This window comes from Rattus norvegicus, chromosome 12 (assembly GCF_021556685.1).
Source record: "Rattus norvegicus strain SHRSP/BbbUtx chromosome 12, alternate assembly SHRSP_T2T, whole genome shotgun sequence".
Classification (NCBI taxonomy): domain Eukaryota; kingdom Metazoa; phylum Chordata; class Mammalia; order Rodentia; family Muridae; genus Rattus; species Rattus norvegicus.
Window position 1 is genome coordinate 45,336,684 of NC_141545.1, and position 118,404 is coordinate 45,455,087.

Genomic DNA, 118,404 nt, shown 5'->3' on the forward strand with positions numbered 1-118,404 from the left:
ATGCAATGGAGTGTTATACAGAATCCATGCAATGAGGTGCTATATGGATGCATACATATAATGAGGCACTATACAGAATCCGTGCACTGGATTCAGCCAATACTTTTTTAAAAGGAAGAAAATGGGGGGCAATGAAATAGTTCCATTGGCAGGGTGCTTTGCCTAATGTGTATGATCCCCAACATCCCAGAAGCCAGGGCTGGTGAGACGGGCGTGAAATCCCAGCATTTAGGAGCTGGAGATGAGGGATCAGAAACTCATGCTCGCCACACGGTGAGTGAAGGCCGACCCTGGACATATTAGACTCTGTCTCAAAAATTAAAAGAGCATTAAGGAATGAGATGATACCCCTGTTATAAGATGGGTGGACCCTGGGGACGCTACACTAACAGAAAGAGATCATATACAAACTACTGCATGATTTCAGTCCCCGGGAACCTGCTACCTTCAAATCACAGGGAGAGAAAGAGGAAGGTTGGTGGCCAGGCAGGAGCGAGGGGAATGGAGGTAGTGTGGTGTGGGGTAGGTGTCCCGCTCAGTGTGGGGTGTGAAGATTGGTAGCATTGGCTGTGCCACGGCGAAGCCACACGCCACACGTGAAAATGGCTAACGTGGCAAGGCTGGGTGTATGCTGCTGCTGTGATTCTTAAAACTTAGGTGAATTATGTCACTGATGACCACAACAAACAAATCTCCTCTTCCTTCTAATTACGTTTTTAATTAGCATGTAAAGTAAAAGGTTCCGTTACGACATTTTCAGAAAACGGGGGTGGGTCATCCACTCTCTCTCCCCTCTCCAGTTTATTTTTCAATACCCATTCCCCACCTCAACCCCACAAACACTCTCCATTCGTTTAAACAAAGCATGTTTGCAGGGAGGAGCTGGAGGGGTACAGAAGGAAGGAGGAGGAAAAAGCTGAATCTGGGTCTCCAGTGGTTTCTCCCCCTAGCCTAGGAGTCTCAGAAATCCCAGAGAAGCCGCCGGACCCTTATCTCAAGTATGACGGGAGCTGGAGTGCCATCAAATATTAAAAAGGGTAGAGCGACCGGCATAGTTTTCCATATAAATGACACTACTTACATATATGAAGATTGCTTTTCAAATTCAAATATAATTATTTTTTTTTAAAGGCATCCAGCAAGCTCTGTCTCTTTCCCTACTCTGACACTTCTGGCTGTTGTCATGTTTTAGTGAGGTGCCTGCTGGCAGGCAGCCCAAAGCACTTTGTAATATGCCCTACAGATCCTCGTTGAAAAATGATCAAAGAGTTGGCAGCGGGTGAAGACCGGGCTGAAACCAGCCCTGCGAGGGCTGGGGCCAGGCCATTGTCCCTCTTGGTGGGAACAGCTGCTTAGCGGACACTGGTACAGCGTGATTATCTCTCAGGCGCGATCGAGAAAGGCTGTGGGTTCTCTGGGGGCCTGCACCTTGCATTTTAGCAGACAGCTTGGTAAGGATTCGGTGTCAAAGCCTTTTGAAATGTCTCCTTGACATGAGGGCGGAGACGGTGCCTGGGAATCTCATTAGGGTCCCTGTCTCCCTCTGCCACATTCCTCTGCCAGTAGGACTCATGGGGCACAAATGGCTCTCCTCTTCAATCAGCCTCCTGAAATTGCTCTGCAGACATGGCGCAGGGTACCTAGGCAGACCTGGGAAGCCAGCTCCTGGGTCCCCTTGGAAGAACGATCTGTGGATCTACAGATCTGAAGTGGGCAGTGTGGCAAACTCCGGGAGGCGGGGAGGGGTGGCAAGAGGTCGACAGTACTGGATTGGTTTTTGTTGTTGTTTTGAGACAGGGTCTCCTAAAGCTCTAGGCATCCTTGAACTCACTGAGTAGCCAAGGATGGCCTTGAAGGTCTGTTCCCTTTTCCTTCCCCTCAAAAATGCTGGGATTATAGGTGTGCACGTCCTTGTCTGGTTTAGGAGCTCCTAGTTGCTATAAATGGTAAGAAAGGACCACCAAGCAGCTGGATTTCATATTCTCAGTATAGTCTGGAGTCGAAGTGGGGGCTCCTGGGATGGAGGAGACAATAGGAATATTGTTCATCTGATACTTCCCGACCGTCACCTGTCCTACCCTCCACTCCCCACCCCCACTCTCTCTCGTCCCTTTCCTTGGTTCCTTGTCCGGTCTTGAAAGTTTAGCCACTGGTCAGCACGAAGTCATAGCGGCCGGCACGGTGGGAACCAAAGGTTAAGAAGGGTATCTGCCCGGTGCCAACGTGCCTTGGCGCCTAGGTGGCAGGCTCAGTCAGGGACCTGCCTCGGAGCTCACACACCTCAGAGGCCCGGTTGTTTAGTCCTCTGGGTTGGCGTTCATCCACACCCCAAAAGGAAATGGGTTGGTTTCCTTTCACTGGGGTGGGGAAGGGCAGGGATATTAACCGTAGCCTGCTGCCCGGTAGTGCTGGGGGGCGGAGGGGGTTCAGAACAATTTCAGCACCTCGGCCTCCACCCGCCGGCAGCTGAAGCGCTCCTGGCTTTGGTCCCCAGAAGCAAAGGATGATGGGAGGAGGGCCAAGTTGCCAAATGAATAAATGCATGTGCGTCTTCACGCTAATCACCGGCACGTATTTTCGGAGAGGTGAGCAGAAAGGAGCGGCGGGGGGACCCCCATGAATGTTAACTTTATTTCAGTAATGAGATGCCAGGTCTGGAACAATCACCGTGGTTAATATGCTGTAATCACAGTGATGAAGCCTGCACGCTGGGAAGGGAGGGCAAGGTGATGGGAAGGCGGTCTTAGAGATCAGAGGCCACCTGACGTGGAAGAGGGGACAGGAACAGGACAGAGAGGCTCTGGGGACAAGTCCTAGTGGGACAGGCTTTCCTGAGGGTGTCCAGGTCAGGAGGGAAGCATCTTCGTCCTCATGCTGGCACCCAGAAGTAGCAGCACGGGGAGGGAACAGTCACCGTCATGGAGTCCACTCAGGTGGGAGTTAGGAGCACAGATAACCTAAAACAAAGCCACAGCTCTGGATTAGGCTGACTCGGTCAGACCGGGAGAGAGTAGGAAGGGAAGAGAGGAAGTGACCCACACAGTTCAGGTTCCAGGGGCCATGAGCAGCAGCACGGAAATCAGCAATGTGCCCAGAAAAGCTCTGTGTCAACAAATCCTTGGAGACCTCAGCTCCCACTATTTCTAGGTGCTGTTGGTGGCTCATTGCTGAAGTTGGTGATTCAGTGAAGACAGCAGGCGGAGAGAAGCACGCCTGGCACCCAGGGCTTGGGAGATCAAGGCCAGCAGACTGGGTGAGAAAGTCCCTATGTGGGAAGGAGGAAGGAAAGAGGGAGGGAGGGGGGGAGGGAGGGAGGGAGGGAGGGGTGGGGGTGTACAGTACAGCCTGGGAGTGCAGCAGAACACCAAGTGATTCTCAGCAAACCTTTTAAGGGTACCTCACCCTGCTGAGAGAAACGGCCCCCGTGGAGCCCTGTGAGAGCCTGAGAGGCTGCTGCTATGACTTAGGCAAGGAGTGGGGGCTGCTGGGAGAACAGGAGCCAGGGAGGAAAGTATCTTGGTTCTGAAAGGCCCACCTGGGCTCCCACCTCTCCTCTGGGAGGTGTTGATGGCATCTAGGATTGGTAGGTAACTATCTATCCCAGACTGTCTGGGATGGTCCCAACCATTAAGGAGCAGAGGGACCAATGTCAGATCCAGAATCTCACCCTAATCAGGATCCTGCCCCCGCCCCCTCGGCCCCCAGCTCCTCTCCCACCTGGCCTGGTCCTGCCACTTGAGCTAACGTAGAAGGTACTTCATCAGACAGCTGAGGCACCCTCCCTGACACATCTCATGGCTCAGAGCCACATTAACTGTGTCTCACTGGCGCCTGACAGTGACACAGATCGGCTGCTTCTGTCTCTGCCACAACCACGTGAGAAACAGGAGCGTTGGGGAGCCAACTTATTACCCAGCTGTTGAGAGTCACAAAGAAGGCACCTAGCTCTGTCTGATCAGGTTGCAGGTGAGAGCTGCCCCTGCAGGGTGGTAAGGCATCCACAAGCCCCTCCTATCCCAAACCATGCCGCACCAGGGCCCGGCCTCCAGTGTACCACAAACGGATGGGTTAATTTGCTTCCTGCCTGTCCCCATCAGATGCACAAGTCGCCACCACCTCAGAGAGTGTGGCTTTCACAGGGCAGGTGCTGAGAACCGCACTCATGCCGCAGAAGGAAATAAAAGGGCTATCACGACAGAAATGCTTCTACTGGGGGTCGGTTTGCTTTAAAAACTAGGTTTTTTTCCCTCTGCAGGGTGTTCTTGCAGGCTTAGACCTTGAGCAACAAAAGATCACGGTTTCCAGGTGGTATCTTTAAGGAGCGTTAATTAGGGCTCTTGGCACTTAGAACATGAAACATTTTAACATTTTCTGAAAAGCAATTTGCCGACATTAGCTAATTAAAACACCCAGCCTTCCACAGAGGGGTAGTGGGAAGTGAGTGGAATCCTCCTTTCAAAGCATCTGCTCTAGGGTTAGAAATTCAAATTCCTCTTGCTCCTACTTCTCGGTCAAGGTCCTCTGAAGGCTGCTCCTCGTTGCTCTGAGCAACATACTCAAGAGCACTTAAGGAAGGATCCTGTTTCCCTCACATTTGGAATCTTTAACTGGGACAACGTGAAAGGACCTTGGGCACAACGGCAGGTCCACTAAGCCAGGGGCCACAAAAGTAGTGTTGAAGGCCAGATCCGGCCCTTGGCTTGTGTTTGTAAATAAAGTTTTATCGATACATAAGCAGGCGCATCTGTTTGCACGCTGACTTTCATAATTCTCAGCGTTCACAAAGCTGAACCTACCCGCTGAATGCACTTCCCCTTACAGAAAAAATATTGCTAAAAAAATTGGTGCTAAGCTGTCTGGTCATATCTTTCCATCTAGCAAGTCCTCAGTTGTGACTTGGGGATATTATTAGATTGAAAGTAGGAAAGAGAACCTGAGAAAAAAGCAAGGGTTGCCTTTATCTGAATCCCCCCCCCCCATTTCCCCTTCCCCCTACACACACACTTAAAGCGACGGTCCAGGGAGCTAAGAGGCTGGGAGGGAGGAAAGGGTGAAGAATGGCTGTCTCACCTCTTGTTATCCAGCAACTCAGCTCTGAGCACATCACCTCACTGCTTCTGGCTTGTTACCCTCATGTGTAAAGCGGATCACAGTACCTGCTTTATGGAGTGGCCAGGCTGTAGGGCTTTTGGATGTAGGGGTGTAGGATATACCCCTGTCAGTGGCTTTGTAGAGGTCCTGCTACGGCTAGATACATCTTGGAAGGAGGAAAAGCCGCATGTAGAACCAAAGGCTGTCAAAGATGCTATGGGGATCTGATGAGGCCCACAGAAAGGAAATATATGCCAACCTATAAACATAAAAGGCATTCAACTAAAAAATGAAGACACCTGGGGAATGGAGGGTGTAGAGGTTGGAATCAGAATGTCCCCCATAGGCTCGGATATTGAATGCTTAATCCTCAATTGGTGGGGCTTGGGGGGCGGGGCTTTAACAGTGCAGCCTTGTTAGAGGAAGTACGTCATGCTTTGGGGGGCGGGGCTTTGACAGTGAGGCCTTGCTAGAGGAAGTACCTCAGTGGGGCGGGCTTTGAGATTAAAAGCCTCTCATCACTTCTGTTTGTGAACCGTTAGTTAGCTTCCTGCTCCCAGCAAGGTACCCGTCACGCCTCCTTGCGAAAACAGACTCTGATCCCACTGGATCAGAGAGCCAAATCAAACTCTTTCTTCTCTAAGTGCACTTTGTCACAGTGGTTCTCATCACGGCAACAGAAAAGCATCTAATACAGTGGTGTATTAGGCACAGCCTGTAATCCCAGCCTCTGGGGACTGGAGGATCAGGAGTTCGAATCCAGGCTCCATTACCTAACAATTCTAAGGCCAAACTGAGTTACAGGGTGCGACGAACAGAATGACTTTGGAAGTCTGGCAGGTCCCTCAAAACACGGAGCGACTAAATCGGATCCAGCAATCCCACTGCTAAGGACCTCCAGGAAAGCTGAAGCCCACACGCAACCACACGAATTTCAAAGCAACGTGATTCATAGCAGCCAAAAGCAAAAGGGATCCAAGTATCTAACAACAGAGGATCTCCTGAACAAGTTCCGAGGGCACGCCGCAGCGCCACATTCACGGGAAGTCCCAGAGCAGATCCTGGGGCTTCCGGCCTCTGCACTGCTGATGTTGGACCCAAGTTCTTGGGGCTGGGCTGGCCTGAGAGCACTGGGAGATGCTGGGGACCCGTGTGGCCTCCACCATCAGCACGAGTGGCATCCCTGAACACGTATTCCTGAGTCGTTAAAAAAAACACATTCTTAGGGCTGGCTCGGCAGGTAAAGGGGTTTGCAGTCAAGCTTGAGGAACTGAGTTCAATCCCTGGGACCCACACAGCGGGAGACCACAGCCTACTGCAAGCTGTCCTCTGGCCTCTACAATAATTCCATGTCACACACATGTCCACGTACTCATAAAGACGTGTAATCAAAAGCCTCCAGACATTACTGAATGCTGCACTGGGGGGTGGGGGTGGGCTGTCTCCCTCCAGTGACTGGCTTAGGTCAATGTTTTCCAGGTCGTGTGAGCCACCTCCAATCCTAAAATACAGTAGAAAGACCCCCAGAGGTTACCGTTTAAACCATTCGCAGAAAGACATTCAGGCTAAGGTACACAGAGACACAGCAGGGCCAAGGAAACTAAGGAGGTAGCTTTTCTCTGAATTTGGAGATCAACTGGGAAGTTGGCCCTTCCGAAGACCGAGTATTGGTTAACTAGCACCACCACAGCATAGACTGAGCCGTTCAAACGGCAGTTATTTTCCCAGATCTCTTAGCTGGAGACAGCTATGTATGATAGTCTCTCTCTCTCTCTCTCTCTCTCTCTCTCTCTCTCTCTCTCTCTCTCTCTCTCTCTCTCTCATAACAAGGACCACAGGACGGTAAGATGCAGCCCACTTGCCAGAGCTGGCCTAAAATGCTAACTTCCCCTTCTAGGACATTCTCCTAAATCCCTTCCTGGCAATGACCAGTGGATAGAAAAGGAGGCTGGAGGGGTTGGGGATTTAGCTCAGTGGTAGAGCGCTTGCCTAGAAAGCGCAAGGCCCTGGGTTTGGTCCCCAGCTCCGAAAAAAAGAAAAAAAAAAAGAAAGAAAGAAAGAAAGAAAGAAAAGAAAAGGAAGCTGGAGAGATGGTCCAGTCGTTAAGAGAATGTACTGTTCTTCCAGAGGACCCAAGTTCGATTCCTCGTACCTATGTCAGGTGGCCTCCAGGGCGTCCGACGCCTCGAGCTAACATGGGACACCGCCACCACACATATACATAACTAAAAATAATAACTCTTTTTTTTTAAGTGTAAACTTTTGCTTAAACAGTAGTTCCAACCCTGGGCCAAAGAACAAATTTCAGGGCAAACGCCTAAGCTGCTACTCCCAAGGACCCCACTGAGGACCCCCACTTCCTACGCAGTAGGGGCAAGAAGCTCTCTTCACCGTGGAGGGTAATCCCACCCTCACCCCCTGCTAAAGCAAAGGTTCCTTCATGTTCCTGTTCCCTGTCACTGAAGGAGGTTTGTCACTGAAGGACGTTTCGTCCTGGCCCGGACCGAGGCTGAGAAGGGTGTGCCAAAGGACAGTAGCTCTTTTCTATTTTCTCCTCTGTGAGGGCCCTGGTCCCCCAAAATGCCAGGCCTATGAAGGAGTCCTGATTTGCTGCTCCAGCAGATAGCTCTCTACTCATAGTCATTGTTTGGGGGGGGCGGGGGCATCCTGGGGAAGCCTGAACCACAATCAACATCAGGCTCGCATTAGGGATAGAAAAAAGCCTATGCAACTGGCGCCACCAAGTGGCAAAGTCCAGCAACTGTCAGCATGCGCGCCGCCAGACACCAGCCCTGAGCCGCGTTGGCTGCAGCCAAAAGCGAGGTCCTTAAGATCATGCCTGACTAGGTCTGTGGTCCCCTGCAATGCTAAATCAGGTCAGTGAGCTTATTTGTGTCAAATAAATCAGCTGAACCAACTGGTGAGCTGCCTTAAGACTATTTGTCTTGGGTTAGCGCTAAGCACAGACTTCGGGCAAAATACCCAGGCCGCTTTGGATGCCAGGGACGGATCCCAAGGAGCTGAAGGGCCGTCCAGATCCACACCCACCAGGAAGATTTGTGCTCCGCATGGGGGAGGGGAGCTGCATGTGCCTATGGGAGACAGCACAGCTCCAAACAGAGGCTGTTAAGCAACTTTTAGGGACATCTTCACACTTAGGTCCCTGAATCTTTTTAAAAATCCACCGTGCGGAAGAGGCTCTTGCTGATGGGGGTCGGTCACGCGCTGTTCCAGTCATGGATTTTCTTTCCCCATCCTGCCTTTTCAGAATTGATGTTGGTCCCTGGAGCCTTCCTTAGATCTTTTATTTTCTCATTTTAAAATTTTAAAGATTTATTTTTATCTTTATGGTGTTTTGTCTATATGTATGTAGCTTTATCGTTCGCATGCCGAATGCACGTAGGGCAGAAGTGTTGTGCACGGAGCCATATTGGATTTGGGCCTAGCCGCTTTTTGACTGCATGGTTCAAAGTGACTCTGGGCTGTTTGGCCACAGAGACTCACCCCGAAGATGACTGCCATAAATCTTAAGATTGTTGGATAAAGCCTCTCCCATGAATTTACGGCACAGGAGTATAACATTCAAGGGATGCCTCAGCTCGAGCAGATACCAGTTATCTCCTCAGTCAACACCCAGTGTCTCCACCACCTGACCTCATCGCCTGACTTCTTTGCCTCCAGCTATCACTGCCTATACCCTCATCTCCCCCTCCTTCATATTTCACAAAGGTCACTCCCCCTACCTGATAGCCTTAAAAGCTGCAATGTTCATCCCAATAAACGAGACCTTGACAACAGAACTTTTGCTTGGTCTCCTTCTTCTCTTCACCCCCATTTTGGCCCACAGGTAGAAAGCCTCTTCGGGACCCTGAATAACTGGGTCCCCGCTGGCGGGGACAGTGTTGGAACCCAGTGGACTTACAGACGGTTGTGAGCCACCATGTGAGTGCTGAGAATCAAACCCAGGTCCTTTGGAAGATCAACAAGTCCTCTCAATGGCTGAGTCATCACACCAGCACCATTTTTTATTCTTTTTATTGGTTCTTTGTGAGCTTCACATCACAGACCTCCCAGTCCCACTCATTCCCCCCCCCCCACCTGCCCTCCATCATGGCAACACCCCCCAACAGAGAAAAAAAAAACCTCTTCATGGAAACAGCAATGTGTCACACAGTGTGTCACACAGCGTACCCACTTGTCCACTCTTCTTTGCTTGCAAATGTTCATTGCAATGAGTCATTGGTCTGGTACAAGGCCCCACTGACTTCTGTTACTCTATCAACACTGGATGTTTGAACTCCTCTCAGATGTGCTGTTGTTGCCTTGTGTCATGGAGATCCTGTAGTCTGGATCTGTAGGACTGGCCCCTCCATGTATTCCAGCAGTTCATAGATGGAGTAGATGTTGGGGTTAGCCAATTTAAAGCCCTGGATCTGGGCCTGAGAAGTATCTGAGCTAGTCAGCCCACTGGTTCTCCTGCTCAGGGCTGACTCACCAGCAACCCCTGCAATCAGGGCCAGCTCTACCTTGCTGCCCAAGGGGGATGCAGAACCCACTTTCCTAAGTATTGCAGCTAGGTAGCCCTGTCCCACTTTCATGACCCTGGGCCAGATCTCCTGCCTGCCATAGATGGCAAGGGGTGAGGTTGTGGGAGGACAACTCTCCCTCAAGCAAGTTGCCACACCACAAGAAAAAGTTGTTGGACTAGCTCTCTCATGTTCACACACACCCTCGGGGCCAGTTCTACTGTGCTGCCCAGGTAAGGTGCAGGGGCTGCAGGAGGAGGGTGCTGCAGCAGAGGAAGGGCAGGGCCAGCTCTCCTGCCCAACTCAGGTGGTGAGAGCAAAGAGAAGGGGATCCGTCCCTCATCCATGCCACCACAAGGAAGGTAGCGGCAGGGCCAGCTCTCCTATGCTCATACCCTTGGACCAACTCACCCACAACTCCCGCAATGGGTGGGCCCACTCTCCCAAGTGCCACACCTGGCTAAAGGCAGGATCAGTTCTCCTACTCTCATATTCCCCTTACAGGGCCAGCTGTCCCATGATCAGGTGAAGAGTTCTGCACAGCCCTCAGACATCAACATGTCCCCGGGTAGCAGATCAGACCAGGGACACCTGCCTGGCCACTGGTGGTAGCAGAACCCTGCTACTGCAGGGTCACGGACCCAGACATGGCCCCTAGAGACAGCACAGGCCAGGATCCCACCATGGTCCCAGGTAACATCACTGGCTACTCACATCAGGCTGTTCCTTGCTACCCTTGAGTCTCCAGTTCTGCCTCTCTTCATTGTGCCTACATCCTTCTGCCTCTCTCTCTCTCTCTCTCTCTCTCTCTCTCTCTCTCTCTCTCTCTCCCCTCCACTCGCTCCCCTTAGTGGTGCCCAGGGTCTCTGAGGGTCTGGGGTCATCTCAGGCTCCCTTTATCAGGGAGTGTTAGGCTACTACTAATCAGATGTTCACAGGTCAGAACACTGAGCTTAGACAAAGCCTCTCTCCTCTCTGCCACCTACTGATGTACACACGAAACAGCAGATACTCCTGCAAGGCCTCTAGGGCAGGGATTTTTTTTTTTTTTTTATTCTTTTATATGTGCAATAGTGATTTTTGGAGAATCAACAATATGCCCAGTATTCTTGACTTCTCAGGATTTGGGGGACAACGCAGCCAGTCCCCAAAGATGCTGGATGCAGTTCAGCTCCGGCCTTGGAAAATGCCTGGAACCTATCTGTGTTTTTACAAAGACTTCTCTCCCCATTGGGTAAAATCAGAGGAAGAGAAAGGGTTAAGAATGCAGCCTGCGGGGCTGGGGATTTAGCTCAGTGGTAGAGCGCTTACCTAGGAAGTGCAAGGCCCTGGGTTCGGTCCCCAGCTCCGGAAAAAAAGAACCAAAAAAAAAAAAAAGGAAAAAAAAAAAAAAAAAGAATGCAGCCTGCCCCAAATACAGCAGGCGTAAAATAGCATAGAGTGGATTCCATTTTTATTTATGAACAAGTACAAAGTATGCATTTAGACATAAACCGTGGCAAAGATTCCCGTAGCAGCTGTGGGTATCCTTTGAGATTAGGAACTGAAGGGTTCGATTTAATTTTGAAAGCTTGTGTTTTAGGGTTTCTACCAAGAGATGTCTAGAGAAGTCCTGCTTAGGAAATCTGACATGCCCTGGGCATCTTGGCTCAAGGCCACCGAGTACCTCGGTGCTCCGTAAAGGGAATCTGCACTCGTATCGGTCTGTGCATCCCAGAGTTCACACTTAAGACAGGACCACAACAGTAGTCTCCACAGGTGCAGGGCAGCAAGCCTGACAAGCAAACGGTACCCAAGGAAATCAGAGAAGGAAGACAAAGAGAACGTCTGTCCAGGTTTGAGCTAGCTCCGGGGTGCCTCTGAGAGGAGTTGCTTTGAGGGCAAGGGGGGTTCCGGTGGTTGGTGCCCCCCTCCCCTGTGGGGAATCCAGTCAACATCAAGCAATGGAGAGACAGGGCTCTGGTCATGTTTACCTCCCTGCTGGGATCTCCCGATGGACAAAGCCAGGATGTGGGACCAACAAATACGTTAGCGACCACTCTCATTGACAAGGACAGTGAGAAGCTGAAGCCAGAAAGGCAAGTTTATCTAAGTTCTTGGATGCCTGGACTCCTGGGAGGTGGGTCAGGATGCTGTTCACAGACTCCAGACCACTCACTGCTCTACTTACACTGTACACAACTGCGCATGCACCACACACACACACACACACACACACACACACACACACGCACGCACACACATGCAGACCCACACACGGCCAATTCACAGGACATGACTGGGGCAATGCATACGTTGTTGTCGTCAGAATCACCACCATTAATTGAGAAAATATTTTATTAATCTTTAAAAAAAAAATTTGTGTTTCAGGCAGGACTCTGCACGGAATCCAAGCTGTCCTTGGACTTGGACTCACCTGCCCAGCCTTCCGAGTGCCAGAAATTGAACCACGTGCCACCATGCCCGGTCTTACGTCTATTCTGAAACCTACTGAGACGGCTATTGGTTTGTGTGGATTAACTCACAGTGAGCCCCGCCGCGTTTTGACTGAGCACTTATTTTAGCCTCTTTCTTCCTATTGCTTACTACAGAACGTTTTGAAATGAAGCCTGAAAGAATTTTTCTTTCTTGCTGCCCTTTCTCCCCACCCCTTTCTTTTGCTTTTGGGTTGGAGGGGGGTGTGTCTCTGTATCCCAGGCTAGCTCAAATTCTCTATCTTACACCCTCGGCCTCCTGGAATTTCAACCTCGGCCCAGCCTCTTCTCGATTAACTTTCCCTCCTGCAACCACTCACAGCACTTGGTTCACATCCCCAAACCTGTCTTTCTAATTAAGTTAGGGCAGTGTTTTGTAACTCGGGGGTAGTCTCTCCCTGACCCTCAGGAGCCGTTTGGCAGTGTCCTGAAATACTATCTTCCCAGCTGGAATTGGGAAGATGCCACTTGTCTCTGATGGGTTGGGAGGCCACGATACTCCTTTCCCTGGCCCACAGTGGCTACTATAGTCACACCACGGATGCTGGCAGTGCTGAGTTTAACTGAGCCCAAGTCTAGGTCACCACTGTGCCCAAGGCTGAACCGAGAACTCCCAGCACTGAGTGCTGACTTCATTACTTCCCCACCCTGGAGAAATACCATGCTAAAGTGCTGATTAAATTATGCGGTGATCCCCACAGGACACGCTCGCATAACAGCACGTTCCTGCCTCAAGGCCCTGTGCGACGCGTGCTTGGTGAGCTCACCATCCACCCAGCCGAAACCTGTCTGCAGAATGAGCTAGAAGTTTGCAACCTATCGGTGGCTTGGTGTCATGGACAGCCCGGTACTAGACCACCGCCATACTTAAGGAGGTAGGAATGCGTGTGTGTGTGCCTGAATACACAAACACCTCACACGCGTGTTTGTCCTGCCCTGTGTGGATGTCACATGGGCCTGCAGATAACAAGGCAGGTCAGAGGAAGAAGGAAGTAGCTGGTCCTTAGCTCTAGGCTCTGTGATTTTTTTTTTAGTTTTAGGTGATTATTTTACCCATCGTGTCAGGTCCCAAAAACAAAACAAGCAAGCCTACCTCAGGACAAGTGGCTAGCTATGATGCTTGTTAGCCTGCTAATGTACACACTGGCCTCCAGGATTCCCCAGTCACTACTACCTACGGCTCCTCTCACCCAGCCCTGCCCTGGTCTCCAGATTCCCTTCCCCCAGCTTCCTGTCTCTTTAGAACTCTGCCATTTTGGCCATGAGCTCTTGACACCCCACCCCCCACGCCCAACTGTTTTGTCTGTCTGTCTGTCTCTTTCTCTCTCTCAGTCATGCTTGCCCACTGCTCTCTCCCTGTCCTCTGGGCTCTTACAGGTGCCCCCTTCATATCTACAATACCTTCTCTCAACCGTATCTTGAAGCGCTCATGGCCTAGTGCTCTTCCACCCCGCTAGCCCTCGACCACACACCCTTGCCTAGTAGCTTCCAGGGGCTGCCCACACTGGCCCCTCGGGAGGTAGAGTCTCACTCGGGACACCTCAGGGCACGTTCACAGGTAAACACGTGACTCCATGTTCTAAATGAAAAGCCCACGACTCAAAGGTCACACTGTTGAGAAGCAGTGGTTCCAGGCTCCAGCCACACTCCAGTCCTGGCTGTGAGAAGCGGCCAGCTCATGATTTACCTGCAAAGCCCAAAGCCGGGAAGAACCAGACCCAGAATCCCAGTGCACCACTGCTCCCCACACCACTTCCTGCAAAGGCTCTCGGTCAGCCTTCCGGGTCCATCACTGCCATAAAGGACCTCCTCTACTTCACAAGAACACGGGAGCTTACCCTTCTGTGGTCAGGCAGGGTTGGGGAGCTACATTCTTCTCCTGTAACAGTTTCAAGACCCTCTTGCTATTATGTTTCTTCTCTCCAAGGTTCCAACTGTGGTATCCCAGCAAGAAGCCCAATGAATGCGCATTCAGACAGGAGAGAAGGGCTTCAGACCCGCAGCCCCTCACACTTAATAACAGTAACCGTCCTTTCTAGGCTGAGGATGTTCTCGCCCCTGCTCTTCCCCAGAGCCCCCCTAGACATCGTGTGATTCACTTTTGTCTTGTACACGAAACCACAGCCTCTGATTCTAGGAACCCCATCAAGGGAGCTCAAGAACAACCCTTCAAGGGAGGTGAGTGGGGGGCCCTTCCCTGGCCAGTGCCACGTTTGTCTGAGATGCTGAGAATTTCTGAAGATAGGCACCTCTGTGCAGGCGCACACACCCCTACTTGATTAAAGCACAAAACCACATTCCACAGCCGCAGCAAATTTGAAAGTGACATTTGTGTTGCTGACTTCTTGTGGATGTACATGACAACTCTGCCCTCTCCTGTCTGGGACTATCTGTTCTTCGGAGAAACGGTGTGGAGGTGATTCTGCACTAGAGGACATGGGGTGGATTCAGGATGAGTTCCTGTGTGGGTTTGATCATTGTGTCTTGGCTGCCACCCATCTTCTAACCCACAGAGTGAAACACAAGCAGACCAGATTCTTGACCACAACAATGCAGACTGTGAACTCACCCACAGACACAACGTGTCTTTCTGGTGCCCGGTCAGGGAGAGCTGGCAACCGGGCATGTCTGTTCATACTAAACCTGTGTCAACACTCTGAAAATGAACTCAAGGGAGAGGCCAACCAACGCCACAGCTGACCAAGGGTGGACTCTTCCCAGGGGAGGAGAGTCAGGAGTTCAAGGCTGGTGTCAAACACATACCACACGTCGGAACATGCCAGAACATTCCAGTATGTACCAGAACGTGCAGGATCACCCAGTTCTTTTGTGAAGTTTGAGTCAACACACCGAGAAGTCCAGGGCAAACAGAAAAGAACTACTGGGATCTAACACTAGACATCGATTCCCTGGCCAGGGCCGTGGCTCCGTAACAGTGAGTTTGCCAATCGTACACAAAGTCCTGGGCTCGAGCCCGGCATGGCAAGACAAAACAAGAGAGCAACCGCCCGTCAGTCTGTCCTTCCGTAGAGCTGAGAGAATACAATTCCGACGCGAACAGCAAGAGGAAGCAGGAGGGAGCTGGGGGAAATTCCATCCTGGAGGTAAACACAGTAGTGAGACAAGGTTCCCCGAAGCCACGGACAGGAAATCTTGAGACTCACAGTAGATCCCAGGTCAACCTGAACCAAAACCACACAACACCATGGCCCATCGTAAGGGTCGGCAAAAGGTCTGGGGAGGAAATGTGTGCTAATGGGAGAAAACAGGATGGGGAGAGTACAGGAGGCGGTGTCTTGACCTTAGGCTTAAAACCTCCTTTCAGTTACTATGGACACAGACCTGCCTTGGGAAGCTCTCTCGACTGCGGCTCGCACATTCTCCCGCTGATAGGGGATGTGAAGCTGGCCTTGGCTGGAGTAAGACCTGAGGCTTTTCCTTATAAACGCCATCGGGGGTGGGGGGGTGGGGGGGGGCAGAGAGCAGCCAAGAGTGAGTGGCTGCTGTACTCATTCACGCAGACACTCGCCAGTCCCCACTGGCTTCTGTGACAGACAAGGGAAAGGCTCCCCGGCCCCGAGGCTGAGGAGAAACAGTGACGGCCAACTCCACTGGGAGAGTCAGCCAGGGATTCATCTACCATTTCAGTCTGTGAGCCCACCAAGGCAGCTCTACACAGGCTCAGCGGGGCCCGGAACCTCCCAGGCTTTAGGCACCCTTGAAGGTTGGGAATGTGGATACAAGGCTTGCTGGTCAGACGTTAAAACAGAACCAGAACTGAGCGTGCACACCCACACTGCCGGAGCACACATGCACTTGGGATGACACTCAGGAAGTGAGGGCAACAGTCACCTCCTCCACTGTACTCCTCTGGAAAGGCAAAGGTGTCCTGCACAAAACACAGCGCCTTCCTCCACTCTGAAGTCAGGACCAAACAGAGGCGAGCACCGGCCTCTGACTAGCAGTCCCAGGGCCCTGCGAGGTGCCAGGACCTGGTCCAGCATGCTCTGCAGAATGGCTCTGTCCATCTGCTCCAGCGGTCGGAGACACTCAAAGCCACAGACATGGTCAAGGCCAAGGATCCTTGTGTGGTTTTCTCCTTCATTACCCAGTGGACCGGACTGGTTCTGGGTGTGTCTCTCCGTCAGGCCTCACGCAGGGAAGAGTTCAGGCGGGCTCTCTCCGTAGCAGTACTTGGCTATGGGGTCACGGTACGTGTTCTCATGCTGCACACTCTGTTGGTGAGGGAGCATGTTAGAGAGGGTCAGCTGCAGTGACAGCCACACTGTCCCCGCCCCACCTCTAGCGCTCCTAGAAGGTTTCAAGGGACTTTCTAGCGTGAAGGAGGATGGTGATATCCCTGCACCATTTCTTCTGTCCACCAAGGAGCTTCTGAACAACCTGGGCATCCTGAGACTACTCAATCCATCAGGGCCTAGGGATGTGGTGTAGCGGGCAGAGTGCTTGCTTAATATGCATGAAGTCTTAGGTTTGATCCACGGAACCTTGTAAAACTGGGTGGAATATTCCATCCCAGAATATTCTCAGCAGCACAGTGGGCATGAGACCGATCTGACTACCTGAGACACCCCCCAACCCCGTCTCAAACAACAAAACATGGGCAGGTGAGATGGCCAGGGGCTAACACAGTGCTTGCTCCCAAGCCTGAGGGTCTCAGCTCCACCCCCAGAACCCAGAGGAGGATGAGAAGTGAACTGTATGAGTTGTCCTCGGACCTCCGCGTGCATGTGGTGGCGTGCCCCGCCCCCAATAGTAAATATGGAAAAAACAAACAAACAAAATAAATCTGAAACAGACGGAGATATGGTGGAACAGTGGGATCGGCCTCTGACCACGGAGTCAGACAGACCCAGTCCCTGGCGAGGAGTCCTGACATCAAATGGCAGTCACACACTAGGGGCCTGTACACAAGCCAAGCATCCTTCCCAAGAGCTCTGGGCACAGCAAATGAAGTTGAGCCCAGACAATGCCCTACCCCCAACCCCAATGGTAGATTTTTTTTTTCCCCAGTAATTTCTTGTCATACAAGTGATTTGAGGCTTTGGCTTGTCTACAGCTCATTAATTAGCCTCTACCAACACACCATATTAATTCCACTTAAGAGACTCGCAGCCCAGGCTCCGGGCACTCGAACCAAGTGGCCATTGAGAACTCTATTTGCACACGAGGAAGTGACTTCCGGCTCAGTCAGCTGTAGGAACCAAGTCAGGAGGAGCCAGTGAATCAGCTCCCTTTTCTGCCCACTCACCTGAGCGGCCCCCCATCGAGACCAGGGGGGCTTTCACATTCTCTGAGCTCCCTCTACCTTGACCCAGGATATTCTCAGGTAAACCAGAGACGGGAAAGTGGATAGACAAACAAAACCTGAATGTATACCAGAGGAGTGTGCTTGTGCAAGAGACGTGTGGCTGTCTGAGAAAGGGCGGTGACGAGTCCCTCCCCACAATGATCAGGAACTTGGGGAGGTGAGATGGGTTAGTGTGGAAAGGTGCTTGCCCGCCAAGGCTGACGACCTGAGCTTGGCCCTCAGGATCCACACGGTGTAGGGAGAGAACGGACTCTCGCAAGCTGTCCTCTGACTTGCAGATATATCCACCTCCTATCCCCCTGGATCCTGCCTCCTCTCAATGACTGGCACTGGACCTGACTATCTCACCCTGACACAGCAGAACGTGTCTGGGAAGCCACCCAGAGGGATCGGCTGGAGTTCTCCAGCTCCGGCTGGCTCCCTTTTGTATCCCCAGCACCACCTCTGACCTGGGATGAGGTCCTGCATTTGGCCAAGCAGAGCTCGAAGTGGTCCTCAACTGCCATGAAGAGGTTCTGGAAGGCCACGGCTGCCCGGTTGAGGAAGCGCTCCAGGAGAAGTTGCTATGGAAACAAGGCATTCAGTACTGATAGTAACTCCAGGCCAAGCCAGCACACTGGGAGGGCAAGAAGGAGCCCAGGCTCTCTCATTCACCAGATACCTGGCTAGCAGTAGCACTGACCTTTCTGCAAAGGGACCATCAAGTGTGTGTGTGTGTGTGTGTGTGTGTGTTGGGGGATGGGGGGTAAAGACCAGTTCCTCTCTGAGGAGAGGCCACTGCACCTACACAACACTGCAGGAGGTGCACAGAAGACAAGGGAGGGGAAGCGGGAGCTGGTAGGTACCTTGCTGGGCTGCAGACAGCAGGAGACACAGTACTCGTAGGCTTCACAGCAGCCATTGGCCAGGCACCCATTACAGCAGTACTGCTTCGTGCTGGGGACACTGACGTCGCAACAGCCATTCGCCAGCAGGTCCTTCCTCTCGCAGACATAGCCTGAAAGCCAGGGACAAAGCTCAGAGGGAAACTAGCCACCTGTGCTCCCTCTGAGGATGAAGAATTGCACAGGAAGAAGGCAGACAGGAGCCATCCCATGCACCAGGACCAGATGTGGAAGTCACATGTCTAGGGCTGGCTTCACCTGAGCAGAGGATGATGGGAAGTTGGACTCCTCAGTCATCACTAGATCTGCGTTGTTACCATGGCTCAATCGCTTTCTAGTCTACCGCTGAAGTGTGAGCTCATTGCCAGGCTAAGTCATGCCCATGCGGCTGGGTTGTGGAATCTTTCACCTGGGCCTCTTTAAAAAAAGTCCAAGGTAGGAAACGAGGCGCCCATTCACAGAGACGAGTGCTTTGCGGATTTAGAAAGCAAGCACACCACTTTTGACGGTTTATTGCTGTTGTGGGAATTTGAAGGGACTGTTAAAATAGGAGGCCACAGTCGACCTTCCTACTCTGCTTCCAGTGTCTGCACACAAACGGGGAGACACAACCATCCCCTAGAATTAGGGATGTTCTTGAATCCTCAGAAAAGAGGAAAACGTACTTTGCTCTACCACTGAGAAACCGCATCACACAGACGTGTGCATCCAGCGCCCGTCAGGCCTCCTCATTGGGGCTACTTTATGCTCAGAGCTTCTAGGCAGAGCTCCCCACACCATTTGGGGAGTAGAAAAGAAACATCTCTAAGTCTATGAGGGCCACCACCTAACCTCAAACACGTCCCCAGTGGCCATTTAGGCCCTTGGGTATGTGTGCATGTGAAGAGCCTCAGGTGTTGCGGGGTACAGGGGGTGGGAGGTATGTGTGGACCCTCAGGTGTGTGCAAGGGTCCTCAGGTGTGTGTATGTACCCTCAGGTGTGTGCAGGAGCCCTCAGGTGTGTGCAGGAGCCCTCTGGTGTATGTGTGTGTAGACCCTCAGGTGTGTGCAGGGGCCCTCTGGTGTGTGTATATGGACCCTAAGGTGTGGGCAGGGGCCTTCTGGTGTGTATGGGGGCCCCTCAGGTGTGTGCAGGGGCCCTCAGGTGTGCAGCAGCTGTTCCCCGCCAGCCAGTCTGAGCGCCCAGCTCTGTCCTCAGAGAACGAGGCTGGTGGAGGAGAACTTGTTTTTAGAACTGCTCTGGAAAACAAGGTCTGTGTGGGAGCTGGCAGAATGCTGACAATTAGGGACACTAGAGGGCCCTCAATACTTGGGAGACCAGGAGATCCAGTCCCCTCAGAGGGAGCCATGGCTTCTGTTGTTTCTGCTACTGCATCTCAGGGGTGAGGAGATGCGCATTCTCGCGTCCTGGTAAACACTTCCCTCATGCAAGTTTCTAATGGAATTCCCAGAGAGTCAGTGAGTTCCTCAGGACTCTACCCTGGGTGATAGCAGCACTGCGACTCCATCTGGGTCAAGCACATGACAACACCGTGCACCCCAATGTCACCTGCGGATGCCACCATCTGGGTCAAGCACATGATAACACCGTGCACCCCAATGTCACCTGCGGACGCCACCATCTGGGTCAAGCACATGATAACACCGTGCACCCCAATGTCACCTGCGGACGCCACCATCTGGGTCAAGCACATGATAACACCGTGCACCCCAATGTCACCTGCAGACGCCACCATCTGGGTCAAGCACATGATAACACCGTGCACCCCAATGTCACCTGCAGATGCCACCATCTGGGTCAAGCACATGATAACACCGTGCACCCCAATGTCACCTGCGGACGCCACCATCTGGGTCAAACACATGATAACACCGTGCACCCCAATGTCACCTGCGGACGCCACCATCTGGGTCAAGCACATGATAACACCGTGCACCCCAATGTCACCTGCAGATGCCACCATCTGGGTCAAGCACATGATAACACCGTGCACCCCAATGTCACCTGCAGATGCCACCATCTGGGTCAAGCACATGATAACACCGTGCACCCCAATGTCACCTGCAGATGCCACCATCTGGGTCAAGCACATGATAACACCGTGCACCCCAATGTCACCTGCGGACGCCACCATCTGGGTCAAACACATGATAACACCGTGCACCCCAATGTCGCCTGCAAACGCCACCTGTCCTTTCTTTTGGGAAGCTGTGAGTTAACATCTCAGGCCTTCTCCTACCATTGCCAACTCCCAGCTCTTGGTCTTGAACTCTGGTACTCACCTCTCCATGACCAGGCCTAATTTCTGGGGAGAGCAAGCTCGCCCAGGCCTGTCCCCATGTATCATGAATCACGCAAAAGTGACCTTTTACTTTTTGAAGTCATTCTTACTTTTAATTGCATGTGTGTGCACATGTGAGTGCAGATTCCTGCAGAGGTCAGAAGAGGGCCTCGGATCCCTGGGAGCTGAAGTTACAGGCAGTTTAGGGAGCTAGCTGCCTTCCCTGGATGCTGGGATTCAAAACCAGGTCCTTTTGAAAGAGCAGTCAGTGCTCTTGGCCACTCACCCATTTCTCCCGCCCTTTATTTTTAGCTGATGAACACACACACACACACACACACACACACACACGCGCGCACACACACACACACACACACACACACACACACAGGAATAGGTCATCATGATGTTTCAATACCCATATACACCAGGCAGTGGTGGCACATGCCTTTAATCCCAACGCCCAGGAGAGATGGGCACATCTCTATGAGTTCGAGGCCAGCCTGGTCTACAGGGGGAGCTCCAGGACAGCCAGGGCTGCACAGGGAAAACTGGTGCTTATCGGCTCTGAGGATGTTATTTTCACCAAGTCCTGGGAGACTAAGGCAGACAAATGTGTTGGTCTTGCCTGGGAAATTAACTTCCAGCTTTTGAAAAGTTTGTGACTCTAATTGGCTATCTTGTTTAACACTGCTGTTACCCTAGCAACGCGGAGGCATCTCATTGATAAACAGCATCAACCGTCACACGTTTTCTTCATTAAACCACTTTCCCCATATTTGTAAAGGTGAACGATATAAAACCTGTCGCCCCTGTGGGATTTTTTAGTGATTAAAAGACCGAGTGTTGGCTTTTTTTTTTTAATAACTGAAGGATTGTGTGAGTCTTTGTCTGACCTGAATTAACCATTTGTAGCTGTGACAAAAGAAAAGGACAAACTGCTACCTAATACTAAAACTTTTTTCTGAGTCTATAGACACTGCACTGCGGGCCCCAGGTCCACCTGTCAGCTGACTGCATTTTCTTGGGAAGCGGCAGTCCTGTGCTCAAACAAAGGATACTTGCAGGCCAAGCAAGATGGCTCGGCCAGAAGAGGTGCCTGCCAGCAAGCCTGACAACCTGAGTTCAATCCCTGGATCTACATGGTGAAAGGAAAAAAACCCAACCCTTAGAAGGTGTCCTCTGACTGCTACATACATGACATGGTGTACACACACAGAGACACACATACATACATAGGCACACACACACACACACACCACACAAACACACATGCACACACACACCACCACCACCAACAATTAGACAAGAAGAGGAACCCCATGCCTAAGCCTGGTAGGCAGTGGCCTGGAACTGAGGCCAAGGCTGGCGCTGTAAGCAGAGGGAACGGCTCGGAGTCTGGGTGCTCAGCCAAGCCTCCCAGATGCGGCAGGGAGCCTGGGATGGAGAGGAGTATGGAAGACGGACACCGGCATCAAGACCAGCAAGAAGAAAGGCTATCAAACCCAGAGTGCAGGGAGGGAGGCTTACCCAGCTCGTCGGTGATGAGGTGTTTCCCTTGAACGGAGTTCCGGCACTGGTTACTGGGTCGGCTGCTGTTGCCTAGGTTAAACTGCACCTTCCAAGGGATGGGCTGTTCCCGGTCTTGAACCTGGAGGAGGTTCCGGTCTCTTATGGCCCTCTCTTCCTGTAATGAGACCACAGGGTAAGAGGAGGGTTCAAGGTGGTTTCCCTGCAATCTTACCTGCCCTCAAGGAGTCTATACCTCCATCCCTCTACCCTCGCCCCAACCTTCCGGCACAGACTTCTGTACAGGGACCCAGAAGCAGACAAAAGATTCGACGGAATTCTGGGGGGGGGGGGAATATATATATATATATCTGCCAGCAAGTTAAGTTTTTTTAGCTATATACAACACGGAACAGAACGCAAAGCCCGGGTGCTATTACAACCAGGAGGAAACTGTAATTCTAATCATCTCAAGCTGTCGCCTGATCCTTTTAGACCAGGAGGCCTCAGCCGCATGGGGCGGTCGTCCTTATGACTGCTTCTAGATGCTGTTCTGCCTACACAGCCCTTTGCTGAGCCACGCCAGGAGAAGAGTGGACCCTGGGTGAGAGCCTGGATCCCTTCTTAGACCAGAACCACACCACTGGGCTAGGAGGAGGCAGCCCAGCTAAAGAAACACAAGGCAGGGTTGGGGATTTAGCTCAGTGGTAGAGCGCTTGCCTAGCAAGCACAAGGCCCTGGGTTCGGTCCCCAGCTCCAGAAAAAAACAAAACAAAACAAAAAACAAAAAACAAAACAAAAAACAAACAGAAACACAAGGCAGCCAGCCACCTTTGGAAGCTTGCAGCCATGAATGTGTAACAAAAGAACTTTAAAAGACCCTTTCCTGCTGCCTTGTTTCATGTTTTAAAACCCAGCTCCTTACCCTGTAGTTCAGGCTTGCCTGGAACTCACTGCAATCCTCCTGCCTCAACCTCCTAAAATGGCCTATTGGTTTTGGAGGTTTTAAGGCTGGATCTCCCTGTGCAGCCCCAACTGGCCTCCAGGTCTTCCTGCAATAGCCTGCCGGTGCTAGGACTGTGGGATTGTGGTGTGCACCGCCATGCCTGCTATCTTGATGGCTTTGTTTTAAGTGTCACCAATGTTGCCCTGTGACTAAGGAGACCCTGCACATCTGATGGCGACACAGACGGGTTCTTTGTAATCACTGTGGGAAGGTAATCCGGGAAGTTGGCGACTTTGAAGATGTACATACCTTGCTCTAGAAAACGCTTTACTGTGTGCCGCCCTCTCAGAAATCTCACACCGGGGTGTCCCGTAGCTCTGTTTCAATGGTAGGAAAAAACCAAAACCAAAACAAACAAGCAAAAAAAATCCCAGAAACCAAACACCACAGAAATGTCTGACTAAACGCTATCGGGGACACTCTACCATCACAGCTAAGTTCTCATGATACCTCCCCCGCCCTCCATCTTCTTACGCCTCCTCCACTCCAGGCCCTGTGTGCTCTAGACATGTTTCTACGACCCTGGGTATTCGGGTATATATAATACGTATACACAGGGCTGGAGAGAGGGCTCATGGGTTAGAAGCACTGCCTGCTCTTCCAGAGGATCCAAGTTTGGTTCCCAGAGCTGGCAGTGTGTGGCATACAACCATCTGTAATTCAGGCTCCGGGTTCCTCTGGCCTCTGTGGGCAACTGCCCTCCTGTGCACAAACCCACACACAGACACACATGCACACACACAATTTACAGCGCAAAAAGTTATTTAACAATTATCCTTACCCTTGGAATGACCTTACTTTTCATTTTATATGAAAATACACTTGTGGTTAATAGGAAGAGCTAAATGTCTTGGAGAAACTATGCCTTCCTTGCAGCTTTCCTGCTAAGCTCTCATTATCATCCCCAAAGAAAAGGTTTACTTAAAAAAAAAAAAACAAAAAAAAAAAAAAAAAAAAAACAGTGCTTATCCACAGGAAATCCAGAAATCCCAAAGCTTAAATAAAAGCTCATTTGTTTTTTGCATGTTTACCTTTGACTTCTGACCTCTGACCTAGCATATGCCATCATCATAGGTTGCTCTGGACACTAATTGGCTAGCAGAGCATTCCCAAGGACCCAGCTTATCTAGATAATCACAGTGTCATGGATCTATCATGCTAATGTACCATCATTAAGTAAGCACAGCCTCCACAGGCTAGCAATGCTCGAAGGATGACCCTGCCGTTCAGTGTGGGGCTCTGAGAAAGTCCTGTCAATCACCTGCAGACAGAAGTGCCAGACAGTGCCTAACCTCCCCAAGGTCGGATGAAGCCTCTGAGGTATCACCAGCACTTTAACAGGTGGCCTCTCTCCTACCCCAAGCCTATCAGGACTGGGCCCCCCTTCTTCAGTTTGCTTGGTGTAAAACAGTCTCTTTGAGATGGCTTTCCTGTGGCCTGCCTTTCCTTTCTTTGTTTCTTTTAAAGGATATGGCTAGCTGGCACAGGACAGAACAGGGCAGGTGACAACTCAGTAGCTGTTACATCAGTTACAGAAAGAGAGGGGCTGAGTGCAAGAACCATGGGAGACAGGGACTCCCTTAGGAGCAGCCTGTCGCTCAGAGGCAGGCCCTTAGCTGAAGCCCCGAGCAGTGTATCCCAGAGGGATCTCCGCCATAGGACCCCAGTCCTGGTGAACAGAAGGGCAGTTCTCCAGCACCTGAACTTGTCAAACATGAATATTCGAAAACTCGCCATGGGTATTGTGTGGCTAAATCACGGCTGTGCTGTACTTCTGGAGGCAGGACGGAAGGGTCCCAACGGGTTACTGGACTTCCCTAAAGAGTTCCCTCTGAGCTGTCTCATCTTCAAACATTTTACCAAGTATATGATTTTCTTCAAGATTCACTGAGGGTTGGGGATTTGGCTCAGTGGTAGAGTGCTTGCCTAGCAACCGCAAGGCCCTGGGTTCGGTCCCCAGCTCCGAAAAAAAAGGAAAAAAAAAAAAAAGATTCACTGAAAGCTGGGCATGGCAGCACACATCAGTACTCAAGAGGCAGAGGCAGGCGAATCTGTGGGTTCAAAGCCAGCCTGGTCTGTCTACACAGAGATGATGCAGGACAGCCAGGGCTACAATGAGAAACCCCATCTCAAATAACAATGAAAAAAGCCCATTCGAAGGGGATTTTCACAAAGTGCCGCGGACACTTTAGCTAAGTGCTCCAATGGGCTGCTGATAAGGCTTGTGTGTGAATCAGAGCCACCCGACCCCCAGGATGTTAGGTGTCCACAGGTGCTACAGGAAAGATGTGAGCCGGAGTAGGCAGAGGCACAAGAGAATGCTCTCTGTAAACAGTTGCAGAGCCTGCACATGTCCGTTAGCTAACGGACACGGCTTCTCAGACTTTCAAAGGGTTAATTAAGAAGTGTGCTGTGTACGGTTTTTGGTGGTTTATTTATTTATTTATTTATTTTGGTTCTTTTTTTCGGAGCTGGGGACCGAACCCAGGGCCTTGCGCTTCCTAGGTAAGCGCTCTACCACTGAGCTAAATCCCCAGCCCCTTAATTTATCTTATGTATGTGAGTACACTGTCCCTATCTTCAGACACACCAGAAGAGGGCATCGGATCCCATTACAGATGGTTGTGAGCCACCATGTGGTTGCTGGGAACTGAACTCGGGACCTCTGGAAGAGCAGCTAGCACTCTTAGCCACAGAGCCACTTCTCCAGCCCCCAGGGAGCTTGTAAAGATGGGGAAACACTTGTCCATTAAGCAAGGAGACTGCACACCTCAAGTGTGAGAAGTGAAAACACTCAGATGAAACAAGAGGAAGAAATGACACCCAAATATCCCAGTGACCCTTCTGCGGGTAACCCCTGTGCCCACCCTGTCACGCCAATGTCGCAGAATTCAAGTCTTTTTGGTAACTAGTTTAAGGTGGAGGGGATAACACAGGGCAGTTCTCTGCATTTTATACAATGCCTGCGTGGTGCTTTGAGTCAGAATGGTCCCCACAGGTTCATGCATTTGAATCCATGTACTTGGTCCCCATTTGGTGGAACTATTTGGGAAGGATTAGGTGTGGCCTTGTTGGAGGAGGTGTGTCACTGGGGTGGGGGCTCTGAGGTTTCAAAAGCCCAAGTTAGCTCTCTCTGCCTAGTGGTTTGGATCAAGATGTGAGCTCTCTGCTTCTGCTCCAGCACTCCGCCTGACTGCCTGCTGCTACGATGGTCACATGACTGCCATGCCAGTCATGGACTCTTAACTCTCTGAAACTCTAAGCCCCAACCAACCAACCTCTAAGCTGCCCTGCTAACGGTGTATAATCACAGAAACGGAAAAGCAACACAGACAACCTCAGACAGTCTGCATAGGTAACTTCTTTGCAGCAGAACTCACCAGCCTACCCTCCCTCCCTCCCACTCCTGCAGCAGATGGCAGGCACCCAGGGAGCAGACTTGAGTGCCCACTCTGCCTCCATCCCCATGCACAGTGCTGTGCCCAGATCACCCAGCACCACTCACTGTCCCCAACACTCTCCCCTAATGGCATCCTCTCTACACTCCCATCTCTAACAATTTAATTATCCCCTAAAGCATTAATTAGGGTAAAAACCAAAGAAAAGAGATATCTCAGGATCCAAGGCAACGGGTTAGCAGTTGTCTGGGCAGAGGCTTGAGAAGCCTCAGAGATGCAGAGCCAAGGAGCCCGGGGGACCTGTGTGTAGCACAGTCTCCTCTCCATGTGGGAAGAGCATCTCTTTTCCTAGTCTGTCCAGTCCGTTCCTCTTACCACATCCACTTCAGAAATGAGAGAGGAAGGACCAGGCTGGGTGAGACCAGCCAGGCACCCAGCTGCAGGGTGGCAGGTGGCAGTCAGCCAGGCAGGAAACCAAGTCAGGATGGGACTGACTCACGACGGCAGAGCCCAGAGGAAGGCCTGTGTGAGAATGGTCCAAGCCAATGAGGATCCGCAGTGAGAACTTGTATCTCTTGACATATTAACAATTGGTTTTTTGTTTGGTTTTGGTTAGAGATTTTTTTTTAAAGTATTTATATGTTGGGTGTAGTGGTGCCTGCCTTTGATCCCATTACTTGGAGGCAGAGGCAGAGGGATCACTATGAGTTTTAGGCCAGCTTGGTCGACCTAGTGAGTACAAGAGTGGCCAGGGCTATAGAGTGAGACACCAACACACACACACACACACACTATACACACACACACTATACACACACACACTATACACATATGCACATGTACACACCACATGCATAATACACATACACATGTACACACATATGCACATACACACATACATACATGCACACATACAATAGACACATACACACACATACATGCACACATACAATAGACACACACCACATACACACATACACATGCACACACCACATACACACACATACATAAAAATGCACATACACACATACATCCATGCACACATAAATATATACACACACCACATACACACACTTACACATACACACAGAGTGACAGAGTGATGAGCTACAGATGGCTTAGTACCATCTCAGGTCAGATTTGTGTTCAATCTACTAAGTGGACGGGAGCTGGGGCGGGAGTTAGCCCCCCATGAGTGTATGTGCAGATGGAAGGGAGAGGCTGTGACAGTTCTGCCTACATCCACAGGTGGTTCTTGTCCCATACCCAACACTAAGTTCTATACCAAATCTTGATAAATGTCTTTCTTACAAGTTTATCACAATGTGACCATGGGAAAGCAGCCACGAGGATCCTCACAGCTCTCAACTTCTGGCCCAGCAGTACATTCTTACATAGCAATACATCCTAGTTCTGTGCCAGTGAGTTATGAAAACACGTCCACACCAAACCTCCTAAGTGGGTTCTTTGCCAAAAGCTGGAACCCCAGTGTCCATGAGTGAGATGAGTGGCCTAATGTGACAGCTGCTCACAAGGGAACACTGGGTCATGAGGTAACACAGGTGGATCTAGAAACGTCACAGCATTCAGATAGATCACATTATAAGATTCCATCTAATATGGGGGTTGGGGATTTAGCTCAGTGGTAGAGCGCTTGCCTAGCAAGTGCAAGGCCCTGGGTTCGGTCCCCAGCTCCGAAAAAAAGAAAAAAAAAAAAAAGATTCCATCTAATATGAAGAGAGCAGAAGAGACGGCTCAGGAGGTAAAGCCTTTGATGCCCAGAACCTACTGGGCTGCTGAGATGGCTTGGCGGGTGAAGGTGTTTGCCACCAACCCGGATGACCTAAGTTCAATTCCGGGGGACCGACATGATGGAAACGAAAGACTCCCCGAAACTGTCCCCTGACCTCATGCACTCTTTCCTTCCCCGCAATACTACACACAACACACTCACACAAAATAAATAAAAATGAGACACATTTTCAAACAGGAAGGAGATTGGAGATTGTTTAGGGCTGAGGGGGAGGACAAGTCAACGAAGGTGCCCTCACCCGTGACTGTGGTAACAGCTACCTCACTGTGACCTTCCTAAAGTCACTGGGATACACACTCAGGTGAGCGGCTGCTTTGGAAGGTGAACTGTATGCCAACGTGCACACATGGGCTCTGAGTGTGGCCTACCCATGTCCAAGTGTTCAGTAATGTCCTGTTCTGTGAGCAGAGCTTCGCAGATCTGCCAAACGGTGACATACTTCTGTCACATTAGATATCACATTTGTTCACGTCACAGCTGATGGAAGTTAACAAGCTGAGGGGAGGAAACAGTCTCCAAACGTCTGATTTTTCCCTCGAATTGCATTTTATCTCTGGCAGTGGAGAATGTCAGTTGTCTCCGAGGAAGCAGACTCTCTCCCGTGTCTTTTTTGTTTTTTTTTTTTTAAAGATTTATTTATTTTATGTATATGAACACACTGTTGCTGTCTTTAGACGCCTCAGAAGAGGGCATCAGATCCCATCACAGATGGTTGTGAGCCACCATGTGGTTGCTGGGAATTGAACTCAGGACCTCTGGGAGAGCAGTCAGTGCTCTTAACCTCTGAGCCATCTCTCCAGCCCCAAAATGTCTGCAATCCTTGGCTCATGGACACTTTTGTATTTTATTGAATTTTTTTTTTTAATTTTAGTGCTCTGCTGCATATACATCCACAGACTAGAAGGCGGCAACAGATCCCCTTAGATAGTTGAAAGTCACCACGTGTGGTTGTGAGTCATCATGTGGTTTCTGGGAATCGAACTCAGGACCTCTGGAAGAGCTAGCCCCCTCTCCCAAGTCTTATAAACAAACCATTTACCATTCATTCTTCTAGGTGAGAAGAGGGGTAGCAAAGGGGCTGGATAGTTTAGCTTGTAACTCAAATGTCAGCCAGAGTTCAGTATGCAGAAGGCAAGATAGGCTGCCTAGCTCCCACCTCAGCACAGAGCAGACAAGAGCTTTCAATCAGTCATTTCCCCTGCCTCCTTCTCAGTGAGCTAGCTGCTGTGCCTGTCCAGGCATCAGGAAAGAATCTGCTCTAGGGCAAACGCTACGGCTCATGGCCTAGTGTGCTGAAAGCACGTTCCACCATGAACAGTTAACACTGGGGCAGGGGTCACCGCAGCTGAACACAGCCAACATGGTTTAAGTGTTATTTCAAACCTAATTCAGTCCTCACTGAATCCTTGAAGCGGGCTCTCCTGGGGTGTGCAGACCACACTCTAGAAACTGACTGGCTAGGTTACTCTCAAAAGCCCCAGGAGGTTAACACAGTATACATTTCTTGTCTGTGCCACCAGTGTACCACAGTGAGCAGAGACAGTGCTACAGGGTGGGAACTACATATGCACCTAGACCAGACGCCAAACCCCCAACACCCCCAAACACACACACACACACACACACACACACACACACACACACACACACACACCTTACATCTTTTTGGAACTCATGATGCAGACTGGGATCTGTGAGCCACTGTGTAGACCCACTCTGATCTGCATGCCTCACTCTCCTAAGTGCTGGGAACAAAGGTGAGCGCTTCCACTCCCAGCAAGATCCCATCTTTAAAAACACTTCACGCGGGATGCTGGCTGACGTCTGTCACCTGGTCACAAAAGAAGAACCTCAGTTTGGAAATCCCGGCTGGCCTGGATCACATTTACAACCCACACCTCTGCAAAGAAGTCTAATTCCTAACCACACCTAGGTCCTAGGAAAAGGACACTCAACGGAAAAGTAGATCAGCCACAGGACCTGAAGAAGAGACAGAGGAGCAATCAGCCTGCAGCTTCACTTCACAAACACCAGGGAAAGCAACACAGGAAGAAGGCAGTCTGAAACCAAAGCAACCCAAGAGCCTACAAGACTGCCCCAAGAGCTGCACAGGAGACTGCTCCAAGAGCTGCAGACAGGAGAGTGCTCCAAGAGCTGCAGACAGGAGAGTGCCCCAAGAGCTGCAGACCGAAGAGTGCTCCAAGAGCTGCACAGGAGAGTGCTCCAAGAGCTGCAGACCGGAGAGTGCTCCAAGAGCTGCACAGGAGAGTGCCCCAAGAGCTGCAGACAGGAGAGTGCTCCAAGAGCTGCACAGGAGAGTGCCCCAAGAGCTGCAGACAGGAGAGTGCTCCAAGAGCTGCAGACAGGAGAGTGCCCCAAGAGCTGCAGACCAGAGAGTGCTCCAAGAGCTGCACAGGAGAGTGCCCCAAGAGCTGCTCAGGAGAGTGCTCCAAGAGCTGCAGACAGGAGAGTGCTCCAAGAACCAGCATTGAAACACAGGTAGCAGCTGTTCTCCATACCCTAGGGCAAGAGCAGAGGCTGACAGTATAGGGCTGGCTAGGGTATGTGGAAGCATGGCTTCCATTCTTTCAGAGGCACCACTTCATAACCTGACAGCACACCCCACCAAGCAATTCTAAGGCCTCTATTTCACAGGTGAACATCAGGTGGACAGCATGCGACAGCCCCAGGACCATCAGAGTTGTGTGTAGTTACCTGACTGTCCACCCCCAATCCCAGAATCAATGCTAAGCTCTTCACACCCAAGACGACATGAGCGGAGCAGTAACATCACAGACTGAGAAGTGGGGTGTCTCCTACACAACCAGAATTCTGTGAGACCATGGGGTGGAGTTCCCCAGGAATGGACTGGTACCCTTGAGAGGGGCTGAAGGGATCAGGGTACATTTTCCACTGTGTAAGAATAAAGGAGGTCGGGGGGGGGGGGGGGACCACCGCATGCAGAATCAGTTGGAATCCCAGTCTGGGACCTCCCAGCTGCCAAGGTGCAAGTGTGGTGTTCAGGCCACCAGAGTCCACGGTGGTGTTTCAATAGCACTAAGAGCACAAGCTCTTCTCAACCTCATGGGACTTGATCTCGTACAGGTTCTCCACATGTCCAGAGAGTTTAATCATCTACTGGCCAAAGGCCCATTGACACACAGGTCTGCAACGCTAATCAGTGCTTCTGGCTTCAAAGGAAACAGATAAAACAAACAAACAGAGGTTTCATAATATAGACCCTCATATAGTTTTAAATTTCAAGCAAAAAAAGAGAAAAAAAGAAAAAGAAAGCAAGGTGCTTAACCTTAGCATTCAGGCAGATCTCTGAGTTCAAGACCAGCCTGGTCTATAGAGTGAGTTCCAGAACAGCTGGGAAACCCTATTTCAGGGGGTTGGGGGAGGGGATACCTATACCTAACCTCACCGCAGACACACGTACACACCAAGTAATTAAAATGTGGCTGTAGGAAAGGTCACCAGGTAGGCAACATCTGAGCCAAGATGATAAAAAAAGGAATAGGAGAAAAGTCAAGTCACCTCAACCAAGACTCACTTGAGTCAACATCTGGTCCCCAGGAAATGCCTACGGGACGGGGTTGGAGAAGAAGGCTGGAGTATCCGACCAAGACAGACACACAAGTCTCTGTCCTCAAAAACATGTTGAACAAGAGGGTGAGGTGACACAGACAAGCAAACACACAAACAGGAAATGCTGGGTTGGTAATTACCACCAAGGCAAGTGGCCAGATGGTGGGCAGGACATTGCACTACAGTGGGGCACCCGGCATGGCCCGAGACACTATGGTCAGCTAGACCCAAAATAACCAAAAGCAGTTCAGTCACACAGACAACTCAGATGAGCTCTCTTCGCTTAAGCAAAGAATTACACATTTGGGAAGGCCTGTGGTGGAAACCCTGTCTAGACTATCACCCTGCCGCTGTCCAGAGAACAGACTATGAGACAAATGGGAAGCAGACTGGCGGGGCTACAACACCGGTCCAGGGAACAGATGAGAGTGTCTAGCCCCTGAAGGGGTGGCAGAAATAATTCAGGCAAATAAGTAAGTACGGCACATTGCAGAGCCAGAGTTTTGAGGCCAGGAGTGACAGGAAGAAATGAATGGCCTAACTGTGTGACTGGTGATGATGTCACTTAGTGAGATGCTGAGGTACAAAGCTGGCAGAGGAGAGTCGAGAGCTCTGTTCCAGGTGGGTGCAGTGGAGACAATGACCAAAATTTGGAAAAGCCAGACAGGATTACATGGTCACATCTGGACCAGAGAGTAAAGCCCTCCGTTAATAAAAACGGATACACTATGATAGGTTAAAAACAGAGAACGAACCAGTGAAACTGGATCAAAGGAGGCATGGGAGCAGGGAAAAGAAGAGAGGCAGCTGGCCTACAGAATGCAACTCAAATTTGGTTTCTAAGCAAATGCTGGGATATGTTTCCCACTAAAGTGGGATGCCAGGACTCTAGGAACTCTCAACCAGGACAAAAGGGAAAAGAAAGGTTGAGAAATTAAAAAAAAAAAAAATCCACCCAACCAAGTTGTGCCCAAAAAGGGGAACCTCCAAGAGCCTGTTGGATCACCCGGGTGGACAGGCAGAGAGCTCTTGTTCACTTCCTGGGCTAGCCATCTCTGCCTCCTGCCCACCTGTACATCAAGAGGCCTGGGACTGTGCAAAGCAGAGAACGTGCCACAGGAGGGTGTACGGGTCTGAGAACCCACTCAGCCTACCAGCAAGATGCGGCAACGGGGAGGAAAGGTACAAAGACCTGCAGGGGGATGTCTCCCTTTGCCGCCTTCGATGCAAAGGTGACTAGGAAGTTAGAGTCAGGAGGATCGCACAGAGGGAGGAGGACTAGAGAGTTGGGGACTAGAGAGCTAGAGGGAGGACCAAAGGATCGGAGGGAGGAGTGGTGGATGATCCAGGGGCTGAAAGGAAGAAGCTCAGAGGCTCAGAGGCTCAGAGGCTCAGAGGCTCAGAGGGAGGAATGAATGGCTGCATATCAGGAGGACTACAAGGTGGAGGAGTGGAGAGGACATCAGAGGACAGAGGATCGAGGGAGGGAGCAAGTGTGAGGATTTAAGATCAAGGAGGAGAGGTTGGGAAAGGACGGAGGGTGAGAGGGCAGAGAACAGAGCACGGAAGGGAGGAAGGCAGAGAATCCAAGGGGGGAGGAGTGGAGGATAGAGGGAGCGAGAAAAGGGGAAAAGGGACAGAGGAGGACGATGCAGCAGAGGGAGAAGAGCTGAAGAAGGATTTTAGATCAGAGGAATGAGGATGGGGAGGATGACATAGTATTTAAGGGAGGAGGGCTGGAGGAAGAAGAAGGACCAGAAGGACGGAAGTCCTGAGCGCAGTCGCTTACCTGCTTGAAGGTACTGCTAAGGAAGTAAACCAGCGAGAGCCCGAAAACCAGGGCGAGCACCCAGCGCTTGCGCAGGAGCCGGCGCCACAGCAGCGCCGCAAGGTTCAGCATCCCGGCAGGGCGCAGGCGCAGAGACGACCCCGCGGCATGACCCCTAGTACGCTCCCAGCACTGCTTTTACCTTCCCGCAGCAAGCGCGCCGGCCACGTGATCCGTCGCACGCCCCACCCTGTCCAGTGACACCACCGCCAGGCCCCTGCATGCCTCCTCGCCATTGGTTTTGCAGGAGCCACGGCCTTCCATTGGCTAAATACGAGGCAGAGGCGGGCCGTCTCGGGCCAGAGGCAGGCCTCACTGTGCCTGGGTCCTAGCGCCGACCATATTCTCTGTGGCTGAACCGGCCGGAAGTCACGTGCCGCCCTGGTCACGCCAGTGATTGGCTGGGCTGGATTAGCAGAGGCCGTGATTGCCGAAGTGTCTGGCAGGTAAAAGAAGGCGATGCTCGCCCACCGCTACCCTGTGGCCCTGCGAGCCAGGCCACTAAGGCGCTTCCCTGTCCGGTCTAGGGACGCCGCTCGAGCCCAAGCGTCCTGCAGGGACGGTATGGCTTCCTAGGGAGAGGCAGGGTGTGTAGGACCGAGACGGTCCATTCATTCATTCCGTAGCATCCATCCTGTGTGCTCCAGAATTCGATATGAGAGTAGTTGTACCGCCTGCTTGCCACAGAATCATGGGCACTTAATTTATGATGCTTTGTCAAGTTTGTAGATGGAAACTTGGGGATACCGTGTTTTATTTTCCCCGAGGATAAAGAATAGTGGGGCCACCCAGAGTATCAAGCCAGATTGCAAATTCTTGAGACATGTTACAGGATGACATTTCCTTTCTTTATGAAAATGGCAGGGCTGAGAGTGTAGCTCGGTGATAGAGGGCTTGCCTGAATATGAAGATGATACCAAGGAGTCTTTTCCCAGCTAATTTAACCTTGCAGAAAAGACAGGCGCCTTAGCTGGTGGCTTCCTAGGTTGGTGGTCCAGAGAAGGCTGTGCAGAATTAAAAGACCCTCCTCACCCACTTGTGCTGGCCTGGACTAGGAGATGGATCTCTCTCTGTAGGGAAAATATGCCAGGAAACTGAGCTTTTTCGTGGAAGCATATTCCTTATTTCTTTAAAGATTTTTAAAAAGAAAATTATGTGTGAATGTGGGCTTGTGCGTGGGAGTGTAGTTACCTCCCGAGGCCAGTAGAGGGAGTCAGATCACTTAGAGCTGGAGGTACAGGTAGTTAGGAGCTGCCCTTGTGGGTGCTGGGAACTGGACTTCTAACCAAACAGTAGCCATGCGGAACCTCTCTCATGGTCCGTCCCATCTTTTTTTTTTTTTTTTTTAATTGATGTGGGAGGTAGGACAAGGTGTAGGGATCTGTAGCTGGGGAAACTGAAGGTGGTTTAATCTCTGTACAAACGTTCACCTTCCATCTCTGCAATATTGGGGTGGAGGGGCAAACCAGATCTTATTAAACAAACCTGCATGCCAACGACTGGTAAGTACTGTGAGGAAAGCAGCTCAGATCCAACAGGAAATGCAAGAGAAGGGAAGGAAGGCTCTGGAAGGTGGCACCATTAGCATCAAAGGAGGTAGTGTCTAATCCTTGGCTGGAAAAGAATTTCCTGGGAAGGAGCAGCAGGTACAAAGGTCCGGAGGCAGGAACTCCTAACTTTAGAATGTCCCGAGGTAACTCAACAGAGTCAAGGCTGTAAACAGGTCACGATGTCTTGGGCATGAACTGGAGGCTTCCAACAACTCTGATTTTTATTCTGGCTTCCCTTAGAAGCCAGTAGAAGTTCTAAAACTGTTACAATTTTTTTTGAAAGATTTATTTATTTAATGTGAGTGAGTAGCTGTCTTCAGACACACCAGAAGAGGGCATCAGATCCCATCACAGATGGTTGTGAGCCACCATGGGGTTGCTGGGATTTGAACTCAGGACCTCTGGAAGAGCAGTCAGTGCTCTTAACCTCTGAGCCATCTCTCCAGCCCTAAAATTGTTTTTTGTATAGTCCCCAGTGTATGCGTGCGTGCATGTGCACAAGTGCGCGTGCATATGTACACATGTAGGTATGTATGTATGGATGCTCGTGGGGGGCGGGGTTGCAGATGTGTGTGGAGGTCAGAGGCCACCCTCAGGGATCATTCTGCCAGAACCCTCCACCTTATTTTTCTCACTGGGACCTCGGGTTCCTCAGCTGGAAGGACTGGGCCAGAGAGTCTGGGGAATCCTTCAGTGTTTGCCTCCCTGGTGCTGGGATTACACAGTGCAACACCGATGCCTGGCTCCTCACAGGGGTGCTGGGAATCGAACTCAGATCCTCAAGCATTCGTGGCAATCACTTTATTAACAGAGCTATCTCTCCAACCCCCAGGATGTATAGCTTGCTAATAGGCTGTAGTCCACCATCAGCACCTCAGAGGGGGATAGCTCAGAGGCTACCAGAACTCCTGGGCAGTAGGATTGGCTGCCACAGCTCCCAGTCACATTTGCCAGCTTATTCTGTAACAAGTCATCCCAAAGCCTGTTCAGGCAAGTGCTTTGTCCCACCCAAGGCCTGATGTCTCTGATGAGTCTCCTGCCAGCACTTCCCTCTGAAGAAGAGGAGGAAGAGAAGGCCTGCTCTCTCTGGGACCCAGTGACCGCATCGCATCAGGAACCCTGAATGTCCACGGCACGTTTCGTCAACATGGAGTTCTGAGGTCCATGTGGCTCCTTGCAGCGCACCAGGTGATGTGTCTCCATGGGGATTTGCCCCTTCACTTAGGAAATGTGTGAGGTGGAAGGGGCCCCTGGGTTCCACCGTTCTGTTCCCTCCCAGGAAACAGATGGGGAGTGGGGAAGCCACAGAGAGGTTCCTGGCTTTGTCTGAGGTCACACAGCAAGCTAAAGGGCAGCGCGTTTGGCTCTCTGCACCCCCATCTAGCACCCATCTGCACCCCCATCTGTGGTTTTCTCCTTTTGCATAGGGGCCACCTCCACCCTTGACTCTGTGTCCTCACTGTGAGATGGGACAGTACCCGTCTCCTGTGGGATTTAACACCAAGTTGAGGATTGTGTGGCAGAAGCAGTAGAAATGTAGTTCGCAAACTGTCAGACAGCCTCAGGAGTGATACTTATATACAGTCACCATGGCAACAGGCCAGGAAGGGGTGTGTCAGGAGATGTGGCTCACACACGTGTCGGCTTTCAGGTGCTAAGGAAAATGCAGAGACGCCACAGTAGCAACACGGACAACATTCCACCTGAAAGGTAAGCGTCTCTGTGCCCCCCCCCCCACCCCAGTTTCCTCCCATCTGGAGACCCTCCTCTCATCGACGTTAGTCATTGAAGACATAAAACAGACCCAAGAGAGAATTCCTTTCCAGTGTATTTGGAAGCTTCTCCTTCCTCTGAGGGCACACCCAAGGCAGCCGGCTTTATAAAGAGAAAAGGTTTACCCTCATCACAGTCTTGGAGGCCGAGAGAGCCAATGGCAAGGCTCAGTGGCTGTATTTGGCCTCATCACCTAGTGGTGTGGTCAGCAGTGGCAGCAGCCATGTAAACTCTGGAGTCTTGGGGCTGGAGAGATGGCTCAGCGGTTAAGAGCAGTGGCTGCTCTTCCAGAGGACCTGAGTTCAATTCCCAGCAACCACATGGTGGCTCACAACCATCTGTAATGGGATCTGATGCCCTCTTCTGGTTGCCTAAAGATAGTGACACTCAGAGTCACGTACATAAAATAAGTAAATAAATATTAAAAAAAAAAAAAAAAACAAAAAAAAAAAACTGGAGTCTTAGCAGTCGCCGGTAACACCAGTACCTGGAGGCAAATAAGTGTATAATGTGAATGAATAAATAAATAATGTAATTAAAGTTGCAAATAGATGATTAAAAATTACAAAAATAATGTGATTTTAAATTAAACCAACAATGTAATTAAAACTAGAAATAATGTAGTTAAAAATTAAAGCACAAAGTTTGACCGGGACAAATGGACCAACGGTCACATCTCAGCCCTTCCACTTCCTGGCTGTGTGACTTTGCTAACGGACCTGCCCCCTCAGAAATTCGGTCTTTTATCTTCAGGGTGCTCTTAGGGAGGGGTGGCGGATACCCTCAGTGCATGGTGGACAGTGTTTTACCTGCCGTTGTTTCTGCCCCCGAAGATGTCCGGGTTCAGTTGAGAGCAAAGCTGTCCTCAGCCCAGAAGATTCTATCAGGCTTGCCAACCAGAAGATAGGTGCTGCACATGTGTCCCTGGGCCCTCCAATACACGGTTCCATCAGCAACTCTGACATTACCTCTCTATGACTGGAGAGCCCCTGGAGGGGCTGCTTCCTACCAAAGACACCAGAGCTGGTGCATCTGTCCCCTATCCCTGTTTATGACAAGATGCCTGAGATTGCACACTGGTGTACAACACAGTCCTCTGGGAATGATGTGCCTCTTACCTTCCTGAAATCACAACAGCTGCATGAAATCCTCACAAGACAGGGAGACACACACACACACACACACAGAGACACACACACAGACACACACACACACATAGACACACAGACAGACACAGAGACACACACACACAGACACACACAGACACACACACACACATAGACACACAGACAGACACAGAGACACACACACACAGACACACACACATACAGACACACACATACACACACACAGACACACACATACTCACACAGACACACACACATAGACACACACACACAGACACACACACACACACATAGACACACAGACAGACACAGAGACACACACACAGACACAGACACACACAGACACACACATACACACACACAGACACACACATACTCACACAGACACACACACATAGACACACACACACAGACACACACACACACAGACACACACACAGACACACACACACACAGTGTGAGAGAGCGCACAATCGAGCAGGGAGGAGGTCATCAGACCCCCTCCCCTCCCCTGCCTCCTGAATCTCCACAGCTGCGGGCTGCCTCAGGAGGAGCTGGACAGTTTTCTGAAGGGAGGATTGCAGTGTGAGTTTCTCGCCTTCTGGGCTGGGCTTTGTGGTGATGCAGCTGCCTTGAAGCACTCATTTTCCTGGATTCCCTGCCTCTGCCTCCCAGGTACAAGAGACTGCTAAGCCTACCCAGTTTTTTTTTTTTTTTCTTTTTTTTCTTTTTTCTTTTTTCGGAGCTGGGGACCGAACCCAGGGCTTTGTGCTTGCTAGGCAAGCGCTCTACCACTGAGCCAAATCCCCAACCCCGCCTACCCAGTTTTTACGTGGGCTCTAGGAGTATAAACTCTTGTTTCCCGGGCTTGCCTGGCAAGCACTTTATCCGCTGAGGCTACCTGGTCCTCTCTGCCATGTTTGAGAAGTAAATCACTCTCACCCACACATGCGACCGTCACGGCCGACCACACCACTAGGTGATGAGGTCAAATCCGGCTGCTGGGCCTTGCCATTGGCTCTCTCAGCCTCCAAGACTGTGATGAGCATAAATCTTTTCTCTTTATAAAGCCGGCTGCCTTGGGTGTGTTCTTATAGTGCACGGGAGGTAGGCATGTCATGGTATGTAGCTCAGCTTGTGGGAGTCAGTCCTCTCTTTCTGCCTTTAAGTCCTTGGTATCAAACTCAGGCCTTTGTCAGCCTTGTCTGTGGACACCGGACACCCGTGAATGCATCTCATTGGCTCTTTGAGACCCATAGTTTGCCTTCTCCCATCCAAGTCGGTCCATTCCCCTGGGCTGTGAGAGCCGTTGCTCTTAAGTGGTTGAGTTGGAAGTGCATAGCCTCCCACTCCCTAAGGAACAGTCTGTCCCATTTAGGCTACAGTCCCGCTGGATACAGGAGAGGGGCTGAGGGGAGGGAGGCCAACTGAAAAAAAAAAAAAAAGCCCTTGGTGGTTTGAGCTTTCCCTACTTGTACCGCAGTTCCCTGGAGCCTCAGGAACTCAAGTGAGCTCAGGGGTTGGGGGAGGCTTTCCAGAGTCCCCAGGGATGGTGGGGTCATCCATACAGGCTTGGGCACCTGGCAGGACATGTGCTGTCTGAGCCAAGCTCTTGAAACACAGAGAAAGCTCAACCCCTCCGAGACACATAGCCATGGTGTCTGTTGTTGTTGCCGCCACTAATATCGTAAGTATTTTTATCCGGAGCCCAGGGGACGAGGACCACACAATTCCCAGGCTCTGGAGCCACCAGGGAGGGGGCCCAGAGGGGAGAGTAATGAGGTAGCCAGCTTCCAAGCTGTGCCAGGGTTAGGCTGATGTACCACGAAGCCCAGCTTGTGAAGGAAACAACCCCGAGGTTTCTCCAGACCAACCTGTTCTTTGCCCTCCGTGTCCTGTATAGCAATAGCGGGCTTTCCACAGTAAAAATAAATCCCACCATCGGGCGAGTTTTGTAAATACCAGGCTCAATCAAATGCTTTAAATGGTTCCATTTATCTGCGTATACTGGGCTACCTACCAGAGTCGGTTCTCGCTCTCCAACATGTAGGACACAGGATTTGAACCCAGGCTTTGCAGCAAGCACTTCTACCCACTAATCCATGCAGTTGGCCCCTAAGCTGTACTCTGTGAATTCCCGGCCGGACTGAACATGCACTGTGTGAGATGCGTTGGGCTTTCTGGAGAGGTTCAAAGGAAGTAATCAAGTTTGTTCCTGTCACCGCATGCTCAAACCTCAAGGAGATTTGTCAAAGTAGAGGAGGGCCCAACCCCAAAGATTTTGACACATGGGTCTGGACCTCCTGCAGTTTTGCTGGGCTCCGCACAGTAGCCACAGCACACAATTAGGATTGAGAGTCGGGAGTCTCTAGGGAAAGGCAAGCAATAGACTGACCACTGAGATCAGGCCCCTGCAGGCAGGCGCTGGTTTTAGAGGGAGGTGGCTGCTCTCTTCAGCTGACACGTGGGGAAATGCAGGTAACCTAGACGGGCTGGGGAGGGCTAGGGGACAGCCTAGTACCCACGGTAGCCTGAAGCGGGAGGCCCTTGAGAGGCGAGAAGTCCACTGAGAGACTGGGGTTTGGGGTGCTCATCAAGAACCTCAGTTTCTATCTATAAAATAGAAATGCTCTTGGTATCTGTTTCTAGAACTTAGCAGAGTCTTCTAGAAATATAGACTGGGAGCCCTTAGAGAGCTTTTAGTGTGATAGCAAAATACCAACTATACCTATACTTAATTATTATATTAATTGAATTAATGATTAGCTAGGAACTAAGCAACTAATTATATCCATATAATAAGTAAAGCCTGGACTGCACAAGGTCAAGGCCAAAAGCAGCATTTATGGGGGGGGGGTGTATGAGAGAGAGAGAGAGAGAGAGAGAGAGAGAGAGAGAGAGAGAGAGAGAACCCAGTGCTGGGCTGTGGCTCAGTGATAGAATGTTCACCTTGCTCTCAGAAAGCCCTGGGTTCAATCCCCGGCACTGTGTAAACCTGATGTGGTGGCACACACATGTAATCCTAGCATCCAGATGGTGAAGGCAGAAGATTTGGAAGTTCAAAGCCAGCCTCAGCTACCTAGCAAGTTTGAGGCCAGCTTGGGGAAGGATTAAGACCCTGCCTCAAAAATAAATAAATAAATAAATAAATAAATAAATAAATAAATGAATGAATGAATAAATAAATAAATGTAGGGTGTAGAGTTGGTCCACCTGGGATCAAACCCTCGGTTCTTATTCCTCACCAGCAACTCACCTGTAACCAAGTACTTGCGTCCGCGTGTGCCTCCGTTGGCTTATCTGTGAAATGGGGATGTTATGTGTACCTGATATAGGCTGGGTAGGAGGATTTCATGAGTCAGTCAGAAGCACACAGGACCCCTAGCCATACCACTGAGTAACAGTCCCCAGCCTTCTTCCCACTTTCCCAGGACAGGTAAGCCGCCCGGCCTGGTCTTGAGGTTAGGCTCGTCTCAGCCTCCCAGGCTCCGGGATCCCAAGCCTATTGGAGCTGGAGCCACTGGTGTCTTCACACACAGAGACCTGCTTTCTCCTTGGGCTGGAGACTGCAAGGGGCAAGGTCCACTTTCTGGAGTCTCTCTTCTCCACCTGCTGTGTCTGTCCCACAGAGACACGTGCCATTCTGGATTGGGGTCCACTATCTAAGACCCTGCTCTAAATAGGGTTACAGTCTGAAGTTGGGGGCCTAGGTCTCCACCCAGCATTTTGAGGGGAGACAGTTGCGTTGGTCATAGCATTGGTGCTCCGTGCAAGGTTTTTTGTCTCGTGTCTGTTGATCTGCATTTCTGTGGCAAAAACAGACCACTACAGGCTGGGTGACGTTATGAAGAAAGAAGGTTTGTCTCACTTACAGTTGGGGATGTTCGTGATGCATCTGACTGTGGGTTTTTTCTGGTTCACCTCTCTTCCCCTAAAGCTCTGGGGATTCAATCCTGGGGAATACACTGGTTATCCTCATCCAGTTCTAAGTGTGCAGACCCCACCCGCTTCCCTCTAGACACCGTAGTGGAGTTAAGTCTGCCCCCCCCCCGGGGGGGGAGCACAGAGAGGGATCTGCAGTAGTGTGAGTTTGGGGCCAGGTCTTATGTGAAATTTGCCTGCCATCTTGCCTTGCAGAAGTCGCAGCCAGGCGCTCAGCCCTGAGGCCAGTGTGGATGAAGGTGGTGTATTTGAGAGCCTGAAGGCAGAGCCGGCCTCCCCCCCTACGCTCTTCTCAGGCCTGGCAGGTGGCCTTCCTGCCAGTCCCTTCCCAGCAGGCCTGGTGCTGGGCTCCACAGCCGGTGGCGGGGATGTCTTCATCCCTATGCCGGCCACCAGGGATGAGGCCGGTGGCCGCAGCACCGAAGGAAGCACCTACCACCACCGCCAGGCCCATCACCACTTCCACCACGGTGCCCACCGCGGGGGCTCCCTGCTGCAGCACGTGGGAGGGGACCACCGCGGACACTCGGAGGAAGGGGTCGACGAGCAGCCCGGAACTCCGGCACCCGCTCTGTCTGAGCTGAAGGCTGTGATCTGCTGGCTTCAGAAAGGACTGCCCTTTATCCTCATCCTGCTGGCCAAACTGTGTTTCCAGCACAAGCTGGGTGAGTCCCACTGGGCCCTGAGCTCCGGGAAAGGACTGCCCGTGCTCAGAGAGAGCCATGTCCGACCGTGCATCAAGGACTGCGCATGCCCAGAGCCAGGACCAGCCAGTAGAGGAATTGTGGTGCACGGTGCTTGAGTGCATGGTGTTTTGGGTCAGCCCTGGGTTCACATTTCCAGCCTAACTGTATGACCTTGAACAAGTGGCCTGGCCTCTCTGACCCTCTGTTTTCTCCTCCGTCCAGTGGGGTTGAGATAAAAACTTCTTTAGCTGGGCTGTCAGTAGAAAGGAAAGAGATGGTTCGGCTTTGGGGAGCACAGCCCCATCCCTTCCTAGCTAAGTACACTGGGTGTTTTATTTAGCTCCCTGTCTTGGCTCTGTCTTTCAAATCGTGGTTACATGCAAAAGGCCGTTCTTCTCCATCCCGGTTCTGCATCTGTAGATTCAGCCAACGACCATGGGACATTCGAGGACGAGATGGGGGTGGCTCAAGGGGTAAAGTGCTGCCCATAGACACGGGGACTTCTGTTAATCACCAGGACCCATGTAAACAGCTGGATACACACCTAGCATCCCAGTGCTGGGGAGGCAGAGACAGAGAACCCCCGCAGCTCACCGGCCAGGTTCAGTGAGAGAGCCCGTCTCAAAAGCTAAGGTAGAATGTGATGGAGAAAGACACCTGGCGGCGATGTGTGGGTCCCAGGCGCACGTGCACACATGGGCACACATGTGCACACATGTGAATACACTACACTGGGGAGGAAGAGAACGTCTATTGTACTTGCCCCGCTAACATTCCATCCACGGCACAGTATGAGGCATTTCTGTCACAGGGAGCGTTCAGAGGTGATTTGACCTACCCAGGGGGATGTGTGTAGGCTCTATGCAAATACTGTGCCATTTCATGTTCCAACTGAGGTAGCCACAGATTTGAGTGTTGACAGGGATCCCAAAACACTCCCCACAAGGATGACTTACGTTGTGGAATCACGATGAGCATGCATTTGAGCTCATGCGTGTAACACCTATGAAGGAAGCATTCTGCAAGTGCGTGTTTATCTCCGTGTTCATTACTACCACATATTCAAATCACCAGAGCCGGCGAGATGGCTCGGTAAAGGCCCTTGGCACCAAACTTGATGACCCGAGTCCAGTCCTCCAGACCCATGTAGCAGGAGAGAACCCACTCCTACAGGCTGTCTCACACACACATGCACACACACACACACACACACACACACACCGACAGATCCTGGGACATGGCAAGTACTCAGCATGACGGGGCCTCGTAGAGTACTTAGCCAAGTACCTCGCACACACTCACGACTTTGTGATGCTCTCTGCAGTGCTGATGGCGCTGCTCTGCCCTGTGGTATTTGCAGGCTGTGACTCAGCTACTTCTTCCCAGACAAGACAACCAGGGCCAGCGAGGCAGCTCAGTGGGTGATGCTGCTTGCCTCGCAAGCCTGTTTGCCGAGCTCTATCCCCAGCAGCCATGGTCCTGAGGAAGAAGACAGCTGCTAAGGGTTGTCCCCACCTCCTTACATGCACTGTGGCACATGTAGCCTCATGCTCAGGGACTCACACCCAACAACAACAACAACAAAAGAGAGAATCTCAAGATGAGACCATCTTTTGTTTCTTATTTTCCCCTCTCTGGGAAGCTCCAGCCAACATTGTCACCCCCTTCCTAGCTGGAGCCCCCATGTCACTCCCCTTCCCTTCTGTCCCTAAGTGTGGAAGCCAGCACGTCCTTAAGTCTCACCCTGAACCCTGCCAAACTTATGTCTGAGAGTTTTTAGCTCGGTTTTTTTATTTTTTGAGACAAGGTCTCATTTGTAGCCTTGGCTGTCAGTGTGATTTTGTAGCTGAGCCTCACCTTGAACTTGCAGCAATCCTCCTGCCTCCACCTTCTCGGTGCTAAAATGATGGGCGTGTGCCACTGTGCCCGGCCCTTGCAGCTAAGTTGTCCTTGAGCGTAGTCACTGGATTTCTTGTTATTTATCATTTTGTTTCGGACAGTGTCTTCCTCAGCAGACACCAAACTTGGTGTCCTCCTGCCTCAGGTTCCTTGGTGTGGGGACTCACAGGTCTGATAAGTGTGCACCGCCACCACGCCTAGCTTCCGTGTGCTATGTGGTTGTTTTTAATTCACATCTGTCTACTTAATGTGTGTATGTGTGCACAAACATATGTACAATAGCACCTACATGAAGGTCAGAGTACATTTTTCTTCTTTTTTTTTTTTTCTATTTTTCAGAGCTGGGGACCGAACCCAGGACCTTACATTTGCTAGGCAAGCGCTCTACCACTGAGCTAAATCCCCAACCCAGAGTACATTTTTCAAGAGTCGGTTCTGCCCTTCTTCATTCAGCATGGGTCCTGGGGATTGAACTCAGGTTGTCAGGTTTGGCTGCAAGCCCCTTTTACCAGCTAAGCCAGCTCACCATTCCTGTTGCTTAATCCAAAAGAGAAACAACTAGAGTTACCATTCTTACATGTTTCTAACGAGAGAAACACTTCTTCTATGCAGTGGATCTAGAAGAGCCTAGAGTACAACATTGCAACGCCAGCCACACCTCAGTCCTGTCCGAAGCAATAGCAGCCTGGGGAAGCTTGGCGGACAGTGGTGATGAAATGGGTTGTGGAACCCGGCTCAGTCGTGTTCTCCCCTCTGCCCGCCCTCAGCTGACAGCAGAGATTCTGTCTCCCCCCCTTAGCATCTTCTCTTTCTGCGGTCTCCTGTGTCCATATTACAAACAACTTCAGGTTCATTTATGATTAGACAGTGAGGTAGCTGCTATTAGCTGTCTGTCCATCACACAGATGAGGGTACTGAGGCTCAGAGAGGGGCAGCAACTTGCCTGCACTAACACGTTAGAAGTAACAAAGCTGGGATTTGGACTCTGGTCTGGCTACACCGCCCAACTCTCTCTGACCTCTCTAAGGCCTCTCCCCCAGATGAGAGGGACTCAGCATTCTTGCTAAGGAGCCTGTTTTCCTCCCCTCAGTCCTTCACTTGCCAACTCCAGAAACATGGTGGGTTGTGTCCCCCCCCCCCCAGCATTGTTTAGAGTCTAGGACTAGGCTGGAGGTCTGAGTGGATGGAAGCCAGCAAGACCCCATGTCAATCTGCTGTTCCCACAGGCATTGCTGTGTGCATCGGAATGGCCAGCACCTTCGCCTATGCAAACTCCGCCCTCCGGGAGCAGGTGTCCTTGAAGGTGAGTCCCTGTGGCTGCAAGAGCGATCGATTTCCCGAGTTGCAACACTGCAGACCGCAGATCTGACAAAGGGTCACAGTAGCCAACAGGGTGGAAGGAAGGCGAGGACCTCCAGCTAGCGTTGTCCTCTGACCTCTACACACACCCTGTGGCATGTACACACTTGGCAGCTACAAACACACGCACATCTTTCACACACACATATACACTATTAAAAAAAAATTCCAGGGTTGGGGATTTAGCTCAGTGGTAGAGCGCTTGCTTAGCAAGCACAAGGCCCTGGGTTCGGTCCCCAGCTCCGGAAAAAAAGAAAAGAAAAGAAAAAAAAATTCCACTCACCTTCAGGTCCACAGTAGGTGCCTTTAAGCCGTTGGCCACGGGCTTTTGTTCAGATTGCTCCTTGACTTACGAGCCCTTGAGTTACCGCCTGACCGTTATGACAGTAGCAGAACAACACACAAGTCCTCTGTCGCTGACTAGAGCAGGGTTCAGTGGCTACACTGTTAGTCTCAGGACTCAGGAGGGTGAACTGGAAAGATCTGAAGGCCAGGAGTACGAGGCCTGCTCCCTGCCAGCCCACAGGGGTGACAGCCGATGTGCTCTGTGTGCTAGGCTACCAAGCAGGGCTGCCCAGCATGCTGGGTGTGACCCGAGTATTATCACTGGTTATTTACAGCTTAGAGTGGGTTCATCAGCACACCATCGCCAGGCCTTAAGTCAAGGCACTCCACCAGCTCGGAGCCATCACGGCGATTAAATGAGACAGAGCCCGGAAGGGGCTGAACATGGCGCCCAGCCTACTGGGGAACGTTAGCTTGAGCTGTTTTACAGAACTGCTTTCTGCAGAGCGGGTGTATGTGCACACTGATCCACCCCTCGAGGTGGATGCTGCTGCAGGCCATTAGTGAGAATTCTGGAATCTTGGTTTCTTTTAAAAAGACAGAAATACTATGAGTGTGTTTCTGTCTTAATCCCGGGTGTGGGGAGATGGGGCTGCTTCGCAGGAGCTGACTATGATTTGCCTCGTGCTCTAGCAGAGGCGTGATTTGTGTGAAGTTTGGAATTCTGGGGACTTCTCAGAAGGCGCATAAATGCTAGGGCCTTGAGAGGTAGGGTGAGTGCTTGTCGGTCGTTCAGGGGGTTGTTTGTGGTTTGTTGGTAGTTGCGCTCCAAGAAGAAACAAGGAATTAGATTCTCTCTCTCTCTCTCTCTCTCTCTCTCTCTCTCTCTCTCTCTCTCTCTCTCTGTGTGTGTGTGTGTGTGTGTGTGTGTGTGTGTGTCTCTCTCCCTCCCCTCTCTATCCTTCTTTCTCTCCTATCTGGTGATAGGGGGTGAAGTGGGAGTGTGGAGGATAAAGGGTGGGGAGAAAAAAAGAACCCACAAAGTAGCAGACAGACTACACCCAGTCAAGTAGCCTGTCCGGGGTTGGGCAGCTCCCAGATGGGATGGAGCCAATAGGAATGTGTCAGATGCAGGCTAACAGGAAACAGCCAGCCCATGCCACTCCTGAGTCTGTGCTCGGAATAGGAGCTCTGGCCTTTCTAGATGGTTCTCCAAGCAGGCGTCCTCCCTGTCACCTTTAGTCTGCTAGTCCTTGAGTCTCAGTGGGATGGAAAGTCACCAGAACCTTCCCTCGCCTTCCCCTTGCTTCAGGACTGTGAAGTTTGCACACACTCCAAACATTCTAGAATGTTCCATCACAGCACCGTGGTCTTCACAGCACCCCCTCTTTCTCTGCAGGAGAAGAGATCAGTTCTGGTCATCTTGTGGATTCTGGCCTTCCTGGCAGGGAACACACTGTATGTTCTTTATACCTTCAGCTCCCAGCAGCTCTACAGCAGGTGAGAGGGCCGTCTCGGGGATTGGGGGTGCACAGCCGCATGCCATTAGCCATTACATGAACAAGGATGCCAGCCTCAGGCCCTGATTAAACTCAGATTCGACCTGCATGCCTGCGTGCGCGTGCGTGGGCACACACACACACACCAACCACACACACACACACACACTACACACATACACCAACCACAAACACACACACACACATACCACACACATACACCAATCACACACACACACACACCACACATACACCAACCACACACACACACACCATACACACACATACACCAACCATACACACACACACCACACACATACACCAACCACACAGACACACCACACACACACACATACACCAACCACACACACACACACCAACCACACACACACACACCACACACCAACCACACACACACACACCAACCACACACACACACACCACAATACACCAACCACACACACACACACACACCACACACATACACCAACCATACACACACACACCACACACATACACCAACCACACAGACACACCACACACACACACATACACCAACCACACACACACACACCAACCACACACACACCAACCACACACACACACACACACACACCACACATACACCAACCACACACACACACACCACACACACACATATGGGAGGGGAGAACAGTGGATATGCAACTTTGCATGAAAAAGAGGAAGACCATGTGGAGTTAACTTTAGTGATAATTTTTATTGAACCATCAGTTGTGTGTTCCGGAACCGCTTATCCAAAGTACTCGGGAAACTTATGTTAACTTACAGGCTGAACCAATGCAGGCTCTGTCCAGGCTACTTCTCCTGAACCTTACAGCAACTATTCGTATGACATTTACAAAACATTTACATAGCATTTGATATTTAGTCTTCTAAAGACTGGCTGGTGAAGGTATGAGAGGTATTTTGCAAATCCCAGGCAAGAAACTTAGTGTTCAGACATCTTTGGGACACCCTGGGACAAACCCTTCATGGGTGCCAAGGGATGACTGTGTGTGTATCCAAAATATCATTTCAATACTCAAGGAAGCTGAGGCAGGAGGATTTCAAGTTGGAAGCTAGATGGGCCACATAATGAAACCTTGTATCAAAGGAGAGAGGGAGGTTAAGTTGGGGGAGGATAGAGAAAGAATGGTGGTTGGCAGGAGGGGGGAGGAGGGGTGGTGTTGCTGGCTTACTGTTTAATGAGTTCTGGAGTTTTGTGGAAGGGGACTTGAATGGGAGTGAGAGCTGTCCACAGTGGGAATGTGCTTATGTTAACTTACAGGCTTAAATGATTAAGGGAGGAGATATTTCCATTACTTGTGTTGTACTGCAATTGGAAAGGAATTCAAATGTCCCAGCACCCCCTCCTGCCTGGGGGGATGTTTTAACCCCAGTGTTTTGTTAAGGATAAAGAGTGGTAGTGTGGGCAGAATGAATATCCTAGAACGTCTGAGAAAAAGTTGGAGTCTTAGATTAAGAAAATCTCACCAGAATGCTCCCACTGTCAGAAGGATTGCTTTGGGTGGACAGGAGGGTTGGACTCTGAACAGGGTGGAGACACAAGGAAGGCTCTTGGATTTTGGATAAGGGTCCCCCTGTGAGAATGGGGCCTGCAGCAGTGACAGGGGAGGGAGGTTCCACAGCAGTCTTGGGAGTCAGTTAAAGCACTGCGCTGGTGGAAAATGCTAAGGTCCTGCTGCTGGGCCAGAGAAGGTGAGGTTTCCCAGCAGTCAGGACCAGTTCCCGCTCATGCTGTTTTCTAGATGCCATCTTGTTCCCGGACACAGACCCTGGGCCTCTTCAGACCAGCACTGAGTCATGCTGGCAGCTCAGGAGACTGGCAGAGAGGGCAACAGAAAAGCCACAGGGCCAAGACCTTGTCCTTTCTGGTGCCACCAGTCTCCAGTTGTATGTGAGTGGTTCCATCAGCCACTGCGTTATGCTTGGTGTTCTGCCCAAGTGGGGAAACACTTTTGTATCGCTGCCCCACCCACCCCTACACACAACTGCCACCACCAAAAGCTAAAAAGAAAAGTCACTGAGATATAGGCATATACTTGTCATCCCCACACTGGGGACACGCTGAAGCCAAAGAGTAGCCTGGCGAATTCAAGGCCAGCCTGACGCACGTAGGAAGACCAAGTGTCAGCAGCATGGTCTGGCTGAGGTTGGGATCACCAGGAAAGGTGAGAGCCCCAGGAGTGAGGTCAGTGCCTCAGACCTGTCTCTGGAGGCCACTGGAGCTGCTAGAGTACAGGGCTTACCCTACACTGCTTCCTGCCCTGTTAGGTTTGCTTAGAAAACATCTCTCCGTGTTTGCTGAGTTTCCCTGTGATGAGAAGCGGGGAGCCTTGTTGGCCATCACACAGAGCCTCTAAGACAGCGGGAAGAGAGGAGAGAAGCCAGTGTCACCAGTCTGGTTCTGATCCTCGTGCCACACTCCAGCTGAGACACATGAGGAGGTGACTCCGCCTCTCTGGGCCGTGGTGTCCTCACTTGGAATGGCAACATCTCTGTACCTGCTTCATCCCCTCAGACCCTTAGGGGAGATAAAGTGAGTTGAGATGAACTGAGCAGGGCTGGAACGACAGAGGGAGACAGGATGTTTTCCTGCTGTAAAACTTATGAATGGGAAATTGGGGAGCAGAGCCAAAGTGTGGGCCGTGGACTGGGACCAGTTTGGAAACTGCCTGTGTTGTGTTAAGTACAGCAACTAAGCGTGAGATTCAAAATGCAGGGTCCCAGACAGTGCATCGTGTTCGCAGTGTGCTTGGCTGTGCACGGGTAAAACGGTCCCGTCCTGCACACGTGATGTGGGTTTGCAGCCTCCCTAATCCCAGGTGCAGTGGGTTTGCCCCTTACAGGTCATACACAGGCAGATGGCACTGTGGCCCACCTGGTGTAGACAGGTGCAGTGGGTTTGCCCCTTACGGTCATACACAGGCAGATGGCACTGTGGCCCACCTGGTGTAGACAGGTGCAGTGGGTTTGCCCCTTACGGTCATACACAGGCAGATGGCACTGTGGCCCACCTGGTGTAGACAGGTGCAGTGGGTTTGCCCCTTACAGGTTGTACACAGGCAGATGGCACTGTGACCCACCTGGTGTAGACAGGTGCAGCGGCCTGTGCTATCGAGTCTAGTCATGCACTCAGTGTACGGCCTAGACTGATTGATGCCATCCCCTGCCACCAGGAGGCCTGACTGCACACCCACCTCTGTCTTTTGCCAGTTGCACAACTTGACCATGTTTCTTTCCTGTGCCTCTGTTTTCTTATCTTAAAATGGGGGTGGATGACAGAAAGTCAGGTTTCTGTTGCCACTGTCACCACTGAGTCACAGGGTCTACAGTACATCTGTGATCTCATCCTGGCCTGTCAGTTAAGCTAGGGGAGAGGGAGCGAGCCCAGATTTGCTGATGACACCGAGTTAACTCAGCCTAGATGGGAATGCAAGTCTGTGTGGTTCTGATGCCCTTGTCTGGCTTGTGACCTTGAGCTCAGGCCTCATCTCTGAAGTGGAGCTCAGACATGCTTACTGCAGAGCCCCTCATGTTGGGATACTTATGAGATGCACGGAGTATGGACCCTAGCATAGGGCACAGGCACAGGCACAGGGCTTAGGGCATAGGACACAAGGCATAGGACACAGAGCATAGGGCACAGGGCATAGAACATAAAGCATAGGGCACAGGCACAGGGCATAGGGCATAGGACACAGAGCACAGGGCATAGGACACAGGGCACAGGGCACAGGGCATAGGGCATAGGGAACAAGGTACAGGACACAGGACTCTCCTTCATGCCTCCTCTCTTCCTCTTTTCTATGAAAACAATTTTGAATACATGAAACTGAAGGGGAGGGTGGCAGGATGACAGGGGGTGGGAGGGTGCTCTGTAGGCAAAAGGTAAGGACCTATGTTTGATTCCCGGAACCCTAGCAATGAGGATGTGGAGGAAGGGGCATCCTTGGGTCTCTCTGGCCAGCCTAGCCTAGTTGCCAAGTTCCAGGGCAGCGAGTGATCCTGTATCAACAAAAAGGAACACTGAAGGTGGATGGCTTCTGAGGAACACTGAAGTTAACCTCTGACCTCTACATACATGTACAGACTCATCCACACATATACACCTGTACACACATGAATACATACAACACAAACTCTAATGGTGGGGACTTTTATGATGCCCCCAACCCAGTTTTGTCATTTAATCCCCAAGGGAACTAGGCTCAGAGAGGTTGAGAGTCCCGTCTGAGGTCATACAGCAGGTCAGTGGCAGATGGGGAATCAGGCCACAGAAGTAAGATGGATGCCAAGGTTGGTGTATTTTCTGTTGGTGATGTTTGCAAGGTTGCCTAGTGAGGGAAAGCTGCCAAGACCAGGGTCTAACTGAGCAACCTGGTTCTCTGAATGTTCCCCAGCCTCATATTCCTGAAGCCCAACCTGGAGACGCTGGACTTTTTTGACCTGCTGTGGATTGTGGGGATCGCTGACTTTGTGCTGAAGTACATCACCATCGCCCTCAAGTGCCTCATCGTGGCCCTGCCCAAGATCATCCTGGCCGTCAAGTCCAAGGTAAGCCTGCTTGCTGCCACCCATGGCCCCAGGCACCTCCCAGAGGAGGAAAGAACCGGGGCAAAGCTGATGCAAGGCTGCCACCCACCATGATGTCCCTACATCTGCACCCCTTGGTGCGTTTTCCTTGTGGTTTTCGTCCTTAAAGCTTGTCCACGTCCCTGGGTCCTGCATCTCTCAGAGAAGGGTGACACTGACAGCTTTGACTCTGTACATTCCAGGGACTCTTTTTGCAAAGGTGACTGATGCTCAGTAGGAAAGGGCTCTGTGATCAATTAATAATGCCTGCCACAGCAAAGGAAGGAATATGTGGGGAGCAGTGATGCTTTACAATGTACATCAGGGAAATGCTTTCGGATGAGTTCTTGAGACATGGTCTGTGCCTCGGTTCCTCACTCCAAGGACAACAAGTAGAACTGGCCCTCAGCCGTGAGTGACAAATGACCCAAGCCACTAGGGGTTAATTTTTAAGCAATTCCTTCCTCTCCCCACCATGCACTGATTCTGGTGAGCTCAACCCCTAAGATATTGATGTTTTCTTAGATGGAGCCAGGACTCTGTGCCCTAAATGTCTCTGTGTTCCTCAGGAGAGGACCCACTGGGCATAAAAGAGCCCAGAGCTACCTCTCCAGACTTGCTCAGACCATAATGACCAGTGGTTAGGCACAAGGACTTGAACATCTGGCACATTTGTGTCTGGTTCCAGCTAGATTCCTCCCTGCCTGTGTGATGTTGGGCAGACAACGAAACCTCTCTGATCTCACATGTCTACTGTTAGAACTTACTCCTTCCCTCAGAAGTGCTGACCTTGTAGGAATGTTTGCTTTTGGGAAAGAGAAAAGGCTATGCCTGAGCCTGGTGCACGGGGCACAGCTCAAGGAGGGCTTCACGGCACAGGTCCATCATCCTCCATCCAAAATGCTTGAATCATAGTTTTTCAGATTTTATTTCTGCTGTCTGCATGAGTATGTTGGAATAATGATCTATGCACAGAATTCACCTGCGTCTCACCCACATGGTGAAGGTGGCATCAGACAGCGTTGTTGGCAACACCTGCTTTCCACTGCTGTGGTCGTGGGAGGTCAGGGTAGGACTTTCCACTCGTGGGTATCTTCATGTCTGAGCAAACAGTTGTAGATTTTTGGGCATTTGGGATGCTATAGTTTTGGTTGGGGTGCTCCAACTGCACAGATAAGGCTTAATCTTCATGTCACCTAATCCAGAGGCTTTTCCTGATATCTGAGGTGGCAGAGTCCTGCCCAGGTTTCTCAGGCTTCGTGTATGCTGCATGGTGGCTTTGTACTCCAGGACTGGGAAACCCAGGGTTTTAGAAACTTCCACTTTCCTGTCTCTTCCAAGCTCTAGTGGGTCTAATGAGTGAGCATTCAAGATGCTTGGTGTCCTCCTGCTGGAGGCCATGTGTCTTGACAAGGAATAGCTTACAGCCATTAGCTGCTTGAACAAAGTAGGTTATTTCCCTCAGGAATACAGGCTTAGACAGCCACTTGTGGGCACAGAGCATTTCACCTTCGTGGTCCTCTTGTCCTTACCCATAGCCAGCGTGGAGCCCAGCAGTGCAGGCTGGGGAGGAACTGGGCCAGAAGCTCGCAGACACAGCTGTGCCCCTCCCTCCACTCACCTGAGCAGCTGTCACTACTGGACAGTCCTGGTTCTGCACAGTCTACAGGATCAGCCTTGGAGGTGGGAGAGGCAGAGTGCCTACCAGAACTTGTGGCAGGCACTAAATGACTCTGAGAACAGACTGTCAATAGAAGCCATTTTTCCTGCCCATTCTGGCTGCTATCAGGAGCAGCTGCTAAAATGTCCACCACTGGTGGGGCCCTTGGCGTTTGTTGGTCATAAACTTGATCTTGCTGTGACTGTCACTCTCTTCTTGCATATGTAGAGACCCTGGCACGGGGTAGTTTGATGGCTTGCCCAGGACCACAGTCAGATGCTAAAGAACAGACAAGACAGTAGGAAGTCACCCCTGAGTCAGAGGTGGCTCTGCTGTGGCTGGACTATGCATGCCTGCTTCAGACAGTAGCTGGTGGCACAGAGGGTAACAGGGGTGGGGACCTCCCACATTTGTAGTGACACATTTGTAAAGTTCACTGCCATGTGCCTTGTCCTCTGGAATTCTCTTCCTGTCTCTGGGAAAGGGGTCCCATTTGAGTCTGGCTCTTTGTAGCTTAGGGGATGGCCAATGAGTAAGTTTCGTGCTGTGTACACACACACACACACACACACACACACACACACACACACCCCAATCTATTCACACACACACACCAATCTATTCACACACACACACACACACACACCAATCTATACACACATACACACACACCAATCTATTCACATAGTCACACACACACACACACACACACTCTCTCTCTCTCTCTCTCTCTCTCTCTCTCTCTCTCTCTCTCTCTCTCTCTCTATTCAGTTGCCAGCAAGGGAAACCTGGACTATGGTCACCTGCGGAATGTTTTTCCAGCACAGGTGTGGCTGAGACAAGCAATGGTCTAGTTTCCAGGCATGGGAAAGGCACCTCCTCCAAGCCTGGTGTCTGGGCATCTTCTGGCTAGTCTGGACCTCAGAACACAGCTGGTCATGAGCCCATAGCATATGCTCACAACCTGGGAATGAGCTTAAACAGTTTTCCTTGCTTCTTCCTGGTGGCCATCTGCTCCTGTCCACTTTGTATCTGAAGTGACTCTGAAGTCCTACGCTGGCCTCTGTAGTGAATAGCATCCTACTATATGCTGCTGTACCCTAGGCTTTGCTGCCAGGAAACCCCGTGGCTTTTCTTGGTTTCTCCTCTCTGGCCCCCTTGCTCTGTCCTGCCTTTTCAGACAACTGCAGGATGGTTCAGCTCATCACTTGTCTCTGTGCCCCACAGCTAAAATCCTTGTCCCTAGCAGGGAACGGGCACGTCTAGCATATTTGTTGTTGGGCCACAGCATCTCTATGCATTCAGAATCACAGGTGCACACATGCATGCCTGCATGGTTGCGTGTGCACCTGTGCACAGGCGTGTGTGTGTGTGTGTGTGTGTGTGTGTGTGTGTGTGTGTGTGTGTATGTGTGTGTGTAATGGATGGAAATGGATGGATGAAGTATATGAATGGGGGAGTAATGGGTAGATTGTGCATGGTACAGGAATGTATGAATGAGGGGAGGGGAAAGATGGATGAATGGAGAAGTGGATATGTGGATGGATTAATAAATGAATAAATGGATGAAGGCAGAAGGGAAGATGGATAGGAATCTGGACAGAACAACGGACAGATGGGTGAGTGGAGAAAAGGGTGAATGAGTTGGATGGACAGGTGGATGAGAATAGACAGAAGGAAGGAAGGAAGGAAGGATAAGTGGGTGGATGTATAGCTGGACCAGAGGATGGGTGGAAGGATGAATGGAGGGAGGATGAACCTGGCTATCCCCTCACTTCCTCCACTTGGGACAGCAAGAGCTGGGATCCCATCCTCAGCTTGGCTCTTTTCATTACACCCGTGCAGATGTCCGAGCAGGGCAGTCATGAAAACAGAAATGCACAAAGTAATATTTTCCTCTCTGCTCTGAAAGACTGTAGAACTCAGGGAGAACTCTGGAGGCCCAGCGACACTCATGATGGCAGAACATTCCCGGGCCATCACCATAAGCCAGGCAGTGTATGCTGCAGGTGGTTTGCTCAAGAACTCTATGGAGACTGACAGGGGTGGGCTGTATTGGAGGCTCAGGGGACATCGCCAGCAAAAGCAGACACACACCTTCCCTGTGGCATTTAGAGTCCCCGGCACACCTTCACCTTCAGTCTCTCCAGTCCTCAGGAGATGCTCTGACCTCTCCTCACACAGACTAAGTGATTTGGCAAAGACTGCAGCCCTGCTCACAGAGGCCTCATAAAGCAGTGTGTGTTTAGAATATTTTATTTGAGGAAAAATTCACATAAAATTAACAAGTTTCAGAACATTACTATCACCCCGAGGGAAGCCTGTATTCATTAAGCAGTCACCCCAGGCTCCCCCCGCCAGCCCCAAGCAGCCATTAATCTGCCTTCCGTGAATAGAGTGGGTTTGCCACTCTGTACCGTCACACACAGGATCACACCATAGCTTTTAACCAACATTCATGTGAGTTCATCGGCGTTGTGCGTGGGCTGGCACAGCCGCACATACATGTCACTGTGGTGCTCAGGAGACAGAGACAGGTGGATGGGAAGCTCAGGCAGCCTGGGAACAAAGTAAGAACTTATTCAAAAGAAAACAAAATGATAAAACCACAGAGATTAGGAGATGTCCCAGCGCTGTTAGATCTCTTGCTCCACAGGCAGGAGGTCCTGACTTCAAACCCTGGGACCACAGGATACCCAGGTCTGGCTGCAGGTACCCGTAACCCCAGCATTGTAGGGCACAGAGAGGCGGATCCCCAGGGAGTTTTCCATCCAGAGAGAGACTCTGTCCCAGGCAGTAAAGGGGAAAGCGATAAAGGATAACTCAGAAGGTCCTTCTCTGCCCTCTCTGACAGAGTACCCTGCACTCATATTCATGCGTGTGCAAGAAAACACAACAGCACCACACTGGAGCGTGGCTCAGCTCTCAGTTCTCTCCATGACTGGTCCCCATCCCAGAATGTGTACAGACCTCCGTTCACTTAGCCATCTGCCCTCCGGAGGACTTCAGGGTGCCTACCACCTGGCGGGAGTGGTGCCGACAGGGCCTTCTGTGTGTAGGAACGCAACACGGCCCATCTCGCTTCTTAGACTTTAGTGAGCTCCTCTGAGCTACTTAAGAGTCAGGTTCGTGGACACACACTCCCCGCCATACTCAGCAGTCTAGGCTGCAGTGTCCGTCTTTCCTCTCCTTCACATGGCCCTCTGTCGGACCAGGGGGTGGGGGTGAGCGCTGACACCCCTTCCCCACACCTCCGAGGTGTGGGTGACAGTTATTAATGCCTCTCTGGCAACTGTCCAGCTCCTTCCTTGATGATTATTATTTTATTCGGAGAGATTAATGTGCCAGGTCAGAGCGTAATCCAGCCTGTAACAAGTGATGTGAATGGTCCTCCCAAGATAAATTGCAGGCTGGGAAAAGGTCCGCAGCCTCTCCTTGCCTGTCTGAGCGCTCTGCAGAGTCCTCATCAATCCTTGTCTGGGAGGAAGAAAGCCACGGGTGTTCCTCTGCATCTGGGGTGGGGTGGGTGTGGGGGAGGCACATCTGTCAGGGACCCCTAATGGCCCTCAGCACAGATGCTCCTACACAGGCCTCCGTGCCAGCCGCTGAGAGAGTGGGCTGGTTGAATAATGCAATTATGATATTGGAGGCCTCTGGTATTTGGCCCCATTTGATGGCCTGACGTGAGGCTGAGTGAGCCACCTTGCCTGGGGACTCGGGGAGCTTCTTCATTTTCTTCCTCTTCTTAATCATCCCTCTGCTGTGACCAATTCCCAGATTCCCTCGTATCTCCTACCATGACAGGGTCTATCAGGGACCCTCACAAACGGGCCCCTTGGTGAGTCAGGATCCTTGGGTTAAAGATGGCGACCACTGGAGTTAAGCTCAGCTCCAAATGGCACCCTGGTCTGGGTGTTCTGAGCCAGCATTTGCTTTTGTTTCTCTGAGTTTTGTGTATCCTGGGCTGGCTTTGAATCCTTAATCCTCCTGCCTCAGTCTCTTGAGTGCTAGGATTCTGGGTGTCAACCACCATACCTGGCCCTGGGCTACTGTTTGTCATAAACCCACATAATAGGCTAGGGGTGTAACTTGGTAGAGCGCTTGCCTACATCAAATCAATCAATTAATTATCCCCATATAATATATACAACACATGTATCTTGGGCCTGCCAGATCTGGCTTCTACTCCACCCCTCTCCTCACCATACTTCCTCCCTCCTTCCTCCTTCCACGTAGACCAGCTTCCATAGGGACCTTGCATTCTCCTTCTCAAGCCCTTTATACTTCCTGTCCCCTCTGCCTGTGGCAGCCACCCTACTGTTCCCATGGCTGCTTCCTTCCCATGGTTCCGCCCTCAGCTTTCCTGACCCACACCACAACATCGTGGACTCATCGTCCTCCTTTGTATCAGATTGTTTTGTGTGCATCTGTTGCCCGACACCCTGCCCACCCTGCATCACCTCCCCTGGGGGGTGAGCTCAGGTGCTCAGGGACTTCAGGTCTTAGCAGTCTCTGTCCCGAGCACTGTGAAGTTGCTGTGAGTTGAAAAGAAGGCCCCTTACCCTAATCGCCTGTCAGGGTTAAGGCTGGAGCTGCCTCCCCATCCTCACAGTCCTGTCTCGGTCCAGTTCACAGATGGTTCCAGGGCCTTTTGCTTGTAGAGCCGTGGTGCATCTGGAAGCCGAGTAAGACACCTTCCTAGTCACTGTCCACACCGTTATGCCGTTCTCGTTTCTCATCTTTGCGTGTCTATGCTTTCTCCTGATTTTGTATTACATTTACTTACGGGAAGGGCACATCTGCCCACAGTGCACAGTTGGAGGTCAGAGGCCAGCTTAGAGGGGTCGTTTTCTATCATGTGGGTCCCTCAGGTCATCAGGCTTAGTGGTAAGCACGTTTACCCACTGAGCATCTGACAAGCCCTTGTTTCTGGCCTTTCAGACAGGGTTCTACTACTCGTGTAGGTTAGTCTGGAGCTGTCAGTCCTCCTGCCTCAGCATTCTGAGCTCTGGGTCGCAGACTTCACTCCTCACACCGGTGCTCATCCTGTCCCTAATTAGGAGGCTGAAGCTGACCTAAATTCACAGGACACCATCCACCCCAACCTCTGCCACTCTTAGGAATAGAGGAAGCCGTCAGCTAGTCCACAATTCTTTCTTCCTATGAAAATGAGTGTCACTTGGTCCAGGATCCCACAGCTCTGTGGGCCCACATGGAGGACACAGGCCGCCCGTGCTCTGTACAGGGAAGTAGCTGAATTCTTGACACTCCTCTCCTGCACAGGCCTCATTTGCTCGGGCTTGTAGCTGCGCAGCCAGCACGGGCACAGTGACTTCAGGGCCAAGGCCGCAGCTCAGGGATAGAGAGCTTGTCCAGTGTGTGTGACATTCTGAGTTCTAGCCACACCACCACTGCTACAAGTTCTGCTGGACATTTAGAACATTCTCAGGGTGGGGTTAGCTTGAGCACCCCACTAGTATGGTGAATTCATTTTTCATTATGGGATAGCCATGAGCCCATGGGGTCAGGGGTGGAAGATGACCGCTCAGAAGTGATCTGCTGCGGGGTGTCGGGCTGACAAGGGGCAGGCTCCTGAGGGTTAGTGTTGATTTTCATCTTGACGAGATCTAAAATCACCTAAGAGACAAACTGTGAGCATGTCTGTGAGGGCATTTCTAGACGGGGTTAATTGGGGTGGGAGATCTACTCTGAAGGTGGACAGTACTGTCTGAGAGCTGGGGTCCCAGACAGACAGGCAGGCAGGCAGAGAGACAGAGGCAGACAGACAGGCAGGCAGGCAGGCAGAGAGACAGAGACAGACAGACAAATAGGCAGATAGGCAGAGAGACCGAGACAGACAGAGAGAGACAGAGAGAGAGAGCACTCATCTCTCTCTTTCCTAACTGTGGCCAGCCACTCAAGGCTCCTGTAGCCATCTCTTCCCACCACAATGGACCACATCTTCAAACTGTGAGTGAAAATAAGCCTTTCTTCCCTTAAGGTAATTCTTCTCGGGTGTGTGGTCACAGCACTGAGTAAGGCGACCAGTGCATATGAGTAGTTTGGCAGGGGTCATTCTGCCCAACTCTGTGATGGAGAAACATAAAACAGCATGTTGTCTTAAGAACTTGCAGCCCCTTGTCAAGGGAGGCCACCACATGGCAGCTGCCATCCAGGCCTTAAATCTTCAAAGCTGGACTTCAGTCCTGGCTCCCTCATTTAGAATGGAGAACCTTCGCTGCTCACCCAGTGCTCAGCTCTCTTCTCTCGGAGGCCGCTCACCTTTATTCCTTTATATGCTGAAGACAGGGTCCGGCGTCTGTCCTGCTGCCATGTGCACTAGGGTGAGCTAGAGCACGGTGAGGTTGGCTCTGCCTGACGGGCTGCTCCGAGGGACCTTAGGTTGCCTGCTGTCTGCCTGAGGATCAGGGAGGAGAAAGCCACTGCCAGCAGCCGTCCCGCCTACTGTTAAGTGGGGCTACTTAGCAATGCCACTAAAGCTAAGTGTCTCCTTGTGTCCCCAGGCTAGACCCTAAAGTAACAGCCAGCAGTGTGTATCTTAGAACTTGTCATGTATTGAAGTCCTTACACATACTCCATCAGCATGGGAGTGTATTTGCGTTTTTAATTTTTATTTTTTAAGTTATACTTAGCGTGTGTACGTGCGTACGCCACAGCTCACGTGGTGGTTAAAGGACAACTTGCAGGTGTGTTTCCTCTGTCTCATGTGGTCCTGGGGATGAGCTCAGTGCTTCAGACCTGACAGCAAGTGCTTTGCCCACTGAGCTACCCTGTCACCCCTGGGATGGCGTCTTTGAAGAGTGATGGAGAAGGATTATCTGTTACCTTTCTTATTCCTGTGATGGGACACCTGACAGAGCGACCCAAGCATGGAGTCCATGGCAGGGAAGGTACGGAGGCAGGGGCTGCCCTTCGCTGTGGCAGAGGGACCCTGAGGGGACTGCGGACATCAGATAGGATGTAAGGAAGCAGTGGGTGCAGTTTAAGCCCTCAAGCTGCATCCCACATTCCAATCCTGGTCTAAAACAACAGCACCTCAGCTGGGGAGCGAGTGTTTAATACACGGGTACAAGGTGGATGTTTAGAGTTCAGATACAGCGGGAGGTCACAGGAAGGGCCCTGACCCTGTGTGACCCTTAGTACCTTCTATCCACAGGAAATGTACACTGGCCCGCCCTCCCTGTTCTAAACCCCAGGCTCCTCCCCTGGGAGTTGAAGTTGTCACAGCCACTGTGCACACACAGAAGCAGTGGCAGGTCACCTTGCTTTTCTTACTTCCCATCCCATTAACCCTGGATGTGGCTCCAACCAAACACACACACACAACAATCTGCTGACCGAAAGTTGGGACCCAGAATCTGTGCATTCCCTGCCAGCGTGTCCTCCTGCCACTTACCTGCGGCAGCTTGGCCTCTTCTGCTTTCACTGCCCATCTGCAAAATGGGTTCATAATCGAAGCTCTTGCTATTCACTTTCCGTTGCTGCCCAGAAAAGAACCGCTGACTCAGCAACTTCAAAACCAGCCATCAGGGCCTGAGGAGGTGGCTCGGTCAGGACAAGTAGGAGGGTCTGAGTTCTGATCCCCAACACCCATGTAGAAGCTGGGCATGGCCCTGGGGAAGAGCACGGAGCACAGACAAATCCCTAGAGCTCACTGGCCGTCCAGTCTAAGCAACTGGTGAGTGTTCCATGAGAGACTCTGTCTCCACACATAAGGTGGAGAGCACCTGGAGAAGATGCCCAACGTGGACCTCTGGCCTCTGCATGCATGCGCGCGCGCACACACACACACACACACACACACACACACACACACACACACACACAAAACGTGCATGACCTAACTCTGCAGGCAACCAGTGTGAATACACATCCTCACGCTTAAACTCCAGAGCTAAAAACTGCAGGGGTGTGCCCTGCAGTCAGGACCATAGCAAGCGCTCTGTCTGGTCTGAACACACACCGTTGACCTATAGGGTTTAGTTTTTTTCAGTGCTGTGTAATATTCCCAGTGTTAAATGACCCAATATAGTGTGATGGTTAGATTATTGTCTTTGTCAACATGACAGATACAGTGCCCACCATCCCTGCAAGGACACAAGGTTTCTCTAACATGGCCGTGCAGGACGGAACTACTGGAGTACCTCCCACTTTATGGAGAATCCCAGTGGTTTCCCTGTCTCCCCGTTGACTGTACCAATGTGCATACCTACAAGGTTGGATTCCAGCTGCACTTTCCTATGTCTGTCTTCCTGCTTTAGATGACTGGGAAGTGATTCATCTTCAGGGTGGACCAGGAAGCCATCCTAAGGAAGGCTAAGCCGCTGTCCTTTGGAAAGGCCCCAGGGTGAGATGTGGACCCAGCATGACTCCAGCAGTGCCCTCTCTCCCAACCTGTCCACCCGGCAGCTCCCTTCTTGGTTTTCGCCAGAGCAGCAGTCAGCAGTTTAGCCTCCCTGACTTTGTTGGGAATCTGTCAGGGATCCATACCAGGCAGATTCTCTTTCCAGAGAAACAGAGCCAACAGCAAACCTGTGCTGAGAGCTCAGGCCTGGGCTCTGTGGTGGAGGCTGAGCAGATCTGAAGTCCTCAAGGTGGCCTGGAGGCCCTGGCAGGAGTCAAACCCTAGCCAAGAGCAGTAGTCCCTCCTTCACAAGGAAGGCTTTGCACGGGCGAGAGGGGACATACCCACAGGATGCAGAACAGTCCCTCCCACGTCCTGGCCGAGGTGTCAACCAGTCTGCAGCTCACGGTGACACCCAGTAGAGTGCTAGGTGGCAGAGTGGACAGTGGCCTTGTTAGCAAAGTGGACACAAGATAGCAGCTACATGATGCTTTCCTGAGGCAGGACAGCACCCAGATGCACACAGGGGCGTTCCTCACTCCAGCAGGGGCTCCAGTTCAAGGCCAGCCTGGGCTAGAGCAAAACATACATGCGACTCTTATGAAATTTTTCTCTGTGCTGTGCATACATGTGGAATCAGAGGACAACCTCTGCCACTCCTCAGGTTCCGCCCACCATTTGTTGGATGGTCTCTCACTGGCCTGGAACTCAGCACCTAAGCTAGGCGGGCAGGCCATGGAGCCTCAGAGCTCTGCGAGTCTCTGCCTCCCGTCTCGTCCTCAATGGGACGATGTGCACTTTGCCGCTAAGTCTGGTTTTATACGTGGGCGCTGGGGATCTGAATACATGTCCTCTGTGAAGGGGATTTGCCAACCAAACTGTCTCCCTGGCCCCACGAACAACAGAGAATTTTTCAGAGAAAAGTATCAGGAGGTGGCATATATATAATTACACAGCTGGGGAGCTGAGGCAGGAGGATTGCCATGAGTTTAAGACAAGCTCAGGCTACAGAAAGAGACCTGTCCCAAAAAGCCAACCATGGGGAAAACAAAACAAAACAAAGGAAGTGCCCAGTCTCATTATCAGCACTGAATTTGATAAAAAGTATCTCATTTTGTCATTGGATTTGTGTCTGGGAGGCACTGCATCATGGGGCTGTAAGATTTCCTATCATGGACATCATCCCACATTCCCACAGAGATGATGTCAGGGCTGTCCACACTCGTTGTTGTATGTATGTATTCCATGCTTGCCGTGGCATGTATGTGGAAGTCAGAGGACAACATGTGGGCATAAACTCCTCTCTTTCCACCGTGCGTGTTCCAGGGATAGAACGCAGGTCTTCAGGCTTGGCCGCAAGCACCCTGAGTCACTGAGCCATCTTGTCTGCTGATGGTCCTGCCTTAGGGCTTTTGCACTGGTTTCCCCATGTATCTCCCTGCCTCAAAGAGCTGCTGTCCTACTAGGATCCCATTGGCTCTGCCCAGCTGTACAAATGGACCACTGGGCTACCCTGTCAGTGCCATGGAGCCAGGTGCTATTGAGGCTAAGGCCATGTGCAGAGTCTTCTGTTGAAAGAAGGGGACAGGGGACATGAAGAGACACTAGTCTCTGCCCCAGGACCTTTACACTGCACTGCAGATGAGCCAGCCCAGCAAGATGTATTAATTTCTCTAGGGTCACACAGCATTCCATGGCAGGACAACGGTGTGAGACTCCAGGCTTTTCAGATGGTGAACATGTCCTTGGGGACCCATGGTATTAATCAAATAATAAATCTGTTACTGCAGTATAAACATGGGAAATGCAGATGTGTCTGCTCCCATGCATGGAGCCCTATCTATGTAAGCTCATTCCAAGATGTTTTAGTTACTGCTCTGTTGCTGTGAAGAGACACCATGGCCATGGCAACTCTTATCAAAAAGAGCATTTAGTCCATGATCATCATGGCAGAGAGCAGACAGGCGTGGTGCTGGAGCAGTGGCTGAGGGCTTTACATCCTGATCTACAGGCAGACAGAGGAACACACACACTGGGCTTGGTGGGTCTTTGAAACCTCAAAGTGACACACCTCCTCCAGCAAGGCCACACCTCCTAATCCTTCCCAAGGAGTGCCACTAACTGGGGACCAAGCATTCACGTCTATTAGCCTGTGGACGCCATTTTCATCCACACCACCACCCATGCCCATAACGCCTTGTGAGGTAGATAGTCTTAGATGCTTCGCTTAGCAGACAGACAAGGAAACTGAGGCTCAGGGAAGCTAACTGACTTGATGGGGGTTAATGGGCGGTGAGGCACACACTTGAATTCCATTCTTTAGTTTCAGAACTCAGTTTCTCAAACATGCCGTCACACACACGGCACACGTGCAAACATACACACAAGTGCACATTAGTGTGCATGCACACATCCCGGGCCCACACCTGCCAACCTACCATAGGACAACAGCAGCCACTGCTGCTTGACACGGTGGGAGACTGTCACAACTGCTCCCTGTCAACCCAGGCCCCACATCCTCATCAGCCTCTCAGACTCATGCCTCAGCCCTCTGCCCCAGCTACTGTCTCAGGGGACGATCATTTTTGTTTTGTCCCCTCACCTCCTTATTCTGACTCCTAGGAGACTCTCAAAGGCTACAGTTGGTCACTAAGGGAGACAGCAAGGACAGGACCCAGTGGACACATGGGAGTTCTCACCCCTCGGCTCACACTCATGTGTGGTGGGGGAGAGGGGTTTACATTATTTATTTATTTACTCAGCCCTGCCCTGCTCCACACCCCCCAAGCTGTTGTTCCCCACTGGGAAAAATGAAAAACAGCCTCAGACAACAGCAGACAAGGCAGACCACATGGCCCCCGCAGTTTAATTTCCTTTAATTCATTTTATATTGAACCAAATGATACTGTTTGTTTTTAATGGCAAACACTCAGCACGGAGGAGGAGCAGCCGGGATCCTGGGGGAAAATCAGGAACACAGCTGCTGTTGAAATCCCGGCTCCTTCTATCCCCAGCCCCCACCCCCACCTCCCCATCTCCTTTGGAAATAGGTTCCCAGGTTGAAGGATGACATTCTTCTCCAGCTCAGATGGTGGCTGTCTAGAGGGCAGGCCTGCCTGTGCCCCAATTCTGTCACCCAGCATAGGGTGGCCCCCGTGGAGAAATGGAGACCCAGGCTGGGCTGCCATGACTGTCCTCAGTGCTGCTCCTTGCTTATCACTGGCAAGCAGGACCTACCCAGTGCCCAGTCCCAAAGTGTGGACAAGGCTTACGGAGCTGGGCATAATCCAAGTGCATCCCATAACTCCAGAGCCTGGGGCTGTCTCATAAGGGGGTCCACAGCAGCTCCTGTGCTCAAGAGACAAAAGCAGGGGTGGGAATAACCACCCACATCAGACCAACTATCTGGGGCCTGCCCTTCTGTGGGCTGGGTGGGTTCTGGTGTATCTTTGAAGCCTTCTGTGGCCCTGACTCTTCAAGACCCCTTTTTGCTGAGCTGAGCCTTAGCTGGTAACTCTTCTTACACAGGAATAGAACTCAAACTCTGAAGCCCCTGGGCAAGGAAGCAGAGGCCTTTGGCCTGATCGTGAGGCCAAGCCAGGATGATAGATACCACAATACCACAGGAGGTCCTTTCTCCCAAAGGCTACCTCGTGCTGCAGTGGGGAGCCACACCTGCTCTCTTGTCCACACTCAGAGACTCAGACAGGCCTCTGTTCTGCTGGTAAGGAAATCAGGCTAATTTCGGGTCACGTGCCTCATCCCCAAGCATGATTGCCTGAGACTGGCTTCTACCCACTCACTAGCCAGCTGGATGCTGTGCTGGAGGAGCCCAGGGCTTCCACGCTCAACCTACCAGTGCAGCAGGGGGCAGGTAAGGAAGCAGGCATCCCCAAACAGCCACCAACAAAGCTGCCCGAGTCTCACTCTGTAGTTCAGGACGAACCCATGGCAGGCCTCCTGCCTCAGCTTCCCAGATGGCGGGATTACAGGTGTGTGCCACCTAATGAGAAATGATTAGGGCGGAGCTGGGCAGTGTGAAGGCAGAAGGGCCTTCCAGAGGCGCAAACAGCCACAGCCCTGGGGTGACTTTGCAGGTTCCAGTAGAAAGTCTCATTGCTAACGGTGATGCCTACCAAAGTATCCAGAGGCCAGGAAAGACTGGTAATGTCGGACAAGGCAGGGAGGCCGAGCGTTCGTTCCCAGAGTCAACTATCCTACTGAGCCGTCCATACTGTGAGTACAGACTGCAACTTCCCAGATGTGGCCTCCAGGAGAGTCCACCCATCCCTCTAGTAAATGATAGCAGCTTGCATCCAGGGCATGGCGCCGCTTCTGTTTCTTCTACCAGCCCTCCTTCCCTGGGTAAAAGAGTCAGAGCCCACCTGTGTGAGCCTCCACTTTCTCGCCTGTTCACAAAGGCTCCAAGGAGTTAGGAGAGAGCTGGACCCAAAACCATGTGTGATGGTGCACATCTTTAATCCTGGCACTCAGGGAGCAGGGGCAGGCAGAGCTTTCTGAGTTCAAGGCCAGTGTCTGGATAGCGAAGTCCAGGTCAGCTGGAGCTGCAGAGTAAAACTGTCTCTCAGAAAGAAAGAGAGAGAGAGAGAGAGAGAGAGAGAGAGAGAGAGAGAGAGAGAGAGAGAGAGAGAGAGAAAGGAAGGAAGACGAAGGAAGGAAAAGAAAGAAAGAAAAGAAGGAAAAGAAAGAAAAGATACAGGAATGTGTGCAGATTTTTTTTAAATAATGGAACCCTACCCCCACCTCATGACATTTTCTGTGGCCATCTATCCCCCTTTTCATTGTCCATAGGAAGCCATTCCCATGTCTGACTTTTGTACATTTGACTGTCTCCATTCTAGCCAAGCTGTTGTTGATCTCATGGACAGAGCGAACATGGAAATATCCCCAGTTTTTCCCCTCAGTCAGGCCAGAGTTTGAATGTCAACACTGCCCCAGCCAACAATTCTTTGCATTCACCTCCAAAATATTTGTCATACACAGTCTGAGAAACACTGACGTGTGGTATAAGGACTGAAAAAGCGTTCCAGTTGAGGAGGCAGGGCCTGCCCCTTTGGTCAGGTGATCCTAGTTAACCACAAGCCATCAGATCAGTCTGCACTACTCCGGATGAAAGTAAATCCCGGTCACTGGAGAGATGGCCCAGCAATTAAAGCCCAGGCTGCTCTTGCAGAGGACCTAGATTTGGCTCCCAGCACCCACAAGGTGGCTTACAGCCATCTGTAACTCAATTCCAGGGCACCTGATACCGTCTCCGTGGGCAACAAGCACACATTGTGGTGCATACACATGATGCAGACAGAGACACATACGCATACATACAGGCATACACAAAACCGCATCCTGGAGGCTTAGGTCAGTGGGGAGGGCTCTCAGTTGTGACTACAATGATCAGGTTTTTCTGCAGTAGGGTTAACCACGGCCTGGAACTGGGACACGGATGGCCTTAAGTGCAAAGCTTGCTAAAAGCCCAGCACTGTCTCTTGAGTCTGAAACACAGCCTAGCCTTGTCATGCCGAGAGCTCCGCACTCTGGGAACCAAGGTCTCTTGGCGCGAGAGTGACGTCATCGCACTGCGCCGTCCCGCGGGCCAGGGGCACTCCAGACGCGGGCCAGGAGCCTGTTGTGGGGAGCTGGGGAGGCCACGATGATCTCATCCACCTGGGAGAGGCTAGGCGGCCGCTGACGTCATCGCAGCACCTGTTGCCAAGCAACGCGGAGCCGCTGGGCCCACCCCAGCTTCCTAGGTTCCGAGTTGCTCTCCCCTTCCCCTTTCTCCTGCCAGCGTTCCCTTCTTCCTCTTGCACCATCCTCCTCCTCTCCCCTTCTCTCATCTTCCTCTTTGCTCGCATCTCACTATATTTCTTAGGCTTTTGTTTTCTGTCTTCCTCCCGGACGTCTTGAAGCACGCCACAGAATTTAAGTCCTTGCCCCTCTGCCTGCCCTGTCTGAGCCTGCTTCCTCACCTGCTAGCGGTGCTAATACGAACAGCCTCTGATCAGCCATGGGGGACAGCACGAGGGTGCTAAGCTTTCCACGCACAGCCTCTCCTCACCCAACAGGCCGCCCATCTCCTTTTCGGTCCCTTCCCTCTCTGCTCAAATGGTGCTTGCTCTAAATGGCTTAGCCTAGTGTTTGAGTTGTCTCCACTTTTGCTTGGTCATAACCACCTCCCTCTCAGAGGGGCCCTGGCTGCGCAGTTCCTGCTTGGGATGTGCTAAACAGTAGGAGAAAATAAAACGGCCCCGGTGGGGCACCTGTAATCCAAGCACTTGGGAGACTGCAGCAGGAGGATCATAGGCTCCAGGCCGACCCGTTCAGTGGCCTTTTCTAACAGGCCTCTGACTGGCTCATTTCTCTTGTCTTTGGCCTAGTCTTTTGTTCCATGGTCCTCTCTGCCTCTCTCTCTCTCTCTCTCTCTTTTTTTTTTTTTTCTGTTTTCCTCTCAGCAGCCTTTCCAGCTTCTTCTCCCAGAGCTCAGAGGTCAGCTAGCTAGGAGCCTCCTCTCTTGGAGAAGTCCCGATGTGGCCCACTGTTCCTGGCTCTGCCCTTCAGATGATTGCTGGCGATGTTTTGTTCTGAGGGTACTGGCAGCTGAGGCCCCAATATCCCAGCAGCCTGGCAAGTCACTTTCCTAGAAAAACAAGCCTTTATTTTCAGCCCTCTGTGTCAGCTTGGGGGAAAAAATGCAAACAGGACCTGGAGCCAAAGAGCCCCTCTGCCTTCAGGGCTACAGTATTTTCCATTTATTCCCTCCACACTAAAGAAGGCTTTGGGGTGCCAGGTTGTGGGCTCAGAGCTATCTACCTGCCTTTGCTGGACCCTTGTCTTACCAGGGGAACCCCGGCTCTCTGTATGGTTTTGAAAGAACTGTCATAGGGCCCTTCCCACCGTGGCCATTCAGAGAATCAGGTGACCAAGTTCAGACTCAGCCCTCTGTTCCCAGGAGGAGGCTTAACTCCAACAGGGCCCTTCCAACATTTGCTGTGTACTTTGGTGCCCAGGCTCAGGAAGAAATACAAACCCTGCCCTCTCTGTGGGAATTCAAGCTATCAAAAATGTCACTACTGGCTTCCGTGGTCTTAACAGATCTGCTAGGTCCAACCTATTTCTAGCTGTGTGACTTGGAGCAGGTTCCTTTGCCACTCTGTGCCTCAGTCACTGACTACAGAGTGAGAGTCCACTGTAGCTGGACTTTGGTTACGTCGTGGATCCTTTACCCTTCCCCACCCCTCCTCTTCCATCCTGTCAACCCCTAACACTAGGAAGGAGAGAAAAGATAGAGGGGAAAGGGAGCGAGAGAAATCCCTGAATAAAGTTGGGGTAGGAAAGGGGGCGACCGTTCGACCGCTTCCTGCTAATTGGGAGCATCAAGTTCCTTGGGGGAAAGTTTGATCTTCGCTGTCAGGACATCTCATTTCGTCTTCTCCTCTCTTTGCACACAACTATTTAACAAACGGAGGCCCATTAACAGCCACACTCTCGGAGCCCTAGCATTCATGTAGCCTCTGAAAAGTTCCCAGAATTCCAAATGACACACACTCACAAGAAACCCTCGGCAGCTGGCAAAGCCACAGCCCTGCCAGAGCAGGAGGTGGACCACAGTCACCTTCGGCGAGGCAACGCCCACATCCCCACACCTGGGATTAAAGTGAACGCACATTCGCATCATATTTCCGTGGTTTTAAAAGAAACCAGCGTTCTCACCACAGCCACGGCGATGCTGTGTGCAGAGGGGTGCCCAGCACATACCTCCTAAAAGTCACCAAAGAGGAGCAGAGACAACCACAGCTGACAAGCAGGGAAGCGAGGGAGGGAATCTTGACTCCACGTTTGAGCTCCTGGATTCACCAGTACTCGAAGCTGCAGCCATTTTGCCTCCGGTGTTCTGAGATATCCACATACTCCTCCAAGCCACCTTGTTACCTCTCTGACCCTCACGATCCCATGGGACTCCAGTACTTGGGATAGCAGTGAGTAGAGGCTCAGAAGGTCAGAGCTTGGTTAATACCTCTGGAATACAAAGCAGTCCACTGAGGTGGGTGGGGGGAAGGGATGGGGGGGAGAGAGAATGCCTCATTCCGAGTACCAGAACCGTGAAAGATGTTCACCGGGCTCTTGGACTCACAACCACACACATTCTGCATTGATCTCACGGTACCATTGCCAACTTGGGAAGGCCTTTTTTTTTTTTTTTTTTGGTTCTTTTTTTCGGAGCTGGGGACCGAACCCAGGGCCTTGCGCTTCTTAGGTAAGCGCTCTACCACTGAGCTAAATCCCACCCCCCCCCTTTTTTTTTTAATCTCACTGTCTCAATCAAGAAGTCTCGATGCATTCACCACAGGGCATTTTATGATTGGCAGACTGCCCACAGGGCCACAGCAGATCCTCTTGGAGTCCTCCCATGTCTCTGGATGAACCCAAAACCTCTCAGGCTCTAGCTTATTTCAGTCCTGAGGGGGTTCCCATTGGCCCGTTACCAGTGTCAACAGGGGCTTCCACCATTGACTTTGCCAGGAGAACCTCAGGGAGAGCGCCTTAGAACTCTAACCCAGGGCACAGGAGCAGAAGTGCACACCCTTTACAGATGCCGGGGAGAGTCCAGCTGAGCCCTGCCTCCACCCCAGTCACCTCTTTCCTCACTGGGTACTTTTCATGATAATTTTGTGACCAGCCCAGCAATGGCCGCCAAACTATCTTCCTCACCCAACTTCAGAGGTTTCTTTCAAAGTCGTTTCTGGATACAAGGATGATCTCTCAACCCACTGATCACCTTTATGTATACACTGGCTGGCTAGGTGGATGCTCCCTCTCTCTGTCTCTCTCACTGCTCCTTGTGTGCCCCTTGCAAAGCTGTGTGCTTGCCCAGGGGAAGAAGACACCCTGAGGGAACTGTGGGAACTAAGGAGGGCTGGTCCTCTGTCAAGAGCATACGAGTAGCTGCCTCTCCTGCTGAAACAGTGGTTCTCAACCTTCCTAATGTTTTGACCCTTTAATAGGTCCCTCGTGTTGTGAGCCCCAACCATATAGTTGTTTTTGTTGCTGTTTCATAACTAATTTTGCTATTATGACCCATAATGTAAATATTTGATATGCAGGAGAACAGATACACAACCCCTGTGAAAGGTTGGTTTGATCCCCTAAGGGTTCAAGACTCGCAGGTTGAGAAGCACTGTGCCAGAACCTTCAGACAAGCTCTCAGACTTGTCTTCTTTAAAGCTACTTATGGGCAAAGATTCCCTGTTGGTAGCATCAGAGTCCTGTGAGACTATGGCTGTAGGAATCCTGCTAGCTGTCTGAACCACAGTTTACCCAAGACTCTAGGAAAGTGAGGAAGCCAGCCTAGCAGGGGGCAGGCGCTCCAGGAAGGTGGGAGTGGGGCTGGGAGGAACCAGTGGGAAGGCTCTGAGGTTCAGCTGTGCCTGGCTTACAAGGATGCTGGTTGGGTTCACTGGGCAGCAAATGGAAGGCACAGTTAGTGCTTCAGATGCCTGCCTCTCTGAGTTTGGCAGAAGACGCTGGTCTGAGCGAGTCTGACAGTTTGGAGCCCCAAGATTGACCTTGTATTCTGGCCACCCTGCGAGGAATTTACTGCATAGACCGGGAGCTATTTGCATTAGGATCGCTAAGTGAATTGAACCTTGGTCATGACAGCCAGGGACACTAAGGCCATGGAAGGGGCTTGGTCACAGAGAAGAGATGTATTTCACCAAAGGTGCCCAGTCGGGAAAGGGCAGGGTTAGGATTTGAACCTCACCAGCAGGAACATACAGAGACCTAAGCTTGAATCAGAGGTCCACTACTGGCCAGCTCTACACATCTGTTTAGGTTGCTATGACAACCAACCTGAACCTGAATAGCTTCTCACAGTGCTGGAGTCTATAGAATCCTCCTATGATTCGGTTCGTTCCAGTGAGGCCCCTCGCCCTGGCTTTTGAGCACCTGTCTTCTCTCTGTATAGGACAGGATGACCTCGAACTCATAGCAGCCCCCTGCCTCAGCCTCCCAAACCACATGAGGATGAGGTTGGGATTACAGGGGTAAACCTATTCTTTTTTTTTTTTTTTACTTATGTGTCTCTGTGAGTGTATATGTGTACCCAGAAAACTTAAGATGTTGTCAGCCTTCTGATGTGGGTGCTGGGAACCAAACCCCAGTCCCCACTATAAGAACAAGGCCCTTAACTGCTGAACCGCCTTTCCAACCAGTGGTGTCTCTTTTTGTTTGTTTGGTTGCTTGGTTGGTTAGTTTGAGACGGATTCCTTACTGTAACCCTGGCTGTCCTGGAACTCGTTCTGTAGACCAGGCTGGCCCCGAACTCAGAGATCTACCTGCCTCTGCCTCCCAAGTGCTGAGATCAAAGCCCTACACTACCACCACCCAGCTATGGTGTCTCTTATAGTGGCACCAATTCTGTCACAAGATGCCACCTCATGTCCATATCACTTCCCAGGGGCCTTGTGTCCCAGTGCAGCTGGCTGTGTCCCCAGGTTCCACCCCAGTCATTTAAACCTGCGGTGGCTCAACATTACTCAGGGGGGTTGCAACTGTACTGAAGTGGGCAGACGGTTTGTCATTGTTTCCTAAGCAACAGAGTCTATTTACATAGTGTTTACATTGTATCCATATCAGAAGCTACTGCAGCCTGCAGGGAGTGGCGTCCATGCAAACATTCTACTGTCTTGTATGAGAGACTGAGCATCACGGATTTGACCGTTTTGTTTGGAGGATTCTAGAATCCTCCCCTGTGGATACTGAGGGATGGGGATTAGGGCTTTGGTGCATGAGTTTGAGGAGATGTAGTATGGTCTAAAGACTGCAGAATGCCCTTACCAGAATGCTGCTACTCTCCTCCTCCTCCTCCTCCTCCTCCTCCTCCTCCTCCTCCCCTCCTCCTCCCTTCTCCTCCTCCTCCTCTCCTCCTCCTCCTCTCCTCCTCCTCCCTTCTCCTCCTCCCTCTTCTTCTCCTCCCTTCCTCCTGCTCATTCTCTTGCCCCTTCTCCTCTTCTTCTTTTTGTTCTTGGCTTGAAACCAAAGTCATTAACTCTCTGTTCTGTGACTACCAAGTTCATTTGGGGTATGCTGGGGACAGCTCATCTCTCTGCCATATGATGTCCTCCGAGCCTAGGCAGCCCATCCGGGCCTTGTCTCTTGATTCTGCCACCTCAGCTGAAGAAGCAGAAGTGGCTGGCCCAGGATCCCAGCCTCTTCTCTTGCTCCCTCCCCCAGCCAGACTCTCATAAGGGCAAAAACAGGGAAGGAAAAACTGCCCCATTTCTTCAGGTCTGGGCTTGGACAGGCCAGACATCTCTGCCTCAACTTGAACTTGCTTTCCTCCCTTCCTTCCCTGGTCTCCTCCCACTCTAATGTTGGGGATGGAACTCAGAGTTTCATGTATGAAGCCACCCTGCCCCACCCGTGTCCCCACCCTTTATTTCTCTTGAACCTGAACTGTCCCTTGTCTCCTTCCAGTGTACCACTCCCAGGCCAGGCCCAGCATGAGGCTGAGCAGCGGCTCTTGCCATGTCCTGCATGCAGTGAACCTGTGGTTTAGCCCTCTCAGTCCTTGGGACCTTCATGGTATCTGTGGTGTGGAGGATCCAGGTCACCTGGGCTCCTGAGTGGAAAGGTGAACTTCCAAGAAGTTTGCAGTGGACCTTATGGGAGTCTTTACACCACAGAAATCGGCAAACACACAAATCAGGGACTGTTCACCCCCAGGGACCTGGTTTACCCGAATGCCACTGCATGGAGTTGTGAGTGTGTGAGTTTTTGTGGTTGTGTGTGTGTGTGTTTGTGTGTCAGCATATGAATATGTGTATGTATGTGTGTGTGTTGTGTCTGTGGGAATATGGGGGTGTAGGTGTTAGTGAATGTGTATGAGTGCAGTAAGTGGGTGTGGACTGTGTGTGCGTGTGTGCATATGTGTGTCTTTGTATGTAGACAAAGGAAGTGAGGCTCAGAGATGTTACTGTCCATTTAGGGAGTGGCAGACAGGAGCGAGCAGGGCAAGTCTCCTGCCTTGAGCTCTGAGCTCTTCTGCCTCATAGGTAAATGATCAATGTGAATATTTATTAGTCTCAGGGATGTGTGAATAACCAACCCTTCTTCTCTGTGTCAATACTCATGTCTTGGACAATATGTCCCTCTCCTCCATCCTCCCCACTCTTCAGATCAACTGGAAGTGCCCTCTGTTCATCTCCTTCCTCCGTGCCCTGCCCTTCTCACCAGCCCCAGGTTCTTCAAGCTTTTGTTTCCTTGTTTCCCTATTTTTCTGTGTCCCAACCCATCCTGACAGTAAGGAAGGGAGACTGCAGCTCGCCTGGGACCGCCCCAGCCTGCACTCCCTTCCCCCATCACACTCCAAGCCCAGAACCCTCCCATCACCTCCCCACCCTCACCCCACGAGCCTTACAACAGTCTCCACGTGTCTCTCCTGGTGACAGGGAGGAGAGGCGCCCTCACTCCATCTCCATCGCCCTCCCTTTGTTGGACTTGCCAAAGAAACCCCGCCTTCTGTTTGGTGGTCGTCAGAAGTAACATGCAAGAAACCTGGAATTAGGAAACCGCTTAATTAGGGAGGATGTGTGTTCTCCCTGGATATGCACACTTCCCAGTGGCCACCCCACCCCACAGCTAATTGCTACTTTTAAGATGGTTCCGCTAGGCTCTCACTCCCTTGATTTTATTTCCCTGACACAAGGGCTTGCTGATGAAGTGGCGTTCTTTCCCACATTCCAACTCACTGAGGCCTCCAAAGTGTAAGAAGGCACCGGGGTGATGAGTTGGAGCCTTCTGCCCTACTGTATGCAAGGCAGACGCAGGGTGGATGCCCTGAGCGCAAAGATCTCCTGAGGACCTCGGGGTCCCTCAGGACAGATGGGAGCTGAGGCTGAGGGGAATGAGAGACAGATGGGGGAGGAGGGAAGATGGATATAAAGAAAGAAACATGGATGGATGGGTGGATGGATAGATGGATGGATGGACGGACGGATGGGTGGATGGGTGGATGGATGGATGGATGGACGGACGGATGGGTGGATGGGTGGATGGGTGGATGGATCAGTTTCTGCATGGGTGCATAACTGGGTGCCATTATTGGAAGGTGGTGAACGATAGAGGTGTAGCCTTGCTGGGGGAAGTGTCACTGGGTCCTGTCCCTGGAGGATACATCTTACTCTGGTCCCTTCTTTCTATTTCCCATCCACCATGAAGAAGCTGCTTGACTAAACACTCCAGTTGCCATGGTATTCTTCCTCACAGTAGACCTAGAAACACAAAGCCACTGTCCACTCGCAGAGTCCTCTGATGGCAAAATAGTCCTCACCTCCAGTCATTTTTTTTGTCAGAGTTTTGGTGTAAGGCCAGCAGTTCTCAACCTGAGGGTCGCAAGACCTTCAGGGGTCGCTTATCATATATCCTGCACATCAGATGATATGGAATCGTGGAACAACTAAGCTTGGGAAACCAGGAAAGCAGTGGATTCCACAGAGCTTGGGACCTGCTGTTGGGTGGAGAGAGGGTGGAGCGTCCTTGCCATCTGTGTCTATAGCATCATGGCAGCCATCCCTGACTCCACAAGTTCCCAAAGGAATTAGATTTGCCTCCAGGTGACACTTTTGGGATGAGAGACCATATGAATGGAGCATCAAAGGGAAAGGAGGGCCTTCAACAAACAGGAACACAGACAGACACACATACAGGGGACACGCACACACATACAAGGGACCCTCCCCCCACACACATACAGGGGACACACACACACATACAAGGGACCCTCCCCCACACACACATACAGGGCACACACACACATTCAGGTGACCTCCACACACACACACATACAGGGGACACACACACACAGGGGACCCACACACACACACACACACACATTCATGGGACACACACACACATACAGGGGACACACACATACAGGGGACACACACACAGGGGACCCACACACACACACACACACACACATTCATGGGACACACACACATACAGGGGACACACACACAGGGCACACACACACACATTCATGGGACATACACATACAGGGGACACACACACAGGGCACACACACACATTCAGATGACCCACACACATACACACATTCATGGGACACACACATACAGGGGACCACACACACACACACACACACACACAGGACACACACAGGACACACACACACACATACAGGGTCCACACACACACAGGGCACATACACACATACAGGGGCCACACACACACAGGGCACATACACACATACAGGGGACACACACTTTCAGGTGACACACACATACATACACATGGGACACACACACACAGGGCAACACACATACACACATACAGGGGACACACACATTCAGGTGACTCACACACATACACACACACACATTCAGGTGACACACATACATACACAGGGAACACACACACATACAGGGGACACACACTTTCAGGTGACACACATACATACACAGGGAACACACACACATACAGGGGACACACACTTTCAGGTGACACACACATACATACACATGGGACACACACACACACACACACACACACACACACACACAGAGGAACTCAGCCAACAGTCACAGTGGGAGCAGATGGCTGGATGACCACTCCTGGTCCTTACACGGATAAGCTTCAGGGAGTTGCCTTTGGATGCCAAGCGCCTGGCCATCATGATAACTAGCAAGAGTAGAAAGTCTCCCTTCAGGCCTTTGGCAGGTGAAATGGCTTAGCTCATAAAGGTGCTTCCTGCCAAGACTGATGATCTGAGTCTGACCCTGGAGCCTGTGTGGCGGAAGGAGGGAACGGACTCCTGCAAGTTGTCCTCTGACCTCCGCACACAAGCTGCGGCTCACACTAGAGAAACAACAGATAATGGTTTCTGTAAAGAATTCACGTTTACGTACCGCATTGACTTATCCTTTCTCCTGGGCCTTCTCCCGTCACTGAGTCCTTGATCTTTGTCTTAAAGAGCGCTGGGTGGTTGGTTATTCTGCACACTCGACTATTTGGATTTATCTCTCTTTTTCTTGCAGTTCCATTGAGAACAACAGAAGTGACACTGTCCTTCCTGGTGTGTCACATCCCAAGATTCATGGTGTTAGGGTGACTTATGAGTAGAGGTGCTGACCCCGGTTGCTTGGGTAATAGGGTGTGTGGTTAACCACAGAGTTGGTGTTTCACAGGATAATCCTTCATGGCTGTGTGGCGCTCCATGATAGACCTCCAACAGCCATGCCCCGCCTCTGTGTATTTCCTTTGTGACCTTTTTGCTGTTAACAAAGGTCATCCTGGTGACAATCTTTCTTGGCATGAGTGTGGGAAGTCCTGGTTACTTTGTTAGAGGACTTACAGGCACAGAGCTCACTGACATTTTTAAGGCTGTGGACATCCGAGGAAGGACTGTTGGCTCGTGTGTGTGTGTGTGTGTGTGTGTGTGTGTGTGTGTGTGTGTGTGTGTGTGAGAGAGAGAGAGAGAGAGAGACTCAGTCTTATTTATTCAAGTGTGATTTATGTATAATAAAGTACACAGGCTTGCAGCATAATTTCTGTGGGGCATGTGACCACACCTACATAAGTACCACCACAGTGAAGAAGCCATTTTCCATAATCCCCTGGTGCTCCTTAGAGTCTCATCCTCACCCTGGACAGCCACAGTTCATCTCACGCTGGCTTAATGTTACCAGGTCTAAGACTGTGTGTAAGCAAGGGTTGTCGTGGAGAGAGAGGTGGGGTGCATGTATGTGAGAGAGAGAGATTGTGTGTACCCGAGTGTGCATGTGTGTGTGAGAGAAAAAGAGAAGTGCATGTGTGAGAGAGACAGGTCTATGTTTGTGCATGTGTGTGTGTGTGTGTGAGAGAGAGAGAGAGAGAGACAGAGACAGAGACAGAGAAGGGGTGTGTGCGTGTATATGTGTGAGAGAGAGGGTGTGTGTGTGAGAGAGAGGGGTGTGGGTGGTGTGTATGTGTGTGAGAGAGGGATGTGTGTATGTGTGAGAGAGAAGGGTGTGTGTATGTGTGAGGTGTGTGTGTGTTAGAGAGAGAGGGGTGTGTGTGTGTGAGAGAGAGAGAGGTATGTGAGGTGTGTATGTGTGAGAGAGAGGGGTATGTGTGTGTATGTGAGAGAGAGAGGTGTATGTGAGAGGAGGCACGCGTGCATGTGTGTGGATGTGTGTGTGTGTGTGAGAGGGGGGTATGAGTGTGTAAGGGGGACATGTGTGTGTATGTGTGCATGCAGACTCCCCAAATTGATGATGACTGTCTTTCTCAACAACTCTACTCTATATACTGAGGCAGGATCTCTAACTGAACCTGGAGCTCACTGACCCACTGCTCTAGTTAGCCAGCTTTCCCTGGGGATTCCCTTGCCCCTGCTCCCCAAACACTGGGGCTATACCCCGCCTGCCTGGGTTTCTATGGGTGGTAGGGACCTGAACTCTGGTCTTTACATTTGTTTGATGAACTTCTTTATCCACTAAGCCATCTCCCTAGCCCAGCATGGAGGCTGTTATAACCATCTTCGAAGAAACACAATGCCTGTGAAACCCGTCCATGTTGATAGACTAATCAGTCCTCTGTTACTTACAATCATGGGGTAGTCTCCTATTTCATAAATATTGCCTGAATCGGTGTTGAGTGCTCCGCCACGAGGGTGCACCTGGGCAGTTTCCAGTCAGTGGGTGACTATGGCTGCCAAGAACATTTTCTACAAGTGGGCCCAACTCCATTTCTGTCAGGGAACATCCATGTTTACATTCAGTAGAGCCCATGATGAGGGACCTTACTCCTCCCCATCTCCTAGCAGAGGCCCTCCCTCCTGAGGTTTGTTCAAGGCCAAAGGGAAGCGGAACCTGAACCTCGAGCATCCCCAGCACTGGAGCAGGTCCTCTCCCTGCTCAGTATTCTTGTCTCAGAGCAACCCCTGGGGTGAGAGACGAACCTCATTCTGAGAGTCAACCAGGAGCAAGGCCCCAATGCTAAGATATTTCCCAAGATGTCATCTACAAGAGGTAGAACTGCAGGAGTGGCTTCTGCCTTGGCTCCCAGCCTGGTCTCCCTTACCTCTATCCTGTGGTGCCAGAGTCGGCCCTCTTGGGTAGTTTGGGGGAGGTGGCGAGCTACCTTCTGCCCTCCTTACTGCTCTCAGGTGGACAGTTGACCACACCCACGCCTTATCCCAAGCGCTCTGCTTCACCATCCCTGATACCCGATCCTGACACTTCGATCCTGGGGACAGTGGGCAGTGGGTGGTGGACAAGGACTTCAGGCGGGAGCCACGTCTCCTGGCCATATCCATCGGTCCCCATTAGAGCTGGCTTGAGTGCTTTCCAAAGCTGATTAATGGCCTGCCTGTGACCTGGACTGTCATTACGGCCCTGCCTGGGCCCCAGCTCTGTCCTCTGGGTCTTTGCTGCTAACACTAATTGATGCTTTTTGTGTGGCTGCAGGGAAAGTTTTATCTGGTCATCGAGGAGCTGAGCCAGCTGTTCAGGTCGCTTGTCCCCATCCAGCTGTGGTACAAGTACATCATGGGGGACGACTCCTCCGACAGCTACTTCCTAGGAGGGGTCCTGATCATCCTCTACAGTCTCTGCAAGGTAAGGGGCTGGCTGAGCCAGGCTCCAGGGGCCGTTGAGCATCCAGGACCAGTCACTAATGTCTCCATGTTTTAAATCAAAATGTGTCTCCAGTAACATAGCATTAACCATCCATTAGTCTGTCCTTTGCTTCCTTCTTTCTGGTGCTGGGAACTGAACCCAGGGCTCTGCGCATAGCAGGCGGGCACTCTACCGTCACACTGTATCCCTGTCTAACATCAGTGTTAGACATCCTATGTTCCCAAGCCATCCTTGAACTCCCAGTCCTCCTGCATCAGTCTCTGGAGAAGCTGGGAAGGATTATAGACCTGCATGACCAGGGCTGGCTGCTGCTTACCTTAGGCTGTGGACAGGCAGTGTGGCATTTGCTCTCACAGTGTGGTGCAACCACCTCCTCTATATGGTTCCAAAGCCTGTCCCAATTTCACCAACAAGCCTAGCACCCAGCTTTTCTGGAGAGCGGCCATTCTCCATCCCTCCTGCTCCCCAGCCTCCAGCAGACACCAACTCTGTCTTCACACATTTGCTGGTGCTGGGTGTTCACTCATGCTGGGATGTACAATGACATCTTGGGTGTGGCTTGTTTGACTTAAAACATTTTTGAGATTCACCTACATCCTAGCATCATAGCACACACTAATACTTTTAAAAACTGTATTTAGCATTGGAGGTGAGACATGCACAAGCTATGGTGCACATATGAGGTCAGAGGACAACCTGTGGGAAGCAGGTCTCTCCTTCCCCACTGGGTTCTAGGGATTGAACTCAGGAGGTCAGGCTTGAACCTTGAACCTTATTGAACCATCTTACTGGCCCCAAACAATAAACTCCCATTCTCTTGCTTGCCTCTCTCCTCTCTTCCTTCTCTGTTTCTGGCTTTAAAGGGCCTAGGGACAATGAATGTATCCACTTTGCTTCTTTCCACCAAGACCAGCCAAGCAGTCTGTGCAGAACCAGCCTTGGGGGCCTTATCTTGCTCACTGTGATCAGCTACGAGTGGCTGCCATAGTGCTGGGAAAGCGACGTGATCGATTAGTAATGCCTGCACTAGGCTTGGCAAGGGGAAAGACAGTACTCACGCTGTTTGATCAGAGTAAGGGAGACTGTTGATTCTGGGTGTCAGGACAGAAGTCAGGCAAAACTGATAGAAACTGGAAGACGTTTTTCTGAAATGATCAGTCAAAGCCCAAGGTGGAGACTGCTGGGAGATTGTTCTCAGCCTTCCCTCTACTCTCCTTTCAGTCGTTCGACATCTGCGGTCGCGTGGGCGGACTCAGGAAAGCACTGAAGCTCCTTTGCACCTCCCAGGTAAGTGAGTCCCAGCCCCAAAGAACCAGATGGTGCAGCCCACAGCAGCCCTTCCTTACCTTGCAGACATTGCCTCACTGAAAGGCTTATGGCTGTGTTTTGTCTCCCCTTCCCCTTCTCCCTCAAACAGAATTACGGGGTCAGAGCCACAGGGCAGCAGTGCACGGAGGCTGGCGCCGTCTGCGCCATCTGCCAGGCTGAGTTCCGAGACCCCATGATTCTCCTGTGCCAGGTGAGCGCCCCCAGTGGGACCCTACTCTAGGAAAAGCCGGTCCTGTGAGCGCATGTCTGGGCTCCAGTGTGGTCTTTAGGGGCAATCTGCTCACAACTAGAGGCGTCTATACCAAGGTTTAAATCTCCGCCCTCTTCTTTCTGGCTGAGTTGCTTTTCCTCAGTGTTGTTGGTAAATGTAATGCGTGTCCATCCATCTTGGTGTGGCGTAACACCAGACTGTCCTGAGTGCAAGTCCCAGACACCTCCATTCCGATAGGTATTCCCTGCTGGTGAAATGAACCAAATGAAAATATATTGCCAGGTTTACTAGGGGCACCTCTCAGCGTGGAGGAAGAGTAGTTAAGTCGCCACAGACAGGAGGACAGAGAGAAAGAAGAGAGAGAAGCAGGTATGGAGGGTGGTGATCAAAATGTCTGGATTATGTACTGAGAACTAGGGGAGAGGAAGCCTGGGCCGGAAAGTTCAGCATACAGGGCAGGGTACCCTGGGAGAACCTAGAGGCTAGGTCTACTTTGGAATACAAAGTAAGCACCTCAACTGCAGGCCCCAGGTCTGAAACACAGTCTTTAGAAATGGCCACATGGACGTAGCTCAGGGCTCGCTCGTGCTGACTGTGCATTGCACCACCCAACACCTCCGGCCCTAGCAACAGTCGATGGTTTTTGCTGTTATTTTGAGACAGGGTCTCATTGTCTAGCTCAGGAATCCTCCTGCCTCCACCTCCCAGCACTGAGATCACAGGCGTGCACCACCACACCCGGCTTCTAGGAGTGTTCTTGATCCCTGGGGCAATATGGGGGTGTCACCCCATCTCCCCAGGACAGATGTAAAATGACCATGATGCGTATACCGCGTGTGTATCCCGTGTGTCCGACCACAGTTAGAGGAGTGTGGAACTGTCTGCACCATCGCTGTGTGGAGCTGACGCTGCGTGACTCACCACGGCAGCTGCCAGTTCCGTCTTTATTATTTTCAGTAAAGTTATCGATATCCATTGTTTTCATTTTTATCGGGGTCCCCAGGCCACAGTGGTAAGCACTTTGACTCCCTAATGTGCCCCTTCACCTCTTCCTGACCCCCGGGGGCCAGGTGTCAATTCAGTAAGTGTGGGCTGGGTGCGGGCAGAGTTCAGAGGAGAGGCGGAGGACACACAGAGCCGGTCCCCTCCCTGGGAAGCTGGCGCTCTCCTTAGGGATTCAGACTCATACTCATAAATAACTATGCAACGAGGCAGGCAGTGATAAGAGCTGTGGAAGAGAGATTCATGGAGAGTCCCCAGGGGCCAGGGCAGAGAGCGAAGTGTTCCAGAATGGGGAGGCTTTTTGCATAAGCCCTGGTTCCAGAAGGAATGAGAAGAAAGGCAGATGGCCTCCCTAACACCCTTGGAAGATGGGATAGGAGGTGGGGTCCTCTTTTAGCATTAGCAAGAAAAATTTGTTATTGCTGTTTGAGAGACTTTGAAGGAGTTTGGTTTTAACTGAATTTTTAATGCTCTTTCTGTCTTTTTTTTTTTTTCCTTTGAGACTGGGTCTTACATAGCCCAGCCTCAAACTCACGAAGCGGCTGAGAATGGCTGAGCCTGAGTCTTCTGCCTCTGCCTCTCAAGCGCTGGGATTACAGGTGTGTAACGCTGTGCGTGGCCAGGACCTCAAGGGTTCTGAACAAACAAGCTACTAACTGAGCCGCAGCCCCATCCCCTACTGTGATCTGCTTTTACATTGGCAGCGAGGCCAGGCGTGGTGGTGTACTTCTTGAATCCCAGCACTTGAGAGGCAGACAGAAGGATCTGCCTCCATGAGTTCAAGGCTAGCCCGGTCTCCCTGGCAAACCCCTGTCCAAACAAGCAAATAGAACGGCAGTTTGCGTGCCCAAGACAAACTTCAGAAAGGAGGCATGACAGCCCGAACTAGAATTTGCAACTGGGTTTGGGTCCCAGGACGGGGAGGAAGATAAATCTGCTGTGTTTTGAAGATGTTTAAATCAAGCTGAGAGTCCTTCCTTAATAACAAGTCAGCCCAGTTCTCGCAGCTTTCGTAGATGTGCTATTCAGTCATGCAGTAATTGGAGGGGAAACTGAGGCTGGGTGAGGGCCAAGTTTCCATCATCGAACTTTCCATATTCCAGAACAAAAGGCTTTTTTAAGTAAAAAGATTGTTTGCAGGATATACAAGGATGGGAGCTAGCAAGGCAACAAGGGCCTCGGTGGTTGAGGGCGTTGGCTACATAGCCCGATGGCCTGAGTTCAGTCCCTAGAACCACGTGGTGGAAGGAGAGAACCATTCCCCATATGTTCTCCAACCTCCACCACAGCGTATGCACACACAGGGAATAATACATCCACACATACGTACACATATATATACATACATACATAATACATATATAGTGATAGATACATATATGCATGCATGTATACCTATGTGTATACAGGACACACAGATGCATGCATAGTACATGCATGTATACGTGCATGTATGCATCCATATGTGCTTGGTACATGCATCTATACATATGTATATACGTAATACATACATGTATACATACTTACTTGCATGCAAAGACTGGTGACAGGCTGCTTGCCCTTGTCACCAGGTCTCTGTCCTGTACTAACCACAGAAGCAACACATTTGCCAGCTTTCTTTATCTCTTGACAAAGACATTTTATAGAATTCACAATCACGACAAACATAGCACATGCACGTGTTTACTGTGCACCATGTCTGTGTACACGCATACAAACACGTACACCCATAAACATCTTTTAAAACAAACTGAACTTGCAGCAAATCTCCCTGAGCTATGTGTCACTCGGTGCCATTGTTACCTGTGGCTGGTGCTCAGAGACCACCCCTCCTTGTGCCTTACAGCCACAGAGCTGACATTCAGTGGATAGACCACCATTGGTGTGGCTATTTTCTGAGAGGCACAGCCTCTTACCACTTCTTGCGAAGAAGGCTGTCACGAAGGTGACTGAAATAGATTGATCGTGCCTGCCTGAGCCCACGGTGTTGATTAAATGAGTTCACTCAGGTAGCTCCTCAGAAGCCCACGTGACCTGGGATGGGGCTCATCACATGGTAGCTGTTCCCGGCAGGCAGACGCTATGTCTTGGTGGTGGGCTCTTGGCAGGAATTCCTAGTTGGTAGAACTCCTGGGTGAGAGGGCCCTCAGTTTGATGGGTCTTGCTAAATTGCCTTCAATGGAGAGACTGCCTGCCTGTTCTCCACAGAGTGCCCCAGCCCTTGCCCCTTCCCTCGCTTGCACACAGCATTACCGAAGCCCTCGCTCGCTCGCTTACTCGGTTTTGCCAGACTGACAGGTGACAGTGCTGCCGAGCTTCGCTTTCATTTGCATCTCTCTAATTATGAGCGTGGCTGGGCAGCACCGCTCGCGCTTTGGAGCCATCTGTATTTCCTTCTCTGTGACGGGGATTATCTGAACATAATGGCGAGGTGAAATTCGTTCTCCTGGCAGTCTCTCTGAGCCTCAATCTGCCTGTCTCTTCCATTCTTGCACCATGTCTTCCCAAAGGTGGATGCGGAACTCTTGGGAGGGGGGCAGACAAGACACCACTGTCCTAGAGTTAGGAGTGACAGCCGCAAACAATGGCTGAAGACACACAAGCATTGCCAGACGGAGCTCACATCTCCACCTGCTCGCTGGTGTATTCTGGGCCTGCAAGGGTAGCGGCGACCTGTGAGGCGAAAGGGCCTTACCTCACTGAATGAATGAATGAGCTCAGATGTCACTTAAGAAAGGCTTCCCCATTTGTGCCCCCCAAACTAGCTGTGATGCTGGCTACTGTGTTCTTACATAGCGTGTTTTTATACGCTATAGACTTACACACAGTGGTCTCACACACTGGGTTTTCACCACAGACACCTTTCCAGTTGCATGATTACTTATGGAGGGAATGATTGTGTGAGACCTCTCTCCCCTTGGCCAAACTGCAAACACCTCGAGAGTGGAGGCTACAGCTCTCTTGTTTAGCAGTAGAGACATAGTCTGGGCACCCGCAGTGAGTGGGTGGGGAGATGGGATGGATACTTGGATGGATGGAAATGGGTGGATATGAGTGGGTGAGTGGATGGGTGGGTGGGTGGATGGGTGTGTGGGTGGGTGTGTGGGTGGGTGGATGGGTGGGTGGGTGAGTGGGTGGATGGATGGATGGATGGGTGGATGGATGGATGGATGGATGGATAGGTGGGTGGGTGGGTGGATGGATGGGTGGGTGGGTGGATGGATGGATGGATGGGTGGATGGATGGATAGATGGGTGGGTGGGTGGGTGGATGGATGGGTGGGTGGGTGGATGGATGGATGGGTGGATGGATGGATAGATGGATAGATGGGTGGGTGGGTGGATGGGTGGGTGGGTGGATGGGTGGGTGGGTGGGTGGATGGATGGATGGATGGATGGATGGATGGATGGATAGATGGGTGGGTGGGTGGATGGGTGGGTGGGTGGATGGGTGGGTGGGTGGATGGATGGATGGATGGATGGATGGATGGGTGGATGGATGGATGGATGGGTGGATAGGTGGGTGGGTGGGTGGATGGATGGGTGGATAGGTGGGTGGGTGGGTGGATGGATGGATGGATGGATGGATGGATGGATGGATGGATAGATGGGTGGATGGATGGATGGATGGGTGGATAGGTGGGTGGGTGGGTGGATGGATGGGTGGATAGGTGGGTGGGTGGGTGGATGGATGGATGGATGGATGGATGGCCCACCTGTCTGACCTTCTAAGAGTTACCAGGTGAACCCTAGCACATCACTTCCTCTGCCCTCAGTGTTCCCCTTAAGGTAGTGCCCGGAAACAGATTGCAGATGGATAGTAGGCAGTGAGTATCCTCAGAGGCTGCAGCTCTGTTCCAGTGCTGGTCCTAGTAGTCTTCCCACATGTGCTCATGGTATGCTGCCTACCAAGATACAGGAACTCAGGAAATGGGGATGCTCAGCCTGCAGTCATGCTCCTTTGCCAGAGAGCAGAGAGTGTCAGAGAACAAAGCACATTCCTAGTTCTGGGTCGCTGTGAGCCTGGCTGAGGCTGCGAACGACTGACAAGACACCCTTTGATTTGGGCCTAAAAAGTGCTCATACCTGATGCATAAGAGGCTATATCTTTACCTTAAGACTGTGGGGAGGGGTTGGGGATTTAGCTCAGTGGTAGAGCTCTTGCCTAGCAAGCACAAGGCCCTGGGTTCGGTCCCCAGCTCCGAAAAAAAGAAAAAAAGACAGTGGGGAGAGAGGAGCCTTGCTTATTAACAGAGCAGATCTGGGCTCAGAAAGGCAAAGACATGCTTGCCCAAGATACAGAACCAGAATTCACACCCAGAGCCTCTAGTGTTGTTGGCTCTGCCCTTTCTGCTAAGCCTTGGCCTCTTGCCTGAAGTCAATGAAGGCTGTGCTGGGGAATTCGACTACCTCTCCTAGAATTCTTGCCAACCTGACGAGATCTGTCCAACGCACCCTCTTCAGGGAGAGGGAATAGCTCAGCTGGGATCCAGGCTGTGAACACCTTCCCGGGACTGCTGCACCCTTTCCTTTACGTGCACTTTCTTTTTTTTTTTTTTTTTTTCTTTTCTTTTTTTCAAGCTGGGGACTGAATCCAGGGCCTTGTGCTTGCTAGGCAAGCGCTCTACCACTGAGCTAAATCCCCAACCCCTTACATGCACTTTCTAAGCACCAACTTCCCTTAAGTCCTAGCTCCATAACCAAGCAGTACAAGTCACACAGTGACCCTGGCCCTCCAGGCCATCATCCACCCAAGGGTGAGAAGCATGTCCTGGGCAGGTGTGGGTCTCTTGATGCAGTCAGAGGGAATGATGCTTGCAGCTGTGTGTTAAAAAGCAAAACATGTCTTAGGCTGCAGCTTAATTCCAAGTCTGGACATGACTGGCCTAGTTGTGACTGAAAAGACTCTAAGATTGATTGATCGATTGATTGATTGATTGACTGATTGATTGATTCATGTATATTTGCGTGTGTGTGTTGTTGTTTGCTGCATAATAGCCACATCTTCAGCAATGCTTTTACAGAATAGGTTGTTTCTGACCTCACGTCTCAGACCCTCACAGTATGCACATATACACAATGGCACAGGATAGACAGTGAGTGACTTTGCTCTAGGCTCAGGCACTGTGTATCAGCTACCACTGCTGCGTAACAAGTTATTCCAAAATGTGGCGACAGCACTATAAACATCTGTGCTCTCACAGTCCCACGGGCCACAAATCCAAGCACGTATTCACTGTGCCTCTGCTTCGAGGTAACTCATGGGTAGCAGTGAGAGCCTCCTAGCTCCTGAGGGAGCAGCCTCTTCCAAGCTTTAGGAGATGGTTGTGAGCTGGATTCAGATCCTTGTGGCCTGTGGGACAAAAGGTCCTTGGTGACTGTTGTGGCCACAAATAGCCCTAGCTTCCTTGTCAAGCTGGTATTGTTGGAGCAAGCCCATGAGGACCTCCGAGAGCAATAAGCAAAGTTAGTCATGGTTTTGTAATCTACTCCAGAGGTAACTTTCACTACTGTATTGTCCTTGTTTATAAGCAATGCACCATGGGTAGGGCCACAAGGAGGAAAAGGTCACAGCAGGCCCTGATACACTCTTGACTCCTACTGCCTAGCTGCTGTGTGTCCTCGGCCCTGTGTCTTCCCCTCTCTGAGTCTCTTTGCTGGGATGTGACCACATGGGTAGAGTTCATCACAGTGAAGGGACTACGAGACTGCTCATATCTGCCGCCTGCTAGACCCACCTGTGTCTGTCTGCTTGCTCTAGGCTCAGACAGATCTCCTGAAACGAGAGATGCCCTCTCCCTCCACAGCCCCTTCTTGCATGCAGGCCTGTGTCTTGGGTCTATCCATCCCTGTGCTGCTTGCTCTGAGTGTAACGAAGTTATTGATGAGACTCAGTCCCCAGGGCTCCTCTCCCAACTCCACGATTAGTGAGTCACAGCCTCACTCTCCATAGGGGCTGCACTCCTGCCCTCTGACCCCAGCTGGGGGAGTTTTCCAGCCCATCCTTCATATGCCTCCTCCCTCTGCAGGGGTGGACAGGGGCAGGCCAGGCTTCCTCAGCCCCTCAGCCAGGGCTCTGGGCAGGCGGGGTTCCCCGAATTCCTTCATTGCCGAGGAGGGTCTTCCTTACACTAGAGTCTCCTGAGTCTCCGTCCTGACTCACATTAATTTCTCAGACACAGTGATAGAGCTACTCAGGGCTGGACAGGGGTGGCACACAGTCACTTGTAACTCCAGTTTTGGGGGACCCAACACACATACATGCAGGTATAGAAATCTTTAAAAGACTATTAAGTCCACATTAGTATAAGCTGGTTTGTATGTGTAACAAACTGGGAAGGCAATTTGAGCTAGGCTTGGTAAGGAATAACCCCTGTCTGTCTGTCTGTCTGTGTCAGCATCCTCTTGCCCCTTGGACTCAGCCACACATCCTGGCCTCAGGACCTTTGCACATGCTGTCTTCTGTCAGGTGTGCCCTGCAGCCCACTCCACCCTCCCACGAAAGGTGCCACTTTCCCAGGATTGCTTCCCCAGGCCCCACCTCTGCCTTCCAGCCAGGGCACCAGCTACCCTGTGGTCTCCCCTCCTGGAGGGCATGCATGGATGACCTGGCTGCTATCGCCAGGCTCCTGGGTCACACTCACTCTGTCTGCTGTCCCCACAGCACGTGTTCTGTGAAGAGTGCCTCTGCCTATGGCTGGACAGGGAGCGCACCTGCCCGCTCTGCCGCTCCGTTGCCGTGGATACCCTGCGTTGCTGGAAGGATGGGGCCACGTCTGCACACTTGCAGGTGTACTAAGCTAAACACAAGTGTCTGGGGAGATGGGGAGGGCCCAGCATTGCTGAGCCCAGCCCTGAGGGTCCCTGGGAAAGAGCCTCCAGGACTTCCTCCTGCCTTCCACCACCTCTACCTGATGGCCCCAGGGCCCCCACGCCAACACTTCCTCACCACCCTGGTACAGTGTGTGCATCCTACCCCACTGGGAAGGGGAGCCCTCCTCACTCAGACTTGGCTTCGCCACAGGTAGGTGGTCTGTCCCCTGTAAGTGGAGAAATTACTGATACACAATCTCCCCTTATTTAACCTGCTTCCAGCTACTGGTACTCAATGCTGAAAACTGGTGTGAGCTGAGAGGGTACAGTCTGACCCAGGTCTGCACACAAGAGCCACTGGGAGAATGTCCAACATGTGAACACCAGGCTTCACCCACCTAGCTGACTTCACAGCATACAGGCAGTGAGGTCGAATGGTAGGAGCCTTAGAAAGACCGGACCTTGGTGATTCCTTTTTTCCTGGGCCCTGCCTGGGACAGTCAGTCTCAGAAGGGTCAGCTCGGGTCCAGAAGTACATGCCACCTGCCTTCTGTCATCTTCCGCCCTTCTCTTCTGCATTGTCCCTCACTGACAGCTCAGGCCTGTGCAGAGCTCTCATGGACATGGCTGCCTCTCCCACCCCAGGAGCCTTCAGTCCATGTCGTAAGTAGCACAGGGCTCCGGAGCGATCCATTTCCCATCCCTCTCTCTAGTGAGGTAATTAGCTCAGAGTCTCTGAAAAGACTGCTTCACATCCTTAACCAAACGCCTGAGCGGGACGAGGGGAGCATCAGGAGCAGCTCGCAGGTGCGCTTCACCGCAGCTTCTCCCCCCCACCCCCCCACCCCCCGGAAGCTCACTGATTGGAAACCTGGGACGAAATAGCACAGGTGACCACACAGAAGCCTCTGGAATTCTGCTGCCTCCACCAGCTCCCAGCTCTGCCCTCTCATGGTGGGCATCGCACAGCAGGCCAGCCCAAGCCACATTTCAGAAAGCTGCAAGGCCGGTGGGCAGGTTAGCATACACTCCATGGGTGGGATGGGGGGGGCGGTCCTCGGTGCTGGTCACCTCCTCTCTGTAGATTCAGGACTCCTGGGCACCCCTGCTGGGACTTCTTCCTCTGCATGGTCTCCCTGGCACTTTCTTGGTAGCAGTAACACAGCCTTTGCAGGGGACCAGGGCATCCTTCAAGCTCTGTTACTATGGCAATGGCCATGATGTTAAGCAGTCCCACTGTCTGGATGTTCTAAGAGGGAAGGGAGATTGACCCTTCTGTCTGGTTTGTCGGGGTACTTAGGAGAACCGCCTGCAACTGCCTAGCAAGCGCTCTACCACTGAGCTAAATCCCCAACCCCCTGCAACTGGTTTTTATCAAAGACATTGCTTTGCCTGAGACACTGTCAGCATTGTGGAGGGGTTGGAGCTGCAGGGGGTGCACAGAAGTGTAGCATGGGATGAATCAGAGGCAGCCATTGGGGTTGGGATTGGAAGCCTGACTTCAAACCTTGTGATATCCCTATACCCTGTATCCACCCCCACCCACTCCGTGGGGTCATAAAACCTAGCATGTTTACTTGCTGGGACCGAGAAAACTAGCAACAGGACTGAAGATGTAGCTCGGTGGGTAGAGGACTGGGCCAGCATGCCAGCAGCCCTGAGTTCCGTGGCCAGCACCACATAAACTAAGCATGGCGGCGCACACCTGAATTGCCTGCTCTGGGTGGGGGAGGCAGGGGGATCAGAAGGACAAGGTCTTTCCTTGGCTACATAGCAAGTTCCAGGGCAGCCCAGCCTCCACGAGACTCCATTTTAAAAGGGGGAAACAGGTAAACCAACAGTGTGGGTTACTTGGTGCACCAAGGGTTTAAACTGCCCCCGCATTACTTCTCTAACATCATGTAAATATAAACCATGCCTCTGCTATACAAGGAGCATCCCCGGGACAGTGAGATGCTCTTCAGTTCCCGTCCTTCCAGGGAACACCCTATCTGAGGAGCTCTTCAGGCAGAGCTCCCCAGGCACCAGGCTGTGGAAAGTGGACCCTGGAGAACACTCCCAGTTCACCTGCAGCACCACGTCGGTCAGGGGAGGATCAGGGGTCAGAATCTGGCTCCCAGTGTTTTGTGGATCACAGACTCAAATCCCTGAGTCCACAAAGTCTTGTTTGTGGGTGAGAACCTGAGAGTCCTAAGTTGGCAGAGGCCAATGAGAGGGCAAATGTTAAGAGTCTTTGCCCTGAGCTCTTAAGAGTACCCAGGTCCAATCCCAGCACTCACACCAAGGGGTTCAGAACTCAGAACTCCAGCTCCAGGGACACAAACGTCATCCAGAACCATGAGGGAAGAAGAAAAGTCTGCTTTGGGCCCGAGCCTAACAGGCCCAGCACCTTCCAAAGGGAACGACACAGGTACAGAGCCCTGGGACGACCGTCCCCCTGCTGAAGAGGAAGTGGGCGGCCAGCAGTCTGAGGTCTTCTGTGCTTTTGCTTTGGGACATGTCTTTGGTGTCGCTGAGAACCTTCTGCCAATAAACCTCCCCTGTGGCTGTAACTTGTATCCGTGAGTCACTGTGCCTCCTGAGGCCGGGTTGACCTCAGACCTTCAGATGCAGGCACACGTGAATACACACAAAACCGGAGGATAAGCGTGCGACCTGATGATCTTCACAGTTGCCATGGTTATCTCCTGGTCTCTGAGGACCCACTTTCCCAGAGAAAATACACAAAGGCCTTCATTAGAGGTGCACGATCAATTTTTTAATAAAAGTGTAACAAATATGTACAAAGCATCCAGGCAGGGAGCCCCCCACCCCTTACAAAAGAGCACAAGGCAACAAGGTCAGGACCCAGACAGAATGTCCCCCCAAGTTACTGCCTCTCCCCCAGTCTCCAAATGCCCTCACAGCCACCTCTGCCATCCATACCGGCTCCTTGACTCTTCCAGTGCAAAGACCTTGGGGATCCAGGGTTGGGAGAGGAGATAGAGGAGAGAGGGGTGGGAGACTCCCCAGGGCCTCCAGAATGGTTGGGACAGTCCGTTTGCACATTAGATACCCCTTACCCTGGAGGTTTCTAAAACTGGAGACAACCTTCTGCTCTCAAGTGTCCCCAAATAAGGCTTGCTTTCTTTTCAGCTAAAGTAGACACTCCCTGCTGGGCCACAGGTTTGTCCCTGCCCTTAGACTAGCAATGTCTGCCTTTGACCTAGAATATCTTGCCTTCACCCATAATGCTTGCTTTTAAATGGGTGACACCAGAGCAGGCACCACATTGGCTTGTGGGGGGGGGGGGCACGAACTCAAATGCAACCCTTAGTTTGCCATTTGGGTGCCCTCAGCTTCCTCGCCTGTAAAATGGGATCAGTGGTACTAACCAATAGGATGGGGCTCTCTCAGGGGAAGCCTTGGGAAGCGCCTCCTGCAGTGTTCAGTGGCCGTGCTCCTGTGTGTGTGTGTGTGGGGGGTGTTGATTATTGTACAAAAGGGACCAATCCTCTCAGTGGAGAAGGAGACAACGTAGCAAAATTTTTAATTGCATTCAGCCCAGAGAGTGGCATGCAGAAAATACTATATAGCAATCTGCCAGCAAGGCTTGGGGTCACAATGGTGACCCGGCAGATCTGTTCTAAATTATGAGCCAGACTGGAAAGGGACATTTCACGGCATCTGGTCTCCAAAAAGGACTGTTGCTGTACCATAACTAAGTCACTTTGCTCAGACGTGGAGGTCTTCAGCTGGTACACGGTAGATGTTCAGTAAATAAGCATCGAGTGAATACATTAAAATGTCAAAAAGATAAACTTTTGGCTAAAGCTTTCAAGAGACACTGTGATGTACGCTTTCCCTCTTGGTGGGGCTTCGGACCAGCTCCTGTGGAAATAGGCTGCGGCCCCTCTCCCCGAATCCCCAGCACCTTCTGACCCCCTGCTCTCCCCAAGTTGACTTCAGGCTCAGAAAAGAAAACAGCATGAACCCGGGAGAGACTTGTGTTCTAACAGTCCACGGTGGACATCCAAAAAGTCCACAACAAAAGCCAGTAATCGGCCCATTCCAGTAATCAGGAGGTGGAGGCAGGAGGATGAGGAGTTCAGGGCTATCCTCTGCTGTATAGAGAGTTCAAGGCCAGCCTGGCTCCGTGTCTCAGAAAACAATAATAGTAATAACAAAAACAAGCCGTCGTCCCCAATAGTGACCCAGGGTCTCCCAGAGATACCTGGGGAGCTCATGCGTGGATCTGCCCCCTCCCCCAGTTCTCAGTGAGCAAGAATGACACTTTGTCAATTTTAGAAACATGACAGTACAGTCAGGTGGCATACAGGACATGAGCTCAGATCTAAAGAGTATCATCAGGCCATTCAAGGCCTCGTTATCCTGTGACACTAGGCTTCAGTCAGTATCCCCCATCAAGGTAGAAAGGAAACAGAACAAGGCTATCACAGAAGTGGGGAGGCAGTCTCCAGGGTAACTGTAAATGGGGTGTGGAGAGGGACAGGGAATGGGGGGGCATGGCCTCCCAGCCCAGGACTGTGGACAGTGGGCACAGTCCTTCCTGGGCTCTCCAAAAGAACTCTGGCTCAAACTCCATCTAGACAAAGGGAAATTGAACCCCAAATGTGGGCAGAGCTCTTGCTTGTGGGGGATGAAGTGAGGGAGAGAAGCTTCCAGAAGGGAGTGGACCTACTCTAGAAGGCTTCAGTCCCACAGACTCCCAGGACTCCCCCTCAGAGAGCAGCCAGCAGCTTTTAGACCCGGGTGGCGCCTCAGCTCCTCACACAACCAGCTCCTTAGCAATGATCTCAGAGGCCTCCCAGTCGGATGGATGCACACACACTCACATGCACGAACACACACACACATACCCACTGCTGTCTGCTGAAACCCAGTATGAGGTCTTTTTAAAATTTATTTCAAAGCCTCTCTCCCTCTTCACAGACTCTACATAGAAGCGAATCAAAATCAATGCTCCTTGGCAGCCAGGGAGAGCAGGATAAAGAGAGGGAGATTGTGCCAGAGCTTCACACACTGTGGAAGTTGGGTTGGGTTTTTTTTGTTTTTTTTTTTTTCAATAACACCAATAACAGAAAGGCTGTCCCATTATCTCATGCAGTCCAAGTAACACCACGGCAGAGACAGTGAGACAACAGTGACACAGCCAGCATGCTTCAATATTCTAATACAAATGTCCATCAAGAAGTCAGATCTCATAGAAAAAACAGGCATTTAAAAAACAACCCCATCAAACCCGGGGCAGGAGAAGCACACTCAAATGAACAGCGTGCGAGCCAAGGCCCAGATTCGACAAATACGTGGTTTCCATTACTACGGGAGAGTATTTACAGAGGACTTGGCTGAGAAGTTCCATTAGGAAGGTCACAGGGTGCCCGGCTCTCTCGGCAACACAGCTTCATTGAAATGAAAATGACCAGAGAGGCTAACCCCTGTGTTTGGAGTTCAAATCCTCCAGGGAGCTATCACTAGCTAACAGGCAAAGCCAGGCTCAGAAAGCAAAACACAGAAAGAGAGGTTTTCTCTCACTCCTCACCCTTTGCGCTGGGTCTCTCCAGGGTCAGCGCGCCCCCCGCTGTGATCTGGACCGTGTGTCTTTAAAGAGGCTGACACCACAGAGTCCCACCATGTTGAAATGTGATGCTTGCAAGGACTTGTTTCCTTGCTGGGAAAGGGACTCAACACAAGCAGAGGGTGTCTTCCAGATCATTCTGTGTAATTCTGGCTGGGCGAGGGCATGGCCTGCTGCCTGCTGCTTCCCCTGCCAGACAGGCTCTCTCCTTTTATTTAGTTTTCTTTGCTGACTTCGGTTCTGGCAGATAAAAGGGGGAGGCTTCAGCATTGAGTTCCCGGTTGTGTTTTTTTGTTTTTTTGTTTTTTTTTTTTTAAGTGGGTTATTCAGAGAAATATAAGGCATGGATTTAAAATGGAGAGAGGAGCCTGTTGACTACAAACTGGGAAAGGGTGCATTTTACTGATCACACTCAGCAATGTTGGCCAGGGACCGGTTCCCTTGAAGCCCTGCGCACCTGAACAACCGATGCTTTCTAGCAGAAACCCTGATCCCCCAGGTACTAGGCAAGTCACCTGCAAATCCAGCCAGGAGAAAATGACGCTCCCCTGGTAGTCAGAGTCCCAAATACCAGATACAGGGCAGGGAGGCTCATGAGCTGAGGTCAGCCTGGGCTCCAGGGTGAGGCCTTGTCTCCAAAATTAGAAAGGAAAAAAAAAGATAAAATAAAAACAAGAGTAACTGTCTCACTGAGCCCAAGCAAGCATCCCTCACCATCTCGGCTACAAAGACCTGGGGGGGGGGGGGGTGTGATACAGTATCCATGCAGAGGAGTAATACCTGTTCCTTAAAAAAAAAAAAAAAAAAAGCCACCAGTCCTGAAGCCGTGAGCCACTGCAGCCAAATGTCAGTCTAGCGCTCAGCTTCGTTATATTTGTGTATATATATTTATATTTATATTAGCCCTTCTAGAAACTTCTGAAAACAGTAGCTTATTCCGTGTGTTTGGGGAGCAGGGGAAATCGGACATTTCATTTAAACGGTCCGCCCCCCTCCCCCCACATCCCCTGCTTAGAAATCACGCTCCGTCAGAACGCAGCTATTTCTTGGCTCTTGAATCTACAAAAACCTAAGCCCTGAATCCCCTTAGGAAATTGGAGGAGTCCACAGCAGTCTCCCAGAGTGCTGCTGCAGGGAGAGGAGGGACTGCCACCTCCAAAGCAGCTCCTGTATAAGGCCCGCCCCTCCCCTTCGTAGCCCTGCCCCCTGGGGGAGGGGCTGCTCTTAAGCCCTGTGAGCACCACCCCTCCCCCCAGAGAGAGACTTTCCAGTGGCAATCTTGTCACCTGGCCCTTTTTTAAAAAAGCAACGAGAGTCTATCCAAAGAGCAAAATAGAAACGTCTCATCCCCTGGCCTTCCCGGTCTGTCTGTAAGACTCTGTCTGTACCAAGAAGGATACACTTAGCACCAAGAAACTGTGAAGAGAAGCACCAGACACACTTGTAGGTAGGGAAAGAAAATGACATCCCGTTTCTCTGGCTATGACCGCCATGAGATCTAGAGAGCTGACTCAACGGGGACAGTGAGAGGCTAGGACATGTCAAGAAATGGAGGGATCCCAGGCTGCCCCCAACAAAACGGGCCCCACGTCCCCTCTGTCTTGTCCATCTTGCCTTCGGCCGCTGAGTTCCCTCTACTCCACACCAGCATCTGTGCTGAGCAGTTGGTCCACACTGAGGCCGATCCCACAGGTCCACGTAAGTTCCCTGCACGCGCAGCAGCAAGCATCTCTCTCCCCTGCCACCCTAGACATCACAAAGTCTCAGAGTTCACATCGCAAGGTTGCGTGGAAAGGAAAGGGACCACGTCCCCCGCAGGCATGCACAGATACGGAATTTTGTATTTTTCTCCTGTTTTGTATATATATAGCTCTATGTAAATAGCACTGAGGTGGCTATCTCTGCAGCTGGACTTCCCGAGGGGCTTCCTCTGCCCGCGTTCCCACCATCAACTCTGTACACTCTTGGCTTCCTTCCGCACTCCGGGCTACTCCCTCAGGAAAACAGGAACCAGCTTCCTCCAAGGACACAGGGTTTCGCCAACCTGTAGAAATAAAGATTTGTTTTTTTTCTGTCAGTGCAGTCAGCTTCAGGGGTGATGTCAGTGTAGAAGGGGAGGGGAAGAGGGGGATTTGAGACACAAAGCTCTGACTGGGAAGGGAAGGACTCCCCAAAGCCAGGCCTGGCTCTCCACAGCCCCAGAGGCTCTGTCCATGAGCACCACACACACACACACACACACACACACACACACACATACATACACACACACACACACACACACACACACACACGCATGCACATACACCTACCTGCTCTCAGATCTGGACATTTACATGAGCATCATCTGTGACTAAAAACAGACTTTGAGCCAGCCGTAGTGACCCACACCCTTGATGCCAGCACTTGAGAGGCAGAGGCAGGCAGATCTCTGTGAGTTCAAGGCCAGCCTGGTCTACACAAGGATTTCCAGCATATCTGGGGCTACATAGAGAAACTCTATGAAACCTAGCATGCCAGAGAGCTCCGGTTTCACCCCTAGCACTGCTGAAAGCAAACACAATCTTGCATGTCTGCAACCCAAACTCTTGAGAGGAGAGGGAGGGGGAGGGGCAGAGGTGGGGGAGGGGGAGGAGAAGGAGGACATCATGAGTATAAGGTCATCCTTGGCCAGGCTCAGAAACTAGGAAGTTCCAGAATAGTCTGTGAGACATAAGATCAGGACTGGAGGTGGGAAGGTGGGATAAATCGAATTTCGACTCTGAAAGTAGGTACTGTTCTCTGTACCAAAATTAAATAAGTTTGATAATTAATAGATAAATGATGGGTATATGATAGGTAAGAAGGTGGATGGATGGATGGATGGATGGATGGATGGATGGATGGATGGACAAGTAGTTGGGTGGTAGGATGGATGGACGGATGGACAGACAGACGGACGGATGGATGGATGGATGGACAAACAAGTGGTTGGGTGGTAGAATGGATGGATGGATAGATGGATGGGTGGGTGGATGGATGGGTGGATGGATTGATTGATTGATGAAAATCTTTCTGCAATTTTTTCCTTTATATGTATGATTACTTTGTCTACACGTATCTCTGTGCACGGTGCTGTGAAGGCCAGAAGAGGGAGTCAGATCCTCTAGAACTGGAGTTACAGACGGTTGTGAGCTGCCCAGTGGGAGCTGGGAATTGGACCTGGGTGCTCCAAAAGAGCAGCCAGTGCTCTTAACCACTGAGCCATCCCCCCCAGCCCAGATTGATGAAAATCTAAGGCCAATTACCCTTTCCCACTTAGGAATGAGTCCTTCACCTGTTCCTCTCACACTTCCACCTGTCCATATTCCAGACAGAGTGACAGACAGTCTGGTTTTCTCACTCACCCGTCATCCCTACACACCCCACAGCCATGGCCCACTGTAGTGCTCCCTGCCTATGGGAAATTCTGGGGCCACTGGAGCCAGAGGGGAAGTGGTTCCTAACCTCTCCTGAAGAAGAGTGCAGACTGAGGAAACATGGGCTATGGCAGCCCAGGGAGAGGCAGCACATAGGCACAGAGAGATCCATCCCTACTGAGAATTGGATTCCAAATAACTAGCCAGACTACCACGAGGCTCTCGGGGCAGGATGTGGGTGGGCGGGTGGGGGATAGAGCAAGCAGGCAACTGAGCGATCACACCCCCCAAACATCAAATCTAGTACATAGTAAACACCACACAGCCTGCTATGGTGAGATCCCCTGAGGAAGGATGGAGTGGTACTGATCCATTGGCATAAATATGAGTGTTCAGAAGACACTTTGATAACGTGACTAACAAAACAGTAATAGTAGGCTCTCTCGGGGGCTGTGGTTTCCCCGGAAAGGGGCTCCTGATCAGGGTTACACAATTAGTCAAGAGTTCCCACCTGTGGTTACAACTGCAAAGTGGCTGTTGGTTGCTGTTATAGCATTGATGGCCATTATTGCTCCAGAGGCTAGAGCACCTCTAAGAACTATGCCTTTTGGAACGCTCAGTCCCAAAGGGGACAGATAGAACAGTCCCTCAGAGACCCAGGGGACATCGCCAAGGACAGGGCAGAGAAAGACTGTAAGAGTTGAGGAGAGAACCTGTAGCAAAAAGACATCTTCTAGACATGACACGGCTGTAGGACTTGTTGATTGGACCCATTGACATTTCGTCATGGATGGGGGCGGAACCTACAAGTTCCCACTGCTCCTAGGAGGGAGGTGTCACCACCTTCAGTGGTGTGGCCACAGATAACTTGCCCTTGCTCCACGGGGTAATTTCTCGCCCGCACTCGGGCTGGTAACTCTAGTTAAACTCAATGGACCATAATGGAGAGAAGACACAGCAGCCTGAGGGGGGCCTTGTTGTGAATAAGGGAGCCAGTGGGGAAAGGGAACTAACTGTTTTCACTATATAAATGTAAGAACCAGTCAACAGAAAGCACAGGGAAAACTTGAACACAGACATTCATAGCAACATGAGTCAAAATCAACAGGTGGAAACTCTCAAACATGCATCCGAGATGGATGGATTAGGTACAGTGTGGTTTGTCCGTGCTGTGGAATATTATTTGGTCATAAAAAGGGACTTTCTACTGATTCTTACACAAGATGAATTAAACTTGGAAATCTTACACTAAGGAAAAACTAGGAAGAAAGCAAGAAACAACATAGTGTACATTTATAAGAAAGATCCACCATACCAGGAAGGTCTCTGCACACAGAAAACAGTGTTGGTTGCTTAGGGCTATGAGCATAGGGCAGTTCTGGGGAGTACTTGCTCATGAACAGCTTATTTTCCTATGTAGCCCAGGCTGGCCCAGAACTCACAACTTTCCTGTCTCCACTTCCCCATTTGAGGATTTGAGGTGTGCACTACCGTGCCTGGCTGAGTTTGGAAGCGAAGGCAAGGCAGGTTATCGGAGGAGGCACAGCCAGGAAGAACACAGCCAGTGACTTGAGAGAAAGCCCACAGATCTTTATTTCCTGGTTGGAAAAAAATCTAGGCTGTTGACTGAATCAGTGGGTGTCTGTGGTGTCTGGCTTCCTGCTGAATGTGGCCAGGCAGGCTCCCTTGATTTGCCCTCTAATCTCACTGGTGAATGTGGGCCAGGTCAGAAGTCAATGCTTGTCATGATTTGCATAAGAAATGCCCCTCATAGGCTCATGTATTTGAACACTTGGTCCCCAGCTGGTGGGGTCTCTAGAAATCCCTTCATGATGGACCACACAGTGTATGATGATATAAACCCTCCCCTCTTCCAGTTGCTTTTGGTCAACCTTTATCACAACAGAGAAGTAGACTGGGGCAGCCTCGGAGAAGACCCAGGATGCAAACAGAGCCTTGGGACCCAGGCAATGGTCTCTCCATCTCTCCGTATACAGGAGGGATCATTAAAATGAACTGGAGCAACAGGAGGGCTCAGGCAAAGGGGGTGGGAACTGTGCCAGGAAGTAATGGGAACTGGGGTTGTGCCGGATGTTAATTGAATGCAGCTGGTGAAAGGAAGCCACCCATGGCTTCAAGATAGAGGAAAAGCTGTGTTCAGAACTGTCACCCCCTGTGGTAGCATCCCCTGGCTTGCCCTACCTGTAAATCATTGAGCATGTGAGGAGTCTAAGGGTTTCCTGAGTTTGTCAGCCAGTTTCCCATCACTGTAACAAAATACCTGAGGTGACTGAGTTATCAAGAGAGAAGGTTTACTCAGGCCCACAGATGTGACTGCATTGCTTTGGAGCTGAGATGTGGGGCTCAGCAAAGATGCTTTCCTTATGATGACCAGGAAGCAAAAGAGGAAGACTCTGGGGTCCCAACATCCTCTTCAAGGTATGCCTCCGATGGCCGGAAGATTTTCCAGGAAGCCCCAGCACTTAAAGGCTCTACCATCTTAACTCTACTAGCACACTAGAGTAAAACAAACAAATGTTCAGTCTTTGGGGGATACGTCAAAGTCACAGCCCTGCAGCTGCCAAAGGGACCGACGCTAAAGCCCATCTAAGCACTGTTTACTGAGTGATATCCACAGACACAGCCCTTGTGTTCCACTAATGAGCGTGTGTCCCTCACACGCAGATGCCATGTGACCGAGTCCCAAAGTCAGAGACTGACTTGGGTGAGCATTTTTATTCTGTGGGTTGCAGGTCTCTCGTGTAGAACAGATCCCATAAATGTGCCCAAAGACCTTAGTGTGCAACCTTCCACCCTTCAGTACAGAACCGCACCCATTACTCCTCCTCCGAGTCTTTTCTCCTTTGCCGAGTGCAGACACACACACACACACACACACACACACACACACACACACACACACACACACACTTACTTGGTATCAAAGTGGTTTGGGGGGTTGTAGGAGATGGAGAGATGTCTCAGTGGTTAAGAGCAATCATTCCCTGCTAGAGAGAACCCAAGCTCCATTCCCAGCTCCACAGAGCAGATCCCAACCCTCTTGAACTCCAGTTCCGGGGAAACATCTCATGCCTTCTTCTGGCCTCCGTGGGTACTGCACACACATGGCGCACAGACGTACATGCAGGTAAACACCCATACACATAAGAATAATAAAGAAAATGCTCAACATTTTTAAAGTTTTTAAATGAAAAAGCTAAGCAATTGTGAAAATCCATCTGGAATTCCTGTGCTTAAGAGGCAGACGGGGGGGGGGGCTGGAGAAATGGCTCAGTGGTTAAGAGCACTGACTGCTCTTCCAGAGGTCCTGAGTTCAAATCCCAGCAACCACATGATGGCTCCCAACCATCTAGAATGAGGTCTAATGTCCTCTTCTGGCATGCAGGTATATATGTAGGCAGAGAACACTATGTGCCCAGTAAATCAATCAATCAATCAATCAATCAATCAATCTTTAACAAGAAAAAAGAGGCAGACAGGGGTTCCCAGAGTGTACTGTCCAGCTAGTGAGCTCTGACTTCAAGTGAAAGACCCTGCCTCAATACATATGGTGGAAGCCACCAGACATAACTGTGAGCCACCAGTGTGCCCACACACAGTGCTTTAGAGTTCCCATTTTCCGATTAGGGTTGCTCCTGTGGTCCAGCAAAACGTGTGGACATACAGACAGCTAACTGACAAACATGATCTAGTACATATGTACTATTACGTATAATTTGACAGAACAAGATGATACAAGTTCTTCTCTTTTCTCTTCTGTTCTGTTCTTTTCTTTTGTGTATGTGTGTTGTGGGGGCTGGGGGTGAGGGCCAGGTTTTCTCTGTGTAGCCCTGGCTCTTCTGGAGCTCATTCTGTAGACCAGCTAGCCTCAAATTTAGAGATGTGCCTGCCTCTGCCTCCCATGTGCTGGGATCAAAGCTACCAGTGCCCAGCTTTTTGTTTCTTTCCTATCTACCTTTCGGTCTCTGAAGCCCAGCACTGTGCTGAATTCCACGTCTGCTCACACCAGTGACCACGGGTATGTCAGCTGCTAGCAGCCTGATGAGTTTGAAGGAGTCAGATGGCGACAGCGCTCCTGATGCAGGGGGTTCAGAGGAAAGCTGTTTGGGATGGCATCCTCGAAGATGAAAGATTGCTCTAGTGGATTCTCATTTTGGTCTCCACCTGAGATTTTCATGCTGGAGACTGAGGAGAGCTAATGGGACTGATAGACCTCTGGGAAAGGTGGCTCCGCTTGGTCCAGCCCATGCTAGCAATCATTAGACGGCCACACAATCTGCTAGAGAATAAACCGTTCTAGCTACCACTGACATTCAGGAGGGCTCCATCAACCTAGAATCAAGCCCAAATGAACTGGGCACTCCTTTCTCTCTTTGATAACATTCCTTCCTCTCTTTGATACCTTTCTCTCTTTGATACATTCCTTCTCTGATACATTCTTTTCTCTCTTTGATACATTCCTCTCTTTGATACATTCCTTTCTCTCCTTTCTCCTCTGCTGAGGCTAACCTCAGACTCCTTCCTGCCTCAAGCAATCCTCCTGCCTCACACTCCTGAGCTTATGCTACTCCAGCTGTGTGTCACCAGGCCCAACCTGGACAGGCCCTTCATAAAGCAGACTAATGGATACGAAGATGATTACGCCCGTATGTGCCACTTGTTATAACACGGCCATGCTTTGACGAGACGTCACCTCTAAGAACTATGCCTTTTGCTTGGAAAGTGTCCAAACAAAACTGTTCGCTGCGAGCTGGTTTCCAGGGTTACAAAGTGGGGAAAGGTGGATGTCCATGGAGGAGGTGACTAGCTCAGTGAGCGGTGCTTCGTAGAGACAAAGGAATGGCTTGCAGCCACAATAAAAGGGTGATGCCTATCTCCCAGTGTTCGCAGGGTGAGATCTCAGTGGATGAGCTCAGGCGCTTAAAGTAGGATCTGCACAGGTGTGCGTGGGCCTGGAAGGAGGACTGCCAGGGAGGGGGAACCTTCAGGTTGAGGGAGGACTGCCAGGGAGGCCCTCACAGGTATGCACTGAAATCCATTGAGCCCCTTCGAGTGAGCCAGGATGAGCTGCGGTCTATGGATGGGTCAGTAACCCATACCAGGGGGTCTTACTGCCATGTGGGCACAGAGACTCAGTGTTGCTAGGACTTTCTATAATTTCAAGAAAAACTGGAGATACAGGCTTCCGGTCAGAGAGTGCCTGCCTTGTAAGTGTTTCAGTGAAATCCTAAATAAAGTAGGCCAGAGGCCGCATTCCACATGGGGGTCATCGGTACCTACCCATGCTTAGGAACAGCTAGGTGGCTTTTAATTTTACCACTGTGGGTTTTCTCTGGGCCTCAGTTTCCCCATCTTCAAAGTATAGGAGATGGGTTGAATGATATCTATTGTCCTAATATCAGGTCTGGATGTTTTTAGAATACTAGTATTTGGGTGGGTCACAGATCTTTTGGGAACAGATCACAACCAGTGCTGGTGTCACTGGGACCCCAGTTGACAGAGGAGCAGTGGGGCCTGGAAGGTAAATGGACATGCTTAAAGTCACACTACTGGTAAATGACAGGTGGGGACTTGAAGTTAGCCTGACTCCAGAATTCATGTCACCCAGATGCTCCCCCTTGAACATGAAATATGGGTGGCTATTCTTTCCTTTTTTATGTAAATGAGAACTCTGGGAGTTGGGGATTTAGCTCAGTGGTAGAGCGCTTGCCTAGCAAGCGCAAGGCCCTGGGTTTGGTCCCCATCTCCGGGAAAAAAAAAAAAAAAAAAAAAAAAGAAGAGAACTCTGTCTTCATGCACAGCAGAAGAGAGCACCAGATCCCATTACAGATGGTTGTGAGCCACCATGTGGTTGCTAGGATATGAACTCAGGACCTCTGGAAGAGCAGCCAGTGCTCTTAACCACTGAACCATCTCTCCAGCCCATGGGTGAATATTCATTCCATGGGTGAATTCTTAATGGTGAAATCAGAATTGATAAATAAGTCCCATGCTTTGCAACAGGTGGTGTTTCTTTCATTTCGTTGTTGTTGCTGGTGGTAGTGGTGGTGGTGGTGGTGGTGGTGTGTGTATTAATGTGGGTTTTGTGAGGCCTGAGGGGTAATGTTGGATGTCTTCAATTCCTCTCCACCTTAGTTTTTTGAGACAAGATCTCAGGGAACTTCAGCAAGCTGTCACATTGCCTGGGTGGTCAGAAACTTCAGGGGTCTGCCTGCCTCTGCCTTCCCAGCTCTGGGATTCCAGGCATTTGTGCAAAGCCTGACTTTTGCATGGGACCTCAGAATCCAAACCTGGGTCCTTTTGCTTATCTGGCAAACTCTTTATTCACTGAGCTGGATCCCCAGCCTCTACAGGTTGTATTTTACATCTGGGCTGGTTTTCAGAATGGCAGTTCTGGAATCCATTCCATTGTGTTCAACAAGCCCACTAACAGCCATTTCCCCATCGCTAATATCCTACGTGGGTCAAGTCCCCAGTACTAGAACTAACATGGTAGATATTACTCATGGCCTTAGGGTCAGATAGGCCTAAGGGAAACTCTCCAAGGTTTTAGGAACACAGCCCTGACTTGGGGTTATGTGCCCTCCCCCACTGGCTAGAGGTATAGACCTCCCAGAGAAAGATAGGCATTGGGAGTCAAAGGCAGGCAGGTATCTAGGAGCTCGGGGCCAGCGTGGTCTACATAGAGAGCTCCAGACTAGCCAGGGCTACACAGTGAGGCCCTGACTCCAAAGATTCCATAGGAATGAGAAAAGCCAGAGTCAAACTGATGGGTCCCTAATGTTCCCAGGCCAGGGGTGGGAATGAGAGTGGGTGAGACACAGGAGTGACTGGCAGTGTGAGGCTAGATTCTAGACACACACTCATGGTAGAGACTCAGAGAGTGCTTCTGGATTCTTCCATGAGTTTATGTTTTCTAGACGGTCTGTGTGATTGCACATGCTGACCGCTGCTTCTGTACCAGAGTTCCACGTGTGGCCGTTTTTAATCAGCATCTGCTCAGAGCAGGGCGTCCTTCAGCACAGCGCAAACACCTGGACAGGGGAAGGCAAATGATAAAAGAGCCAAAGGAGGGGGCTGGAGAGATGGCTCAGCCGTTAAGAGCACAGATCTGCTCTTCCTGAGGTCCTGAGTTCATATTCCCAGCAACTACATGGTGGCTCACAACCATCTGTCATGGGATCCGATGCCCTCTTCTGGTGTGACTGAAGACAGCTACAGTGTACTCATATATAATAAATAAATAATTCTTAAAAAAAAAAAGCCAAAGGAAAACAGTACAGACCAACCCTGGAGTGTCAAAGGGAGCCACAAGGATGGGCCAGCGAAATGGCTCAGTGGGTGAAGGTGCTTGCCACCAAGCTTGAAGACCTGAGTTTGATCCCACAGAGCCCCATGGTGAAAGGAGAGACCTGACTCCAGCAGGTTGATCTCTATTCTCCACACCTGGGGTGTAGACACCCACACAGACAAAACACACGCAAACACATACATACACACTCGTATACATACATATGTACATACATACATACACAGACACATGTATAATACATGCACACGGAGACACAATATATACACATTCAAACTAAATATAATCATTTTTTATTTTTGATCTCTTGAGACAGGGTCTCACTAGGTAGCCCTGGCTGTCCTAGAACTCACTTTGTAGACCAGGCTGGCCTCGAACTCACAGAGATCTGCCTGCCTCCACCTCCCGAGTGCTGGGATTAAAGGCATGGGCATGAACATGCCCCGCATTTTTTTTGTTGTTGTTGTTAGTGTTCGCTTTGGGTTTTGAAAAAATAACTTTAAAGAAAAAGAAAAATACTGTAAATATGAAGAAGTCTGTGCTGTCGACATTAACCCTTTGTATTTGCAGCTTCTCCAACGGCAGGTTCTTGTGCCAGTGTATTGAAACAAGAAACAATGGGCACCAGCACCCAACACAGGCAGGGGTTTTCGTTGTGTTTCCCTGAACACCCCCATCTGTGCAGGGAGACTCTAAGTATCCTCTCAATGACTTAAGCACACGGGAGAGAGCCACTGGTGATGTGTGAATGCCACACTGGTTTGTGTAAGGTTCTTAAGCCTGTCCGCCTATTGATATCCCAGGGTTCCTGCAACAGGCCTTGGCCCATAGAGGGACAAATGCATTTTAGCTGCGATGATCAGCACTGTAATTCTAGGACTACAGTACGAGAGGCAGGAGGATCAGAAGCTGAAGTTCATCCTTCACTTAAGGCATTTGGGGCCAGCTGGGCCTATAGGAGGCTTAACCACCACCACCCCCCCCCACACACACACAAATAAGCTTTAAAAGAATTGAGTTTTGTGATTAAGATTGAGCCCAGGGATTGCATAGGCTAAGAACATGTGAAGCCTGGAGCTAGCTACCCAGCCTGATGTGTTGGTAAAAGCAAAAAGCAAGTGCTGGAGATGTCTCAGATACTCAGGGCACAGGCTGCCCTTGCAGAGTACATGGCTTCGGTTCCCAGCACCCACACAGCGGATCCTAATCTGTAACTCCAGTTCCAGAGGGCTCTGCCTCCTTCTTCTGGTCTCTTTATGTACTGATGTATGGGGTGCCCAGACAAACAGGCAGGCAAACACACATAACACATAAAATAAATATATATATTTTTTTAAGCACACTGCCTGCAGGAGCCACCCTCTCATAGGACGTGCTCACACTGTCTACAAGATGCTATTTGTCTAGTAAAACACATGTTATCTGGGTCTCTTAGAACTAAGCCATCTCTGCTTAGAACAGCTGCAGGGGAATGGGTTTATTTGGGCTTTTGGTAACCTAGGCTGGATTGGGACTGCTCTTAACTCAAGTGACTCTCAGAGCTGGGTCAGAAAAAAACCAAAGCAGCTTCCTCCTGGCTCCCTGCTCACTTCTTTAAAGAGTTCTGAGTGGGGCTGGAGAGATGGCTCAGAGGTTAAGAGCACTGACTGCTCTTCCAGAGGTCCTGAGTTCAAATCCCAGCAACCACATGGTGGCTCACAACCGTCTGCCCTGCCCTCTTCTGGCCTGGGCATACATGCAGGCAGAAAGATGTATGATGTATGATGTATGATGTATGATGTATGATGTATGATGTATGATGTATGATGTATGATGTATGATGTATGATGTATGATTGATGTATGATGTATGATGTATGATGTATGATTGATGTATGATGTATGATGTATGATGTATGATGTATGATGTATGATTGATGTATGATGTATGATTGATGTATGATGTATGATGTATGATTGATGTATGATGTATGATTGATGTATGATTGATGATTGATGTATGATGTATGATTGATGTATGATGTATGATTGATGTATGATGTATGATGTATGATTGATGTATGATGTATGATTGATGTATGATGTATGATTGATGTATGATGTATGATTGATGTATGATGTATGATTGATGTATGATGTATGATGTATGATGTATGATGTATGATGTATGATTATTACTATTATTATTATTATTATTATTATTATTATTATTATTATTTCCGAGTCACCAGTTTCCATGTCAGAATCTTATGCTAAGTCTGCTATGTTGTGAGGGAGCCCAGGCTTCAGGAGAAGGCTCTGACTGACAGCTCCAGTTCTTGCCCAGCCTCAAGATTCCCTCATCGCAACCCAACCACTCCACAGCAGGAATACTGCATCTCTGACTGTGCCCTGACCGGTTTCCCACCCCCACCTCCCCGCATGCACAGTCTAATGAAATAAGCATGGGAGTGATTCATTACATAGCCAGATAAGCCTCTTCGCTCTTGCCTGCCTGTTCCCAGTAAAATATCTCCCAGGGGCTGAGGAATGGCTCAGGCACTAAAGCGATCGATCGCTGTTCAGTCATGAGGACCCCGACTTCAGATCCTCAGCACCTGAGTCAAGAGTTGGGCGCCAGGGTGTGCACCTGTAACCCCAGGACTGGGGAAGGCAGAGGCAGGTGGAGCTCTGTAGCTAGCCAGCATAGCCCATCGGTGAACTCCAGGTTCGATGAGAAAGCCTGGCTTTAAAAATGAAGTGGGAGAATGATCAAGGACTCCCATGCTGACCTGGATCCTCTATACCTGCACTTGTGTGGACACACACACACACACACTGTGTGTACACACAAACGCTTTAATACTGTGCCTAGCACACAGTAGGCAGGCAGCAATGGTTAGTCCAGGGTTAGGGTAGAACAGTTGGGTCCCACCGCTGGGTCTATGGTTTTCCTCCCCAGCACCATAGAACACTCCTGCCATCGACAGGAATAGTAGCAGAAAATAAGAGAAAGAGGGAAAAAAACAACCAGTGATGGATTTCTCTCCCCAGTGCATAGCTTTGCAGCAGGGACCAGCAAGTCACCAGGGGCTGAGCAGCTCTGCTTCCTACAAACATTAGTGGTGCGCAGTGGGGAACAGAAGCTAGGTCCCTTCCTGCCTCTAAGGTACATCAAAACCTAGAAATGGATGGCTGGATCCCCTTGGCTACATCTGGGGCATATTTAAGTATCCAGTGAAGCTGTTTCTGCTTCCATGGGTAACTCTGGCACTCGTGCACTTGTGGCGTGCACTGGGCATGAGAATGACTCAAAGACAAGGATACCATGTGACCAGAAAGCTGGGCCTCTGGCACATCCCGGCCCCTTCCCCAGGGTTCACCCTTAACAGCTGTCCTCCTGCATCGACTGTCTCCCTCCCCTGCCAAGCTGGAGCCCGGGCTTTGGTGAGCCCAACACAATCTTGGCGAGTGCCGAGAGGGCAGCCGGCCTGGTGCACCTCCAGATTTAACCACTTAATCCCCAGACCGACCAGCCTGCCATTAATCCTTTAAGGTTTCCCTATTATCTGTTACCTCCCTAGTCACTGACCACTGCTGGTGCCCCCTTTCTCCTCTTCTAGTCCCTAGGCAAGAGCCCGAAGCTCTTCCCAGGTTCCCCTCTCTCAAAGACAGATCCCAGGGCCCTCCTCCCCCTCCTCCTCTCGTGGCAGGCAGCTCCCAGCTCCCTCCCTCCCCACTCCCCACACAGCCTCTTTTGTTTCTCTCCGGTGTCTTTGGGCAGTGACTAAGGTTACCTCACACCCATCCTCCCCCTGGCCTCCCCAGCCATCGAGGTGCAGAACGTACTGCGCACCCTCCCACTCCCACCCCCGCCCCACTACCTGACCAGGTGTCGCCCTCCTTCAGCCCCCTCTGCCCCAAGCCAAGGCAAGAGGTGGCTAGCCCATCAAAGCTCAAAGCACCAGCTCCACCTCATACTTTGCAAAGACTCAGATCCATGCTCTCTCTGCCTCAGTTTCCCATTTTTGAAGTGATAAGAATGATCCTAGCCATTTTGAGTGGACTGAATTAAGAGCTAGGGCAAGCACTGGCCTTAGCACCCCTCCCCCCAGCCACGCACCCTGGAAGGTTCTCCTTTATGGCCAGGTTGAGCGCAGCTCTTACCGACCCACAAAGGACAGGTAACCAAGTCTGGTGCTAGGGTTGGAACCCAGGACATCCTACAAGCTGAGCAAACCCTTTAGCATTGAACTACACTCCCAGCCCTTCTGGTTCCTAAACCTACCTCATACGTATGCAAATTCAGATAACGTTAATCCAGGTGTGCACACGGAGACCAGAGGTGGAGGTCAGACACCTCTCTCTCTCTCTCTCTCTCTCTCTCTCTCTCTCTCTCTCTCTCTCTCTCTCTCTCTGTCTCTCTCTCTCTCTCTCTTTCTTTCTTTAAATTTCTAGAGTCCTTCCCCACCTCCCAGGTCATTTTAACTCAGCCAGCTGGCCAGGGAGTGTCAGGGTCACCTGTCCCTGCCCTCACTCCACCCCTCCCTCTAGAGCACGGTGTGTGTGTGTGTGTGTGTGTGTGTGTGTGTGTGTGTGTTACAGCCTTGGGTCACCCCACTGGACAAAGATACAGGGGAATCCAAACTCCAAGTCCTCGAGAGCCTGCACAGCAAACACTTTACCCACTGTCTTAAACTGACTTCCCCAGAGGGCTTGGGGCAGGAGGATGGCTCAGGAGGCACAGACATCACCACCACCGTGCCTGACCACTTAAGCTTGATCTCCCGGGAGATGCTCCGAGGAGGAGAGAATCCACTCATGCAAGCTGTCCCTGGGCCTTTGCACTTGTGCCAAGGCCCTTGCATGCCCACACACAATAAACAAACAAGCAAGCAAGCAGTTTGTCAAAAGAATGGTGCCCTTCACTCCAATGACCATGGTAGACTATGGCCAAAGGTGGAAAAAGACCCAGCTGTTAAATGCTCAGTAGTGGTCATGGTAGCTCAGATCTGCAACATTATTATTATTATTATTATTATTATTATTATTATTATTATTATTATTTTGATGCCATGATCCATTACCAAGCCACACAGGAGCCCCAGCCCTTACAGTCACCCCAGAACAGTAAGGATTGTTCATTCAACCATCTTAAAGTTACCTGTGCTGTCAGCTCATTGCTATTGTCCCCATTTCAAGTATGGAAAAACTGAGCCTTGTGGCTTTGTTTCTTTTGTCCCTTTTATTGGTAACTTTGTGGAACAAATGTTACTGGCTCACAGCTGGGGCTCAGAACAGGTTTGTTGGGCCACTAACACTGGTTAAAGCTAACCTCCTGAAAGATGTCCCCCAGCCCAACACCCTCCCGGAGACACACAAAGTAGAACAGAGCATTCTCCATCCCCTCCAATGCTGAGGTAAGGGGAGAGCATCCCACATCCAGAACCCAGACTTCATCTTCTTAGCGGGCTTTCCTGGCTATAGCCAAGTAGGGCAGACTGGGAAATGATGGGTGTGGTCATCTTGTCACAGGATGAGGTAGAGAGCCCAAGCCAGTGTGGGAGAACACCGACATGGGCTTGAGGGGTGCAAGGGACCGTCTGGAGGAAAGCACTTTCAGGGGTCCGGAACACCAGAGAAGTGAGAACCCTGATGGGTGTGGCAGTTGGAGGGGAGGGGGATGCTGTATGCAGGAGAAACCTGGAAGTTGCTGGGGGCAAGAGTCAGGGCACAGCCTGGAGCAACCTCTGGGACAGACACCAGAGCTAGGATAAAAAGTTAATTCTAAGGCTAAAGTTATCTGCTGTCTCTTCCGCACCCCACATCCATACAGCACCACCGGGCTCCATTTTCAGAACTTTGAACTTCTCACCCTTGTCAAGGCGCAGAGTGGAACACCAGGTCCGTCTGGACCAGAGTCTCTTTTTCCCCGGGTTCCCTGAGCACCCAAACTACTGACAGGTATGCACACCTGTACAAACTCTCTCCCTACCCCCGAGTCTCAGCCTCCTGGGTGGAACAACACTAACAGAGAATCTCTGCCATCTGGCCTGTACTCTAAGACTCCAGGGTTAGCACCCCTCCCCACCTCCACCCCCACTTCTATTAGATTTCCTTTCCTCCCCATTTACTTCCGCACCCTTCCATTTCTCCCCCTCCCCATGTCCCCGCTCCTCAATTCATAACCAGTTTCCCCTTTCCTCTCTCACCCTCTTTCTGCCTCCTCCAAATGCCCACATTTAGGGCGTCAAATCTGCGGCACCCTCCAAAATATTGGTCTCACCCCCGGGATTCCGCAGCAGCGGTACTTTTGAAAAGAAGAGCGGAGAGGAGGCGCGCATGGGACCTCCCTGGGCGCAGGGCGCACGGCGCACGGAAGCGACAGTTCTCTTCGCCAGAGCCCGGGCTGCGCGGGCCCACGCGACATCTGTCGCCCGCGCTCCCGACTCACACCCCGTTCACCCCCGCAGCTCTCCGGGCGCTGCCACCCCCCACGCTCCGGCTGCCGCCTCTCCCTGCGGCGCCGCGCCAGCTTCATAAGGTGTCTGCGCGACCGCGGGGCTAGGCTGGCTGGGATCAGCGCGATATCTCAGGGTCTCTGGCTACCCCACCTGTGATCTTCTTATCTCGCCCCACTCTCGGAAGGTAGTCTAGTCCCGCGCCCCAGCTCCCACACTCCGTTTCTCTGAAGCCTCTCCACTCAAGAACCTAGAAAGGTGATCCCGACACTTCTTACCCCCACTCCCCACCCCCAAACGCCTAGCAGGGCACCTGACACACAGGGGGTGCTCACAGGTCGCCCTACCGAAGACCAAAGACCAAAGACCCACCTACAGGCTCCGGACACATCAAACGTTAGGTGCCCGGGACCCTGTGTGTCTGTCCGGAGCACACAGCAGGCGCCCATACCTTACACCACGGCTAGGGAGGTGACAGGAGGCCAAGCTGTAAACCGCGACACCTCGTGGTAAATGAAGCAACAAAATTACCCGGGAGATGGGACCCTGAAGCGCGCCTGCCTTGGGGAGAGGACCAGGACCTAGCCATGAGAAACTTCCACGGGAGCGGGGGTGGGAGGAGTGAGGGTCGTAGAAAATAGGGGTCACAAATTGCAGCCCCCTGAGGAGAAGGGAGTTGACAGTGAGACGTGGAGACCCGGTCAGTTTGGAATGCCAGGCGGCTTGGAAAGGGTTGAGGACTGGAGAACCCGTGGTGCATAATTAGGGGAGGCTCTTAGTTCGGACTGGTGAGGTCCTTCTGAGTGTGTTTACTGGGGTTCGATTGTAGTGGCTTATGTCCTTCTAAAGCCACTACGCTGCAGAGGAAAGAGGGGGATAGAGGAGGGGGGAGGGAGGGGGGAGCGGGAGACAGATAGACACAGAGAGAAGACAGAAAGACACAGAGAGGAGAGGGAGAGGGAGAGGGAGAAGAGTATGGAGAAGGAAGGGGAGGGAGAAGACGTGAGGGGCAGCTGGAGAGAAGAGAGACGGCAGACTGCAGAAAGTGAAAACGCGAGAAAGTGGGAAGGTACAGCAGAGCTAGACAAGGAGAGGCATGGGGAACAGGGGTGTGGGCCAGAGGATGGTGAGAGGGGGTGCGAGGAAGAAGAAAGTGAAAACAGTGAAGAGATAAGAGAGTGAGGGAGACAAGAGAGGGGAGGGAGGATGGGGAGGGGGAAAGGGTGAGGGGAGTGAAGAAAGAGTGAAGACAGAACAGAGATGGAAGAGTGGGAGGGAAGAGGGGGGAAAGAGGGAAGGAAAGAGGGAGGGAGGAGAGGGAGAGGAGGAGAGGAGAGGAGAGATAGAAAGTAGAGGAGAGAAAGGAGAGGGAAAGAGAGAAGGAGAGAAGAGAGGAGGGGAACAGAAGGAGAAGAGAGAGGGAGGAGAGGGGAGAGAGGAGAGAGAGAGAAGAGAGAGGGGAAGAGAGAGGAAGGAGCGAAGAAGAGGGAGAGAGGAGAGGGAATAAAGGAAGAAGAGAGGTGAAGGAGGGAAGGAGAGAGGAAGAGAGAGGAACGAGGGAGAGAATGAAGAAGAGAGGAAAGGAGAGAGAGAGAGAGAGAGAGAGAGAGAGAGAGAGAGAGAGAGAGAGAGAGAGAGAGAGAGAGGGGCGCGGAGCAGATACTCAGGTTCTGGACCGAGAGGGGCAGAGGGCAAGCGAGGAGGAGGTGACCGGGTCCGCAGCTCCCTGCCGAGGAGCCCTGGCTCCCGCTCCCTCTGTTGCTCTCCCGCCCGCTCGTCCGCGTACCTGTTGCTCCGTCCGGGCTGGGTCTCGGCTCCGGTCCCCCCCACCAAGAAGGCCCCGCGCGCGCCGCCTACGCGCTCCGCCTGCCGAGCAGCCAGGCCGCCAGCGCCGCCACCTGCGCGGCCGCGCACAGCCAGGGCCAGCGGGCGCGGAGCGCGGGCAGCAGCGCGGGCAGCGGGTCCCGGGGCCGCGCGCGACGCCTCATGGCGCGTCGGTGCAGCTCGTCGCCCAGCGCCTGCAGCCGCAGCGCGGTCACCTGCGCCGCCGCCCAGCGCAGCCCGGGGCGAGCGTCGCCGCAACCGCACACGGCCGGGGGCCCGCGGCCGCGATGCCGGGGACACGGGCACATGGCGTGCGGAGGAGCCTCCCTGGACCCCAAGTTTCGCTCTGCGCCGCGCGTTTGTTGTGCTGACGGCGCTATTATTAATTAAAGTGTCACATGGTGGAGGGGGCGGGGAGGGCGCGGGGAGGGGGTTACATCATCCGGCCCGGGGGGTGGGGAGTGTGTGCAGGAGAAAAAGCCGAGAGGTAACTTTTAACCCTCGAGACGCCGGCAGGGCGGGGACAGGCGGGGATGCGGGGCTTCGAGGACGCTGGCCCAGGGCGTCCGCTGTCTCATTTCCAGGGCTGCGGGAGGCTCCAGATCGGACATAGCTTGGAAAGCCAGCTCAGTGCACACTGTGGATGGAGCTCCAGGAGAATTCGGCTGTTATAAGAAAAGATGCCCGGGTTGTTGTGAGGCTTGGGTGGTGGGAGGCAGGGGGATTCAAGCCGACTTGACCGGTTTCCGGGCAGAATCCGCACCTGTCAGCTTTCGGGTCGGTGCACACATTCCTGACACGAGTTCACACCCCCTTCTGGTGACCTGACCTAAGCGCACCCGGGGTGAGAACCTGAACCCTGAAATGAAGGCGGGGGGTGGGGTGGGGTGGAGGGTGAGGGCAGCGTAAGGATCGGGACTGGAGGGGTTGGACTCCAACTTGGGCGAGTCGCCTTTGCACTCAAGACACCCCCCAGCCCTAACCAAGAACATGGTTTTAGAGAGAAATTCTTGCTGCCCGCTTGCTTTGTGAGTTTTATCTTTCCTAACCGGGTCATGGTTTGCTGGCGACTCTGTTAGGCGCTGGCTTGGTGCCTAGTGAGGTTACCTAACCCAAAGGAAGACCAATCTAGTTCCACTCCAGCTCCAGCCTGGGAAGTCCTCTGGGGGAAGGAACGGACCAGCAAGAGGGAGCTTCCAGGACTTCTTAAGGGTGCTAGACCAACCCTCCACGTCAAGGCCACTGAAATTTGGGCAGCTCTAGGATTGGGACCTGGACGAGAAGGGGCCCATGAGGAAGCTTCCTTGGCCCCTTCAGACCTGCAGAATATTGGTTGTTAAGGCCTGGTGAGGTCTCTGGTCCCTTGGAAAAGGTTCTTCATGACCATGAACTTGGTGGAGTAGCACCCAGCAGTAATCCTCCAGTCCCAGGACTACAGAAGCAGAGGCAGGGGGAATCACAAGTTCAAAGACAACTGGGTCCATATAACGGTTTCAGGCCAGCCAGGGTTACAGAGAGAATCTTATATTTAAAGGGTCGAAGGGATGACTCTGTGGGTAAGGGTGATTGCAACCAAGCCTGATGACTTAATTCCAGCCCTGTGAATCCGTGTGATCCAATCTGTGTGATCCAAGGACAGAACTGATACCCACAGGCTGTCCTCTGACCTCCACATGCATACTAACCTATGTGTATGCACTTGCATAAAATAGACAGATAATAGATAGATAGATAGATAGATAGATAGATAGATAGATAGATAGATGGATGGTAGAGATAGGGAGATAGATGGATAGATAGATAGATAGATAGGTAGGTAGATAGATAGATAGATAGATAGATAGATAGATAGATAGATAGATAGATAGATAATAGATGCTAGCTAGCTAGATGGATAGACAGACAGATGTGTTTAAAAAGAAAACAAAAGACAAAAAGCTATGAACTCACCCTTTTCAGTTTTGTGATGTTATTATTACTTCTGTTTTGTTTCAAAAAAAAAAAAATCCTGGGGCTGGGGATTTAGCTCAGTGGTAGAGCGCTTACCTAGGAAGCGCAAGGCCCTGGGTTCGGTCCCCAGCTCCGAAAAAAAAGAACCAAAAAAAAAAAAAAATCCTGCATTGTAGTCCAGTCTGCCATTTAACCGGAAACTCCCCTGCCTCACCCTCCTGCACCCTGAAAGACTGACAGGCCTCTGCAGCTTGACCGACTTTCAGCAGCATCAGTGACTGCTGGCCCCCTTGGCAGCTGAAGTGACTGTCAGAGGTCAGCACAGCCTGGCTGTCCCTCGCCTTCACCCAGTCTCGGTCATTGTGCCTTAACTGCCCACCCTACTGAGGACCTTCCATGCCAGCCGCCTGTCAAGGTCGAGGCTTGTCCTGCTTCAGAGAATCTCTTGGTGCCTTGTTTTCAAGATGAGGAAGCCAAGGCCCCCATTCATGAGTCTTCTTGCCCAAGAGAGGGGTTAGTGCAAACCAGAGCCTGGCCCTGAACTAGAGCACCCTGTAGCGGGCTCAAAGCTCTAGCTGTGGTTTAACATTGGCCCCTGTATTCTGAAACTGATAATACCTCCCTCCCAGGACTAGGGCCCAGATTAAATGAAAGAACTGTGTGCCAAGCGCCTGGCACGAAGTGGGTTCAAATAAACCTTGGTCCTCTCTGCTTCTAGCCAGAACTCCTTACCCATCTCCCGGGACTCCCCCTCCCTAATCCCAGCCATCCCTTACAGAGGGCAGCTGAACCATTGCCCGGGTGTAGTGGTCCAAGATTGAAGACACAGTGTCTATTTGAAAAGCCCTTTGGATTTAAATTGAGCAACCCCCCCTCCCTTTTAATCTTCACGCTTTTAACGGCTCACTTCATGGACATTAATTTTAATGGGACGATTATTACCCTGTTTGGAAGCCTGCCCCTCAAAACGCTGGGCTCACAAGGTGCCACTGGGTTGTCTCCCAGCAACTTGGATATTTTTGAAGCAGAGAGACCATACAGCTTTGGCAGTGGGGAGGAGAGGAGAGGAGAGAAGAGGTTTATGGGAGAAGAGGGTCAAAGGAAGGCTCCTGTCTCTCTCCATCACTGAATCAGAGTCTCTAAAGTTTGTTCATACCAGTTACCCTGACCCTCTCTGCACTTGGCGAGCTGGACCTTGAAATTTAGCCTTTAAAGTTTTCATTTGCGCTCTCTCTCTCTCTCTCTCTCTCTCTCTCTCTCTCTCTCTGTGTGTGTGTGTGTGTGTGTGTGTGTGTGTGTGTGTGTGTGCACATGTGCGACATGGAGTACATGTGGAGGTCAGAGGACAATTTGCAGGCTTAAGTTCTCGCCTCCCACTGTGCGGGTCTCGGGGATTGAACTCCTGTTATCAGGCTTGGTGGCAATCACCTTTATCTACTGAGCCCCAAGATGGACCCTTTTTGAAGTCTCCATTTCTCTAACTGAGAGGTAAACATGACATCTGTATCAGCTCTCTGACATCTCATGACATCTGTATCAGCTCAGGACTCTTATAGGCCACCCCACCCCCACTAGCCCTGAGCCTAGCATACGGTGTTGATTTAATAAAGGAGCCCAGGCCTCATAGCACATGCTCGTCATTTCTGCTACTCAGAGACTGAGGCAGGAGCATTGCCAGGACCTTTTGCACTACAGAGTGAACTGAAAGCTAACTTGGACAGCTCACTGAGGCCCTGTCTCAAGACCAAAGCTAAGCCAAGGGCTGGGGTTACAGTTCAGTGATAGAGTACTTGCCTCAAACACAAAGGGCCCTGCGTTTAATCTCAAAGACCAAAGCCCTCGGAAGAAGGGAGGGTGTGTGCAGCCTCCTGTCTGTATTTCTCTCATCAGTCCCTGAGGTATAGCATTGACCAGGGGAAGCAAACCCTCTCCCAACCCTCTCCCAACGCTTCCATCAAAATTAGCTTTGCTAATTTTCAGGCTCTTGTTTGATCCCCAGCATCACACACACAGTTAGTTTGAAGCTGACCTGGGCAACATAATAAAAAGGAAGGAAGAAGGGAGAGGAGAGAAAGAGGGAGGGAGAGAAGACAGGAAGCTTTACGAAGTTATTTCAGCAAGCCATAGGATTAAAGGCAGTGCATGCCTTTAATCCCAGCTCCTGGGACAGAGGCAGGTGAATCTCGGTGAGTTTGAGGCTAGCCTGGTCTACAGAGGTAGTTCCAGGATAGACAGGGCTACACTGAGAAACCCTGTCTCAAACAAAGCAAAGCAAAACAAAACAACAACAACAGCAACAAAGAAAAAGTCACTCCAAAACGCAGCTCATAAAATTCCAAATGAAAAATTTTTCAGAGAGAACATTCCTGTCAGTCGCAAGGTAG

At 51.3% G+C, this 118,404-nt stretch overlaps 3 protein-coding genes, 1 long non-coding RNA gene and 1 pseudogene across 10 annotated transcripts; 1 reads left to right on the plus strand and 4 right to left on the minus strand.

Moving 5' to 3' along the window:
- Window positions 1-10,522: 10,522 nt before the first annotated feature.
- On the minus strand, window positions 10,523-10,652 carry LOC120096118 (small nucleolar RNA SNORA17; annotated as a pseudogene).
- A 1,259-nt stretch (window positions 10,653-11,911) lies between these two features.
- Spring1 (SREBF pathway regulator in golgi 1) lies at window positions 11,912-33,906 on the minus strand. Of its 2 annotated transcripts, NM_001109066.2 has the most exon segments (5): window positions 11,912-16,326; window positions 17,870-17,983; window positions 18,266-18,417; window positions 22,117-22,273; window positions 33,693-33,888. In NM_001109066.2, coding segments are annotated over 5 exon segments (618 nt in total). In that variant the 5' UTR covers window positions 33,804-33,888; the 3' UTR covers window positions 11,912-16,242.
- Window positions 33,907-34,031: 125 nt separating this feature from the next.
- Rnft2 (ring finger protein, transmembrane 2) lies at window positions 34,032-92,053 on the plus strand. Of its 5 annotated transcripts, none has more exons than XM_087578492.1 (12): window positions 34,124-34,318; window positions 36,295-36,469; window positions 36,933-36,991; window positions 42,319-42,788; window positions 45,935-46,011; window positions 47,752-47,852; window positions 52,297-52,450; window positions 79,977-80,126; window positions 81,369-81,434; window positions 81,565-81,666; window positions 89,353-89,478; window positions 89,784-92,053. In XM_087578492.1, the coding sequence occupies exons 2-12, from the start codon at window positions 36,446-36,448 to the stop codon at window positions 89,901-89,903; spliced, it is 1,449 nt and encodes a 482-aa protein (XP_087434618.1). In that variant the 5' UTR covers window positions 34,124-34,318; window positions 36,295-36,445; the 3' UTR covers window positions 89,904-92,053. The 5 variants fall into 5 exon arrangements, with proteins under 5 accessions (NP_001100614.1, XP_087434618.1, XP_087434617.1 ...); XM_087578491.1 differs by having other exon boundaries at window positions 34,124-34,177; NM_001107144.2 differs by having other exon boundaries at window positions 34,032-34,177; window positions 89,353-92,046.
- LOC102553921 (uncharacterized) lies at window positions 65,959-77,768 on the minus strand. Of its 2 annotated transcripts, XR_015634859.1 has the most exons (4): window positions 77,436-77,727; window positions 74,930-75,066; window positions 70,267-70,527; window positions 65,959-67,058 (listed from the first exon to the last, which is right to left on the minus strand). It is a non-coding gene; the product is annotated as an uncharacterized LOC102553921 (long non-coding RNA). The 2 variants fall into 2 exon arrangements; XR_015634858.1 differs by lacking the exon at window positions 65,959-67,058 and having other exon boundaries at window positions 70,177-70,527; window positions 77,436-77,768.
- A 186-nt stretch (window positions 92,054-92,239) lies between the features above and the next one.
- On the minus strand, window positions 92,240-114,403 carry Hrk (harakiri, BCL2 interacting protein). The gene is made up of 2 exons (NM_057130.5): window positions 114,033-114,403; window positions 92,240-97,123 (listed from the first exon to the last, which is right to left on the minus strand). The coding sequence occupies exon 1, from the start codon at window positions 114,376-114,378 to the stop codon at window positions 114,100-114,102; it is 279 nt and encodes a 92-aa protein (NP_476471.1). The 5' UTR covers window positions 114,379-114,403; the 3' UTR covers window positions 92,240-97,123; window positions 114,033-114,099.
- Between the last annotated feature and the right edge of the window lie 4,001 nt (window positions 114,404-118,404).

What these genes read in the sequence shown, in the direction of transcription:
- Spring1 (XM_087579204.1), bottom strand. Translation starts at nt 33,803, where the DNA reads ATGCTGAACCTTGCGGCGCTGCTGTGGCGCCGGCTCCTGCGCAAGCGC. An exon ending in TTAGCAGTACCTTCAAGCAG is followed by an intron (nt 22,274 to 33,692) that starts GTAAGCGACTGC and finishes GTCTCATTACAG; the next exon opens with GAAGAGAGGGCCATAAGAGA. An exon ending in CCTCATCACCGACGAGCTGG is followed by an intron (nt 21,719 to 22,116) that starts GTAAGCCTCCCT and finishes ATGTAGATCCAG; the next exon opens with GGATTGAACTCAGGTTGTCA.
- Rnft2 (XM_087578492.1), top strand. Translation starts at nt 36,446, where the DNA reads ATGTGGCTCCTTGCAGCGCACCAG. An exon ending in TCCCAGCAGCTCTACAGCAG is followed by an intron (nt 47,853 to 52,296) that starts GTGAGAGGGCCG and finishes AATGTTCCCCAG; the next exon opens with CCTCATATTCCTGAAGCCCA. An exon ending in AGCTCCTTTGCACCTCCCAG is followed by an intron (nt 81,435 to 81,564) that starts GTAAGTGAGTCC and finishes TCCCTCAAACAG; the next exon opens with AATTACGGGGTCAGAGCCAC.
- Hrk (NM_057130.5), bottom strand. Translation starts at nt 114,378, where the DNA reads ATGTGCCCGTGTCCCCGGCATCGCGGCCGCGGGCCCCCGGCCGTGTGC.